This window comes from Chrysoperla carnea, chromosome X, assembly GCF_905475395.1.
Source record: "Chrysoperla carnea chromosome X, inChrCarn1.1, whole genome shotgun sequence".
In the NCBI taxonomy this organism is placed as follows: domain Eukaryota; kingdom Metazoa; phylum Arthropoda; class Insecta; order Neuroptera; family Chrysopidae; genus Chrysoperla; species Chrysoperla carnea.
Window position 1 is genome coordinate 16,577,555 of NC_058342.1, and position 144,179 is coordinate 16,721,733.

At 30.3% G+C, this 144,179-nt stretch overlaps 5 protein-coding genes across 12 annotated transcripts; 4 read left to right on the top strand and 1 right to left on the bottom strand.

The window, feature by feature from the left end:
* Positions 1–1,886: 1,886 nt before the first annotated feature.
* LOC123302119 (protein Malvolio) lies at positions 1,887–44,883 on the top strand. Of its 7 annotated transcripts, none has more exons than XR_006535492.1 (13): positions 1,887–2,023; positions 27,870–28,060; positions 30,180–30,302; positions 30,368–30,594; positions 32,322–32,616; positions 34,109–34,312; positions 34,684–34,773; positions 35,892–35,960; positions 36,029–36,252; positions 37,335–37,548; positions 38,356–38,426; positions 43,440–43,577; positions 44,319–44,416. XR_006535492.1 is itself a non-coding variant. In XM_044884902.1 (13 exons), the coding sequence occupies exons 3-13, from the start codon at positions 27,890–27,892 to the stop codon at positions 44,386–44,388; spliced, it is 1,758 nt and encodes a 585-aa protein (XP_044740837.1). In that variant the 5' UTR covers positions 20,438–20,451; positions 22,174–22,179; positions 27,870–27,889; the 3' UTR covers positions 44,389–44,883. The 7 variants fall into 7 exon arrangements, 3 of the variants coding, with proteins under 3 accessions (XP_044740836.1, XP_044740837.1, XP_044740838.1); XR_006535493.1 differs by lacking the exon at positions 43,440–43,577 and adding an exon at positions 41,747–41,845 and having other exon boundaries at positions 1,888–2,023; positions 44,319–44,403; XR_006535490.1 differs by lacking the exons at positions 43,440–43,577; positions 44,319–44,416 and adding exons at positions 39,216–39,344; positions 41,747–41,845 and having other exon boundaries at positions 1,888–2,023.
* Positions 44,884–46,289: 1,406 nt separating this feature from the next.
* On the top strand, positions 46,290–49,212 carry LOC123302122 (biogenesis of lysosome-related organelles complex 1 subunit 5). Of its 2 annotated transcripts, XM_044884914.1 has the most exons (4): positions 46,290–46,405; positions 46,487–46,569; positions 46,640–46,828; positions 48,285–48,422. In XM_044884914.1, exons 1-4 carry the CDS (start codon positions 46,381–46,383, stop codon positions 48,294–48,296), a joined length of 309 nt encoding a protein of 102 aa, XP_044740849.1. In that variant the 5' UTR covers positions 46,290–46,380; the 3' UTR covers positions 48,297–48,422. The 2 variants fall into 2 exon arrangements, with proteins under 2 accessions (XP_044740849.1, XP_044740848.1); XM_044884913.1 differs by lacking the exons at positions 46,290–46,405; positions 46,487–46,569 and having other exon boundaries at positions 46,691–46,828; positions 48,285–49,212.
* Positions 49,213–66,615: 17,403 nt separating this feature from the next.
* LOC123302982 (hairy/enhancer-of-split related with YRPW motif protein) lies at positions 66,616–72,008 on the top strand. The gene is made up of 3 exons (XM_044886077.1): positions 66,616–66,821; positions 67,863–68,083; positions 71,263–72,008. The coding sequence occupies exons 1-3, from the start codon at positions 66,616–66,618 to the stop codon at positions 71,982–71,984; spliced, it is 1,149 nt and encodes a 382-aa protein (XP_044742012.1). The 3' UTR covers positions 71,985–72,008.
* A 26,137-nt stretch (positions 72,009–98,145) lies between these two features.
* Positions 98,146–105,792, top strand: LOC123302117. Its single transcript, XM_044884900.1, has 4 exons — positions 98,146–98,414; positions 101,067–102,627; positions 104,014–104,213; positions 105,612–105,792. The coding sequence occupies exons 1-4, from the start codon at positions 98,249–98,251 to the stop codon at positions 105,749–105,751; spliced, it is 2,067 nt and encodes a 688-aa protein (XP_044740835.1). The 5' UTR covers positions 98,146–98,248; the 3' UTR covers positions 105,752–105,792.
* Positions 105,793–122,050: 16,258 nt separating this feature from the next.
* On the bottom strand, positions 122,051–143,080 carry LOC123302116 (arfGAP with SH3 domain, ANK repeat and PH domain-containing protein). Its single transcript, XM_044884899.1, has 15 exons — positions 142,883–143,080; positions 142,725–142,797; positions 140,419–140,567; positions 139,070–139,324; positions 136,865–136,950; positions 136,607–136,766; positions 135,520–135,790; positions 135,222–135,455; positions 133,080–133,783; positions 132,142–132,261; positions 131,877–132,066; positions 131,080–131,280; positions 129,984–130,153; positions 124,778–125,191; positions 122,051–122,985 (listed from the first exon to the last, which is right to left on the bottom strand). Exons 1-14 carry the CDS (start codon positions 143,006–143,008, stop codon positions 124,844–124,846), a joined length of 3,087 nt encoding a protein of 1,028 aa, XP_044740834.1. The 5' UTR covers positions 143,009–143,080; the 3' UTR covers positions 122,051–122,985; positions 124,778–124,843.
* Between the last annotated feature and the right edge of the window lie 1,099 nt (positions 143,081–144,179).

The following is a 144,179-nucleotide window of genomic DNA, read 5'->3' on the forward strand; positions in this document are numbered from 1 at the left end:
CCGTATGCGACGATACCGAAAAACTTACAGTTTTTCTTTAATTCAGGAAAATATACTCAATTTTCTTGGTTAATATTTTCAAGCCTAAAAATGAATAACTGTATTCATAAATTAATTAAAAATAGGTCGTTATTTACTTTATTTATTATTAAATATGTTAAATTTATACAAAAATTATAAAAATATATTTAATAAAATAATATTTTTAAATATTTAAGTATTGAGTTTCAAAATGAATATGGCGTCAACATGTGACATTTATCTTGTTTGTGTAAACATGCAAAAATAGGGTTGACGACAAAATTAATGGATAGTATGAAAGCCTAAAAACAACTATTAACCTACGATACTCATGCTAACTCGATACCGTTAAAAGTATGATTGACATCAAATCAAAGAGTGAACGCAAGGGCCAAAAACCCGCAGACCCGTCCTAACTCGATCCCATTAAAGGCATGGCCAACCTGTTGATCACAGGGTGAATTCAATCACAGAATGAACGCAAGGGCCAAAAACCCGCAGACCCGTCCTAACTCGACCCCATTAAAGGCATGGCCAACCTGTTGATCACAGGGTGAATTCAATCACAGAGTGAACGCAAGGGCCAAAAACCCGCAGACCCGTCCTAACTCGACCCCATTAAAGGCATGGCCAACCTGTTGATCACAGGGTGAATTCAATCACAGAATGAACGCAAGGGCCAAAAAACCCGCAGACCCGTCCTAACTCGACCCCATTAAAGGCATGGCCAACCTGTTGATCACAGGGTGAATTCAAGCACATAGTGAACGCAAGGGCCAAAAAACCCGCTCGCAAGATTTTTGGCCTTTGCGTTCACCATATGATTGAATTCACCCTGCGATCTACGGGTTGGCCATGCCTTTAATGGGGTCGAGTAAGGACGGGTCTGCGGGTTTTTGGCCCTTGCGTTCATTCTGTGATTGAATTCACCCTGCGATCTACGGGTTGGCCATGCCTTTAATGGGGTCGAGTTAGGACGGGTCTGCGAGTTTTTGGCCCTTGCGTTCACTCTGTGATTTGATGTCAATCGTACTTTTAACGGGATCGAGTTAGCATGAGTATCGTAGATTAATAGTTGTTTTTATGCTTTCATACTATCCATCAATTGTGTCGTCAACCTTATTTTATAAATGCATACATACACAAACAAGGTAGATGTCACTTGTTGACGCCATATTTGTTTTGATACCTACTCAATACTTAAATATTTAAAAAAATTATTTTATTGAATATATTTTTATAATTTTTGTATAATTTTAACATATTTAATAATAAATAAGGTAAATAAAATATCATAAAAACATGTTTAATTAACTTAACACATATATTCCATTTTAGGCTTATAATATAACTTGTATTAACCAAGAAAATTCATATTTTCAAAAAGCATATTTTCCTGAATTAAAGAATTTTTCGGTATCGTCGCATATAGATTCGTAATCTACGTAAAAAATGCTTGAAAATGGTTTTTTTCCTGATGTTCTAGGATGTTTTATAAGAAAAAGTGCTAAAACTGAACTATTACCAATGAATTAATTAGATTTGAAGTCGAATATGATGATGGCGAAAATGACTAAAAATTTTATTTAAAATAATCTTTTGAATCAATTTTGAGCATAAAAATCCCCTCATTATAATTTGACCGGAAATTTGATATAAATACTCTACTGTATGACGTTTATCAGAATATAATGTAAATATACTATAATAAAATGTATTGTATTCATCAGTGGTAGTGACTGGGGCAGTTTTAACTTATAGCTGGCACACAAATGTACACATACACCACTGGTATTCACTGACATTTAAAAGTACATGCATTCAGTGTAAAATTTATTCATCTTTGTGAGTGGTTATAATAATGACTTAATATTAATAAATAAATAAAATAAATTATAATTGTGAACAAATATAACCAATAATTAGTTTGTGATGTAAAAAAAAAAGTTTTTCATTTAATGTTCAATACGTGTTCATCTACAAATTTATATTATTTTTTAAAGTATGTATTTTTTGAAATTTTATCTAAGTTCTTATTTTTTTTTGATCATGTAATCTAACAGTGAGTATACATCAGTCACTATGTAGACATGTGAGATTTTATAAATACACGTTGTTTATTTTACGTAAAAAATCGTTAACGTTTGAATTAACGTATCGAGACATGTGTGCATATATAAAATTCAAAAAAATTAAATTTTTTGTTTATTTATTAAGGGGGTTATATGTATTCAAAATTCAGTAATGAATTTTGAATAGGTTATAATTTAGTGGATGATACAAATAATAAACTTTCAGTTTACGAGATATTAACTGTCGAAGATAATTTTTTTGTAACACGTAACTCATAGAACTATTTTTGAAATAACCGTGGTAATTGTACTTTTTAGAATAATTATATCAGACTAAAGAATGTAGGATTGTTTTTTATCAAAAAATTGTTGTCTGTGTAAAAGTTATAGTTGATTTTGTAATTGCATCTGAATTTTTACCGCAGCTGTGCTTTTTTTTAGAATTCGAGATACTTTTTCTATATAATTTTTATTAAAATCTTTGTATTTTCAAGATTTTATTATATCGGATGATAAATATTCTGGGAAGTCGTGAGATAAACTAGAAAGTCTGGAGATAGTGAAGCTACATTATATATTTTGCATACCCAGTTTTCAATAAAAAATTTAAAGAAGGCTTCAAATAATAACTTTAACACAATATTTCTATAAGTGTCTGAAAGGCTAAAAAAAAAGAAGAGTGCGCTCTTGGGACTCCAGTTAGAAACGAAGTTCCTTACGAAAACTATGGCAGGTTCATGATTCGAATTTTTACCATTTTCTGGAAAGTTTTTTCAATCACTGTCACTCTTAACATAATTCTGTATAAAAGATTTTGAAAAGCTCTCGATTCAGCTTAGAGAAAATCATTTCACATTTTCAAAATTGGAATGCTATCAAAATTGGATATCTAGTGCGTTTCTATTTTTGTAAATCACTACTCGCTAGTATACAGTATGTTCTTTTCTTGAATTTTTAGGGAAACGAATGATTTTTGGATAATGTAAAATATGGCAAAAGATACCTCTAAAATATTTCGAAATTTTTATACCAGTCTCAACCTTCTTTACTTCCCTCAACAATTTTTTGGTTATATGTTTTGTGTGAAATTCGAATTTGTACGATTTTCTGGAAGGTTCTTGTCGAAAGATTTCATCGCAGGCTTGTACGAAAAAATGTTTCAAACAAAAGCTGTTTATTTGTTTATAAGGAACATTTTTTATGTTTAAACTACTGCTCTATCTCTAACGTTATACAACGTGGATCCTACGCACCCCAGATCCAAATGACCTATGTTGCCTATTTACGAACTCAAACTCAATTTTTATGTCGTGATCACGGTATAAAAATTTCAGATAAATATCTCTTTTCGTTTTTGAGTTATCGTGTCGGTGGACAGACGGACGGACAAACGGAAATAGAATAATTAAGTGATTTTATGAACACAAATATCAAAATTTTGTTAGTATAGTCAACGTACCTGGATGACCGAGCTTTGCTCGATATTTTTTGAGTTAGATGATAAATTTTATCACTAATATAAGAACCGTTTAAGATGTCTCCACACAAGTACCAATTTGAATGTCACGCTAATGTACTTTATTTTGTTAATTACGATAAACACCAATAGATGTCAGGAAGAGTCGTAGTTTGTTTTAGTTTTTCCTAAAAACATGGATAAAACGAAATTTTCTGAAAACGAAACTTAGCTAGAGCAATTTTTCGCCCCCAAAAAATTCTTGCATAATAATTTTCATGAAAATCGTTGAAGTCGTTTCGTGTCGGCGGACAGACGGACGGACACACGGGAATTGAGTAATTAAGTGATTTAATGAATACAAATATCAAAATTTTTTTCGTTTCGTTTTTTTTATTTTATCTCTAACGGTTTAGAAGGTGAGTCCTACAGACCCAAGACTCCATTCACCTATGTTGCTCATTTACGAACTCGACCTCACTTTTTACGTCCTAAGCACGCTATAAACGACAGACGTCAGACATACGACAGACAGACAGACAAACAACCGGAAATATAATAATTAGGTGATTTTATGAACATCTAAACCAAAATTTTGTTAATAGCATCAATATTTTTAAGCGTTAAAAACTTGGGACTAAACTTAGTATACTTTGGTATTTCATATACATACATGGTATAAAAATGAGAATGTGCAAAAACATTTCAGCTAATGAAACCGTAACAAACAAACAAACATTCTTGTTTCGAAGTGTTTCCACCCTAATGAACAACTGTGGAAAATTACAAAGATGCATTAATTTTTTCCTTTGAGATATTTAGTTTAATTGTACTAATTAGATATTCCTATATATTATAAATATGAGGTTAGAATGTTTGTTTGTTTGTTACGCTTTCATGCCAAAACTAGCGAATGGTTTTTAATGAAACAGCAATATAGCTCATAAATCAGAATAACACATGAGCTATAAATTATAAAGATATAGATATTTAAAAAAAAAAATTAAATTTAATCTGGCATTTACTATTTAAAATTTTTTCAGAAATCTTTAATTTATAGTTCAAAATAATGATAACAAATGGAGCAAAATTATCATCATTTTCAACCATAAATTAAAAATTTCTGTAAAAATTTAAAACAGTAAATGTCAAACAAATCATGGCCAAATTTTCTGATAAACTCAATCAATTATGACAATTTTACAATTTAAAAAATTGAGAAATGTGCATATCTTTTAGCTGCGTAAAACAACCCCTTCAAGTGTTATGGAACGTTGATAAGTTAGATCAAAAGAGGTGAAGGCCATAAAGCCATGATTTTTACTTTTAAGCCTAGTAAAACGGGCGGGTATCAAGATAGTTAACAAATAATGCACTGATAAGATTATAACAAACAATTACCTGTACATGTATTTTCGCCGGTTTTTCATTAACCTTATCGTGGTTTTAATTGAAAATAATGAATTTTTATGGAATTTATTTTGTACTGAAATAAATATTTTGCCAACTTTTATTTGAAAATTAGCTAAGATTTTTTGCACATACATTTTTTTTTGTACTGATTGTGTGTTTAATAAAAACCGGTGATTTAATAAGTATGGTTATGCAATTATTATATTTATAAATATAAAAATTAATATATTCAATTAAAAGACATGCATTTAATAATGAATTAATATCAGAAATTTATTAAAACTATCAATAAATTTAGCCTTGATAATATTACAGATAATAATAATAGCTTTTATTCTTTTTTTACACAAAAATATTAGAATAAGTAAAAACTGTTGTAGAAGATATTGCAAAAATAAAAAAAATCGATAGATAAGTTTTTTTTTTGCCACTTTAACATCTAGAAGTCCAAACTAATATAAAATAAGGTAGTATGGGTGGTCAACAGACCATCTATTTTTTCAAAATTTTAAATAGCGTACAAAATAGAATACGCACATTACCATAATTTATCATAATAATTAAACTGATTTTATAACAATTAATAATACATAAAATTATATTACAAAGAAAATAAATAGTATTTTGATCATTCATTTGATTAATTATTGTAGTTATAATTCCTATATTATCGACATATTATCCTCTAGAAATCTTCTGTATCGTAATGATAGATAAATAATAGATTTGGCAACGTTACAACGGTTTAAAGCGCCGAGTTATGGTTCTTTAAAATTTTCGGAGTCGATTGTCTATTTTATAATTTTTTTTTGTGACATATTAATTAAACTTGTCAACCGATGTCAACATCTGTTAATGATTTTTAAAGTTATCATACTCATAATGAAACATACGGAAATTACAATGTGAATTATGATTACCTAATCGTTAATATTTTTTGATAATGATCGATAACATGTATTTTTTTTAATATATATAAATTCTTTATGCTTCAAGCTTTTTTTGGTGCATTATTATGTGAACACAGTTTTTTTGGAAACATTGAGTCAATGTAAGAACTACGATTTTTAATTTTCAATGTTTCATTAAAAAAGTCGATAAGGCATCCTCAAACTTGACTAAAACATTATTTAGATGCTTATCTTTAATATAATAAAAACTTCTTCATCGAAAGTAAAAATTTGTTTATAAAATTTTCAGCTAGCAAGAATCCCAAAATAAATTTAGAAATACTAAGAATAAAAGATCTTGTGGAATTTTTTGCAGTGTTTTTCAGGATATTATTTAGTTTTGAATTATAATTATTTTTAATAACTTTATGATTATTATTTAAAATAAATAATGATACGTTTTTGAAATTATTCCTCTCTGATTACGTAAAACTCGCGAGCAGCAGAGCTCCATCACTTAGGTCATATTTCTCCTTCATTAGACCATATTTCCTCCATATATTAAATATTTAAATCAAACAACTGGAAGGGGTGGTCTGGTCGTCAGCTCTACCAAAAAGTCAAAAAGTAGTTTTTCCACCCTGAGAATCCCTTCTTAATTTCTGGAATCAACAGTCCCTTTTTTAACATTGTTCTGCTTAATAAAAAACCTAGTTTGAGCTCATTTGGGCTTAAGAGGGGCACTTGAGGTGTTTACAAGTAGTATATATCATACATGCCCAAAATTTTCAAAAGTGTTGTAAGAGACATGAAATGAATTTATAACACACCTCTACCACCCCCCATTGACCTTCAATACAGTGTATAAGACATTACTTACGGGGGATATATGACTAAAATGTCTCGATTTCTTAATCTTTTAAAATGGAATCTTAATAGGTTTTAAATATTTTAAAACTCGAGTCGAGTCTAATTACCATTTATTACGGTCTACTTTTAAAAAGGATGTCTAATTACTCTAAACATGTACCGGATTAACTCACGTTGGAGACCTAAACATTTTCTACTTGTCGGGGCCGTTTGTTTATTATATACGATTGTCTAGCAGAAAAGTAAATTGTCTAATTTACAAATATTTTCATCAATCTTTTAAAGTAGACAGTTTAATCGGGCCTTTTATAACCTTTCAATAGTGGCACCAATTGTCTCAGACCTGACAGGATTATTTTTTATAATCTTGTATTTAAGGTAGTATGGGTAAAATATAAAAATAAATTTAGAAGTTAGCCTTTTATTATATTAAAGATAAGCATCTAAATAATGTTTTATTCAAGTTTAAGGATGCCTTATCGACTTTTTGAATGAAATATTGAAAATTAAAAATCGTAGTTTTTACATGGTTCAATGGGATCCCGTGAGTTATTCTTTATACAATAACAAAATTTTCATATTTCCAAAAAACTGTGTTCACATAATAATGCACCAAAACAAAGCTTAAAGTTTAAAGAATTTATATATAAAAAAAATTACATGTTATCGATCATTATCAAAAATTATTAACGATTAATCATAAATCACATTGTAATTTCCGTATGTTTCATTTTGAGTATGATAACTTTAAAAATCATTAACAGATATCGTTCACATTGGTTGACAAGTTTAATTAATATGTCACAAAAAATTTTTGTAAAATAGACAATCGATTCCGAAAATTTTAAAGAACCATAACTCGGCGCCTTAAACCGTTGTAACGTTGCCAAATCTATTATTTTCACTATCATACAGAAGATTTCTAGAGTATAATATGTCGATAATGTAAGAATTATAACTACAATAACTAATCAAATGTCACCGGGGGTATTCGACCAAATTCAGTTGAGAGTTTTACTACCTGAACCAAATGTAGGTCACAGGGACTTGGATATCGATATCCAGGCTGTAAAAAAAGTGGTTTAGAATGTGAAAACAATTCCGCCATACCAGAGTCGGTAGCTCATCTCATAGACGCATGCGACTAAAATTTGTACCATATTATAAATATTATAAAGTATTGCGATCGAAAAAAAATCGATATCGGGGTTTCAACGGAAATACACGTTTTGAGTGGTCCCTGATTCCGAAAAAGTGGTTTTTAAAAAATTTTGCGTTCGTCGGTATGTTGATATGTCGATATGTCTGTTACCAAGCTGGAGCCTTCAATTTTCAACCGATTTTTTTCGGTACATAGGTTTAGTTTGGTCATAATTCCAGACGATTTTTTCATTTTTTCCCTAGGCATTTTTCAAGGATGCTTCCCCCTGGGCCAAAACGGGATTTTTGTAGTTTCATCAAAAACGGCTCTAACGATTTCGATTAAACTTGGCACAAGGCTAGACCTTAAGGGGTTCCTCGGATTGGTATAAGCCACATATCCGGGAAAATTCGAGAAGGCCCACACCCTAGGGAAAACCTTTGCAAATACAGGAAAATGGGATTTTCTAGGGAGAGGCTGAGGGGACAGTAGTGAAACTTCGTATCAGAGTTTATATCAACAAGGTTCTAGGTTTTATATAACTCCTCTCTGGGATCCCTCCCCCTGGAGGCGTGGAGCTGGACGGGATGAAATCGTCAAAAGTGGTCAAATCAACCCTATCCAAAATTGATCAAATTTTATTTAAAATGTCTTTTTAAATAACTTTTGTAATTTGGTAATCTTTGCTTAACCTCACCCTTACCAAACTACATCCTTCTAAATATTATATTAAATCCAGTGAATATCTAAGGTTCCTCATTACCGTATGATTCCAAATATACCGCTATGCTTGTATTTATAGCTGATATAAAATAAAATTTGGGAAAAATAATAAATTTCTATCAATAATATATCAATTTTACAATATAATAAAATCTTGTCCGATGTTTCGGACCGTTTATTACAATTACAACGACAAAAATAAGTATTTGATCTATAAAGTATGTTTCAGGAGTGATGGCAGAGGCATAATATTTTAATTTGTTATCGTTGTTATCGAAAACAGTGTCAAGTTATTTACTGATAACTTGACAAATAGTACAATATTATGTAATACTGTTAATTAATTTTTAATACATGGATCAATATATCGGGTGTCCTAAAATTATTGCATTAGAACAACTGAGGTGATGTGAGTTGTTAAACTAAGGAAGATATTAAGTCTGTTTTGGGCTCGACATTTTTGGTACATTCTATTTGGGTAATTCAGTGTACTATATTGACAAAAAATTCTTAATATCAACCGATATGAGGTTGTCTCAACCTCATCGCGAGATCACATATGGTGAATGGAGCCATGAATGTGATATAACTACCTTACGGGGTTGAGTGGTGAAGTTAACACAAACGCATGTGTTGTTTGTATGAAAGTAATATACTGTCTAACAAATTTCAAATATTGACGGGCGGGCGGAAAAACGGAAATGAGCTAATTAGGTGATTTTATGAACACCTATACCAAAATTTTCTTGGTATCATTAATATTTCTAAGCGTTATGACTAAAATTAGTATACCTTAATTATATCTCTTCTCAATATATTATAAATGTGAAAGTATGGATGTTTGTTTGTTTGTTTACTACGCTTTCACGCAAAAAATAGCGAATGGTTTTTAATGAAACTGTACAGCAATATAGCTCATACATCAGAATAACACATGAGCTATAATTTATAAAGATTTATTTAAAAAAAAATTAAATTTAATCTGACATTTACTATTTTAAATTTTTACAGAAATCTTTAATTTATTGTTCAAATTGATTGATTATTTATGGTTCAAATTGAAAATCATAGATGGAGCAAATCTATGATTATTTCATATATACAGGGTATATAAAACTTATTTTGAAAAAGGATAGTTTTTATCGAATTTTTCACCTTAGGCTTTTACAAATTTCGTAAGCCGTTTCCGTAACAGAACTCGATCTGTCTATGTAGATTATATTTAGTTAGAACAACAATTTCTTCTCTGATTCGTTTTTAAGGTTGCGCACCTGAAGGGTTGCCAACGGAAATCTATTACTAAGATTTCGGTGCCCTCCTTTTCGTTTGTCTGCCTGCGGATTGTATCTCATAAACTGCAACAATTTTGACAGAATGTTTAATACTATTTCCGCTATAACGAACAACCAAGATAGCAAATTCTAAAATGACCGCCAAGAATATTAAAATACAAAAATAATCATGCTGGTGTATAGGGCATAGTCTTAAATCTTGTTTAAAAAGTACAGCGTTATATCTTCTACGATGATCGAATCCCTTCGTGTGCGAGCCTGACTTAATTATTATCAGTTAATATAATTGTTTTTAACGACTTAATATTTATTTGTAACATGGATTTTCCCATCTAATCTTTAAATTAATTTAGGGATTCCTTAATTTTATCATAATTTCCATAATACTTTAATGTGAACTACATTTTCCACAAGTACTTATTACTTCACCCAAAGCTAAATTGTAAAATCTTACAATTTGGATTTTCTAATTAAATTAATAATAATTATTATTATTATATTAACTAAATTAGAGTAAAAATCGATTATAGCGACATTGAAAAGGTCCACAGTTATGGACATTATATTCGATAATCGTTACAAACGATATGCAGTTTTTATCTATGTGAAAATTTTTTTGGAAAAAAGTAAAAAAACCATCGTTTTTACACCCTATCATATATGAAATATATATCAAGGCATACAAATTTTAGTCCCAAGTTTGTAACGCTTAGCTAGTCTCCAAAACTATAAGAAATAGAAAGTTGAAAATTCGCCCAAAAAATATATCCAAATTTCAAATCTATAGTGTAAAGGGTATAATTGCAGTGCTTGAAATCGGTTACAGCGACATGGAAGAGGTCCATAGTTATATTCGATAATTGTTATAAACGATATGCAGTTTTTGTCTATCAGAAAAATCTTTTGAAAAAAAGCAAAAAAATCATAGTTTTTATACCCTGTCATATATGACAGGGTATAAAAACTCGCACTTGAAAGATTTTTTTCTTATTTCTGGTTTAGAGACATATGACAATGGTTTAATAATCTAAACTTGTAATACCCTTAGATAGTCACAGAGTCTGCAGATTTTCTAGAAAAACATCAAAAATGAATTGTATATGAATTTTCTGAAGACCTTGACATTTTCAGACCATTTGTACTGAAATTGTTTACCATTTAAAGTCGATAGAAATGAAGTAAACAATATATTTTATGATCATCAACATAAAAATTTTCTCGGAAAATGTCTGTTTATGAGCATTATTAATTTTATTTAATTATTAAAACATTTGTACTAAACTTAGTTGTGTGGAAAACCTTGAGATTTGCATTAAAATAAATGTTTTTTTTTTCTTTCAGTCAAATCTTAAAAACATAAGTCTTTACATTTTTAAGGTAGTTACCAAGAAAATTATTTTTTTAAGGGATCTATCTATTCATTTGTTTTTTTTTTTTTTTTTTTTTTACATTTTCATGCCAATTTAATGTATTGAAGGTAGTATGGGTAAAATATAAAAATAAACTTAGAACAGTTAGCCTTTTATTATATTAAAGATAAGCATCTAAATAATGTTTTATTCAAGTTTGAGGATGCCTTATCGACTTTTTAATGAAATATTGAAAATTAAAAATCTTAGTTTTTACATTGATTCAATGGGATCCCGTGCGTTATTCTTTATTCAAGACCAAAATTATCATATTTCCAAAAAATCTGTGTTGAGATAAAAATTGCACCAAAAAAAAGCTTAAAGTTTAAAGAATTTTATATATAAAAAAAAATTCATGCTATCGATCATTATCAAAAAATACGATTAATCCTAAATCACATTGTAATTTCCGTATGTTTCATTATGAGTATGATAACTTTAAAAATCATTAACAGATGTCGCTGACAGCGGTTGACAAGTTTAATTAATATGTCACAAAAATTGTTTTTATAAAATAGACAATCGACTCCGAAAATTTTTAAGAACCATAAGTCGACGCTTTAAACCGTTGTAACGTTGCCAAATCTATTATTTATCTATCATTACTATACATAAGATTTCTAGAGTATAATATGTCGATAATATAGGAATTATAACTACAATAATTAATCAAATGAATGATCAAAATACTATTTATTTTCTTTGTAATATAATTTTATGTATTATTAATTGTTATAAAATCAGTTTAATTATTATGATAAATTATGGTAATGTGTGTATTAAATTTTGTACGCTATTTAAAATTTTGATAAAAAAAGATGACGACCCATACTACCTTAAATTATGACTAATTTTGACATTTATATACTTGAAAACGATATTATTAACAAAATTGCGGAACCGATTCACGCCTCATTTTAGAGCTATTGCCAGCAACGCGTTCTAAACAATGTGTTTTTTTTATACACTTTAAGTAAAATCCCCTTAAGAATATTTGCTATAAAGGCTTCCAATATTAATTAGTCATATTTTCCTTAAAAACAATCTTCCTAAACCGCGTTAAATATCCGTAAGTAGGCTGCCGTCATGTCCACCATATAAGATTTAGAATGACGTTAATACAAAAACATGTTCTTAAGTAGTTTTGTTTGAAAAAATTTTATGTTTTTGGCTAAGCCCAAAATTGCATAAAAATCATCAAACAGTTAAAAAGAAACATTAAATGAGAAAAAAATATAGCTTTAATTATGGAGATCAGCTGATCCCGAATTTTTTTTATTATTTTATGCTGAAACTACCTTACTAGTATCTGTAATTATTTTAAAAATACAACAACAAAAATGGTCGTTAAAATAAATTAATTATGTAAGTAATGTTTCGTAAATAGTTTTGCAATACATATTTTATTCGCATTAAGAATGTATGAGCATGACAACAATGTTTGATTTAAAGGCTCAAAATTTGTTTGTAGGTAGTCTTTTACTCAAAGAATATGTGGTTAAAATTTCAGCTTAGGTATCCGTGCAAATTTTTAAGAAAAAAGTCATTAAAAATCGATATAAAATACATTGGCTCTTATGGAGGAATCTCAAAAAACGACATATTTTGGAAGTTTTTGATAATTTTCATTTGGAATGAATGAAAACAAATTTAAAAAAAACTTTTTAATAGAAAGTAAACATATTAGCAATGAATTAGAAAAGAAAAAAACTAAGTGTCACCGACCATATAAGGGATGTAAGAGCAGGGTAGATTAAGGGTTGAAATTATTTTATATATGAATTTTGTTATAACTTCATGAATAAGAATAAAACTTTTCGATATGTGTCTTGGTTTTCGAAATATCGAAAGCTAAATAATTTAACAAAATTTTCAATTTTCGATATTTTGAAAATTAAGCCAGATATCGAAAAATTTTATTCTTACTTTTCGTCTTATATCGTCAAGTAATGATATAAATTTATCATCAAAATTGAAAATATCTATTTTTAAATTTGTGCCCCCACTACCATGCTCATACATCCTTAAGGCTGTATTTGTTTAGTTATGTACTTACAAATTTTTTATTGGCGTGGAATATTCTTTGATTGGCGTGAAACTTTATAATTTTTTTAAGAATTTTCTTATATAGTGTGTCCCCAGATAGAGGTACTTGCAAATTTTCTTATTTTTCATTTTAAGAAAAAAAGTTCTTTATGAAAAAATTTTGCTTATTCTGAAAAGTATGTAGGAATATTTAAAACTTCTAAATAATGTAGGGTAGCCAAAAAATTGAAATCACTATTTTTTTTTTTTTGGTAAGTCCGATGTTTTTTTTTTGCTTTTTTCCAAAAGATTTTTCAGATAGAAAAAAACTGCATATCGTTTATAACGATTATCGAATATAGTGACCATAATTCTGGACCTCTTCAATGTCGCTGTAACCGATTTTTACTTTAATTTAATTAGAAAATCCAAATTGTAAGATTTTACAGTTAAGCTTTGGGTGAAGAAATAAGTACTTGTGGAAAATGTACTTTGCATTGAAGTATTCTGGAAATTATTTTAAAATTAAGGAATCCCTAAATTAATTTAGATTAGATGGGAAAATCCATGTTACAAATAAATATTAAGTCATTAAAAACAATTATATTAACTGATAAGAATTAAGTTGTTATCATATCAAAAAAACCCCAAGTTCACAGTTCAAGTACGGTATTTACTATTTAATAGATTCGTCACAAACAAAAGACAAGCGGATTTACATTAACCTCACCCAACAATTTTGATTATTACTATGACATACTAGCTTGATACCCGCCCGCTTCACTGGTTTTAATAGTAACGATCACCGCTTTATAGCCTCCAGCTCTCTTGATTTCACTTATCCCCTATCCATAACACTCGAAGGGATTGTTTTACACAGCTAAAATATACGCACAGTTTTCAATTTTTTTATGTGTAATATAGTCATAATTCATTGGTAATCTCAGAAAAGATGGCCATTAATTTATTTAAATTGATTTATTATTTTAAATTTTTACAGAAATCTTTAATTTATGGTTCAAAATTATGATCATAGATGGAGCAGTAAAATGTCAGATTAAAATTTAATTAAAAATTTTTTTTAAAAAATATATCTTTATAAATTATAACTTATGTATTATTCTGATGTATGGGCTATATTTTTGTACAGTTTCATTCAAATTCATTTGGCAGTTTTGCATGAAAGCGTAACAAACAAACATTATAGCGAAACATATAAAATCTATAGCGATAGCAATTGGTTCGAATGGGTTAGAATGATATAAACAATCCGTTAAATTATGTATTCGTTGTGTGCGTAGTCATGGTAGGGACAATAAAATCGATGCCAGCGCTTCCAGTGAAAAATTTTGGAGTTAACCGGGGCTGTTATTACTAATTTGCAGTTCTTTACATGTTAATGTTATAGAAATGTCAAATTAAAATTATTGTAAAACACGAATTAATTAAACTTAATGCATGAAAAATTGTGAAAATAAGAAATCAAATTGCACAAATATTATTTTTCAAATGTAAATTATCATAATTATTTATTTAAATTTGTGAGACAAAAATATTAAATTTTCAATGTAAGTCTTAAATGAAATCCATACAATTATATATGCATCCATACAATTCTATAATTAAAGTAGTGTATCGTTACCATGGAAACGAATCTCACGCACGGAGCGAATAGAGGCAAGCATAGTCAGTATATAATTGTAGCTCTCAAATGTGACATGTCCTGTATTTTTAAAATATATACCTATGGGTTAGTAGTTATAATTAGTTTGATACATTCATTCATTTTCACAAAATTTCACATTTATAATATATCAGGATTATTCTTTTGGTGCGACGTTGAACCCTTGCAAAGGCGAGTGTTTCCTTACAATATCGGTTGCTTAAACTTATTATGAAAGTGGAGAGGGCATCATTGTCTCTCTCACTCATAAAATATTATACATAGCGAACGCGAGGGATCTGCTAGACTGTAAGTGAGTGCGATATGATGAATGAGAGAGAAGATTGCCAGTGAGTTCCCCTGTGTCCTTGTCATAATCATATGTACATATATACTTATATGTTTTAGTAAGTATGTGTATTATGACAAGGACACAGGGAAACTTACTGGCAATCTTCTCTCTCGCTTCGCATATCGCATCCACTTACAGGCTAGTGTTCTCTATGTATAATATTCTATTCTCTCACTTTGCCCCATGTTAAATATAGAGAACAAAATATCTGTCCAGCTTTAAATAAACAAATTTTTTAAATTTTAAATTGAAGAAAATATATAGCTTGGAAACAATCCCATTTTTTATCTATATGTCGCAGCCAACTAGCTTAATTAGCCGTTCACTTAACAGCCTACTAAACGGCGCCGTTCAACTAGCGGCCTGAGTGAATTCAGCCGTAACGTCTAATAAATTTAATTAATCGACTGGCTGATGCCTTGGCCTAGTGTTCACAACTTTAAGTGAGCAACTTATCGTATTAGTAGCGTGAAATTATTGCTAATTAAATATCCAATTATAAATATATTTTGTGCATTTAGCATTAAAATCTTTATCGATACTTTAAGTAAATATATTTTTTAGTTACTTTTGTGAAAATTAAGTTGTCAGTTCAATAAAAAAATAAAACTTTCAAATTAAACCGTATGTTCATAAAAAAAACAGATTTATATTTTTGTGAATATCTAGGGACGGCAGCTGCCCCTATCTGTCCCCACTTGGCGAAGCCCATGGACGAGACCTTAATAGGAGCAACGGAAATAATTTATTTAGTTTTAACATATATTAATAAATTTTAAACAATAGATAAACGTCAATCAAACGGTTTTATCTTAAAAGACGTATTAAGAAAATAATGCTGTTTTGACCTTACAAGGTACAATGTACACTCCTGTTCAATAAAAATGGAAGTAATCTCTCCGCAAAAGTGTAGTGTGTTTTCTATTTTGTTCCCAAGACAAACCGCCGTGCGTCAAGACATACATAGAACTTTTTTTCTTTTACAAATTGTCTCTAATTGCTATTTTCATATCTTCATCCTTAAATTTATTCCTGGCCGAGCCCAAAAGGACCATGGATAACAAAACTACACGCCAGCAAATATTGTGTATTTTGTCCTAAGATAGTTGTTTGAAACGTTAATAAAAAAAATTAACTAAACCTATCAAGTAGGGTGTCGATAAAGGAAATTAAAAGGGGATTACAAAAATATATAAGTTTTATGTTTACCCGACTGCCAAGGAAGGGTCATTATATTTAATTAAGAAATCCTAACTTAAAAGTGTAAAATAAAAAAACACAGTTTAAAAAACCAAAAAACCCGTCTGAGTTAAATAAAAACGGAAAAAATAAAAGTAGTCCATTAGTTTACTTAGCGACTTTAACATTCGGGTCAATAATTGGGAAGATTTGAGCCGGTTTAGATTTTATTGCGTCTCGATTGTTCAAGTCGTATTGTAAACTGAACTCCTTTTTATTCTTTTCGGTTTTTATTTAACGCCGTCGATTTTTTTAATTTTTTTTTTTTTTTATTTAGTGTGTATTAAAAAGTTTTTATTTTCAGTTTTTTTTTATTAATATAGGTTAATTTTTTTTATCAATAGTGTACATGGATGCATAAAAATAATGTCATAATAATGATTTTATTATACCCATTCATAAAATTTTATAATAATGCATCTAGATCTAGACTGACTGTATTACTAATGAAATTAATAGTATGTTTTTAATTTCAAAGAAAAATGAGGCCCTTTAAATCTGTAACATGCAAACTTATGGATGAAACGGCTGGATGAAGTCGTATTTTTCATAATTTAAATTAATTCACATTCGTTCCGTTGAAATTTTCCATAAAGTGGTAGCATATATTGTGCGCAAGACTTTCTGGTTCGGTGATTTAAAGCATGGTAGAATTGAACCTGAGTCAAAGTTTGTTACTTTAAAAATCTTCGTTGACTGAGTTAGAAATAAAACTATTTTGGATCAATGTTACTCGAGCCAGGTCGACGCTTTTACTATTATTTACTCCGTATATATTTTACGAGTGTATTCTTGAATCGTTTCTATGGCTGATTCGTCATGTACAAGTTTTTTGTCATCGAAATTTTTGTCAAAAATTTTTCAATAGTTGAAGAGGCTTTGTTTTACCTTTTTGTATATAAAGAAGCTGTATAGTTGGAGCCAGTGCACGATAAGCAAGTAACGATTAACATAAAAGAGTATCTAACTCCATCGTTAACTCAGACATATTAAATAGATACATTTTTTTCGCAATCATATGTTGACATTTTATTTAGGCACTAAAATAATCATTTTTAATATCTACTACTTCCTAAAAATTTTTATATGTAAAAAACGATCATATCGCAAATAATAGAATCGCTAAATTTATTCATACTATGGAAGGTGGTTGCCTAAATTTTCCAACCGATTTTGGTTGGCAACCTATTTTTTGAATGTTTCTTATTGCCCGTTTCTGATTTGTTTGCAGGCGGAGAAGCTAATTCAAAAAAACGTATCAACTTTTTGTGTAACAAATATATATTATCTCTATGATAACAAAGTAAAGTGTAACAATGTAACAAAAGAACGATACCCATGTAATAATAATTAGGTAATTGATTCTGATCTTTGGTAACTTCTGATTATTCTGTTATTAATAAGAAAATGTCTATTTTCAGAACTTGATCAACGAAAACTTGATACATAATTAAATAAAACATAATATAAAACGAAAGAGACATAGTTCCTACCGAGTGTCCCACAACACCTCTATACCGATAAGACAAGTTATTTTGCGATTCGTTTCCGGACTATTGTGGATGTACATGATTTACCCTTTCAAACTACCTTCAAACTATTATGAGAACTAAACAGAGCCAATTGGCGAAAAATGCAGTTTTATCTTTTTGGATTTTTAAGCTTTGTGAGTGAGCGAATGGCCTAAAGACATCGTTCTTTGCTTATATTAAAGCTAATTACATTTGCTTTAAGATTTTTTCCTATCATTTCACCCATAAAATGAGTATTTTCCTCGATATCTGAGTCGAAAATGAACCAAGTATGAAAATCGAACCTCGGACTCGATTGAGTGTCCGAGGTTTCAATCAGTTGTTACCAACAGTGCAACGAAATGTCTGACATCTTTTTAATCTATAGAAGGTATAAAATGTATGCGTTCATTGAAGGATGTACGAACGCCAGGGTAATTTTTGATAAAAAGCTTAATTTTTTTTTATTGTGAAGTTGGATTAAGTTTAAATCAATTCTGAAAATTTTTGGAGGGTTACCCGATTATTTAAATAAATAAATGACTTCAAAAGTAGATATATTTATAATATGTGACATAGTGGCCTTATGGGAAAACGGTAGATGGATGATATGTTTTCATAGATTTCTCCAAAACTAATCGGTGGAAATAAAAAAAACTTATTTAAATTAAAGTTAAAACCTTAATAAATTATTGAAAACAAAAAAAACCCGTTATGCCCTATTAATTAAGGATGTATAAGCACGGTAGTGGGGACACTTAAAAAAAAATATTTTTTCATTTCTGATAATGCATCCAACTCCCATTTGGGGGTGGAGTAGTTGAGGGTTTAAATCAATTTTTGACAAATTAAAAAAACAAAACTAAATTAAATAAGAAAAAAGTTTAAGCTGAAGTATTTCTGCACATTTTCGTTTTTTTCTTTTTTTTTTTAATTTTCTAGCTTCAAATTTGATTGAGATATAAAAATTATAAAATGACATTTTTTTGCTCAATCAATCATATGAAAAAATATCCATCTTGTAAATCGTTAGAGGTAGAACAAAAGTTAAAATGTAAACAAGTGAAAACAAACAATTGACTGAATTAATTGTTGAAATACCATGCATAGTCAGTGTTGATTTCTTTATCACATAACACATACATACATATGACACATACATAACTGATATTCAAGTATGGTACATACTATAAAATTTCCGCCTAATTGGCGCCCTCACGGGCAAACAGTGATGTTTACGAAAAAATGTTTCAAGCAAAAGTTGTTTATTTTTTGATAAGGAAAATTTTTTACATTTAAACTTTTGTTCTATCTGTAACGGTTTACAAGATGGATCCTACGGACCCAAGACCCAATTGACCTATGATGCTCATTTACGAACACGACCTCACTTTTTACGTCCTGAGTACGCTGTAAAAATTTCAGCTCGATATCTTTTTTCATTTTTGAGTTATCGTGTCCACAGACGGACGGACGGACAACCGGAAAAAGACTAATTAGGTGATTCTATGAACACCTATACCAAAATTTTGTGCGTGGCATCAATATTTTTAAGCGTTACAAACTTGGGACTAAACTTAGTATACCTTGCATATTACATATATGCATGATATAAAAATGTTCCTTATAAAAATAAACAACTTTTGTTTGAAACATTTTTTCGTAAATGTCACTGTCTATTCGTGAGGACGCAAATTAAGATAAAACTTTGGTGCTCATTTTCTCCATAACTATAAAAGATAGAGAAAATTTGCAGGTAGCTTCAACTAGTGATCTTGTGAACTATTCTCGAAAATCCAAAAAAATTCTATAAAATACTTCCGAAAATTTTCGAAAACCAAATGAACTCTACCACTTCTGTCTTGGCCATTTTTTTCAGCTAGTATTTTCTAAAATTCAAGATGGGTTTCGATTTTTTTTTAAACACCCTGTATACTTAGATTCACAATTGGGAAATATCAAGTTAAACGCGCATTTTCACCACAAATACTATAAGCAAATAATAATTTTAAAAACTTACATTTCCGATGTTCAACTGCAATCTAAGTTATAGAAAAATTACAAAACAAAGCATTCTGACACGTATTTTTTTTAAATATAGCAAGATCTTATTTCGATTAACAGCTTCGTCTTTGAATTCTTTTCGAATTACCACTTTGTTAAGTATACAATTTACAATTATAAAAATTTTATATTTTTCTTCTTGAAAGTTTCCAACAAACTGTTTGACACGTTATGTGGCCATTTTTTGTAGAACAATTAACTAGAAAATTATTTCCATCGAAAATATGAATTAGTTACGTGCGCATTTTCTCTCAATCAAACATTCATTCATGTAAATGCGGTGGATTATTATTTTTAATTGATATTATTTGTGTACAGAATGTTCCACGTTAAGTCATAAGAGAATCATGGTAACAAGTGAAATTTACTAAATTTAAAAAACCTCCGACAAATGCGATCCTTGTAAATCGATTTTTGAAAACTTAGCTATAAAAAGTTCTCAATCAAAGCGGTTCGACCGCTTAGGGGCTACGATGCCACTGAGAAACACACAGAAGCACTTTAAGAAGATAAATACTTTAAACTTATAACACTCCTTCTTAAATCCTTATCTTAGTGATGGTCAAGGACATCAGATGAGATGAAAAGATACTTAGAGAACTATCATTTTTATACCATGTATATATGAAATATACATAGTATATTAAGTTTAGTCCCAAGTTTGTAACGCTTAAAAATAATGATGCTAGGAAAAAATATTTGTCATAGGTGTTCACTAAATCACCTAATTAGTCCATTTCCGGTTGTCCGTCCGTCCGTCTGTGGACACGATAACTCAAAAACGAAAAAAAAATCGAGCTTTAAAAATTTTTTACAGCGTACTCAGGACGTAAAAAGTGAGGTCAAGTTCGTAAATGAGCATCATAGGTCAATTGGATCCTGGGTCCGTAGGACCCAACTTGTAAACCGTTAGAGATAGAACAAAATTTTAAATGTAAAAAATGTTCCTTATCAAAAATTAAACAACTTTTGTTTGAAACATTTTTTCGTAAACATCACTGTTTACCCGTGAGGGCGCCAATTAGGTGGAAATTTTATAATATGTACTATACTTGATTATCAGTTATGCATGTGTCACATGTTTGTAGGTGTAATGTGATAAAGAAATCAACACTGACTATGCATGGTATTTCAACAATTAACTCAGTCAATTGTTTGTTTTAACTTGTTTAGGATAAATTTTTGAAAATATTTTAATTGAAATTGAAATATTGGAGTTGAGCTGGTTCTTTTGAATTACCTAATTAGTTTACCATTTCACTTTTGAATATGAATTGAGCCAGGTTTATTTGGCCATTCATTTCCATAATAATTATTTATATGTTAAAATTATACATCATGCCTTTCCCAAACTGAATCGATTTTGAAGATCATCGCCAATTTTTTAGTTTTTTCGAGAACGGAACTCTAAGATCGTACTTGAAAAAATTATGAGTTTCTGTTGTCTCAACTGCGCGGCGGAGTGCTGACGGTGCTGACGCAGTTGGCAGGTCAATATTGTCAATTCCGTAAGGAATTGAGATACGTCATTAGCTTTTCATGCTAATTATTATTAATTTTGTTTGATTATTGTTATTATTGATTCCTAAAAAAAAGAAATATATGGTTCAATTGAAGAAAAATGTGTTTAAAAACTAAAAAAAATTCCCATTTTTAAGCTAAAATCAACAAAATCGACGATTATGTTATGACTGTGATCAAATATTTGATTTAAAAACTATTGAAATTTATATTTTGGACTATTCGCTTTTTTTAACGCTTACATCTCGAAAATGGTGAGGTAAGGTGAATGAAGAATGAGAAGTCACAAAAAGTTCTTAGAATAGTCGAAAATATAAATTTCAATTGTTTTTAAATCAAATAGTTGATCACAATCATACGGTAATCGTCAATTTTCTTGATGACAATATTTTAGCTTAAAAATGCGATTTTTTTTTTTATAACGCTTATATTTTAAAAACTGTGAGGAGAAGAAAAAAGGGCCAAGAGACAAAAATTGTTTAAAATCATCCAAAATATGACATAAAACAAGTTTGAAGTCAAATATTTGATCGAAACACAATAATCGTTAATTTCGACAATATCAAATTTTCATCAAAATTAGCTTTTTTTTCAATCACTTGTATCTCAAAAACGGTGAGTTTTAGGGAAAAAAGTCATGAGATAAAAGCTTAGAATACCCCAAAATATAATTTCCTATGACTGTTTTCTCAAATTTCATGATTTTTTGGCAGAATTAGTTTGGGCGTGCGCATAGTAAAAGCACACTTTCTACCCAATATGACTTTGTCCTTTTTCTAGCTTTATTTCTGTTGTATACTATATCATGTATATATGAAATATATCATAGTATATTAAGTTTAGTCCCAAGTTTGTAACGCTTAAAAATATTGATACTACGAACAAAATTTTGATATAATTATTCATAAAATCATCCAAATAGTCCGTTTTCGGTTGTCTGCCCGTCTGTCTTTAACACAAAATGATATCTCTTCAAAAACGAAAAGAGAGACGTAAAAAGTAAGGTTGAGTTCGTAAATAAGCAACATAGGTCAATTTAGTCTTGAGTCCGTAGGGCCCATCTTGTAAACGGTTAGAGACAGAACAAAAGATTAAACGTAAAAAATATTCCGTATAAAAAAATAAACAACATTTATTTGAAACATTTTTTGTAAACATTACTGTTTACCCACCACGGCGCAAATTAGGCGTGAATTGTAAAGTATGTATTATATGGGAATACCAGTTATGAATGTGTGGTTGTCTAAGAGTGGATATCTTCTTTTACTTACGTGACGTCAAAAAACAAAACATTGCATCATCAACACTGTCTCTGCATGGTATTTCAACAATTAATTCAGTCAATTGTTAGTTTTCACTTGTTTTTTAATTATATTTTTATACCATGCATATATGTAATACACAAGGTATACTAAGTTTAGTCCCAAGTTTGTAACGCTTAAAAATATTGATGCTATGAACAAAATTTTAGTATAGGTGTTTATAAAATCACCTAATTAGTCCATTTTCGGTTGACTGTTCGTCTGTCTGCCAATACGATAACTAAAAAACGAAAAAAGATATGAAGCTGAAACAGCGTATTCAGGACGTAAAAAGTGACGTCGAGTTCGTAAATGAGCAACATAGGTCAATTGGCTCTTGACCTATGGGTCCGTAGTACCCATCTTGTAATCTTTTAGAGATAGAACAAAAGTTTAAATGTAAAAAATCTTCCTTATCAAAAACTAAACAACTTTTGTTTGAAACATTTTTTCGTAAACATCACTGTTAACCCGTGAGGGCGCAAATTAGGCGTAAATTATATAGTATGTATTACATGGAGATATCAGTTATGTATGTGTGACATGTATGTATGTGTTTTGTGATAGAGTAATCAACACTGTCTTTGCATGGTATTTCAACAATTAACTCAGTCAATTGTTTGTTTAAATAGAATTTCTTAATAAACAATTTTATTACGAGTATCGTGGTATTCATTTCAATAACTACAAGTTCATTTTGTGACACCCTGTGCTGTCGTCATAAACGTGATTTAAATTCGTAATAGTAAAACAAATATTGAAATAAAAATCTTTTTAATCTACTATTAATGAATTATTATTATTATCAACATACGTGAGTTTTTCCAGATATTGATTAAGCCAATAACTTTTCAATTAAAATTAAAATATTTTAGAAAAAATAATTTATATTTATTTATATATAATATTTTTTTATAAATATATTTTTCATATGTAGTTGCATTCAATAATAACACCTTATCGATTATCGACAGTTATGTGACAAATTAAATGAATATTCTTATCAGACAAAATAAAATTTTTAAGAATAAATAAAATACCTTACAAGTTTTCAAAATTTTAGTTTTAATTCAAAGCGGAAAATTTTGGTTTAACTTTTTTCGAGTGCAACAATTAAAAAATTCTGTTAAATCGTGGTGAGTGATAAATTTATAAAATAATTTGTTAGTGAATTGAAAATTTCTGAAATATGATTTAAACACGTTTGGCCTATTTCGTGAATTTTCGTAGCATTTATTAAACTATCTATTTTTATTATGAAACTAAATTTTTACTTTTATTTCAAATTTTTGTGTACTTTATGTAAATCAAAGTCCCTCATACATGATACAATCAAGAGGACCCTGTTCGAGTCCCGGATTATGTGTATTTTGTTCGTTTCTTTCTTTTTGTTTAAAGTCTTATTCTTGTTTTTCTAATTATAAACTATCAATTTTTTTTTAAATCCGTGCCATTTCCAGGGTCATGTTTAGAGTGAGGAGGCCCTGGACCCAATGTTTGGTGGAAGACCCTAAAATTTGTTCGCATACAGTGGACGTTATTCTTGTATTATATTTGCACACTGACAATCGTTTATTAATTCTAATTAAATAAAAACTTTTGCACGATTTCTTATTAGCAAAAATGTTGTCAATATCATCAAAATTCATATCGCTGAGAATCTCGCATTCCAAACTGAGAAGCATGAGATTCGATAATCTGTTCTTTATAATGTTTAGTTTTGAAAATGATCTTTCCTCACGGCAATGAGTTTCCATCATCGATAAATAAGTACGAACTGCCACTTCTGCAAAAAAATAGATTGCAGATTATTTTGCAAAATTATCCGGTAGAGAAAAATTTCATTCGATTCGTTCATTTTCTTTTTGTACTGTTTTGCAAAAGTGGCGAAATGAATCAATTCATTAGCTAAATTCAACTCTAGGTTAGGTTAGGTTAGGTTAGGTAAGGTTATATTAGCTGTCCACACTTGGACTTGAATTGGAAGGACATACTTACGCTATAGAGCCCATTGTGATACTATATATGTGTCTTACCACCTTTCCGCTGATAATTTTATTTATCAGCTCCTCAATTTCAGAGGCTGAGTGCACCTTCTTCATGCATATACCATGCACTACACCAGCCCATCACAACCACTAATTAAATTAATTCTGTGGCGACGGCGGGAATCAAACTCGCTACCCTAAGCATACCGCGGACGGAATTGGTTACGCCTTAACCAACTGAGCTAATAGAGCGACAAAAAAAATTCAAGTTTAAATCATCAGGATTATGATGTACAAGAACTTTGGTCTTTAGTTCCAACTACAACTACACTAAACAACCTTTGCTAAGAACTACACTAGAAAACTTTTCTTAGTTTCTATCGAATTTGGGATCAATTAAAAACAGACCATTAATTTTTCTTTTTAATCTGAATTGGTGAGGCCCTCAATTGGTGGAGGCCCTGGCGCCATGGTCCCGCTGGTCCTGTCCTAAATTGGGCCATGGTAATTTCGATGTGTTACCTAATGTGGAAGACACTAACACTTTCATTGAACCTTTCCAGTGTCTACAAGTGTATTTGAATAATATGTGATTTTTTGAACTTATATAGCAGGCATGGGCGAGTTATTTTAAGCCGAAGTCACCTTTGCTATAGCTTTATTGTATGCCATAAACTTTATTGTGAGTCTCTTTATCCAAATTCGCATTGCTCATGGAGGTGGAAGCAAGACGGGTATACGTCTCTTCTACCTATCTCAGTTTCTCTTATAGTAATGAGATAGGTAGAAAAAAACTTTGTCTGTCTGTCTTACTCGTATTTTTGGTTGTTACTGGTTAGGTTGTCACTGTCTTACTCGTATTTCAGATACAGAAGTATGAGGGCCTTTTCTAAGCCACGTTTCCCCATGCCTGTTATATAGTGTTTAGTTAAAATATTTATTACACAAGGGAACAAACTTAACCTTTTTTTTGTTGCATTGAATTTTATGCCTGTTGTTTACTAATTTGGGGTCGTTGATTTCAAAGCTACCCTCATTTTTTTCTTTAGCAGCTTAAATTTTTGAGATACAGCTATCAGACAGACATATTTTTGTACCAGTTACATTTAAACTTCAAATCAACCCAGTTCTGTTTTTTAAAAAAAGTTTTTTGTTTAACAATGTCCACTTCGAGAAATATCTGTAGAATAAAATAGAAAGTTTTTTCTTCTTGGACAACAAGGGGATTATACAAAATATTCTTGTTTTATTTGTCTGTGGGACAGCAGGGCCAAGTCTGAGGATTATAAAAGATTGGCCTTCCAGACAAGCTGTGGTTCCGGGAAAACTAAATGTGATAAATGACTTCTTTTGTCCATGGATGATTTTCTGTTGTATCAACCGGAGTTGGATACGGCGAAGCCCTGCATAGACGGTTATTCAATTTCCCGACTCAGTTGGCAGGTCAATATTATGAATCCGTAAGGAATTGCGATACGTCATACGCAGTTCATTATAATAATTATTAATTTAGTTTGATTATTATTATTGATTCAAAATTCCACGTAAATTCGCTTCGATTTGAAAATCAACTCTCTGAGTTCTATATTTAATTTCTTGGATGATTTTTTACAATTGATCTATTGAATTAGATTTTAAATATTCGTAAATTGTTCAGATAAACTTTTTTTATTATCCTGATCTTCATCTATTATAAATGTGAAATTTTAAACATATAGGAAAATGTCAAATTTGAGAGTTACAATAATTCGGTTATTTTTTTTTTCTAAATTCCGGTTATATTTCTAAAAATCCCGGTTATATACTGACCATGCTTGCCTTTGTACATAATTTAGCGGCTTGTAAATTCTAACCAATTCCTATCCCTATATATTTTATATGTTTCTCTATACAAGTTAATACCATAAGTCGATTTTAATCAAACTTACTTTAAATCAAAACGTATTTTCATTAATGTTAATTGATAATGTTTCAAACAAATACGTAAAAATTTTTAAAAAATCCTTCAATATTCTAAATAAGTTTTAAAACAAATTGATTGAAATGTAAAAAGTTCCAGGTCAATTATTGAAGATTTATTCATTGTACTATTTGTTTTGTTGTATCAAAAACAAATTCGTTTATCCATTCCAAATTTGGTGGACTCAACTCCACTTCTCAATTCTCTCGCTATAAGATATTTTTGTCTAAAAAGCATCTAATTTAACTAAATTAGATGTTAATGTTATACAAAAATACTTACTATACTAATATTATAACAAAATACTTATGTGATTGTCACAACTACACGAGCAGTTAAAAAAAATATAAGGTTTATACCTTTAAAATATATATATATATATATATATATATATATATATATATATATATATATATACATATATATATATATATATATATATATATATATATATATATATATATATATATACATATATATATATATATATATAACTTTATTTCAAGCTGTCTGTAAGTTAGTAACAACAATCTTCAAGTAGTTGGCTCAATCACATATGGACTAGACATGATAGATATGCGATCATAATAACCAAATACTCTATTTAAAACAAACGCAAAGAAATTTTTTTAATTCATCGATTCGCTTTATGTAAACGATTATATATTTCAACTAAGTACAATTTTATTTTTCATCAATAAAATCAATATCTTTCATAGAAGTAATGATTTTGTTTATTTAACTTCAATGATTTAGAATCAATGAATTCCTTTTTTAAATTCGATCCCATTCTATTGTAAATACAAATATGTAGCTGTACTTGTTCCAATCATTAGGAAATTGTTTGAAAGTATTCTTACTTTATTTCAATATGAGACGGCCGAAAATGAGATTGACATTTTACCTCTAAGCCACTAAATGATCGTGTTTTAATTGGATTATTTTTGTTTTCTTGCAGATTTTTTAATTTAAAACAAAATGGTGAAGGAGGTTGAAGATACTCGGGAATCTACATCAGACTCACATTCCCGTATTACACCTGATAAAGGGTCTAGTACAACAGTATTAAACCAAAATGAGTCCTCACTTTTAACAAATCAATCAACATATTTTGCTGACGAAAAAATTCAAATACCTGAAACTGAAACTGTAAGTTTTATATTGAGAAGTTTTAAACTTAATTGGGTATACTAATCGGTTAACTAACAGATTAAATAATAACCAATCTGTTACAGAATAAAGAACGCTAATTGAGGGTTTTCCCCGGATAAAATATTCCCACGACATTGTTTCCCCATATAAAATCTCTTCTTGACGAAACATTCCCAAGGAAAAATATCTCTAGATCAAATATACACAAATGTTAGCACAAAATAGAAAATATCTTTTAAAATCCGCAGACCCGTGCTAACTCGACCCCATTTAATGCATAACAACTCGTGCAAGCCCGTGCGCAGGAATTACATTAAAAACAAGAAATGCTTTTTTCGAGTAAAAGAACATTTAATAGTGTAGCGTATCGTTTATTCGCCGCTGTTGTCACAGGTAAAACTGCCAGAACGCGAAATATTTGGTAGACATTCGGAAACGCATCTTTATTGCAAATATCGAATGCTGAATTTTAATTATCAAGATATATTTTTTCCGGAAATGTTTTACCGTAGGTATTTTTTGTCAATAAAAAATTTTGTCCGAGAATATTCTGCCGGGGATATTAATATCATACAAGTGACAAACTAAAAACATTTCGGTTAGCAAAAATGTTAAAAGGTTTAAACAGTTTAAAGTGCAGATTTAGTTATGTCAGTACTTTCGTGAAGGTGTGATAATACAAAGGAACGGAGTTAATGTCAATTTTTTATTGATCTGTTTCATTTCCTGTCAGTTTTAAGATTATTTTATTGTGTTTCTACATAGAGGAGTATCTTTGATGCACTGAATTGTCTTTATTATCGAAATTATCAAAAAGTGCGCATGCTAAACAGCTTCCTCTTTAAAAGGTTTGCTATGAGAACAATGATATTTGCAGCCGAGTAACTTGCCGCGCTCGTATGACAATTTTTGTTAGCATATTTGCATCATTGGCGTAGAGTTTATTTCTGTCTTTTATTGCACTTGCAATTAATTGCTTTTGGTCTGGTTCGCTTTTTTCGAGTTTGTGATTTATTTCAAAATGCTAATTGTAGTCCACGGTAACAAATGAGCGCGCGTTCATTACGAACGAACGTAACATTAGTCATGTTCGTTCATAATATAATACTTCATAGTGATCTTTGTGATCGATGGCGTGCTTTACGAGATTGAATACTCTCTATATGTTTTTATTTTTAAAATTACACGTTATAATAAAACGAAAAACATACTCCGAAGAATATCCGAAACAAAACATAATCAATGCTATCAAGAAATAAAAAATTTGCTCGGGTAAAAAAATAAAATCTAACAAAGATAGTGTTTTTTGCATTTTTCCAATAAAAACTGTTTTTCTCATTTATATAAAAAACAAAGCAATCTACAAAAAAAAAAAGAAAAAAAAAAAGTTAAATGAGAAAGTTGTAGAGAATAAAAAATACTATCGAGAGTGACATATTATATGACAAGAGCTCCGAATCGTTTTTGTAGATCATCCAAATTCTGGGCAATGACCGATTTAACGACCCTTTTTCCGATTTTCAATTTTTCAAAAATGCTCACTTTCTACTCGACAGATAACATTTTGGGTTAATTAATTTAGATTAAATTTCGTAATTTTCTCGGGAAATAATAAACGAAGTCGTATCCAACCTGCACTAGCTGGAAAAATTCATAAAAAGCTATTTATCTTAGAATTTTTTCTTATTCCCGAAAATTTTTTTTGCTTCAAAGGACTTTATAATTTGTTCAAGTCCGTGCGCAAAGGAGGGTTTTATGGGTGCAAAACCCCTCCCATTAAAAATCTGTCAATATACATCGCGTTCTGGCGGTCAGTGGTTTGGAAAAGATTTTTCTGTACCTCGCAAAATTAACTTATTGAAAAATAGTGGCTGAATATCACATGTTGATCTTATTAAGTGTTCTCTTACCCGAAAAAGTTGATTTATTTACTTTATGACCTAACATAATGAACAAAAGTTTAAACCCTTCCCTTGGATAATTCCTGCGCACGGGCCTGAATTGGTTTAATCCTAGGCTCTGTGAACTAGCAAGCGAAATTAAAATAACGTTGGATTTTCCTGATAAAACTTAATAGTTTTTTTTTTTAATTGAATTTTATTTTCTCTATTTTCAGACAGGTTTTTCATTTAGAAAATTATGGGCATTTACTGGTCCAGGATTTTTAATGTCAATTGCATACTTAGATCCAGGAAATATTGAAAGTGATCTTAAAAGTGGTACCGTTGCTCAATATAAAGTAAGTTACTGTTAAATATTAGCTAAAACTTTGAGCAAACAATAAAATTGATTTTGATTTTGCAGTTATTATGGATTTTATTATCAGCAACAATTTTGGGTTTATTAATGCAAAGGTTATCCGCCCGATTAGGTGTAGTATCTGGTTATCATTTAGCTGAATTATGTTATAGACAATATCGATTAATTCCGCGATTAATTTTATGGATAATGATTGAAATTGCAATTATTGGATCTGATATGCAAGAAGTTATTGGCACTGCCATTGCCATATATTTACTTAGCAATAAAAGGTTTGTAAGCCAAAAATTAACTGTTTAAATTTGCAAATTTTTTTTAGTGATTTTTGATATAGCGTGTCGGATATATATTTTTCATTATACAGGGTGGGTCATTTTAATCTATAATGGCTAATAGCTTGTTTTGTAGTTAACAAACCAAAAAAATAACTTAAACAAATGTTGTAGAGTTTGATGGTGGAAATCATGACCTCAGATTGAATCTAGTTCTTCGTGTTTCTTCAATAGCCAACTTATATCCTAAACGCTAAGAAAAAGAATAACTCTTTCAGCTAGAAAGTTGATCCCCATAAAAAAACTATTTTTCATTTAAACCATTTTTTCGAAAATCGTCAATTTCCAAATTAAATGCCATGTCAAAATATGTCAATATTGCAATTAATCGAAAGAAAACTCGGTAACTACGAAAAAATTCTTCAGCCAAAATTTGATCTACAATTATTGATAAACTTGAAGTGTATTTTCTTTCAATGAGATGCAATAATGGCATATTTTTAAGTCGCATTTCCTCTGAAAGCTAATGTTTTTCGAAAAAATGTTTTAACAAAAATTGTTAGTTTTTTTTTATGAGGATCAACTTTCTAATTTAAAGTGCTATTCTGTTTAGAACCTAAATTGGCTACTAAAGAAACCCGAAAAACTAGGTTCAATCTAATGTCCGAACATGAGGCCCCCCATCAAAAGTTATTTTTTTATTGATTAGCTACTAAACGAGTTATTAGTTTAAAATGACCCACTCTGAATATAGTGGAACTTGGTTAAGTAGGACCCGGATAAATGAGAAACCTTCATAACTGGAACTCATTTCGAGGTCCCAACATTTTGGCAGTGAATTTTGGCAGAAGTGACCTCTGTTAGTGGGACGAAGCAAAGCTCTATATCTGGGATTCATTCCTTCGATTTTATCGTCATATCACCTCTGTGAAATTTGAGGTTAATGAACTGAATTGACTGAAAACTTTGATAACATCGTTTTGTTTGTTTACTTTCTTTTTCTTATTCTACCCGCAAATTCCGCACTTAACTAATTTTGAGCCTCAATGATCTTCAGTTTTTGTTTTGCTTTACTATCATACGGATGTTTATTTGAAAAATATCGAAACAAAGGCTCGAATCGCTATCAGTACGTGAAAAACTGAAGTTAATATCCATTTATGAAAATGAGAAGACACGCGATGAAGCCTGTGTCGAATTTAATGTACCAAAATCTACTCTTTGTAGGATAATCCAGAATAAAGATTAAATTCAATCACAATGTTCTAAAGGACAAGGAAAACTAAAACGTGTACTTTTATCAGAATTCCCTGAACTTGAACAGTGTTTGCTAACATGGGTCAAGCAACTTCGTAACAAAAACGTTCCGGTAAGTGGACCGATGATTAAATAAAAGGCACAAGATTTCGCGCGAAGGCTCAGTATTCATTGTTTTTGTAGCAGCAATGATATTGATAATACGTTATTTTATTTTAATCATCGCACCTCCATAACTAAAATAACCTGTATTATGACCTCTATTAATGGAACCCTCTGTAAATGAGGTAGATATTTATTTATACCTGTAATACCTCTATAAGTGAGACAAATTTGCATGTCCCTTGATGTTAACCAGGTTTCACTGTATTTTTTTATTGAGTGTAGTTTTTGGGGTTCCATCTTGACTTACATCCAATTAAACCTCGATTTTGATATTTTTTTAAAATAAATTAATGTTTCCTTTTTAGGATAGATTTGTGGATCGGCGTCCTAATCACAGTTTGTGATACATTTACTTTTCTATTCCTCGATAAGTATGGTTTAAGAAAACTAGAATTATTCTTTGGATTTCTAATAATGGTTATGGCATTAGCCTTCGGTTACGAATATGTTGAATCCGCCCCTCCACAGTTACAAGTTTTAAAAGGTATGTTCCTACCATGGTGTAAAGATTGTGATTCGAATGCGTTACTTCAAGCGGTAGGAATTATTGGAGCTGTAATTATGCCACATAACTTATATTTACACTCAGCTTTAGTCAAGGTAAGGTTGTTTGCAACGCACAGTGGTTCCATCATAGTACAAAAATACAAAAATGAACATGAAATTTTTGTGGCATTCCTACATCTAGAAAGTCCAAACTTTTAATGAAATTTTAAATTAAAAGTACTTCGCTAAATATTATTGTTCACGCTACAGCATGGAAAGTGCAGATATACAGGGTGTCCCGTAAGTACCGAACGCTTTTGTTGCATCAGGTAGAAAATAAAATTCTAAGAAAGTCCTTTTCCATTTTTTTATCAGATGCACGGATAGTTAGTTATTCATTAAAATAGAGAGCCAATCAGATGCAATGTAACAAAAAATTTAAACCACTTGACTCTGACTGAAATTGACTAATTAATGATTTTTGATACATTTAAAATAAATTATGAAATAATTATTATTGTTATTAAAAAAAAAAAAAAAAAAAAAAAAACTTTATTAAGCATTCAGTTTGAGCAGAGTCGAGACCTTTTAATTTATTGCTATCAAAATTAATCATTCAATACACAATAATTTTTTCTTTCCAAATAACAAAAATCATTAATTAGTCAGTTTCAGTCAGAATCGAGTGGTTTTAATTTTTATTTACAATGCTTTTGATTGGCTGATTTTATTTTCTACCTGATGCAAAAAAAACGTGCGGTTCTTACGAACACTCTGTATATTACCTGTTGTAAAATTCCCGTCTACTCTCACAATTATCACGGAAATTTTGTTGAATTTTATCGGAAATCTTCTGGAAAATTTCTTTTGTTATGGACATTGATGGTCAATGTATGTAATTAAACGTCCACGCACTTCAATCTTTGGCAGACGTATTTGAGAACCTTTTCTTGACTCTCAACAGCCCAGTTTGACTCTGAAATTTGAATTGGGATTCCAATATTCAAGTACTTAAATTACTTAGATCTTCTAAGAGTGTCAAACATTATAACATTTTTTTGTTTTTTGACCGACGGCCCACCGGGAATGCTCCCAAACTCTTATACGGCCAGTCCGATCCTGCCATTGATGAATTAATTCGAATGTCTTCCGCATCGATTACCCATTCGGAGGAGTTACTCAAGTGGGTAAAAAAATGCTTCTGTGATTCTGAAATGAGCAATACCAACTGTAATTAATTTAAAAGTTTGTAACTTGCACTAGGGATTTTGAAAATCTGTGCCTAGGTAAAAATATAGCCATCATTGGTGCAGCCTAATGGCTTTCCTAAGCGTGCACCCCTATGTGCTATTAGCAAAATTTCTTTAAAAAAAATTTTATTTAAGTTTTGTTTAGCTTTCAGCTTTTAATTAAAAAAAAGCATCCATTATTGGCGTAGCCAAAAAAATTTACTAGGTGGGCTCGTGCCTATTCTTGTTTTTTCCCAAAAAAACTTTCTCAAATAAAGCATTTTATATTTTTGTCGTACCTTTTCATGGCCGAGAAATCACTGTGCAATGTCCAAAAAATTGTTATAGGTTCGTTCTAAGCTATTTTATGTTTACAGTCTCGTGAAGTTGATCGACAAAAACCAGAAAAAGTGAAAGAAGCCAATTTGTACTTTTTCGTTGAAGCTGCCATTGCGTTGTTTGTCAGTTTTATTATAAACGTGTTTGTAGTGTCAGTATTTGCGCATGGATTGTATGGTAAAACTAATATTGAAGTTATTGAAAGTTGCAAGGCGTATGATATTGATTCCAGCATTTTCCCAGTAAGTATTCCCTAGAAGTAGGATATTCAGAAAGTAAACTGATTATATAAGACCTACTTTGTTTTTTTGAATAAATGAAATTTGGTTCGTTAAACCATAATTTTCGAATTAAGAGGTTTGGCCATGATTTTTTTTGCCAAAAAAAGAAACTATGAAAACTTTTTGGAAATTTTTCCAAAAAAGTGCAATATACAACAATAAAAACATTAAATGAAAAAACTGGCTTTAGGAGGCAGAAGGGGTTTTCTCAACTTCCATCATCTCTCCTGTGGTCATGTAAAAATTATTCGCTTCCTGCACTCTACCACACGTTCAATGTTAAAATCTTACTTTCCAGTGATAATTAATTCTAAATTATTTTTTTCTTCCAGAATAATACTGAAACTGTGGATGCAAATTTATACAGTGCGGGTATATTTTTAGGATGTAGTTTTGGAGGAGCTGCACTTTATATATGGGCTGTACGTATTCAAAAAAAATTTAAATTATTGAATGTACTTTAAAAACTTAAAAAAAGAAAGTTTAATTTCACCTTAAGGATGTTTGGGAAGTATATCAAAATGCTACTACACGAATGAAAATTTCGTAGCATGAAAATTATTCCGCCAAACTGGAGCCGGTAGCAAATCTCATTGAAGCATGAGACCCAGATTTATAGCGTAACTCTTCCGACCAGCATAGCTATCACAGAGAGATCGTTTTCTACACTTCACGAGGTAAAATCTTGGTCGCGTGCCTCAATGGGACAAGAAAGATTATTCGGGCTTGCTTTCCTAAACATTTGGAAATCGATGATGTTATCAACGCTTTCGCGAAAAAAAATTTGAAGTTGTAAAAATTTCATCAAAATTGGTTCAGTAGTTTAGAGTCTAAATGTGACACCGTGATGTATAAACAAACACACATTTATTTTGTAATATTCCTGAGCGAACAAACCAACATTTTACAGGTTTATTAATTAACAAATACACTGTAAAAAATCTTGATCAGGGCGTCATATATTTTGTAAACGTCTGCTTTGTAAGAATGCACTATATCGGAGTTCATACTCCGATTCGCATTTGACCTATTTTCGAGTTCTGTGCCGTGCCCATCACCTTTTTTGAGGGCTGGATCCGCGCTTGACTCCCCGTCACAGAAAATAACATTCCATGAATTGTAATGCCAGGCCATATATTACAATTAATGCTATCTTAAAAATCGTCCCCCCTCGATGTGGGTATGGGTTGTTAATTTGATTTTATTTCGGATCAATTGGTGAAAATTCTAGCATAAATAGAACTGAAAAACGTAATTTTGGGGGTTTTTGACAATCAAAATAATTTTGCACAATTTTTTTATTAACATTCGCAAAAAGAGGCTCTCTCTATCGCGCATATGATATTGAGGTAAATTATTTGCTAAAAGTTAGTTTAGTTTTGTTCGTTTTATTTATTATTTCTTTTGACGCCGATTTTACGTCCCAAACGTCCTTTACAATCTTATTGTATTCCACATCAAGTTTCTTCAGAAATCTATCTTCAAATTTTTCATAATGTAAATTTTTATTAATTGATTTTCACAAAATATTTCAATTTAGGTTGGAATTTTAGCAGCTGGTCAAAGTTCAACAATGACAGGTACTTACGCCGGACAATTTTCAATGGAGGTAAACATTTTTTTTTTAAATTGGAAATTCTAAAAACTATAATATTTACATTGATTTTATTTTCGTAGGGCTTCCTTAATTTACAATGGGCAAGATGGAAGCGAGTATTATTTACTCGAGTCATAGCGATTGTGCCAACATTTTTTATGGCTTTTTATAATAATTTAGAACAATTAACAAGTATGAATGATATTTTAAATGCTGTTATGGTGTTACAGTTACCATTTGCAACGATTCCGTTAATTGCATTTACATCAAATCGACAAATTATGGGGGAATTTGTAAATGGATTGTAAGTAATTTAGAACCATCTATAGGTTAGATTACTAAAACATCATCCGAGGTCATAATAAAAACCAGAAAGTCTTTTTTCGAGTAAAAGAACATTCAATTCTGTCAAAATGTGATATTCAATCACTATTTTTCAATCAGTTAATTCTGCGAGATACAGAAAAACCAACTTTTCCGAAACTCTGTGCCAAGTACATATATACAAGGACGTGAAACTCCTATGCCGAGCTATAAGCAAGCACCCGTGATTGAATTTACGGCGCCTATCTGGGCGGGGTCTAGTCATCGGTCGTTGCATACTACGCAACCTTTTTTCCTGCTCCATTTGGGTTTCATGTCCTTGTATACATATATATATATGTTCTTGTTTTGTACGCTTCGACCTCTACACCGCGATGTATATTGAATCGTTTAGCCGATTTTCAAACATTGTCGATCTAAGGTATGTTTGGAAACGACACAAGGTTGAAAAGGAGCGTTCATTTGTTGTCACAGGTATAACTATCAGAACGAGATAAATTTGGTGGAAATTTCGAAACGCATCTTCGTTACAAATATCGAATGCTTCGAGTGAGTTTTTGACGTCCTGGCCAGCAAAATCATCGTGTAAAATTGAAGAGAATGGTTTAAAAAGTTGAACAGAAAAGTTTTCATCGAAATTTTTCATTTTGTTGGCAAAGAGACAAGCAATTTTGATAAAATGTTGCGATGATTCAAAAATCGATTCTGTAAATGTGTCAGAAACAATTCGTAAATTGTTACCCGAAATAATCTTCCGTACATTAGAACGTTGGAACTGTCTTAACGCGAGCCTTGGTTTCAACAATTCCATGTCGTATTAATCACAAATTACGAGAGATTCGGATATATAGGATGTGTCCCAGAAAGATCTTTAAGTTTATTAAAGTTGTAGGATTTCTAGAGCTCCTTTGAAGCAAAGGAGGTACAATAAATCCAATTGGTCGCAATACAAAAAAATTTCTAAGACTTACTCCTAACTCAAATGTAATATAATCTAATCTAACCAGGAATAAAAATGTAATGAATTACAAATTAAATAAGATAATATGATTTTGATTTCAGAGCGAATCGAATAATTTCAGTGGCCTTAAGTTTAGTAGTAATAGGAATAAACACATATTTTGTATTAAGCAATATTTTACAAGGAGAAGACAGTATCGAATGGTATTGGATGGTACCAGCGTTTGTTTTTGGATTTTTATATCTATTATTTTGTATTTATTTAGCAATACATATGGCTGCGTCTATGGGTAATCAACGATTGATACAATCAGAGGTAACATTTATTGGATTCTTTCTTATGTCACGATTTGAACCGTTAATTTTTAGCAATTGAGTTGTTGAACAAAATTTTTATACCCTGTATATATAAATTTAGTCCCAAGTTTGTAACGGCTAAAAATAGTGATGCTGCGAACAAAATTTTCTATTTCCGGTTATCCGTCTGTCCGCCTGTCTGTGAACACGATAACTCAAAGACGAAAAGAGATGTCAAGCTGAAAGTTCGTAAATGAGCAACATAGGTTAATTGGGTCTTGGGTCTTGAGTCCGTAAGACAAAATTTGTAAACCGTTATAGATTTTTTCCAAATTATGTTTTCTTAAAAACTACTCTTTTTTTTCCTAATTTTCCCGTTGAAAAACCGCACTGGATAATTTTTTTTAATCTTAAGCTTTTTTGCTTGTATTATTCTCCAAAAAACAATGAAAGAAAAAAATAATATGAGCTTTGGTTTTTGATCGGAGAAAGATGATTTTAGCTTGAGACATACCATGGGAGGGCAGCTATAGCACAGTTGAGAAGGATGGTGGTACTCTTGACAGTGCACTGTCGATTGAACTATCACCTTCATAACATGTGGATCTCTAATGATCCGACTTGTAGAGTTTGACGATGATGAAATCTCCATATATTTTATTTGCACCTGCAGAAATTTGCAGGGCGTTAGATTCAGAATGTTCAGATCCATCAATCCTGGAAGAGATAACGACAGAGAAGCTGTTGGCTATCTGCGTCGCGCCTGGCCTCGATAAAAAGGCATTCATCATCTTATTTTAAATGTTTTTAAATTCTTTTTTTTCAGATCGTTGGAAAATATGTATTGGGTCCCGTAGACGCAAGGTTTGCATGTGACAATCCTATAACCTACTCAAGGTAATTTCAAATAAATTTCAAAACTTCTCTTGTTTTCCTTTTTTTTTTTATTGAGGACTTCATTCTTCTTCATTCTTGTTTTTGTCGTGAATTGCTTTATATGTAATACTAACATTGGTAGTTGGGCTACAGTTGCAACTTTGGGTCTTAAATTTTTTACAAAATTAATCAATTCAGAGTGATTCACGTTTGATTTATTTTTTGTGATGCACAAAGTTTATATAAAAAAAGGTTCCATTTTCGATATTATTTTTAAATGTGCCGCCATTTTGGTGTTTTGGTGTTCTACAATGTCATGTATTGTGGACAAATAACAAGTGAAAACGTCCCGGTTAAAGAAAATGACGAAATATTCCATCGATGATCTTAATTGAATCCATAGTGTTACATTTAGGATGTTATTATACCATGTATTTAAATGAAATATATCAAGGTATACTAAGTTTAGTCCCAAGTTTGTAACGCTTAACAATATGATGCTACGAACAAAGTTTTGGCTTTTTTTCTTCGTTGTTTTTTAGAAGACTGTTAAAACCTTTCGACAATTTTTCTTGTGGGACTGTGTATGATCGTGGTCTTCTCGAAAACGAAAATAAAATTCTTAGCACAAAAATTCCATACCAGATTTTCAATCAGACTTTGATTAACAAAGATTGTTTCCATTAATGGTACATCGGATTATTTAAGTTAACGCTTTTCGAATAAGTGACCGTGAATCGCTCTGAATATTTTTAAACAAACATTTTCGAAAAATCAATTTGATAACTTATTATTTTGTGCATATGATAGCTTTGATTCGCCCCCAGTCGATTGGAGACATTCACAAACCGAGCTGATGACATAAAACCGATATTTAAAAAATAAAAACACAAAAAAAAGCTGAAAAAAACGTCCAACCAGAGTTTATACAGAGAGTTCGTATGTGTTTGATATTTTTTTTTTTACAAATATTTTTCTCAATTTTAGTTTGCGTTAAATTATAGATATTTTTTTTTATAATTTCCAATTTCCAACAATCCAAGAAAATTTAAAGAAAGATCATTATTTTTCTCTTACAAATGTTGAGAAAACAACAGAAACAAGGAAGTGATGGGGAGTAGGTTTATAATTGGTTACACGCATGAATAAAATTTTTATTTATTAATCCTAATCAATTTACGAAATTGGTATAATTTTATGAATTAGCTTATCAATTATCTTGTAGAAGATTAAAAAAAAATAAAATAAAATAGTCGACAAGCGCCGATAATAAGTGACGTCATTTCATGCTACTAGAAATATAGCATGCCATCTGTCTTTTCAATATATCTACAGGCATGTATAGCAAAAGTAAGGCAATATGAGTCTCATCCTTGGACAAAATATCTAGGGAAAAATATTTTTGGACAAAATATACTTAGAAATTTAATTAAACCTTTAAAATTAATGTTTTACCATAGTTTTCCGGATTGACCATGCTCTAATAGGGAATATTCATGTATTTTTTTATATTTTTAATTCATTGTTTACACCGTTATAACATAGTAAAAAATATAAATATTAATATGTGATCTGTCAGTTTGTGACAGTTCAATGTACTGTTTACTACAGGTGTAATACCCCCGTATGTAGTAATTATAGTATATATCCATGATAATACCATACAAAATATAAGTAATTAATACCATACAGTATGTCAACAAGTCTGACAAGCCACATACTATCGCGTTACGTTCGTTTTAAAATTTGAATTTCTTTCACTGAATTTGTACTTTTATTAATTAATTTTATGTAATTAAAAAGATATTAATTACTAAAATATTGGTTAAGTTCAAAGGTCCAACCAAAAGTTACGGAAAAAAAATATTTGAACCAAATTTAAATTTCATGAATATTCCCCATTGGGCACAGATCTGCGCGTTTTTTTGGGCTTTACGATAACGTGTCTAAAATTCACAGGCGTTATACTTTAAGGTTGTTATGAGAGTGGAAAGGGTCTCATTGTTCCTCTCACTCTGTCCCATGCAAAATGTATAGATAGAAGTATCTGCTACCAACCTAAAAACTCAATTTTATGATTTTCTTATTCGAAAAAAATTATTGAAAAAAAAAACGGAAAAAATGGGCATATCTGGATCCCAGGACCTACTAATGACCTTTAGTTTTCGGGAAATTGTGCGCATTTACTCTAGCTACAACTTTTGAATGAAAACTTTTTTGATTTGATCCCTCTGTTCAAACTTAGACCCTAGAAAAGCAAAATTTCCATGTTGAATTCAAATTTTTCGGATACAAATGGCCATATTTTTTCTTCCTCACCACGGGGAGCAAAATAACCCAAAAATTCGTGATCAGCGCATATTGCCCCTTAGAAAAGTATTTCCAGCCATTCGCAAAAAAAATCCACAAAACCTATCAGGAGACTAACCTATAAAACCAAGAACAGGAATGACTTCATATTTTGATTAGGTTTAACATTGATTGGCAATTTTTTGAAAAGTTTATATTTAAATAGCATTTTCTTTATAACAACCTTAAATATTTCGTCTAATAAATAATTGAGTTAAGAAGTCTAAAGATATTCTGCCCTAAGGATATTTTGTCCAAGTACGAAAACGAATGGAACCAACAACTATAATCAAAAATATATTTCTTACTTTCTAGTACGAAAGCATGCTTTTCTTTTGAGAATTGTGCGTATATCCAATTATTTTCAAAAAACTTTAAAATAGAAGTTACACAACTTATAAAATACCTAAAAAATTTCTAAAGCAGGATGTCCAGTAATGGAGAATGATAAGATTTTACAAAATGTTTTCGATGATATTTTAGTTAATATTTTCTCAAGCCGCTTGATGTCTATTTAGAATAATTGCAATTTGGTAATTCAATCATTCTGACATCAGGGCAGTCTTTCCCATTTTCTTTTACCTTGCGCAGTACCTATCCCGCCTGTGAATGCCAGGTTTACCACTATCATTGACAATACTTTTAAGCTAACTAGATGGATCAAATCCGTGCTCTAAATGTTTACAAATATACTTAACTTTATTTTAAAGTATTAAATTTAAAAAAAAAAATGGAACATAAAAATTGAGTCTTTTTATTGAGAAGGAGACGCAGACTGATTTTCACACCCCGACGACTAATAGCGTTAAAACGATCTTTTTTGACATTATGTAAAGAAACGCAATATTCGAAATTACTGGACATCCTGAACCAATTGTCGTAAATAATATTATGCATGCCCAACTTTTATTAATTATTGGGGAGCCAAATAATATTAAAACCAGGAAATATTTCTCTTCAAAATCAAATAACGTCAATTTCTCGTTTTTCAGTACCGATTCTGTCCTGCAATCATAAAATTCGACAATATACATATTATATAATGATAACAAAAAAAAGCTAAGCTTTATTTATGTTAAGGCCGTTGTGATGTATGTATTTTAAGTTTTGTTTTGTTATTATATAAAAATCTCATTTATCATTTTAAAATTTGTATAAAGTAAACAAAAACAGTTTTATATGATTATTTACCAAAAAATATTAAATAAATGTTTTATTTTAAAAATTAAATATAAGGTTCGAAATTCATTTTATTGCTTTAATTTTGTTTGCTTAAGGTGGTTTTATACCGAAATTAACGCCATCTGTTAGTAAAATACTCGTGTTACACAAGAACCGGGAATTATAAAATGAATCAGGTCCTTATCGTTTAATCATCAATATTCATTTTCTCTTCTTTAAAGCAAGTTCATTTGAGCCAACGCACTTAAACCAACATTTTTCCAATTTCCGAAAAACATTTTAAATTCGCTCTTCGACATGGCTTTCAGTATGTAGAAGGTGTAAATCGACTTGGAAAAGCTACAAATGTAAGAAAAGTTTGAGACGATGGAAAAGTTTAATATCGGTCGTAGAGCTTTTGAAATACAAATTCCCGGTCCTTCTTGGACAGGGTATTTATTTAAATTAGAAAATAAAAAACTGAGAAATGGGCCATCATCAAATATGCCGTTATATGACTTTTAACAAAGTTTTGTAGGTTTAAACGAGTGCTGAATAATGGGTTCGAAATTCTGGCTTGATTATTTTTTGGTATAAAGCTACCTTAATAATGCATATTTACATGGATCGATAGCCACTAAGCGCTTGAAATATATCATCGATTGATTACCTGGAAAAATATAATTTTTAATACCCCTGTAATATAAAATCTTAATGGCTTTTACATCAAATTCGAATACTTTGTAATTGTTCGCATCAAAGAAGCTTTCGAAAAGTATATTAATCATTTTTGTACAGAACTTGATATTTTTCGCTTTAAAAATATAACAGAGGGATGCTGTTTTCGAAACGAAAAATATTTAACAAGATCTTTAGTTTATCGTAAGATTGCATTACTTACGATCATTTGGAATAAAAGCTAAGATAAGAAATGGTCATTTTGTTTGTAAAAAACTGAAATTTTAATAAAAATTCCATCCGATGAATGTTTGAAGGAAAGTAATTGACAAAGATCAAAATTCAAAATTTTAAAGAGGTGACATCTATTAACGATCAATCGAAAATTTCATACGAAGGAATTATTTCGAAACACAAATACCAAATCATTCTAGTATAATTAAATTTTATACGGAATTCCTAGAAATAACAACGCAAAGCAAGAATCACAAAACCATAGTATTTAATCACGAATCATATAAACAATGCATATCCCTTTTTCTAAGTACAAAATTTGAATTTCCCGCGTTACATATACATCACTTAATATCAAAAATTTCAAAATTAAGAATAAAAACACGCTTTTATCGTGATTTTTATACTTCAAGCGTTAGATAACTTTTTGAACGATAATATTTCAAATGACCTACTTTTATTTACATTTCTTTGTATAACTTATATTTTTGGGGTGCGTTCTGGTACTACATTTTCAAATCATTTATTTCATAAACAACGTATTCCTTTGTTATATATGTTTCATTTAAAATTAATATCAAAAAACAACATAAACTATTTCATATTTCACAGTCTTCAGAAGAAAACACAGACTAATGAACCCAGTCAATAACACAAATTCTCATAAACATATTTTAAAAAAATACATAGTTGTTAATCTTTTTTAACCATCATCACATTATTGGAGTCTCGGATACTAAAACTAGGAATGTAAGTAGGAATTTTTTTGTGTTTGTAATTTGGTGTGTTTGTTATTAACAAAACAATCGTATTTTTTTTTTTTTTTTAATTTGGGTTTTTAGTTTTTTTACTTATCGAAGTTTTACGGTTTTATGAAGAGGATATGGAAATCAATTCTGTACGTTCTTTGCGTATAGAAGTTGCCACTTTAAAAGGATTCTTCGTTATACGTCACTGCCATTTATCGACATTACGTAAATGTGAAGTAACAGTTAACGGATGGCAGTTAATGGTTTAACTCTCTGACCTAAAGTCCGTTGACGTCAAAGCGTTTCTACTGTTCCTTAACAGCTCCAAATAGTTCATGAAGTAGTGGCCGGGGGTGGGCTAAACCTTTTTTTGATATCACAACAGAGCCTATGATCTAAGTGTGCCCTACCCCAGGTCAGCCACTCCAACCTAGTGGTTTAAGTACCATATCCTCTTAACATATTAGTTTATTTATTTCAATCAGTGGCGGATTCAAGAGGATTAATGCAGACTTTCCAGATTTCTTTCTTAGTCTTGTATTTATAAAATTACGAGTAGTGAAGGCTTTTAGGGTCCGGCATAAAGGTGTATACTAAACTTCAATTAGTTTTTTTTTTTTCAAAACCTTTGGATTTTAAGAGTTGGGATTTAGACACTGCATTTTTTTCCTGCTTGTTAATTCGTCACTGATAACAACAATATTTCAATTGTTTCTTTAAAATTTTAATTTTTTTATTTTAGCACAATGGAAAATCCCATGTACAAATTACATGACGCATCGAGTTCTGTGAACATTGTTGAAAAATTTTGAATATTTTTTTTGTAGTTTTTTAGATTTAAATTCTCAAATTTATATTGTTGATATTTCTATGAAAATATGAAACAATTTTACCATGAAGGTTTTACTCTTCCATCTCGTGGCAAAATGATTTACTAAAAATAACAAGCAATTCTATGAAAAGATGAATTCTGTTACATTTTCTATAACGGAAAAGTTTTATTTAGTCTTGTATTTGTTTCCAAGTTTATCACAGTTTTTTGTTTGTTTTTTATATTGTTTGTATAGATTTAATCGATGAAATCTTGGATTGAACAACTTTGTTTCAGGAATTGATTCATTTGATAAAATCCAATTCAATGAACAGCTCATTGACTCCTTTAATAATTCTTCACTTAAAAGGAATCAAAAGTATGATCATTTTAATGATTTAAATCAAATGAATAAATTTTTGAATCATAATGATTTAGCTCAGTACTAGATTTAAGTACTAAGTACTTATTTTCAAAAGAACTTAAGTATAGAAAACCTTTTATTAAAAAATTATGCCAATTGCACGTTTTTTTTATAAATAGGGAAAAAAACTTGAATAATTTAAAAAAAAAAAAAGCATACAAGCAGAGCAGAGTAAATATTTTAAAATTTATTATATGTATATTTTTTATTTGTTAATTTTATAAATTTTATTTAAATAAAAATTAATTATTGTGAAATGTTAAATTTTATTTTCTTTTTTTTTAACCTTATTTATCTCAAAAAACAAAGACATTAAAGACGATGCTGCTATAACGGTAAGATGAGATGACCAAAAAAGAATTGTCCGCTTTTTTATATTTTCTACTAGACAGAATCTAGTCCTACTTTAAATTTCAAAACTATTTCTAAATTTTTGTTTTATAGAACAAACTCTAATTTCTAAAGGCTCAGTTAAATTGAAACGTCAAGCGACGTAAAACACTGGCGTTATCTTATCAAAAGCCAGAATTTGTTACGCCGTGTCATTTATATGTAACCACAGACATAGACAATGTCTGTGTATGTAACGTAACGTAACAAATGCTAGGCTACTGATTGGATTAATGCCAGTGTTTAACGTCATTTTGAAGCTTAGCCCTAATTCTAACCTTCATGGCTACAATTGACTCTTTTATTGATGTCAGCTGAGTAATGTTTAATCTCGGTTTTCAATAGACAATAAATCATCGTTAAGTCAATTATTACGCAAATCATTAAGAAACTTCACAACAAATGTTTTACCAAACAAGATTAGCTATCAATAGTAGTTTGTTGGCGTGCCGCAGTGGCGCGAGGTTGTTACAATATGAATATATGATATGAATTTTGTTTCATCATGAAGCCATTTTTCTCTTATTTTCTGACTTACTGTCATGAATCTATTTGTAAAGCCCTCCATTTCAGTAAGTCAGTATGATAAAACAATTGTCAGTAAGTCAGATACAAATGAATTCGAGACAGTAAGTCAGAAAATAAGATAAAAAAATTTCATAAATAATATGTTTTAAATGGAAATTAACATAATTACTTATTTAAATTTGTAAGAAAATAACATTAAATTTTCAATGTAAACCATAAATACAGTCCATAGACTTATATGTTCGTCCATACAATTATTTTAATAAAGTAGTGTGTCGTTACATTGGCAACTCCCTGAAATAAAATTCATGCAGCGAATAAAACAAATTCATAAATATTGTCAACGATATTGTGATTTTATGTGTATTGTAATCAGATTTTATGATATTAAAAATTCTTAAAAATTATACTTTTTATTTACAAATACATACAAAAATATTAACCTGAAATCATCTAGGAAAGCTGCTTCAACCAGCTTCTGAGCCATATTGGCTCCTATACTCGCATTAATTGAGTAGTCCAAGTAATCCATGAGTAGTCCATTTATTTAAGTCGAAGGTATTTGATGATATTGTACGATGGTACCAATCATTTTCTTATCAAAACAGTTGGCACGGCTGTATAATTTTCAAAAACATATGATCGAAAAAAATGTCCCATCCCAGTTTATGTCAAGGTATATAATTTTATAGAAAATTTAATTTAAAAAAATATGAAAACATTATACAAAATTAATCAATGCATTTATTTTGTTTAGAAATTAGTACAATTTGGTCCGAATTATTTGATCATAGTGAATTTTTAAATACCGAAATAACAAAGTTTGTAAAACAGTTTGAGGTAACTAAAATAATGTTTATAGAAATAAATAAAGTACATTTTAAGTGATTTTATATGTGATATATTTTAGGAAAAACGACAGGATTCAGAAGTTGATCAATTATTAGCCACGCTTGAAACGGTGACCGATATACGTGATATTAAAATTGGACGATTTATGTTAGCAGCGAATAATCATTTACCATCATTGAATATTAATTTACCGAAAGCGTTAGCATTGGCGGATAATATTTTACAAATTGAAAAAGAAATTTCTAATGTAAGTGTATAGAAATTGTCTGGTCGATTAGCTAGGCTCTTGTAAACAGGGCTGCCAAATCTCTGATTTTAAGCCGGGGTCTCCGGTTTTCGAGGTGTTTCTCAGGTTTTCGAAACATAATCTCTGGTTTTTTGGCCACTTTTATAAGAAAAAAATTAATTTATAAAAAAAAATTTACTTTTTATATAAAATGGTAGACGCATGTAAAAAACAGTCTAAAAAAGTATGATTTTCTAAAAATGAGGTTAATATTTAATTTAATACTGTGATAATATGTTAAATTTGTTAAAAATAAAAAAAATTTCATAATTTATTCTTTGTATATTTACGAAGACCAAAAAAGGTGATCTCCGGTTTCTTTGAAGTTTTGATTTGGCAGCCCTACTTGTAAGATTTCAGAATCCAAGCAGTGTAATGTAGCGAGTGCCAGGAGTATAATCGATTATGATAATTTATTTGTTCGATATGGAATGTTCACAGAGCTGCGAAAAAATAGACTCGACAAAAATTTCTGTAATTGTGTTCCATTTTTAAACGCAAGGGTTAAAAACTTCAGAACCCAACCAACTTCTCTATGGTTGACAAACTCAATTCAACCAATTCGTAATTACAACAATACTTCGGGACTATAAAATTTTAGGTCTATTTTTTCCGATCACCCTTTAGTCGTAGGTGTACTAGTTAAATGATTAATCGTAGGGGTACCCCAGATTTCATATGATACAGACCTGTTACCTTTTAAATTGTATCCTTCTCTAATTGTGACAAAGGTATGCACAAATAATGAATAATAGACCTTTTTCATGAAAAACAGAAATGCTTTTTGATAATTTATTATGAAAATATAGGTCTAGTAGAGCCTGTAACTCAAAAATTACGCATTTTTAACAATAAAAACACTATGAAAATTATTTTTCAGGGCTAAACGATTACATTTCTCGAAAAATCCAAAATCAAGTCTCATTCGGAATCTTACGCCATCTAAAGTTCGAAGTGGCGATAAAACGGTAAATGGTAATCTTCGCTCTGTTAAAATGTATCAAAGTTTGTAACACAAAACATACGAGATAAAAAATTTCTGAGAGTTTAGCAACACTTAAGAGTTTTGATAACGTAAATCGTTTAGCCTTGAATAACACATTACCTTGTAGGGACTTAGATCACTGGTGAATTTAACTTCTTTGAATTGTAAAATTTTTTTTAAAACTTGAATTCAAGATCCTCCTTTTGGCCAAGGCTTAAGTGGAAGCTTTGAAATATTCAGTGATTTTCAGTCAAGGCATGTGGAGACTATTAGATGGTTATCTTAACCGCACTCAAGCTATGTATATTCTGGATCCTTTTATTTAGCTGCTGGGGTCGATTGCTATCTGGGAAAGAGTTGAATCTCGTTCCTTGAATGGATTGATGAGCATTTGTTTGCGAAATCTTTTAAATAAAAATTTGTTCATTACAGATAAACACATAAACATCTTCCAAAATGCAACAACCGTTAACAGATACTAAATTAAAAATAATTCCATCAGAATCGATAATTATTGCAATCAATTCAATAGATCAACCAGAACAGTTAACCCTCAATCTACGTAAATTCCATAAGAAATTTAAAAACAATCAAAAAAATGCAAAAATTTTCGAATCAAGCCAAACATTTCTTACAACTCCAAAACAAATGGATTTAATTGAATCATTACGTACCAAAACTGACGTCATAACTGGACCAACGCATTTATTTAACATGAAATTAGATGAAAATATTCCAAGCAAAGCATATTTGGAAATTGAGGATTTAAAATGCTTAAAAGAAAATTTATCCTCTGATGGAAGTAAACCTTTGTATGAATTACTAAAAGATTGCACGATTTACGTGCCGCAAAATGAAGTAATACCACGTAACGAACAGCTAGAAGAACGATGCGTTAAATTACGGGCACGCCAGAAAAATTTAGAATATCGTGCCATGACAAAAAATGTAGATAACTTCCGATCTCGTTTACCCGAAGATACAATCGCATTTCAAGTCAAAGAAATCAATAAGCAGTTAATTGCTGTGGCACAATTTATCATGTCAGTGTTGGCCGGTTTTGCATTTGGATTTTTGGGTGTGGAATTAGCGGTTGGAAGCTTAGATTTTGGATTCCGTTTGTTGTTAGGTATTATATGTGCGTTAATTATTGCTCTAGCTGAAATTTACTTTTTGGCAAAGAAACTAAATGAGTATAATGATTTTTTGGATCGATCCAAAACCGATGAGGGTATTATAGATCCAATTAATCTAAATATAAATCGTAAAGTTGTTAAACCGCATGCAGATTAAACAAAGAGGGTATATTAAATTAGCACGTTATTTTTAAATATTTATTTTATATCTGAAAAGTTCATTGTATACATAAATAATAAACATTTATATAATATTTAGAATTAATTTGTCTTATTCGTTTAAACCTTTTAGTGGGGGAGCCCAAGAGGGGATTTGTATAGTAACTCGAGCGCGTCAGATTAAGATATGGGGGGTTCCTTGGACCTTCCTTAGTACCTCCACCAAATATTAGCCCTAAATGTGGGGAGAACCGCGTAGGGCAGACGGTCAGATTAGTAAAACCAAAATTGCAATAGGTGAATTAACTCGAGAGCGTCAGATTAATATATGGTGGGTTAATTACATGTTAAAAAATGCTAAATTTCAATCATATGATAAAATTTTTATCTCGCTCGAGTTACTACGAGTAACAAATTTTGCAAGCCTCCCATTTCTTTGTGTCTCACTTAAATCGTCACATTATTGGAATGTACATTTTTTAACATGTAACTAACCCACCATATCTTAATCTGACGCGCTCGAGTTAATTCAAATATCGCAATTTTGTTTTTACTAATCTGATCGTCTGCCCTACGCGCGTCCCCCCTTATTTAGGGTTGATATTTGGTGGAGATACTAAGGAACGTCCAAGGAACTCCCCATATCTTAATCTGACGCGCTCGAGTTACTACAAAAATCCCCTCTTGGGCTCCCCTACTATTTAAAAAACAACAACATCTAGGTCAAGGGTGGAGAACCTGTATTTATCAACATGCCATTTCTTCTAAAGAAATATTTAATGAGATCATAGACGGATAGTCAAATAATTTTTACGTTTCCTACGCAATATCGAGCAAAAACAGCTAAACGTGTAGATTTAGTGACGCCAATGTTTCGTCTAACATACTGATGTAAAAGAAACGGAAATTATGTTAATTTTTAGTTGATCTGTTATAATTCCGGACAGTTTATTATTTTTTATCTTTATTATCGAAATCATCTAAAAATTCATCCAAGCTTCCTTCAAAAACTCTTTCTCTGGAAAGGTTTAATAGGCCGAACAATAACATTTCATCCGAATAATTTGGCTAGCTCGTATGAAAATTCTGCCAATATATTTAATAATAGACAGCGACTGTTTATTTCTGTTTTTCATAGATTTTTAAGTTGTTTCAAAATGCTTTACTATAAATCATGCCATATTTCTCAGAAATTAGAATTTATGGGGCGGTAAAATTGATCACACTGTCGTCGCTTGGATATGAACGAAGTAACCAACTCCACCCACATCATAAAAATTTAATTGTAAATTGGATGTAGTTTAAAATAAAATAAATAAAGATGAAAAAAATGATATGGATGACCTCTGTTATAGATAGATATCTTAATAGCGAAGGTTAAACCCCATTTTTATTACTAAGCATGTCATTTTTCAGTGCACCAAATTTGAAATTCTCTGATACAGTAACAAACATGCACTTTTTGATTTTTTGCTGAACTAGTCATATTAAATAACAGTTAGAAATCATAAATATACCGTTCGTGAATCACACACGTTCCTTATAAAGTATTCGTCTCGAAGCTTATTTCGAGGATATCGGGGCAGCGTGTCGAACATCCCCGTTCAAAAGGGGACTTACGGCTACATTAATTATGTTAAATATAGTAATATATTCTGTATATATTTCGTATAGACAAGGTATAATAACATTACGTTAATGAATATTGTCTAATTTTTTACTTAAATGTTTCTATAATTGTTCAATAAATTTATAAAATTAAGTAAAATAATTAAAATTCAAGATCCAACTAAATACTGGGATTTATCGGACACCACGAGTAAAAAATGTAAACCACATTTATTAGATTATAAATAAACCATTAGTTGGGACATAAACCAGATTGAAGTTTAATTCATTCTACATCACAAGGTGTCATTCATTGTATAACATAAACTAAGGGTTTAAGTTTTGTAAATAACGATAAATATTTTTCGTTATCTCCTTCTTCCTAAAAAATGATTTTATGCTTTTTGAGGAGACCACGAAGATTTTCACACTATGTTAAGAGGTTTTCCTAATGGTTGATATAAATTAAAAAAAAGAAAAAGGCGCGACACATTTTGTTTCGTTTAAAAATACACAAGTATTTGCAGTTCTTTTGGGGTCTACCAGGGTTCATTTTAAGGGCAAAAAAGGTAACTTAAAGATGGTTTACTCCAATTTACTCTAACACTCAAGGACTCGGTGTGAGCATGGAAATGTACTTACTCTTGGCATATCTCACGTTCCCTTAATTAAAACTGTTATGCTCTTTAGAAAGTTGTATGTATAGGCAAATACATATACAGATATGTATAAATAGTATCATTGAATTGAATTGAAATACCATGCATAAATAGTGTTGATTACTCTATCACATTGCACTTACATATACAATTTATATAATACATACTTTACAATTTACGCCTAATTTTCGCCCTCACTGGTAAACAGTGATGTTTTCGAAAAAATGTTTCAAACAAAAGTTGTTTAGTTTTTGATAAGGAACATTTTTTACATTTAAACTTTTGTGCTATCTCTAACGGTTTACAAGATGGGCCCAACGGACCCATATGTTGCTCATTTACGAACTCGACCTCACTTTTTACGACCTAGTACGCTGTAAAAATTTCAGCTTGATATCTTTTTTCGTTTTTGAGTTATCGTGTCCATAGACGGACGGACGGACAACCGGAAATGGATTAATTAGGTGATTTTATGAACACCTATACCAAAATTTTGTTGGTAGCATCAATATTTTTAAGCGTTACAAACTTGGGACTAAACTTAGTATACTGTTCTGTCACAGTCGTTTCCTTGGCTGACACCGACTTCAAAAATAACAATAACTGTAACTACATTATATTTTCGTTATTTTTTACTTTTTAGTGCATATTAATTTGTTTTTGAATTGTTTTCTTTTTTTTGAAGTCGGTTGTTTTTTTGTTAAATTTTTTTTATTTTATGATTTTTAGTGAAGTACACTAACTAATTTATCACTAAAAAAGAATCATCGAAATCGGTTGGCGTGATACTGAGTTATTAGGCTATTTGTCGTGCACATACTTAATGCAAATTTAAGACTTATAAAGTCTTAATTTTTTTTTTTTTCGCTCAATTATTATTTGAAAAAAAAACTTTTCAAAAACAAATTAATATGCACTAAAAAGTAAAAAATAACGAAAATATAATGTAGTAACAATTATTGTTATTTTTGGAGTCGGTGTCAGCCAAGTTAATATAACAAACTCTTCTGTCAAAGTCGTTTCCTTGGCTGACACCGACTTCAAAAATAACAATAATTGTTACTACATTATATTTTCGTTATTTTTTACTTTTTAGTGCATATTAATTTGTTTTTGAAAAGTTTTTTTTTCAAATAATAATTGAGCGAAAAAATAAAAAATTTCACAAATAATTCACGAATAAAAAAGGCAAATTCCCAGAATGAAAAAGTTGGAAAATTCGAAAAGTGGTCCGCTAACTTATTATAGGTGTATAATTCACTCACAGATGGCGAGACTATAGTTCGAAATATACCATTTTTATACTTTTCATCAATGCTTTTGAAATCGTAGCAACTCGTAATATTTCGTAAATGATCGTTAAACGAATGCAATAATAAATGCAAATGCTTGAAAGTTAAAAGTGATATAATAATATGATATATGTTTTAAAAACTGGTACACGTATTCAACATATATAAATATAGGGTAGTAAAGTAAATACGATATTTGCCGTGGGAATAGCTTGTACACTGACGTCTCACAGTTAGGGATGATTAACCCACACCCCCTGCTCTTCACAACCAAAAAAGTAGTAGTGGTGTATAGTACATTGTACACGCGATTCACAATTGTTAATTTTAATATGAATTACTTAACAAGTATATTATTGACATTTAAGCTTTTTATCCTTAATAAAAAAGGACTTTTTGTCTCTGTTAATATGTTGTTTTAAAAAGAGCTTTAATCTGTTTTCTCAATACGCTTATACAAAAAAGTGTTGAGAAAATTGTTTTTAATAATATTCTGAAGTTTTGTTAGTTAATTAAACTTTAGGGAGAATCTCCTAATACGTACCACCTAACTTTAACTATTACCTTTTACTATTAACTTACTAAAAATTTTACCAAAAATTTTGCGTGTGTAATAATTTGAAACCAATTTTTAATGAGAAAAATGTGGCTGTTCTATAAACTAATTGTTATTTTATTAGGCTTAAGAATGTATGGGCATGAAAACAATGTATGCAGTGACGTAGCTCGCCTTGGAGGGGCCCTGTATTAAAATTAGTTGGGGGGTCCAAATTAAGGATCAAGATATCTCACAAATGAAACAAAAATGCTTGCATTAAATTAAATTAAATATTTATTGATTATAAGTTATCACTTTCTCCTAGAAATTGAGCTAACCAAACGTTCAAATTAAATGTATAATTTTTTTAAATCTTTTTTCGGCAAATTGATTTATTAAATCATAGCTGAAGATGATTTCAGTTTTTCTAAAATTTCTGCCACTATAGACAATAGTGACAAGTCTGATAGCCTTTCCTGTTCCATCGAAGTCCTTAGGTTATTTTTGATCAGTTTTAATTTTGAAAAATAGTTATTTGCGGTTGTATCTGGAAGGGTCAAGAATAGAAAGCATGCTGTTATTGAATTTTATCAGCAATAATTCTATGAGTTCCTTAATGGAATGCATTTTTTGAATTTCAGATTTTAAGCATGTTTTCAGAGCAATAAATTGTTCATAAAATTTCACTAATTTTTGCTTACACACGTTAGGGGCCTCTGTAACTCGGGGGCCCCGTACCATTGATACGGCTGATTCTGCGATAGCTACTCCCCTGCTATGGGTCCCAGCATTGGCTAATCCGGCCTTAGGATTGTAAGATGTTTTTTTAGCAGAATGCATACTAAAATGAGATCATCTTTCAAACTGTTTTTAAGCGAGTCTTTAATGTTATTCATCTCGGAAAATAACGACTCGCAGGCATATTTAGATGAAAATATGTTTAGAATAGCGCGAGTTAGCTTCTTTAAACAGTTAAATGTGTATGGAAACGAATTCCATATTTCCAAAAGTTTGTATAAAAACAAGTGAAAACAAACAATTGACTGAGTTAATTGTTGAAATACCATGTATAGACAGCGTAGATTACACTGTCACATTACACATACATAGATGTCACACATATATAACTGATATTCCCATATAATAAATATATAGTATACAATTTGCGCATAATTTGCGCTCTCACGGGTAAACAGTGATGTTTACGAAAAAATGTTTCAAACAAAAGTTGTTAATTTTTTTTATAAGGAATATTTTTTATATTTAAATTTTTGTTCTATCTCTAACGGTTTACAAAGTGGGTCCTACGGACCCAAGACCCAATTGACCTACGTTGCTCATTTACGAAATTGACCTCACTTTTTACGTCCCAAGCACGCTATAAACATTTCAGTTTGATATCTATTTTCGTTTTTGAGTAATCTGTGTGACAGACGGACAGACAGACAACCGGAAATGGACTAATTTTATGAACACCTATACCCAAATTTTGTTCAAAGTATCAATATTTTTAAGCGTTACAATTTGGGACTAAAATTAGTATACCTTGATATATTTCATATACATGTTATAAAAAACATCGACTGTTTATTTCTGTCTTTATGTGGTGCCCAAAATATTGTGTCGCGTGCCGTTGGTCCACCATCCCTGCCCTATTATTATTAATTTTACAAATTTTTACCAATGACTCAATCCTGTATAGATAGTGTGTTAAAAATTAAAATACATAAAAATTATACAATAAATATATTATATAATTAAAAATATCCCCAAAAAATTATATACCCATATGTCCAATAAAAAAGCTCATTTAATGCAGTGACGATTGGTGTTTATTTTCAATTAAAAGTGGTGGACTGGACACTGTCCATTCCACTTGTTACGACACTTACTTGACCATACTGGACACTGGACACATGTTATTGTATAATCATATTAAAAAAACATTTACGATTAGAAAAAATTAACTTCTGTTATTTTTTCAAAATAAATTTTTTTTCTTGTATTTTATCATAATTATTGGGGGACGTCCAGAGGTTGTAAGATGTAATGAATTACTTTCACTCTCAAAGAAATTGGACAAAGTTCTTTGATGTTACCGAAAAACCTAAATGCTACCAAAATTTTGATAGGATAAACAAATTGGATGAAATCGTATTAGCTGCTAATTCTCATCAGTTCAAGATTAATAATTATGCAGAGATTGTAGGGAAACTTTAGTTTTTTTTTTGAATTTTCGTAGGATGCTTCGTTACTAAATATAAAGTAATTTATATTATTTTGGACAATGTATATAGCCCAATCTTCTGATAGGTATAGGTACTTTTTTGTTCGAATGGCTGAAAATACTTTTCTAAGGGATAATTTTTTGGTCATTTTTGCTTCCTGAGGTGAGGAAACTAGATATGGCCATTTTTAAGTGCGAGAGTTGAACTGAACATGGAAATTTCGGTTTTCATGAGCTAGCGTTGAACAGTTTTCAGGCAAAAGTTGTACATACGCACAATACGACTAAAGGTCATTTAAAAATCATGGAGCCCAGATATAACTTACTATGCCCATTTTTACCGTTTTTTTTAATGATTTTTTTCGAGTAGGAGTTTCATTCTAAAAAAAAATGTATACCGGGAAAGATAGTGGTTTTTATGCGGTTTCACCTCGTTTTTATTTATTTTTTAATATTGTCACTTCTGGCGCCAAAATGAACCATTTCCGGAAAATCGTAAAATTGAGTTTTTAACTTTTCGGTCTAAAAACTCTTTTTATTTTACGATTTACTTGGTGAAAAAAATTCAAATCTATGAAATTGAGAACAAAAGGTGGCATAAGTGAGGGCAAAAGAAGTTGAAATTGCCCAGTGAAGCGGTCGGGTTACTGCTAGTTTTTTATAAAAATTCTTCTATCATTAGTTGTAAAAAAAAAGTAAACTCAAAAATAGTTGATGATTTGGCTAAAATGTTTCCCGTCTCGTCAATGCTATACTACCTTAAACATATTTTAATTTACTTCAAAGATGTTTCTTCTTTTAAGTAAATTCTACCCGTTTGATTTGAACTGTCCTCGCATAATCTTTTATAATCGACGTTTAATTTAATCCTATAGTTCTTCTTCAAAGTCCGCATTTTTCATACACCAAATTGTCAAAACTTTTACCCCTTATGCTAACTGTTAGGCAAATGTCCCAAATTTTCCCTCAATTTAGACAAAACCGATATACTCCTCAGTCCCGACGATATGGAAGCAAGAAAATTCGACACCTTAACATTTCATCATTTGAGGGTAGGAATGAACACTAAGACCAAAACTAACTAATTTCGCTGTCTTTATATTACACAATTAGGCTTAAACTTTGCTCTTTGTCTTACACATTGATCTTGTTCTTACACATATGCAAGACCAAACAAGACTTACAATACCAAGATAAATGAATAAGACAAAGATGCTAAACCAATGGCACGCCATTTTACTATTTAATGTCCGAAAAAAAATGATCGTAATAATAATACATTATTATTATGTTATCATCATAATAATAATCATTTTCATTATGTAAATAATTTTAATTCCATCATTTTTATTATGTACATAATTTTAATTCATATTAAATAGTAAAACGGCGTGCCATATATCTCCATTATGTACATAATTTTAATTCAATCATTTTTATTATGTACATAATTTTAATTAAATCTTTTTTTTTAATCTAATTCAAATAAAATTAACTGATTTATTATTATGTATCATCATAATAATAATACATTTTTTATGGCACGCCATTTTACTATTTAATAGGCTAATTTTTATCGAGAAAAAAATCAATTAATTATTTTTTTTCAATCAGAAATTTTATATTTTATATTTTGTAAAATAAATCTTAGTAAAAGAGAGATTGATATAAGATAAGATGAGAAAAGAGAGATGAGAATTAAAATTATGATGATAACATAATAAAAATGTATTATTATTATGTATCATCATAATAATAATGTATTATTATTATGATGATACATAATAATAATACATTTTTATTATGTTATCATCAAAATAAAAATGTATTATTATTATGATGATACATAATAATAAATCAGTTAATTTTATTTGAATTAGATTAAAAAAAATGATTGAATTAAAATTATGTACATAATGGAAATAGAGAATTAAAATTATGTACATAATAAAAATGATTGAATTAAAATTATGTACATAATGGAAATATATGGCACGCCGTTTTACTATTTAATATGAATTAAAATTATGTACATAATAAAAATGATTGAATTAAAATTATGTACATAATAAAAATGATTGAATTAAAATTATGTACATAATGAAAATGATTATTATTATGATGATAACATAATAATAATGTATTATTATTACGATCATTTTTTTTCGGACATTAAATAGTAAAATGGCGTGCCATATATAAGTATTGTTTTGATAATGATAATGTCTTAATAAGAAGATGAAACGATCGTTAAAAATTATTTTCAATAAATAAATAATTAAAAAAGCGGAACTAAGGCAAATAAAAATTTAGTTTTATTATTTATCATTATGGAATTCCACAAATTAAGGTTCAATACAATTAATTAACAATATTTACATCTTTTGTTTTTAATAATAAATCAATTTCTATTTTTCGTTTAATAAATTAAAATCAAGCCTTAAAATACTTTCTAATTAAATTTTTGAAATTAATAATTCACATAAAGCACAAAATCTATGAAACGTTATGTATATTATTTAAAAATTATAGAGCGTTTTCCTATGTGCGCTCATCTCTGAAAAATTTGAATAACTATTTAGATGGAATTTTGTAATCACGGCATTTGAGTTTTAACTTTTCAATTTTTTATTATCTGATCCGTTAGGCAGTAGCATAGCTCGCTTTGGAGGGGCCCTGTATCAAAATTAGTGGGGGGCCCAAATTAAGGATAAAGATTTCTCACAAATGAAACAAAAATGCTTGCATTAAATTAAATTTAATATTTATTGATTATAAGTTATCAATTTCTCCTAGAAATTGAGCAAGCCAAACAATTCAAATTAAATATTTACTTTTATTAATCTTTTTTTGGGCAAATTGATTTATTAAATCATAGCTGAAGATTTCAGTTTTTCCAAAATTTTGGCCTCTATAGACAATAGTGACAAGTGTGACAGCCTTTCCTGGCCCATCGAAGTAGTTAGGTAATTATTTACAAGTTTTAATTTTGAAAAACTTTTTTCACCTGTTGGAGTTGTATCTGGAAGGGTCAAGAATAGAAATCATGTTGTTATTACCTCCGAAAAACCGGATGCATGGCTATTAAATTTTATCAGCAATAATTCCATGACTTCCTTAATGGAATGCATTTTTTGAATTTCAGATTTTAAGAATGTTTTCAGATCAATTAATTGTTCATCATATTTTACTAATTTTTTGGAATCGCTGAGCTCGAATCTGAGCATAAGAATGTGAAAATTCAAAATTTTAGCCGAAAAATTCAGTTTTTTTTACCATGAAAACCTATTTTGACAAAAGATAAAACCAGATCTCTTTTTTTATACTTGAAAGGTTTTTACCTGTTTAAAATTTAATTTTTGTCTTTAAAGCCATTCATTTATTACGTAAGCATTTTGGGAGGAGGGGCTTTTCAAAAATTATACATGCGCTAAATTATCTGCTAAAGAATAAAAATCTTTAATTAACGTCAAACTGTGATTTTTAATGTAATTGATATTTTTCTAACAAAGTTTTATTATTTGGCAAAACGAGATTGAATCTGACGTAAGGAGGAGAAGGGTGGAGGTCGAGAAATCGTTTGCATACTTACGTGAGGGGGAGGTCCAAGATCGTCAAAATCATGTTTCGTAATTAATGAATGGCCCCTTATAATACAAAATTTTATTATACCATGTATATGATATGTACCAAATTATACTAAGTTTAGTCCCAAATTTATAACGCTTAAAAATATTGATACTTTGGACAAAATTTTGGTACAGGTGTTCATAAAATCATCTAGTTAGTCCATTTTCGGTTGTCTGTCTGCCTGTCGTTTTTCTGTCGTCTGTCGGTCGTCTGTGTGGCCGTCTGTCATCACGATTACTCAAAAACGAGACTAGATATCAAGCCGAAATTTTTATAGTGTGCTTAGGACAAAAAAAGTGAGGTCGAGTTCGTAAATGAGCAACATAGGTCAATTGAGTCTTGAGTCCGTAGGACACATCTTGTTAACCGTTAGAGATAGAACAAAAGCTTAATGGTATCAAATGTTCCTTATAAAAAAATAAACAACTTTTATTTTTAATATTTTTTCGTAAACATCACTGTTTACCCGTGAGGGCGCAAATTATGCGCAACTTGTATAGTATGTATTATATGGGAATATCAGTTATATATGTGTGACATGTTTGTATGTGTAATGTGACGGAGTTATCAACAATGTCTATACATGGTATTTTAACAATTAACTCAGCCAATTGTTTGTTTTCACTTGCTTGATTTAATTTCAGCACGTTTACATTCATTTACAAAATTAGTAGAGAAATTTATGATAATATAAAAGTTTAAATGATTTAAGAAAGAAAAAATATACTGTTATAGAATTAATTTCGTTGAATTTTTAGTTTAAAGGTTTAACATGGGACAAAATATTGGAAAATTTAAATCGATATTTCTCAAAAAAAAAAAAAAAAAATATCAATAACTATACTTGAAACTTTTACCAGTTGAATAATTATATTTAAACTTTTAACAGAATTTCAAAAAAATTTTCAAATTGATATTTAAAATTATTTAAAATTTACATACTATGTATTTTCCTATGAACGCACATAGCAAAACAAGTTGATGAATGAACCTTAGAATCCTTAATTTTATTGAAATACGATCACGAGTATTAAGTGAAATATAAAAAAATTGATTTTTTAAATAAGATAAAGATTGGCTGTGAAAAGTATGCGCATCAAAAGACATTTTGTCTGATTTTTTGAAATTTGTATACGAATTCGCGGGCCATGGACTAGTTATTAATAAAAACAACCAGATAATAGAAAATGTATTTTCACAAAAGAAATTTTTTTTAAATAATAATGAAAAAATAAAATTATTAATATGATCAGCGATATCAAAAATGTTTGGTAACATATTTATTAAAATTACAATAAAGAGGATGTAAGTGATTGAAGTTTAGATGCACTGGATGTAGACGTAATGCATGGCACTCGCCTGACATGGGTACTGCTCTTCCCACGGCACGCGTATGATCAATTTGCTTTCAGTTTGTTGACTATAAACTTACTAGTGAAAAAAATAATAATAATAAAACCTCCCCTAACTGTGAGAACTAAAATTATTATTATCTAAAAACTATTATGGTTCATTTCAAAAACTGATGCGAATTGAACTCGTGAACGTTTTTAATATCAGTAAAAAACAAGTTAAAACACACAACTAACTGACTTAATTGTTGAAATATCCTGTATAGTAAGTTTTGAATGTCATTGTTTTTTTTTTATAAATTAGAAGAGCTTAAAAAACCCAACACAATTATGCGGTTTTCTATAGTTTGTTGGTTTTCTAAAGTATTTTGGTTTTCGAAAGTTTTGAAAATATTTTCTAGAATTTTTTTCGTTTTTCGAGAATTTTTCACAAGACTACTAGCTAGGTTAGGTTAGGTTAGAGAATCCATTGTGATACCATATATGTGTTTTACCACCTTTCCGCTGATAATATCATTTCTCAGCTCTTCAATTTCAGAGACTGAGTGCACCTTCTTCATGCATATACCATGCACTACACCAGACCATCACAACTATTAATTAAATTAATTTTGTTGCGACGGCGAGAATCGAATCCGCTACCCTAAGCATATCGCGAACGGAATTGGTTACGTCTTAACCAACTAAGCTAATAGGGCGACGACTGGTAGTTAAAGCTAACTATTTGTCTCACGGGTAAACAGTGATTTTTATGAAAAAAAGTTTCAAAACAAAGTCGTTAAATTTTTTAATAAGGAATAGTTCTTACATTTACAATTTTTTCTATATCTATAATGGTTTACAATATGGGTCCTACGAATTCAAGATCCAATTGACCTGTTGTCGTTTTCAAACTCAAGACTAATTAGGTAATTTTATAAATACTTATACCAAAATTTTGTTTTTATCATCAAAATTTCTAAGCGTTACAAACTTGGGTATAAACTTTTGCTAAAATTAGTATACGTTGATATATTTCATAATTTACAATAAATTCGACGCGCAAGTTCATTAACTAGGAATCTCCGTTTTAGGGTTTCATCATCAAGGATAAAAAAGGAATCATAATTGTTTGCCTGTCTATCCGTTTTTCACAGCCCATTTTCTCCAAATCCACTAGGCGAATAAAGTTGAAATGTGGTAGTTTAAATATGAAGTTTGGTAACCTAATCATGAATGAATAATTAATATGACGACCACACGCAAAAATTTCCTCGATCTTTTTTCAAATTTTAAGGGATAAAATATTTTGAAAAATGCTTATCTAGTAGTTTGGGACCTAATGGGCTGTTTACACTATTAAATTGGACAAGGTTCTTAGGTACTACCAAATCTTTGATAATGTAAACATCCGACTTTGATTGATAGACACTTAGATTAAATCGAACTAGATACCGTTTCACAAATTTAAAAATTAATCATTTTAAGGTAGTAAGTATGGGTCGTCAACGGACCACCTTTTTTCAAAATTTTAAATAGCGTACAAAATTTAATACAGACATTACCATAATTTATCATAATAATTAACCTGATTTTATAACAATTAATAATACATAAATTATATTTAAAAAAAAAAAATAAATAAATAGTATTTCGATAATTCATTTCATTAGTTATTGTACTTTGTAATTTCTATATTATCGACATATTATACTCTAGAAATCTTTCTTATCATAATGAAAATGATAGATTTGGCAACGCTGCAAAGGTTTAAAGCGCCGAGCAATGGTTCTTTAAAATTTTCGGAGTCGATTGTCTATTTTATAAATTTTTTTTGTGACATATTAATTAAACTGTCAACCGATGTCAACGACATCTGTTAATGATTTTTAAAGTTACCACACTCATAATGAAACATATAGAAATTACAAAGTGAATTATGATTTATCGTTAATATTTTTTGATAATGATCGATAACATGTACTTTTTTTTATAGACCTAAATTCTGTAAACTTTAAGCTTTTTTGATGCATTATTATGTGAACACAGTTTTTTGGAAATTTGAGAATTTTGGTCTTGTATAAAGAATAACGCACGGGATCCCATTGAGTCAATGTAAAAAATACGATTTTTAATTTTCAATATTTTATTAAAGAAGTCGATAAAGCATCCTCAAATTTGAATAAAACATTATTTAGATGCTTATCTTTAATATAATAAAAGGCTAACTGTTCCGAGTTTATTTTTATATTTTACCCATACTACCTTAAGTAAAATATATGGATAAATTAACAATATCATTTATATTTTTGTATTTAAATTATTGGAAATGGAATATACTGTCTTCTAAAGCTATCTGAGTTGTACTAATTATATCAAAGATATTTTACAGAGAATACATTCGTAAAAGGTAATCTATTTTGAAATGAAGTGTAATAAAATATACATCAATTATATGATTTCCTACTAAAGTGACCGACCTTTGAATTAAATACTATAAACTTAATAATGAATCAATGGTTGTATTATGTAAATTTTATATTTTCACATGGATTCTAATCAAATTGTAAAAACTTTGACAATTTTCAAAAACAAAAAACTGTTTTCCCAAGCTTTTACGTTCTCAAACTTTTATGTGAAAAATTATTGCCATAAAAAGTATTCAAAATGAAGTACTTTGTAAACAAGCGTAAATTTTTGTAATTAATCTATTTTAGAAAAAATTTAACCAAAATGTTTTTTTATAAATGCAATTAGAAAATTTCGTAACTTGTTTTGTTCAGAAACTTAGAGTTTTTAGCTTAGATTTTAAATTTTAGGATCAAATTCACACAGAATATATAAAATGGGTATATTTTGCTGATAGTAAGGAAATTTAATCTTAAAATTTTTGCTTTAAATAGATTTTCCTAATATAATATCGAAAATTTTAAAATTTTTTTTTTTTATTGTGAAAAAATTTTATTTCCACCGAAAAAATTAAAGATATCTCATTAAGAAGATTTAATTAGAACTATAACTTCTAAAAGTCTTTTTATTAGTTCTTATTAAAAAAAGTTTTTTTATGGTTCCGTAGGTAAAAATTAAGAGGTCAGATTTAGAAAGATTTATTGTCATATTTTTAAGGATGTTTGGGATGTGAAAATTTTATACAATGCTCTTCAATTAATGCTCAAACAACTGTGAAAATTTAAAACGTCACTTACCTATTAAAAGTTCATTAGATTTAATTCATTACAAAATCATAAAAATTTTTAAATTATGTAATTTGAGTTCCAGAGAAATAATTTTAGTTATAGTACATTTGATTAGACAGAAATAAAAAAGGTTGTCTCTATTGCCTATATGACTATGGTTAATGCACATTCACTGCAAAAAGTTAGTTTAATTTTGTTCGTTATATTTGTTATTTCCTATTCCATCCAATATTTACAGTAATTTTTCAATTTAAATTTTACACGTTTCTTTATGTTATCTATTTATTTACTCTATGCTACAAAAAATAGATATTCAAGAATTATATTTCTCGCTTAAATTCGAAGAATTCGTACCTTTTAGTATGAAGGGAGATTGGAGTCATACGCAAAATGGCGATTTTCTTGGCGATAAAAATACTAAATACGACACCTAATCTACGTCACGTCTAGCTGTTTTCGTCTCTCTTATACGTGACTCTTATACGCCTACAACTTCTGGCTCTTTCTACCTCTCATACTGCGGTCAAGATTTTACTAATTGCATTTCACATATGTCTATGGTATTATATCTATGATCTACACTAATTAAATAAAGAGAAAATAATTTGTTTGTTTGTTTGTAATGAATAAACTGTAAAACTACTGTACCGATTTTAAAAATTCTTTCATCAATAGAAAGCTAGGTACATTAAATTAAAACATTTGAAAAGTGAAGTCTATAACGCCGTAGTCTCTGTTTTCAATTTAAAGTTGAAATTGAACAGCGAAACCGCTGAGAATCTGCCAATCCTATATATGCTTCAACTATTTCTCATGCTCCACGCTGTTTTACGTTTTCTACGTTTTCAATATTTCTAAGCATTACAAATTCAAAAAAAAAAATTTTTTTTCTCATATCAAAGCAATTACTACGACACCTCATGCCTTATCAAAATAATAATATTCACACCACTTAACAGAAAAAAAATACAATAAAATGTATTCAAAACAAGCAAGAACAAACAATTTATTGAATTAATTGTTGAAATACTACATAGAAAATCTTGAATGTCAGCTTGCATATCCCTATATATTAGGAATGTGAAAGTAAGGATGTTTGTCTGTTTGTTACGCTTTCATGCCAAAACTAGCGAATGATTTTTAATGAAACTGTACAGCAATATAGCTCATAAATCAGAATAATACATGAGCTATAAATTTTAAAGATATATTTTAAAAGAGTTTAAAAAATTAAATTTAATCTGACATTTACTATTTCAATTTTTACAGAAATCTTTAAAACAGTAAATGTCAAACAAATCATGGCCACCTTTTCTGATATACTCAATCAATTATGACTATTTTACAATTCAAAAAATTGAAAACTGTGCATATCTTTTAGCTGCGTAAAAAAATCCCTTCAAGTGTTATGAAAGGGGGATAAGTTTTTACTTTTAAGCCCAGTGAAGCGGCTGGGTATCGAGCTAGTTTAAATTAGCTAAGTTTAAAAACCAACATAATTATGGCCATTTGTATAGGTTTTCAAAATTTTCGAAAGTTTTTTCAATAATTCTTTTTTCGAGGTTACTCCATTAGTTGAAGCTATCTAGAAATTTTCAACTCCTTATCTTTTATAGTTTTGGTGAAAATGGAACCCAAATTTTTGTCCTAATTTGCGCTCTCTCGGGTAAAAAATCATGTTTACGTAAACATGTTTCAAACAAAAGTTGTTTATCTATACATATAAAATGCTTTGTCCTAAATGACTGACTGGTAGATCAACACACAGCCTAAACCGCTTAGAAATTAGAAACCTGAAACTTAGAGAGTTTGTGTTCTTTTATGACGTAGATATCCGGTAAGAAAGGATTTTTCGAAATTCTATCCCTAAAGAGGTGAAAAACGGGAGCAAAGCTTGTATGGTCAACGGGTATCATGCTTGTTTTTTAATAAGAAACATTTTTTAAATTTATATTGTTGTTCTATCTCTAACGGTTTATATGACCTATGTTGCTCATTTACGACCTCAAACTCACTTTTTATGTCTTGAGCATGTTATAAAAATATCAGCTTGATATCTCTTCTCATTTTTGAGTAATCTAATTAGGTGATCAGTGGCGTAACTCGCCTTGGAGAAGCTATGTATCAAAATTCATTGTGGGGCCCAAATGATGGGCAAAGATTTCTCACAAAAGAAACCAAAATGACTGCCTTCCTCTTAGAAATTGCCAACTAGCCAAAAAATTCAAATTAAACACTTTTCTTGCCATTTTTCGGCAAATTAATTTATTAAATCATCTATAGCTGAAGACTTCAGTTTTTCGAAAATTTCTGCCTCTATAGACAACAGTGACAAGTCTGATAGCATTTTTCTAATTTTTGCTTACATACGTTAGGGGCCTCTGTAACCCGGGGACCCCGTATCATTGATACGGCTGATACACCGGTAGCTATGCCCCTGTAGATGATTTTTTGAACACCTATATCAAAATTTTGTTCGTAACATCAATATTTTTAAGTGTTACAAACTTGGGTCTAAACTTAGTATACCTTGATATATATCTTATTTATACAGGGTATAAAAATGATAAAACCAACTCCTAGTCCAATCAAATATTGGTTATATACTATACAGAGTATTTATTTAAAAGTTAAAGTCATATATGTTTTAAGGGGTGAGTTTACAAATACATTACAGCCATGCACCATTAGGAAGTATACTATATGTTTTACAGGAGTGGGGATGAAAACTACAACAAAGTGTGCCTGAACGTCGTTTTGAACGTCGTTACATCAGTCATAGTCACATGGCTGACATACCATTCGTAAACTGAACACGGTTACAAGCGTACGCTCAAAAAATACGCTCTAGTATCAAACGATTGTTTTCTAGCAACAAGTGGCCGTGCGTTATAACATTGTGTTCGTGTATACAAGTGTGTATGTGTGTGCGTGTGTGTGTATGTTCGTCTAATTGTTAACGGATAACGGATTCTAAATTTGAGCAATGGATCACATGACACATTCATCGAATTTACATTGGAGTAGTTATGGCACGACACCGGACACTTCCACAAATGTTGGACCATCGCAAACCACACATTCGAGACCGGTTACACGCTGGACGAATAATTCTTCGTCCCGTGGATCAAAACGGGCTATTTCTGAAAGTGATTGTGATGATGTGTATTCCGAAGAATCTTCGAAAGATCCGTAAGTTGTATTTTTTTTTTTGGTTAATTGTTGGAAAATTGTTTATTGAGTCCAACAATTAAATTTCGAATTTTGAAACAAATACATACTTTTATTCTATAGTTGAGCATTTGTTTCTCGAAAATGAGTGAATTTTAACCTATTTTCATTCTCAACAATGAATATAATCAAGTTTTTACTCTATTTATTACTAAATAACATTTTTTTTTTTGTAATTTTTCGTCTATTTTCCAATAATACTTTGAATGTTTAATAATGTAAAAATTTCGGCCCTCATTTCCCCTACAGAAAATTCCAAAAAAGAATAAATTTTATCAATTTTATCTTATATTATATTGCCCAATTGTTTCCCCATTGTTTAGTATTGTTAGTGTATTTTCTGAGAAAAAAAATTGATTTTGGGAAATTTTTTTCACCCTTTTATTATTAGAAAATGGCAGTATTTTTCCCACATTTTCCCTAAAAGAATTTTTTTAATGGGAAACTAGTTTTTCATAAATTTGTTACTTTTTCCATATATTCTCACCATTGTTGTCATAACAATAAAGTCAACAATAATTTCTTTAACTGCTTTTTTATCCTTTTTTTTAATCTAAATATTACTATTTTTTAAATGTTTATTGTTGCCAATTTTACTAAACTTTTGAAACCATAATGTACATATTTCCTCTATAAGAAAAACTTCATTATTGTAAATCTGTTTAAGCATGTATCAATTTTACCCAAATACTCTTTACAAAATAAGCTCAACTAATCCTACCTTGGAATTTTACCCTATTTTAAGTACAATGTTGAATTTTCGACGCTTTACAACGCTTTCTATTATTTATTTTCCAAACAATTTTCGAATTACAATTCTGCTTTATCAAATTCTACCATTTTCGAAAAGAAAATAGAAAAGGAAATTGCATCGAATCCAGATTTTTGGTAACGTTTTAACAATTAACAAATTTACAAATTTCTCTATTTCACGAAATTATTTAATTTCCAATTGAAAATTCGAAGTAAAAAAATAATCATCCCATTTTCTTTTTCTTACAGATGTACGTCTCCTGGCGATTCAAGCAGTTGCTATCAAATGCTATCACGTAAAAAGCGTCGAGGTGTAATAGAGAAAAAACGTCGGGATCGTATCAACACATCCTTAACGGAACTAAAACGTTTGGTACCTACCGCATACGAAAAACAAGGATCTGCAAAATTAGAAAAAGCTGAAATATTACAAATGACTGTTGATCATTTAAAAATGCTACACGCAAAAGGTAAATACATATAAATATGTTTATTTTTTTTTACAGGGTGGTTATAAAAAAATGATACATCAGTACACATTTTTATATCCTATAAATGTGGTATAATGGAGTTTAAGGTAGTTTGGCTATTTGAGCAAGTACTTTGAATGTTAATTTTTTTTGCGATAAATGGTAGTTCAAAGTCTTTTGATCACAATAAACACAGTTTTAGGGCCCCATGTGGGGCAAAATTTAGAATTATTTCATTTTAAAATTGTGATCCTTAACAGAGTACCTTATGGAAGAACTCACAATAATGTTAATTGTACAAAAATTAATTGGTGATTGAGCTTCAAAAAAGTATTCATTATGAAGCTTATCGGTGGTTGAGCTTCAGAAAATTTATCACAGATTCTGTTTTTTAAAAAAAAACATTATCTTAATTACGACGCTTTCCAAAAAGAAAACATTAAAAAACCACAAAGATTAGCTCATCAATTTTATCTTTTACGATATTTTTAGATTTTAATACATTTACGTGATACAAATTTCCTGGTTGACTATTTGACTATGTTATGTGATAGCCGAACTACGTTAAGTCTATTTTGTAGATGATACAAAAAAGAATTTGCTCCTGGTGATCCGTATTCAATTTGCCGTGATAATTTAAATTTTGGCCACTTAGAAATGGATGACAACTTTTTCCTTTTTGACGTTTAGTCAAAAATTACTTAATTTTAAACAACAAATACAAATTTTTTTCGGAAGAAACTAATAAATTTTGATTTTTTTTGCCATAAACTTTCATTTTAGAATTTATCTTTCATATTAAGTTTTAGTGCGGAACACTGATTTCACAAGTGCAACATATACTTGACAAATTTTTTAAAAATAATTTTATATGTATCATTTTTTATGGACCACCCTGCCTACATGTGTGGTGAAAAGGGGTTGATGTAGGTTCCCACACTTTTTTTATACACCTGTGTTGAAGAACTTTATGATCCGTGAAATGTATGCCTAATCTTTTTTTTTTTTAACTTTCTTTTATCTCATATTCTAAATTTTGAACAATTGTTCATTTTTGACAAGAAAAACCACTCGTTGTTTAACTATGAGCCTAAGGTGACCTCAAATGTATTTTGATCATAATGAATTTAGTTTTGTCATGCACTTTTCATATTTACGAAGATATTTGCAATCTTAATATTATCCATCTGTTAATAAATCTTAAATCTTTTTATTTCCCAAAACTAACCCTATCTGATATTTTGGAAAATCCGCCATTTCCCATTCAGAGTACTGCAATCATTAGTTTTATTAAATAATTATGTTGTTGATTTAAAAATAATAATCAATTTTGTATTTTGTTTCATTTGCTTTATATAAAAACGAGAGGTGTCGTGGGACACCCGGTTGGAACTATGTTCATATCGTTTCTTCGTATATTATAAATGTAGCACTTACTTTTTATTCAGATTTGCGTTGATTTTTTTTGCTTTTTTCTTCTGTCAATATTTTTTAAAATATTCAGTGCTACTTGTAGTCGATTTGCTATAAAAAATATAAAAAAGAATTCACAGATTACAAACGTTATTTAGGCATAGCGTAACTTGTAACTGCGCCCGAAAAGGATTTTGATTATTTGTATAGACTGAAAAATTATTAAAGAAATATTATAAATCCTCTGTTACAAATTTCTCCACTATTTTCAATGTACTAAAAAATTTTTAATCTTTAAATTTGATTTTCGCACGAAAAATTAATTATGGATGAGAAAGGTGTAACGTGCATTAATTAAGGAGGGCCAATAATTACTGTGGTCACTTTTATATTCACAGTTAAATATGGGTATTTAGCGTGGGAAAAAGTACTTGACCAGAAATATATAAGGGTTTATATGTGTGTATACAATTAGGGGTAAATGTTACAATCCAACTTGTCATAATAAAACAGCTGCATACATAGGCGTCAACTCATTCTATTTTATTTACAAACATTTTTCAAGGGGTTTGCTTAAATAGTGTAAAAATAATGTCTACTATTATCAAAATAAGGATGGTGGAATAATGACGTAATTACACAAAATGTATTTTGAGAAAGCTTTTAAAAAGATATTTCGATCCAAATTTATGTTTTTCAAGAATAACTATCGCTTAAAATTCCTTATTATTATCAACTTTCGCTATCTAGTTTTGCTTTACTATCATGCGGATGTTGATTTGAAAAATGCCGAAACGAAGGGTTAAATCGTTATCAGTACGTGAAAAACTGTAGTTAATAACTTTTTATGAAAGTGGGAAGACACGCAATGAAGTCTGTACCGAATTTAATATGCCAAAATCTACTTTTTGTAAAATAATTCAGAATAAAATTCACAATGTTCTGAGGGACAAGGAAAACTAAAACGTTTACGTTTATCAGAATATCCTAAACTTGATCAGTGTTTGCTATATTCGATTTCATAGCTAACCATTTAAATGTAATGAGTAGTCAGTCATACAGAAAATATACGGTAGAAAGGGCAGATGTGCGCGTTCAGTTTTTTTTTTTAAGTAAAGCTCTTCGTTTAGTCTTGTCGTAATGCAATTTTTATTTTTGTCAAATAACATTAACAGAATCTATGTAGAATGTAAGGACACTTACGCTTTATTCTATTCCATTCCTGAAGTATGATCTTTATATAAAAGCTACCACTAGTGACTCAATTTAGTGATTTTTATTTTTTTATTTTTTTTTTTCTTAATTAAAATAATTGTTATTGGGCAAATTTTTTGAAATTATGGATTTTTGGAGTCTTTGCTGCATATATTATAAAAGATCCTAAAATTTTGCGGTATGCGAGTTTGAAGTACCAAGACAGCCAATAACACACGCATTTGGAAACTTATAAATGGCGTATATTCACCTAAAGAGACAATCCGATAACAATGCCCCACAAAATGAGAAACGTGAGAATAAAAAGTATACTGGATTAAAAATTCACAAGCCTTTTAACTAAAAATATCATTTATTATAACTAAAATAAATCACAACCTCCCCCAAAAAAATATTTAATCAAAGGCCAATGATAATACAAATATCAACAAAGTCGTTCACACAGTTAAAAAAGTATAATATCATTGTTCTGGTATTAAACATTAAAAGGGGACCAAAATATTCTCACAATATTTTGCAAAATACTAAAAAAGAACTTTGTTTTGTTACAGGATTAGATAATTTGGCATATGATCCGCATAAATTCGCCATGGATTATCACATAATTGGTTTTCGTGAGTGTGCCTCAGAAGTTGCTCGATATCTAGTCACAATTGAAGGTATGGATATTCAAGATCCATTACGACTTCGTTTAATGTCACATTTGCAGTGTTTTGTGACACAACGGGAACTTGCTTCGAAACAAGCGCATGCTACGTCTCCCGGTACAACGTCTACATGGAATTATCCACCACCTCCAACAAATCATCATCCGTCACCTGGGGCTGCTTTAGCTTCAAATCCATCTGTTGGGGCACAACATTACCCCGGAGCTCCTGCACCTCCCGTCGCGAATCCTGTAAATTTACTTCATCATCACAGCTCGCCTTCGACAGCGATACACCATCATTCCACGCAAGGTATCCATCCTCCAAATGATCCAAATCTTCCACATCATTACGGAGACTATTTATCGGCTGGTGTTCCCAGACAACCTTCAGCCATTGGTTCCTCATATACGACAAGTACTTTAACACCTTTGACATCGACTGCCATAGCAACAACTAGTCCATCTTCGTCTGCGTCTACCTTAGGGTACCATCATACACCCCAGTACCATAATTTAAATTCCTACCCAACTTCAACTCCATCTAGTATTAGTAATTATAACCAGAATAACACACAATCGAATATGAAACCATATCGGCCTTGGGGTGCCGAGGTTGCATATTAAACTTAAAACGTTCCTTCTCTAAAAATCCCGCGTGTAAATTTGTTTTATATTTTTTGTAAAATAAGCAAAAATTTATCAGTTAAGGATGTTCGCACACGATGTTGATTAACGCCATTCTTAAAATGAGTTTTTTTGAGTATTTTTTTGACTTCCAGTCATTGAGATTAAACATAATCAAATAAAATCTGAAAGCCTGAGGGAAGATCATGGATTACCAGTTCCCTCTACAGTACCGTTTTCGAACATCATTAAAAGAATAAAGAGTTTCAATTTATCAAACTAAAAGTCATAGAAATAGTTTTATTTCTTCCACTATTATTTCTAAGTGTTAAAAATCCAAACTAGAAAAATAGTTCCAGCAAACTGTTAATTAGAAAAAATTGGTGTCCAATTAAAAAGCTTATGAAATAATTTTGGAAAATTTATTACTTTGCTCAATTTCTAAGTCTGGATTATATTATTTTAGAGTTAAGTTCCATCTATCAAAGCTTTTATACACTATCACAAAATTAAATAAAAAATAATTGTCCATGTTTTTTGCAGTGTATTTAGCTATGAAACTGTATTGCCTTATTTAGAAAATATGGAAAAATCAGCCTCGTTTTAGATCAAGTTGTTTGCAACTTGCAGATAAAGATTAACATCGAAGTCCATTTGTTATTTTAAATCCGATTCACATCATAGGCAAGGTTACATGGACGCTGTCATTCTGAAGTAAATTTCTGATTTATTTTTAGCTGGAAACATTTCATATACTCATTTCCAAAACAAAAAAAATTCACAGATTTGCTACTAAAATACTGCTCTTTATAGATTTTTATCTACCGAAACTTGGTAACCTACTAAAAAGCTTCTATAATGTCAGACTTTCTTGCAAAACTCATTTGAAAATCGAAAATTCGATGGTTTCAGAGGCATTATAGGGGATGCTGACCCAAGAGGGAATCTTCTAGTTTTAAGCATTGTCAGTTAGCTATATTCCAACAAATTAACGAAGATGAAAAGTGAAAACGTGTTCAGAAGAGCATCAAGAAGAAGAAAATGTTTCAAAGACAAAAAAAAAATGAACTTAAAACACAAGGTAAACTGACTATTCAGGGGCTCTTTGAAAATAGGGGCCAATAACATCCCTACACACCCCTTCAATTAAGGATATAGAACCAGTGAAAGGGGAGCACTTTAAATAGAATATATTTTCAATTTTGATGGTTAATTATGTTAAAAATGGACTAATAAAAATATAGAAAATTGAAAATTTCTTTAATTATCCAGCTTTTGATATTTCGAAAACCAAGATAGGTATCGAAAATTTTTATTTTTCGTCTAGATTCATGAAATTATAAAAATAAGATAAAAATAATTTCAACTCTAAATTTTCCCTACTCGTACATCCCTTATGTGGACGGTGCCACTTGATTTTATTCTTTTCTATGTCATTGCTAATATTTTATTTAAAAGGTTTTTTTATAGGTCTTTTTTTATTCCAAGTGAAAATTATCATAAACTTTCAAAATTTGCCGTTTTTTGAGATTTTTCTATAAGAGCAATGCATTATAATTCTAACTTTAACATTGAATAATTAATTAAAGCCACCTCCTCCCCCCTAGAAACTTTGATATTTGATTTATATGTATTTCAACTACATATAAAACAATTTTTGATTCTGCGCTCTGATGAGCAAATAATTTACCAAAAATATCCCTTTTGGTTCAATAATATTTTTTGTTTTTGCAGAGTTGTGATTCTGTGAAAAAAAGTATATTAAATATTTTGTAATGATAGCGTCCAAACGACTTAGTCTAATTTCTGAACGAGGCTGACAATATTTGTTTTAATTTTAATTTAACGTAAACAAAAAATTTAGTCATTAATTTTAGGTATCATAGAGATTAAAGATAATTTATTTTTTGAAAAAAGAAATCAAAGTTTTAAAAATTATATATTTTAAAAAAGAAAACACAAATGTGATATAATTTTTTGAAAAAAATTCTGACTCAATGAAGCGACCGATCATGGATTTATTTTAAGTTGACTCAATTTTGTTCGTTCACGAAGTCAAACTAGCATTTCAGGTTTTGGACACGCTATGAAAATTTCAGTTCGCTATCTTTTTTAAGGTATTTTTAAGGACACTTATTCCAAAATTTTGTTTCTATTATCAATATTTTTAAGGGTTACAAACTTTGGACTAAATTTAGTAGTATACGATAAACATCCTTTAACTTTTTTGAATGCACCAACAACCTTAAATAGCGTCTGACTACTGTAAATCTGACTTAGGCAAACGTGACTTACAGAAGTCTCTCTTACTCCTTATTTAAAATACGAGTAAGACAGTGACAACCTACCCAGTGTCAATCGTAAATACGACTAAGACAGAGAGACAACATTTTTTTCTACCTATTTCATTACTATTAGAGAAACTGAGACAGATAGAAGAATCGTACAACCGTCTCGCTCCCTCCTCTTGAGCAATGCGGACTTGGATAAAGAGAAACACACTACAGTTTATGACACACAATAAACTTATAACAATGGTGACTTCGACTTACTTACTTATGGGGAAATAACTTGCCCATGCCTGCAGTAAATTGTAACACAATTATTTTGGTGGAAATAACCGAAAAATTTTAATTGCAATCGGGGTAAAGTCACGTGTTTACGATACAAAAAATTCAAATTTATGTAAAAACGTTTCGAACGTTGGTCAATTATAAGACCGATTTAAGTCGCTTCATTGCATTTTGAAAATAGCTAAAAATATTTATTATTATATAATAATATTATGTATACAAAAATATTGAAAAATTATAATAATAAAAAAATTATTTTATTTATGCAAAAATATCCTTGTTTTTTTTTACTTTTAGAAAACCTGTTCCAAGTTAAATCCTTTTTTGCATATTTAATTTGCATATGTGTGAAACTGTGAAATTATTTTTTTTTTGAAGGGGGCATCATTTGTTGAAACATTTTTTGGGGTACTTTTGTCTAATTTTAACAATAATATTTTTATGTAAAACAGGTCATTATTATTTATTTTGGTTATTTTCGAAAATAAGTTATAGGTAATTTCTTTTCTACTTTAAAACATTCAAACTATTTAGTCCCAGAGCATGCTTAATTTTCGCAGGATCTCGTTTAAAACATGCTCCTGAACGCAAAAGTGCAAGTTGCCGGTGGATAACCGGGATGGATATTGTTTAAACTAATTTTTTTAAACAAATAAGTAATATTGACCGAATCGCTTCGGCGAAATTAGCAAAAAATGTTCTTAAACATTTTTCACTAAACCCTCCAGTTTTCGAGTAAAAAATTCGTAAAATTTAAAAAAACGCGATTTTTAAGATTTCTAACCCTCAAAAAGTCTACGAAAAAATCAGATTTTCCTCGTTTTTCCAATTTTTCGGGGATAGCAAAGCTTTGTGGAAAATGAAACTTTTCCGCTAACTTGACTTTGTTTCAAATCGGTCGGTGAAAATCCCATCTTTCTAGCATGTATAGAACAGTTTTTCTGACCAGCTCATACATCAAAAATTCTTTGAAAATATTCTGCCTAATTAGGGGGCTGTACTTAAATTACGTAACAAATTTAGGAGGATGGGGGGGGGTCAAATCATAATGTTACTATTTGTTATGGTACGGGGGAGGGGGTCCTTCAACGTTTGTACGTAATTATCGAAATAAAAAAAAAAAAACATTTGATGAATTAAAAAAAATTATAATTAAACTTCGCGCGCTTGATTTGACTGTGGTTAACTTTTAATACTTTGAAACTAGCGCGTTGCGATCGTATTTGGTATTAAGAGATTACTCAACACACACAAATTGGTTAAAGATTTTTGACATTAGTACTCTAAAATGCAAAGAAGAAAGAAATTACGTACAAAACAGAGAGAGGAAGTGGTTTCAATATTTTGTTACAATCTGTTACATAGGGGGGGGGGGGGTGAAAATTCGTTCTAAATGCGTTACATAATTTAAGTACAACCCCTAGTATCTACTTTTGTAAATGTGGAACATTTAAAAAATACTTTGTCAGTTTCTTTGCAATGACATCTACTTTCCATTACTCTAAGCTTTCTTTGTATTTCGTAATTTCAGTTTTCTTCTATTTTTCTTCTATAATATTGTCTTCCATTTTTCTCCCCTATCTGTTGTCCGGGTAGTTTTCATAATCAGATTCCGAGTCAGAACTAATTTTATACGGTACTAAACCTTCCTGTATACTTTCAACCGATATAAGATCTTCTATTTCATTAGATAGGTTTGACTAGGAATAATGCTATCTGTAACACCTGTCAAAGAGTTGTTTTGGAAATTAGACTGCTCATCAGTTGTAGTAAAGTTAGGCGAGGACGAGTTTAACCTGATGGAAAAAATATTTGAAAAAGTCTTAATAAGTCTTAGGAAACTCTGAAAAAGTCTTAGAAACTTTAAAAAAGTATTAAGAACTCTGAATAACTCTGAATTAGACTAGTCCGAAAACGTTCCTAAGACTTTTTCAGAATTTCTTATTCTTTCTTCAAATATTTTTTCACCAGGGTAAAGGTAAGAAGCAAGTCAATTTTGATGATATATTTTAAATATTATAACTTGACGACTTAAGACGAAAAGTAAGGATAAAATTTTTCGCTATCTGGCGTAATTTTCAAAATATAAAAAATTGAAAATTTTGTTTAATTATATTATTCAGCTTTCGATATTTCGAAAACCAAGGCAGATATAGAAAAATTTTATTCTTATTTTTCATCTACATTCATGAAGTTATAATAAAATTCATTATCAAAGTTGAAAATAAGATAAAAATAATTTCAATCCTAAATCTACCCTGCTCTCTCATCTCTTATGTAGATGGAGGCACTTGGTTTGTTTCTTTTCTATGCCATTGCTTATATGTTTATTTTCTATTTAAAAGTTATTTTTAAAATTTGTTTTCATTCATTCCAAGTGAAAATTATCAAAAACTTTTAAAAAATGTCGTTTTTTGAGATTCCTCCATAAGAGCAATGTATTTTATATCGATTTTCAATGACTTTTTTCTTAAAAATTTGCACGGATACCTATGCTGAAATTTTAACCACATATTCTTTGAGTAAAAGTCTGCCTATAAAAAAATTTTGAGCCTTTAAATCAAACATTGTTGTCATGATCATACATCCTTAATGTATAAAATTAGATTTAGCAAAATTCAATCAAAATAAGCTTAGTCGTTTTTGCGTGAGTAGGTAAGTAACAAACATCCAAACATATAAAATTTCACAGTTATAATATTAGTAGGATACACTTTTTTAAACCTGAATAATATATAAGTTCGGATCCAGCCCTCAAAAAAAGTAATGGGCATGGCAAAAAACCCGAAAATCGGATAACTGCGAATGGGAGTATAAACTCGCTCATGATAGATATAGTGCATTCCTACAAAAGAGATGTTTATAAAATATATGACGCCCTGACCAAAATTTTGTACAGAATATTTGCCCACGTGGCCAAAACCGTAAAGCCAACACTAGTAAATTAATAAACCTGTAAAATGTTGGTTTGCTCGCTCAAAAAAAATTACAAAAGTAAATGTGTGTATGTCTGCACATCACAGTGTCGCATTTAGACTCTAAACTACTGAACCAATTTTAATGAAATTTTTACAACTTCAAATTAAATTAAACGCCAGGATACATTTTGCATTCAATAGTTTTATTTAGGTTCTTACCTAAATAAAAAAAATCAAGCAATCAATTCATTTTTTTCGAAAAAGCATTGATAATATCATAAATATCCAGATGTTTAGAAAAACTAGCCTGAATATTCTTTCTTGGCCCATTGAGGCACGCAATCAAGATTTTACCCCGTGAAGTGTATAAAACTATCTCCCGGCGATAGCTACTCTGGCCAGTTACTGGCCAGAGTTACGGTACAAATCTTGATCGCAAGCTTCAATGAGATGAGCTATCGACTCTGGTATGGCTGAAGAATTGGCCATCCCGAGTTGGCATTAATTTCTAATACTTCACTATCAGTAATGAATCGTCGATACATCTGAACCACTTTTTTCACTGCCTGGATATCGATATGCAAGTCCTTGACACCAACATTTGGTTCAGGTAGTAAAATCAGAAGTACTCTTTCTTCTACCGATTTTGCTAGGATTTTTGAAATCTACACGCTTTGAAACAAATCATAAAAGAAAAAAAATGTTGCCACTAAAAATTATCAGATGGGGGTTTAGTATGAAATTAGGAACAATAGACTATTTGAATCGATTCATTTTTATTTTTATTTTGTTAAATCATAAGTCTATTTAGGCATGCCCATCATGCCCAGATGGGTGGATCCGCCACTGGCTATACAAACAGATAAAAAGCTAAATATTAATCTAAATGCTAATAAATTGATACAAGTTATTAATTATATACAATTTATAATAACTGCTAAGTAAAATAATTATTTGATTTCCTTTATATAAAAACTGCTAACTCCTCATTTGTCGTCTTCAGATAAATTTTATGCAAAATAACAATTATAACATATTATTATTATTAGATAAAATATTATTCGATTGTAAAAAGTGAAAACAAACAATTGATTGAGTTAATTGTTGAAATACCATGTATAGACAGTGTTGATTACTCTATCTCATTATACATACATGCATGTCACACATTAACGACCTCTGTTAGCAGGTAAATTTTTTAATACCTGTTACGGTGTTAAATTTATAGGTTTGAGGTAATAAAGTTTGCATTTTTATATCATGTATATGAAATATACATAGTATATTAAGTTTAGTCCTAAGTTTGCAACGCTTAAAAATAATGATGCTAGGGAAAAAATTTTGTCATAGTTGTTCATAAAATCACCTGATTAGTCCATTTCCGGTTGTCTGTCTGTCTGTCTGTCTGTCTGTCTGTAGTCTGTCGTCTGTCGTCTGTCGTCTGTCGTCTGTCGTCTGTCGTCTGTCGTCTGTCGTCTGTCGTCTGTCGCTGTCCGTCTGTCATCACGATTACTCAAAAAAGAAAAAAGATATCAAGCTGAAATTTTTACAGCGTGCTCAGGGAGTAAAAAGTGAGGTCAAGGACCCATCTTGTAAGCCGTTAGAGATAGAACAAAAGTTTAAATATAAAAAATGTTTCTTATAAAAAAATAAACAACTTTTGTTTGAAACATTTTCTTGTAAACATTACTGTTTACCCACGAGGGCGCTAATTAGGTGCAAATTTTCTAGTATATATTAATATGGGAATATCAGTTATGTGTGTTTGGCTATTTAAGAGTGGATATCTTTCTTTATTTACGCGTCAAAAAACAAACGATTGCGTTATCAACACTGTCTATACATGGTATTCCAACAATTTACTCAGTCAATTGTTTGTTTTCACTTGTTAACATGTAAATTCTATATTGAAGTGTTTTTAAAAGTATGCTTTATTATGTAACAAGGCTAATTTTCTTAAGTTTGAAAATATTTGAAAAACTAATATTAATTAGTTAAAAGCATGACAAATATATTCCTTTAAAGAAAATTATAACAAGCGCTACTCGTTTTTCCATAAATACATTTAAAGTGTTGAAATGGATGGCATTTCTTCAATAATTGATTTTCTCAAAAACTTAACGCATCAATATTTCAAAAACTTTGGTATATATCGAAAAATTTTAATATATACCTACCTTTAAAGTAGTCCTTCTGTTTGAGTAAGTATGGTGAATGTTGTCTTTTTGAGGTAAATGATAGTTCATAGTCTTTTGCTCACAATAAACACAGTTTTGGGGCCTATTGCAGGGCAAAATTGTGAATTATTTCATTTTAAAATTGTGATTTTTAACAGTACCTTATGGAAAAAACTCACAATAATGTTAATTGTACAAAAGTTAATCGGTGATTGAGCTTCAAAAAAGTTTTCATCATGAAGAAAATTTATCATAGATTTTGTTTATGCAAAAAAAAGTATTACTTTACGTTGATTTCCAAAGAAAACATAACAAAACTTTGGTTTTTGAAGCTCTTCGATATTTTTAGAGCATTTTATTACATCTACGTCATATAAATTGCCTATTCTCGATTTGTTTAAAAAATCCAAAAAATCCCTGTGAAGTATTTTCACCGGGCTTATCTTTATTTGGATGGATTTATTTTTATTAACCGACTTCAAACAAAAACGGAGGAGGTTATCAATTCGACTGTATTTTTAACCGACTTCAAACAAAAACGGAGGAGGTAATCAATTCGACTGTATTTTTTTTTTTTTTAATGTTTGTTACCTCAGAACTTTTGACTGGGTAAACCGATTTTGATGATTATTTATCTGTTCGAAAGCTGGTGCTTCCCGTGTGGTCCCATTTTATTTTGGACCAGTTCTGACAACGGCATCCATGATAAAACCATAAAAATCTTAAATTTGCAGCAAGTTTGCAAGACAAGAGTACGACTAACTCAATAACAAGCCAACCGATTTCGATTATTCTTTTTTTAGTGACGAATTGGTGAATGTACTTCAGATTCACTTAAAATCTCAAAATAAAATAAAAAATTTTAACAAAATAAAACCGATTTCAAAAGAAAAACTTTTCCAAAATACATTAATATGCACTAAAAAGTAAAAAAATAACGATAATATAATGTAGTTAAAATTATTGTTATTTTTGGAGTCGGTGTCAGCTAAGCTAATGTAGCAAACTGTTCTGTCAGAGTATAGAGTAAGTTTTTCTCAGTTAATTTTTTCGAAAACTATTATACTTTTTCAATATTGGTCTGTGCTTTGGATAAGTATTTACCATTGTTTGCTTTTAAAATTCTTGATTAATTAATTATTGGTGTAAATAATACACTATCCTGTCCTGCAAGATTGTGTATTGGATTCAACTTTCACGCTTTTATCCAGAACTGACTATGGCTATCTAATAATATTTAATTGTTAAGTACCTAAAATCAATGAAATTAGAAAAAGTTTCGTTATTTTTAAATTCTAAAAATTGGTAAAACTAAGAACTAGGTATCTACACACTTTAAACGCCTCTTTTTGTGGCTTATGCAAATAAATTTACAAAAAATTTAGGCTGCATCGAATTTTCAATCATGAATAAATGATAGCGATAAAAAAAATAGAAAAAATTCGACAATAGGGGGCCTCCGGGTCACTATTCTAACATGATAGACTGTGACAATACTGGGAATTAACATACAATATCTTTAAGGGGTAACGATGTTTCTTGTTCATATGGGCGCGGCCATTTTTTTTCCTATTGCTGACATCTGGCGTCGAGAAGAAAATATGTATATTAAGTTACCTACATTTTGACATTATGGAAACGAACTTTTTTGAAAGTATTTTGTGCAAAATGCAAAATTTTTATCTGGTCTGATTTAAAATCATAACTTACATTAAAACGTAAGTCGACATCCGATCGAATAATCTACTCTTACATATAAATTTAAATAAATAAATAATAAATTTCTACATAAATTTAAAATTTTTAAATAATTCTAATGCTGCCGTAAGCTGATGACGGCATTTGTGTAGAAGCACAGTGTAGAACCTGTGAGATATCGAATCATCAGTGGTCATCAGCGCCTTTTTAGTTGGTTTTGGAACTATAATCTAACAGCTTATCATGGACACTTTTGAAAGTGAAGCCCCATATGAGAGAGTGCTCCTCACCTCTACCCTCCATAACCAATAGTAAATGGAGTATAACATATTTAAGATTGTAGATGTTGACTGCCATGCCATCTATTGTCACCAAAAATATTTTAATAGTTTATACACGTTTATCCTTATAGTTCATAATAGTCCCAATACACGAACCAAAGTTTATAAATTTTTAATCTTATATTTTTATTGAAGTTCCTTTAAGTCTTTAGCTCTTTGTAACATAATTTTGAACATGCATGCAAATTTTCAGGTCATTTTATTGAGGACAACACAGAAAATACTTTGTTTAAAAAAATGTCGATAATCTTCAAAAGACTATAACCCCTTAATGTGAGACTCTATCATGGAGGTTATAAAGAAGGAGAACGATCGCTACGTGCTAAAGCATTAGCGCACCTGTCCCTGAAAATTTGTAGAATTTATAGTTCATTTTTCAGCCACCAGCCGCGCTTTCGTCGGTAAGTAGTATATTAGTGCACAACATCCCGCATTTAATGAGACAACTTAGCGATCCCAGCGCCTCACTTATTTTGTCCATATTTTGGGGACAATATTTTCTATTGCGATCGTTCTCCTTCTTTATAACCTTCATGGACTCTATTTTGCCATTTTAAACAATATTTTGCTTTCATACAATTACTAGCATTTATACTCATTTCAATTCACAGTCTAACATAATATTTACAAGATCATAGACAGGGATGGATAGCCATAGTCAAATAACGACATCTGTGGACACATTATGTAAATTTATTCAATAAATATATAAAGTTTCTACCGTATATAGTTTCCTATAAAATAAAGCCATCTATTCATATATAAACAAATCTGCATAGATAACACTACCATCTACATTTTATAAAATTAACTAATATTTTGTTGTTTTTTTTTTTTTTTTTTTATCTTTGTTGTTGTTTGAACGATTATTTATATAATTTATTAATCCATTGAAAAGAGAATTTAATGTATCATTATTTATTTGAAATAAGTATATTTTTTGTTAAATATGTAAATAGAAAACATACCTACACACTTTTTAATTATTTTGATTACTTTTTAATTACAAAAATAATAAAAATTTAATCTTTTCTAATCTAAAATATTTAATGTTTAATTTAACACACGTTATTTATGACTAAACAAATTTTCATTTTTTTTTTTTTTTTTTGTTTGGTGTGTATAATTATAGGTAATCAAAATTTTAATTCACATTCTAGTTGCGTCTAAGAGATTATTACAATTAATTATATGTATAGATTTTTGAGAGAATGGTGCAAATTTTCGATTTTATTATTAGACCATGTATATATGACATATACTATGTATTAAGTATAGTCCCAAGTTTGTAACGCTTAAAAATATTGATGCTACGAACAAAATTTTGGAATAGGTGTTCATAGAATCACCTAATTGGTCCATTTCCGGTTGTCTGCCCGTCTGTCTGTCAACACGATAACGCATAAACGAAAAGAGATATTAAGCTGAAATTTTTATAGCGTACTCAGGACGTAAAAAGTGAGGTCGAGTTCGTAAAAGAGCACTACAGGTCTATTGGGCCTTGGGACCGTAGGATCCATCTTGTAAACCGTTAGAGATAGAACAAGAGTTTAAATGTAAAAAATGTTCCTTATAAAAAACTAAACAACTTTTGCTTAAAAAATTTTTTGTAAACATCACTGTTTACTCACGAGGGCGCTAATTAATATGGGAATATCAGTTATGAATGTGTGGCTATTTAAAAGTGGATATCTTTTTTTATTTACGTGACGTCAAAAAACAAACGATTGCTTCATAAACACTGTCTATACATGGTATTTCAACAATTAACTCAGTCAATTGTTTTTTTTCAACTTTTTACTTTTAATAGAAAATTTATAGCTGTAAAAAATAAAATTCGAAGAATAGAAAAAATTAAGGCGAAGAATAAGTTAGATTTGTCTTAGTTGTGGGAGCCTCAGGTCTATTTTTTTAAACCAATTTGGCTACCGCCAACGTCCGTGAGCATGCGCGGAGGTGCTTGTTGGCCAAAACCTCTTCCATTGAGAATCTACCGTATAAAGTTGAACTAACAATATAGTCCTGTAAATGCAGCCATTTATGAAACGCATTTAATTTGACTAGTTTGAAGATCAAGCAGTTTAGACATTTGTTAACATTTTTTTTATTTTTGATCCTGAGACTTTTGACCATTTTTGTGAAAAAAACTACGTATTGAAATTATTGTAAACGAAAATGTGAGTATCAAATGTGATGCTCGGGTCAAAAAGACTCAACGCTTGAATGTACAAACTGATTCAGTTGAAAATTATTTCCAGATTACAATCCGTACATCGATTTGCTTCTGACAACATTACAAGATCGATTTTTGAATCATCGCAATATTTTATTTTATTTTGTTTGTCTCTGTCCCAACAAAATGAAAAATCTTGATGAAGACTCTTGCGCTCAATTTTTTAACCATAGTTTACAATTTTGCACGGAAGTCCAACTTTGGCGAAAACTTATTGCCAGAAAGAAATTCCAATTGTCTATCAAATGCTTCGCCGTTCTGGCAGTTTTGCCTGGGACAGCAAAGACGTATGAATGCTCCTTTTCAACTTTACGTCGTCTCAAAACATTATTGTAAATATCCAATATCCAAAGTCAATTTCGTGATATTCTAGGGCGGGAAATCTGGGGCCCCGGAATCAAAATATGTATTCGAATATGTTGAGATGAATTCTGATTGATAGTTAAGGAAATTTCCTTCCCTAAAAGAATTTCAAGCAGTTCTAAGGATTAAGATTGCAGCATTAGGCAAAATGACGAAATTAACATCCGTACAAATTGCCATGGATATTCTCAGCTTTTGATCCAAGTTGGGGAGGGGGAGGTTGAGTTTTAGTCTAGAGAAGAGTAAACCAGAAATTTAACCCTAAGAATTTCATAAATTGGACAGTTTGTTGAGACAAACACATACTTAGTCAACTGAGCCAATGGTATAAATCCAAGTTCGGTGACAGAGGGGGGGGGAGCTTTATTTAACACAATGTAATAAATAGTAATAAAACGCACAATGAAAAAATACATTCGTTTTAACGTTTGTATGACCCCAAGCAATGCTATTTAGCCCGCAATGCTAAATAACATTGTCCACCTCTAGAAGGTGCCAATGTTCTGAAAAATATGTTCTGGTATTTTGGCTATTTCCGGAGATAAAAAGTTTTTTATTACACACAAAAATGTAATTTTAACTTCTATTCCTGTTTTGCAAAAAACGATAAATAGAAATTATTGTAATCAAAGCAGGGAAATAAATTTGCACTCTCCCCTCAAATTTTTTGATTTTACGTTTAATAGTACGTATATTACGAAAACGTAAACAAATTTCTGTCCACTGTACGGAGTGCTTAAAACTGCCTTTATAGTGTCTGATTTCATATCAACCCCATTTGATAATATAAATTGGGTGAAAGAAGTGAAATTTGATTTGAACTCCCTTTTCATCCTTTTAATGTTATCAAACTGGATTGATATGAAATTAGGTACAATAAACCAAGAACTTTTATATCAAATGGGAACCGTACTCTTTTACCTTCGCAGAAAAGCTCTTGAAATTTCAGTGCACTTAATTGCGTAATTTAGTTTGCAGATTGTTGCTCCGAAACTATAGTCCTGTAAATGCAGCCAGGCCCGTGCGCAAGGGAGGGGTTTTGGGGGTAAAAACCTCTCCCATTCAGAATCTGTTCACATAAATTTAGAACTTTAGAACTCGGTACATTCTTTGGCTTGGTCTTTAAGTCGAGTACTTCAAACAGAAAACCTGAACCTTGGCGAGGCTATCGAACTAGCTGCGATGCTGCGAAACATATTTTGATTGAAAGATATCTGTATTCAAATATTCAAAAAAAAATATATTCAAAACCAGGAGCGATATCTGTAATGAATACGACATAGAACAAAAGTTTGAACCCCTTCCTTGGGAGCCTGAATGCAGCCATTTATGAAACGCATTTCCACTGATTAAGCTGTTCAAGTTTTTTCTACATTTGTTGATATTTATTGACTTTTTAATTTTGAAACTATTGACAGGATAACCGTCGCTTTTTTAGAGTGTAAGGGTATTTTAAGCGCATCGTGCCCATATGGGTGAATCCGCGCTTGCTTCAAAGCGGATTATTTTCCCAAATTTAAATAGTAGAAACTATAAAATATATAAGGCTGCTTACTTGTGGGGTGCTTCAAATACTAAGTTGATTTTTTTTAACAACAAAATTTTTTTGTTTTAAAATTCGTTTGAGGTAAAACGAGCGCCAAGGGAAGTTTAAACTTGTGGTTGAAATTATTTCTACCTTATTTTCAACTTTGATGATGAATTTTACTATAACTTCATGAATGTAGACGAAAAATTAGAATAAAATTTTTCGATACCTGCCTTAGTTTTCGAAATATCGAAAGCTAAATAATTAAACAAAATTTTCAATTTTCGATAATTTGAAAATCACTTCAGATATTGAAAAATTTTGTTCTTACTTTTCGTCTTATATTGTCAAGTTATAACATAATTCACCATCAAAATTGAAAAAAAAATATTTTTTTAACTTTTGTCCCCACTACCATAACGTCCTTATTTAGTCGGGCATAACGGGTTTGTTTTGTTTTACAATAATTTATTAAGATTTTAAATTTAATTTAAATAGAAATTTTAAATTTTTTTTAATTTCTACCGATTAGTTTTGGAGAAATCTATGAAAACATATCAACCATATACCGTTAAACCATAAAAACAATGTTAAATATGCCTCCTTTTGAAGTCATTTATATATTTAAGTAATCAGGCAAACCCTGCCCCCCTTTAAAATTTTCAAAATTGATTTATACTTAGTTCAGCTTCATATAAAAAAAATCAAGCCTTTTAACCAAAATTGTCCCGACGCTCGTACATCATAAGACAGAGCAGCTGAAAAAATAATTTTTGTGTGTGCAAATAAAGTAAACTTTTCGATATGTTTTTTTGGGTACATGCTTTAAAAAATGTTCATGTATACATTTGTGTCGAAAACTGAATTCGGACCCAAAATTTTTTACATATCTGAAATTTTAGGGCAATTTTAAGTCTGTTTTTAATACAAAACGGGGATAGAAGTTTTTGTGGAATCATTTGTGGTGTTTTTATCAATCTCTATATATTATAAATGCGAAAGTAAGCATGTTTGTTTGTTTGTTACGCTTTCACGCTAAAACTAGCGAATGGTTTTTAATGAAACTGTATAACAATATAGCTGATATATCAGAATAACACATGAGCTATAATTTATAAAGATATATTAATTAAAAAAAAAAAAAACTATAAATTAATTTAATTTGACATTACCATACAGATTTCTGTAAAAGTAGTCATTTGACATTACTATAAATTACAGATTTCTGTAAAAGTTGTCATTTGACATTACCATAAATTACAAATTTCTGTAAAAATAGTCAATATAAAATATTTCACGTCCATCTTTTCTGATCTACTCAATGAATAATTACGACTATTTACATTTAAAAAAATAGAAAATCATACAAATATTTTACCTGTGTAAAACAATCCTTACCATTATTTCAAGTGTTATAGAAAGGGTATAAGCGAAAGCAATCTTTACTTATGTTTACTTTTAAACCCAGCGAAGCGGGTGGGTATCACTCTAGTATTATATATAATTCCTCAAAATTTTTGTTATTGCCCAAAGGTCTTGAATTGATAAAGTGCGTCCGGATCTTTATGAGTGAAAGTCTAAAAAGACTTGTTTTCAAGGGAAATTTAGGGATAGTTTTTTATTCTTATTTTCAATCAAAATATTTGAATCACTCAAAATTTGTTGGTATTCAAAAAATTATTTTATGTAACCAAATTCTTAGAACAGTTAATTAATATAATAAAATATACATTTAATGAATAAATTTATTATTTTACCAAATATAGACAGTAATGATGAGTCGCACTAGTCGTGAATCGTCCGTCCGCTTCATTAAAAATGCCAAAACTGTATTACAGTGCAACCATAATATAACGTACCTTAATATAACGAATTCCTCGATTTAACAAATTTTTCGTAATATCCTTGAATTGTCCCCCTTGAATGGCGAACATTTTTTGCGAACAACCTCTTTATAACGAATTTTCAACCATCAGAAATAAGTGTACGTATTTTTAATTAACGAATTTTGTAAGCCCAAAAGCTTTTTATACCGTTCCAAACAATATATGACCCTTAATCTCATAGTAAGGTCTCTCAGTTGTTTTAAGTAAACCATTAAAGGCTTCAAGTATATTTATCGGTATATGGTTTCTGTGCGATCAAATTAATCGTTCAACGGGTGATGTAAGAGCTTATTTGTGTTTAGTAACAAAAATATTAATTTTACTGCTTAATTTCAACGTAAAACTTCTTTTTTTGTATTAGTTTTTTCCGGCTGGCTGTTTTTACTCTTGGCTTTTGTTGACTTTTAATAATATAAGAACACATTTTCATAGGCATATAATAAATTTTAAGGTCAGTTTTTAGGACAAAATTCAAATATGTCGTTACTGATAAAATGATCCCCTTTATATACGCTAAAATGATCCCTATTTTGTGTGTAAGATTATAATAGATAAAATAATCCCCCCCATCATGTACCGGGTCTTGAATGTGTTGATTTAGATGAATTTACCAGTGATTTTTGTTTTCATACTAATCATTGATGCAATGTAAAAGAACAGTTAATATTTTATGTGAACTGTTTGATAAAAAATGCAATGGGATCATTTTACCCACTATCTTTACAAGGTCGGTAAAAACGATCCCTTTTGAGAAATATTGAATAGTTCTAAAAATTTGAACAGATCAAAAGAAATTTACATACCAATATTGTAATATTTGAATAAAGAACTCGAAAATATTTGGACGTTGTACATATGTCAAATAGTTTGTTTATAAATTACATTTTTTCTAAGGAGGATCATTTTAGACCACCTTACCCTATGTGATTCATGTCGCGAGAGGTTCCGATACGTTTTTTTCGTAAAACAATCATTATTGTTTGTTAGAAAGTAATGTAAACACTGTCGCTCGTCACTCTTGTTAAAGATTCAAGTTGCAATGGCTCGGAAACGAAAAAGATGTTCCTTATCAGTCGCAGAAAAGCGAAACATTATTAATTACCTCTATATAACAAATTTTAGACCAACCTAACTTCAACACATCAAGCCTCAGTTTAACAAACTACTTAATATAACGAATATTTACTTGTTCCCTTTCGATTTGTTATATCGTGGTTGCACTGTATTAGTCAAAACGTCCAATTCAATCATAGTCTGAGAGTTACAGGTCTATAAAACCCGTAATTTAAATTTCAGTTTTAATCAATATACTCTTGTAAACTATCCTTTTTTACCCGACTGCGTGACGCAAAGCAGTGGCAATCTGTTTATCAGTTTATATATATGTTTATGTATGTTCATTGTACACGTGGACCGATTTTAATGATTCTTACGTCAATCGATTTGTATTAATCCTGCAAGGATCACTGAAGATATGGCAGTAATGATAATTCAATATGGCGACATTAAAGTCTAAAGGCATCTGTAGGAAATCAGCGATTTGTCAAAGTGTTTAGATTGTTGGACATTGTGGTTCAAATACAGCTAGATAACTCTGACCCATGAAATCCAAAACTTTCTTAACCCAAAGAAAACATTTGTCTGCAATGGTTGCTTTCAACTCATATTCATTGTAATTGATTTTGTGTCATGCCTGTATGATTCAAATATTATTTTTGAAATTTCGCCAGTTCAAGATGGAGGGATAACTTCCCATACAGCCTCCTCAGCACACCCATCACGATGATTCTTCCCCCTTTAAAGGTAGGACAAAATATTAAATACTTATTTTTCGAATTTTTTTTTGAGTAACCCTTTTTTTAAAGATTGTTTCTAAATAAAAATATATTTTTTTTAAATTTTAGTATATAAGTACCATGGGCGTAAATAAGAGGACTAAAAGAGGGCAATGGCGCCCCTAGTAAAATTTCCTGGCTAACTCAAAAATTTTTTTTTGATAAAAGATTGTTTCTAAAGACTTTTTTAATTTTAGTATATAAATGCCATGGGCGTAGGTAGTTGGAGTAAGAGAGAATAATGGCGCCCCTAGTAAAATTTCCTAGCTACCTCAATGATTATTGATTTCTAGCATTGCTTTTTTTAACGGCTAAGAGCTTTTCTTTAAGTTTTTTGAGAATATTCGCAAGTGGCCACCATGGGTGTAGATAGAGGAGGTAAAAGTGGGGCATGCATCCCAAAGAAAACTTCCTGGTATTGCTTGTTTTAAAAGGCAAAATTTACAGTGATTCATAAAAAAACTGTTTGTCATCTCCTTCCAATTTAAATTGAAAAAATCTCCGATTTTTGGATATCTAACCAGTATTTTATATTTTCTAATAAAATAATATAACCCTCCTGCAGCTGCGTAGGAAATCATGACTATACTCCTGTATTAAAAAAATACTTTTATTATTATTTTCGACCAAAATATTTCAAATAAAAGGTTTATTTATTCAAAAAAGTTTTATGTAATCATCAAACTCTTTAAACAGTTAATTAATTTTAAAAAATATAAATAAATACATAAATTTATTATTTAACCAAATATAGACGGTAATGATGAGTCGGTCGCATCGGTCGCCTAGTCGTGAATCGTCCGTGGATGTGGTCCCATCCACCTTATTAAAATTAAATAATAATAAAATATAAAAACGTAATGATTCCACAACACTTTCATTCTTACATTACATATTTGATCCACCGGTTTTGTTGGTAGCTAAAAATTTAAATTTTACAGCTATTTTTATACCATGTATATATGAAATATATCGTAGTATATTAAATTTAGTCCCAAGTTTGTAACGCTTAAAAATATTGATGCTATGAACAAAATTTTGGTATAGGTGTTTATAAAATCACTTAGTCCATTTTCGGTTGTCTGTCCGTCTATCTGTCAACATGATAATTCAAAAACGAAAAATGTTGTCAAGCTGAAATTCTTACAACGTGCTCAGGACGTAAAAAGTGAGATCGAGTTCGTAATGAGCAATATAGGTCAATTGGGTCTTAGGTCCGTAGGGCCCATCTTGTAAATCGTTAGAGATAGAACAAAAGTTTAAATGTAAGCAAGCCTCTTTTCAGCGTTTTCATAACTTTAAACTTCAGTACAGTGTCTTCAAATAGGCCCCCCCATTTTCATGCCGAAATATTGTATTTTTTGCTATTTTTATGTCTTTGAACATCTTTACAACCAACAGTGACAACCAAAAATACGAGTAAGACAGAGAGACAACATTTTTTTTCTACCTATCTCATTACTATAAGAGAAACTAAGATAGGTAGACGATTCTTATACCCGTCTCGCTTCCTCCTCTATGAGCAATGAGGTCTTGGATAAAGTTTATACAATAAAGTTTATGGCACCCAATAAAGTTATAACAACAGTTGCTTTGTCTTAAAATAACTCGCCTATGACTGCTCTAGACATTTAATACTCCAAACATGCTAGTTTTTACAGATACTCTCCTAATAAATAATCTAGACATATAATTGCTATTTTTATTAAATGTTCTCCTAATATGAATTTAAGAGCTTTTGATTTTTTTCACCACTTTTCTACAAAATTTTGTGTTTGTTGTTTATAGTCACGGTTACAGGGTAGCCACGAGTTACGGTAACCACGGGAGCGGAATTCACTGGTCGAGTTAGTAAAAAATATCATTGAATTGAAAAAATAGTAATGACTCCGATTTCAGTTTCACCAACGTTAATGTGGCCCTATTGAAATGTAACAGAAAAAAAAGTCCTATTTTAACAAATCCTCTTCCTGCACTCTAAGATCCATTATCTCGAAAACGTCGGAGATATCAGCAAAGTGTAGAGCAAAAAAAGTCTTATCATATTACCAACCATCCAACGGTTAGGATTTTTACATAAAATTCACGCCAGCCCTAGACTATATATGATTTTTCAACTAAACAAATTTTTATATATATATATAAATTCATACAAAGATATTAATAAATTAAATAAAAAATATAAAATTTTCCGACTTTGATAAAGTAATAATAACTTTTTTTTTTTAAATATTGGTCAGAGTTTCTACGGGTTTTCTCACGGGTCGAGCTAGTATTACTTAATGATGTAGCTATGATGTTCACTTGTTTTTTTCTCGATTACAACAGCTTCTGTTCTATCTTTTTTTACAAATTGTAAATGAAAGCTGATAAAATAAAAAATAACAAAAACTGTATTATTTAAAAATATCTGTGTTCATGCATGAATTATTTTTCATGACACCATCACCATTAACCATCACTATCCATATCCACCAGTGACTACTGAAGTACTGACTGAAGTCAGTGTGGTTGCTGTAATCAATGTTAAATATATAATATTATAATGTTTAACGGTATGTTACAATAAGGTTCTTAGGAAATAATATTATTAAAAAATAAATATATTTATAAAAAAAAAAAAACTTTTCTTATAATTTCTTATGGCCAGGTAATAATACTTTTATATATGATGGTCAGTGGGCAAATAATTTTAATCGTTGAAATATACAAATAAACTAGATAGGTTTATTTTGTTTCATGATTATTCAAATTAAAAAAGCCTTCATTTCTGATAAAAAAATAACAATATTATACATATATATAACATTCACATAGATCAATTTGATATTTTTAATAAATTAATTTTTTTTTTTTTTTTTTATAAATTAAGTTATTTTGATTTTTACTATATATTTGGTTTACTTAAATTAATATTATTGTTTTATAAATTTATTTGAAAAAGTTCATCCTGTGACATCGGTAACGCTTGAATCAGATTGCCCTTTGGCAAAGGCTTCCTCTGCCATACTTTTCTTTTTGCGGCTTCTCTTCTCCATTGTGATCGAGCTGTCTTCGTAATTTCTTCTTCCCAGATTTTTTTTCTGTCGCCCCTTCTTTCTGTTACTCTCACGAAGACACCACATAGTGATTACATGATTTTTATACTCGCACACAAATGTTTGTGCCCATAAATACAAGGGCGTAGCCAAAGGGGAGGAGTGCAAGTAGGCGCCGCTTCCTCCCTCTAGAGATTCACAAAAAAGGTTCAAAAGCACTTATACTTGCTTTGAAAAAGTAAAATTCTACTTAATTCAAAATTTCAGTTATCGAATAAGTTTAGCTACCTACAAATTTTCAACCGCCCATCTTTTATCGGTTTTGAGAAAAAGGGAACAAAATTTTTGCCCTAATTTATCTAAGTAATGGGCCATTCTGGCAAAACAAAGTACAAGGCAACGGACTCGCTGACACGGAAAGCGGATCATAAATACTCCTCTCTTTAAAATATGACTTTTCTCCCCTCCGGGCGTAAAGTGTCGTCCTGCTGTGCTAAACGAAGTTGTCGCTATCCGTCGAGCAGAAAAATTGTATACACACCACAAGCGCAAGTAAAGAATATCACAGATCTCATGTTTGTCACCTTCGGCTTTTGCTGCCTAGATATGTAATATACTATTGTGGTATAAATAAAATACAAAAAAAAAAAATTTAAAGAAACTTCCGATACAAAATCAGGTCTGATCGATTTCGATCGAGAGTTTTCTTAGCTATGTTTCAAGAAAATCTGCTGAGCCGTTTGAAGATCATCACCTCTTTTCTAATTGATGGAGGTTTTTATCAACAGTTAGAAAAGAGGTGATAATCTTCAAACGGTTCAGCAGATTTTCTTGAAATATAAATAAAAATACTCTCGATCAAATTACCTTTCAAAAAAAAAAAAAAAAATTTGGAAAACACACATCTAACAGACGCATTAAACTTAGCCGGAGGTTAAACAGGGGGTTGAGAAGCAGAGAAGTTGCTTTTCTTAAAAGACTCATCCTTGAAACTAACTAAACTTACACAAAAATTTTCAATTCACAAATTTGAATGAGTAGGTGAGCAAAGTCTTCCAACGATTCAGTTTTATCAGAATGTAACGAAAAATATCTGAGTAACAAAGAATATAAATCTTTTATATTTAGCAACGGAACCCTTAAACATGTAATAGCAGGTAAAACAAAAAGTTTCATTGAAAAGTATACAAAAATAATGAAAAAAACTATCTCAAAAGATGAAAAAAATGTACGGAACCCAGCTCTGTGAGTAAATAAGTAAGTCTAGTGAGTAAGATTTGTAGCTTGCGGTAAATTAAAATTGCTTCATTGTTGAGATCATCTTTTCAATTTTCAAATCATAAAATCGAGAAATCATTAAATCATAATTAGTTCCTTTCAAAAATATATTAAAACCTCTTCCCTTTCATTTTGTTGTCCTTGCATTAACTTCTAGTTGAAAAGCGAAGTCAAAACAATGCACAGAGGTTCCAACATAGGGCAAAAAAAATCCAAACTTATACAAGGTGTTCTGTTATTGATAGCAGAAAATTATACAAGTAAATTATGTTTATCAAGACAAATGGAAAAAGCTCTTTATCAAATTTTGATCTGAGGCCAAATTTAGGAGATGTAGCTATGGGAAAAATATAAAGATTTCTGAATTCACAGACCTATGAAACTCATTAAATTAGTAGGTGTCACTTTAGAATATAGAGGGGACTATCAAAAAACAATAATTGATAGTAAATTGATTTAATTAGGTGGCAAATACTAACAAAAAATTATTTTTGTCGTTATTTATACAGAAAAGAAAAACATATTTATCAAATTATTTCACCAATAAAGAGGCACGTAGATGTGGGAGGTATCAAATTATACATAAATATAGATACGGGGGGGATTAAATTGTTTATTAATTTTAGTACATATACAGCAGATAATTATTAACGATAGGTAAAAAGTACATGCGGGTTCGATTAATGTTATAACCGATTTCGACTTTATTGACTGCTCAAAAAATTGATTAAGAAAATTAAAAAGTCTGGTCCAAAAAATTTTCTAGATTCGCACTTCTAACTAACGTTTCTAACATCGACCCTATTAAAATTTAAAAAGTATTTAATTGAAAAAATACAGTAAAAACAAGAAACCTTGAATTCATTTCCGCAAAAAAATTTATCAAATTTATTAATACGGTTTTGCAATCAATTGTAAAAAAAAAATCGAAAATATTATGATTACCAAAACCGCACAAAATTTGATAATAATTTATTTTGGACATAAACATATTTCCAAAAATATATTGGTATTTGGTATAGATAAAAACGTATGATTTTTTTTATGTCGCGTCCCCACTCTTCGACGAAGGATATGTAATTCTGGAAATAAAACGTTCATTTACGATCTCGAAATAACTTTGCGTGCTTTTTATTTCTTTTAATTCATGAGTCACCGTAGTACTGTCATCAAACGGATGGACCAATAAATAAATAGTGGAGTACATATGGGCGTGTCGTTGGGAAAAATTTTCGATTCGATTTCTTTGCATTGTTTTGGAATATTCCAAAGAACAAATTGTTAATAGCTCGGAAACAGTAGTCTTTACGAAAAAATCACTTGACCCAAAAATGTAGCTCAATTTGGTTCAAAAAAATTGACCTTAGATGGCTGCCAAAAAGAAAATTGATTTAAAAAACAATGGGTCAGCTATTATCACCTAACAAATTATCGATCCTTATTAAGGGATGTCGTTCAAACGGAAATATGTAAAGAAATCGAATCGGAAAATTTTTCCCAATGGAAGCACCCGTATGTGCTTCACTATAAAATGTGTCACATATGTTAAGCTAATTAGATCATTTTATGAATACTTATATGCATGTACAGAATGTTTCGTAAACGGCGTGGATAAAATTTATTATCTAGTGATTGAATCGAGTAATTACGGTTTCTCGGAATGAAAAATTTAATTTTTATAAAATTCAACAAAAAATACTAAAATTACGAATAAAATTTTTCGGAATTTCGCTTAATTTTAGAGAAATCGAATCCTAACGATCAAAATTCATTTAGTTATTTATTAATGTGGTCTCAAATACTATATTATTTAGATATGACTTTGACAAACGGATCTATAGAGGGCCATCCGTTGTAATTGTCCCCTCCAAAAAGCAAGTGTGAATTAGTCATTGAAATAAATATGTACCACGATACTCGAAATAAAATTGTATTTTAAGAGATTCTATTTAAAAAATATAATTAAAAAATATACAGCATACTTACATTTCGCTAAATATCGATATTTCGATTGCAATGCAACCATCATCAGTAGCTAAATTTATTCATATAACACATTACAAACATTTTTTACAAAATTGAAAATAAATATGTAAATTATTACTGTTACGCTTAAAGATACAATAAAAAATTATCACCAAGTTGGAAAAATAAATTCCTCAAGACACCAAACTTTTTGTAAACATTTCATAACAAAATTGATTGCGTTGCAATCGAAATAGCGATATTTAGCGGAATGTAAGTCTGTTGTATGTTTGTAAATTATATTTTTTACATAAAATTTCTTATTATACAATTTTATTTCGACTATCGTGGTATTTATTTCAATAACTATGTCTTATCTCGAAGTCAACAAAAATTTATCCTTATAAGTGTGAATTATTTTAAGTAAATTGTAAGGACTTTTTTCTCTGATTTGCATAAAAATATTTTCTAGAATTATCTTGACTCAAAAATACAAAAATTCAGCCCTTTTCGACGGTAGGAAGAGTAGATTTCTAAGATATCAACAAAAATGTGAGATACCCCGGAATTTCTTCTGTCGATACTTCAAAAACTTGTAGCCCAGATTTTCATGTCTGTGAATTTTTTTTTTTAGATTTTCCGTACATTTTACTAAGAGTATTCCGGAAACATAAAAATTTGGCTCATTAAGGGATTAGATCATTATTTTTTACATATCTTCAGAATCAATTTGAAACAAAAGCTCTAATAGGCACTTCTCAGGAACTATATGAGCTTACATACAAATTTTCAATGCATACCAACTCCCAATTTGTAGTTGCTATAGAGATGAGTAAAGACCTTCAAACGCCGAAAAATGTTTTTCTCTGTGAATCTCTCCAAACTGAATAGATTTTCTTAAATCATAGCTAAGAACACTCTCTATCAAGTCTCCTTTGAGCTTAATTTATTACACATCTTTTTTCGTCGGAGATTAAAAGTAAGGTTGCCACCTGCTCGGACCTCACTCGGCAGTGGCGGGCTTAGAAGGTTTTGTCATGCGGTCGGGATTTTAAAATTTTGCCGGGCCATCGCGTGGTCATTGTGATTCCTGAATCACCACCACGATGGATTTGACCTCAGCAACTAGAGTAGTGAGAATTGATTTTGTACATGATTTTAGTGTAGGACTTTTCAGCTTATTTTGTTGGTATCACGATAAGAAGTCAGTTGGAAAACTTTTACATTCGTTCTATTTGAGTCACGTCCGTGTAGAATTTTCATGTTTGTTTTGTTCGAGTCATGCTTGTGAAAAATGTTTATGTCTGCATCTTGTGATTAAGTGTTGATAGACACTTAAGGATTAATGCCAAAACAAATTGACTGATAGTTTTCGAGCAAAATGATGGACAAAATGTGCAGATATGATAAATTAAATAAGACGAAATTGGACTTTTTTTAATTTTCCCTTCTCACTGCGATAAATCACCTAACCCCGCCCCCTCAGCACCGAAACCTGACCGAGGTGGCATAGCCCTAATTAAAAATGTAAAATTATTAATTACTGAAAAAATGCTAATGAATAGTTCTGGATCCACGCTTAAGGTAAATCAACTTATTTTGAGTTTGTAAAAATCTTTTATAGGGACGACATCCAGTACCTGCAGGATTTTTGATAAATCGTAATTACACCGGATATATTGGTTTGTTGATTAAAAACAACAACATTACTAAACTAATTAAATCACAAAAAGTGATTACTTGTTTTCCCTACACGAAACTATCGATTACCTTTCTAGTTTATTTACACATTTCAAGTCAACTTAAATACACAACAAAAACAAAAATCTAAAAAAGTTATTTTAAAAAATATAGATATATTTTTTCATAAACATAAATAATAAACATAAGAAAATTATCTAAATAATATTAATTAAATAATATTAATTTGAAGTAAATTTAAAAAATAATCAATAAATAAAAAATCGGATCTACTTAAGTCAGTTTTGACGATTTGAAATTGACTATAGTTGAAGTGTAGAGGTCCGTTCACCTTTACTTCATATCCAGGTTAAGATATTACAATGTACGATTAGTACGATTTTAAAACAGGTGTATTTGATTTCAGTATGATTTCAGTAATTAATCGAAATACAATGTTTACACAAAACATATATTATTATTAATAAATACCTATTAATTAATAATTCAAATGTAGGTGTCTTTTAATTTTCAATCCAAGGATATTATGAATTTTTTTCATAAAAAAATTTATAAGACTACCTACAAACAAAAATTTAAATATCACAAGAAAAATTATTATGCAAAAATATGTTTTGAATCGAAAACAGTGTAAACAATTTTTAGACCTGTTTATAAATGTTTTTGTGGTGTTTTTTGGAATTTGTGAATAGTTGTGTGAAATTAAATTGCGAGAAAATATTATTAAGTTATGCGTCTTTTTAAAAGACATTTTTCGGATTCGAGTCCACGTCTAGTCAGTTTATCGCCACTCTGTGATCAAGTTAATGAAAATAGTGAGGAAATTCGTGTACCAGAACAACAAAATTTAGCGTCAACAACATCAGCACAAACGGCACAAAAATCGTATAAAAATGGTAAGTCAACTTTCTATTCAATTTTCCGAACTGTGCCCTAGTTTTCTAAAGTAGAATTACTAGTAGAATTTCTAAGTCACGTGAATTATACTCTTAGAGGAATCTTTTATTTAAATATTATTTTTTTGGGACTGTCAAATTTATTGAGGATCTATTTCAGATTACATCACCTTAAGAAATTTTGTTCAAACGAAATTTATTAAAGATATAAGCCCTAAACAAGTGCTTGGAATTTGTCAGTCAATTTCATGATGTAAATTACCCTAAAAATATTTTCAGGCTCTCTTTTTTTATCTTTAAACCATCCAAATTGGGTGATTTTTTGTAAATTTTGACACCTTAAAACTTAATTATTTCGTTTTGTTATTGATAACTGTAAATTGTCCCAAAATATGTTTGAAATCAATTTTGTTTGCATTTTGAGCAAGTCTTCTGCGTAAAATTATTAATTTTCGGCCCTAAATCGTGCGTAATTTTTCTATCGATTTAATTTTAAACCAGTTTAATGAGATCCAAAAGTGTAAAATTTTTGAGAAAAGATTAAACTTTCACTTTAAATTTTTTGAAACTGTCAAAGTTTGTCATGGTTTGTTAAACTTTTTGTTCATTAACGCAACGATTTACCTACTTTTATTTATTTATTTTTAATTTTTTCGGTGCTTCATCGCATTAAATCAATTGCTTATATTTCACTTAGGTTTGTCAATATTCTTTTGTTTATTCTGAAAATTCAAATTTATACTTAAAAGTTTTTCTAACGAATTTTTCGCAAGTTAAGTTTCCAGGACTCCAAAAAAAAAAAAAAAAAAAATGCTGATAAATTGAACTAAGTATATAAAATTTTCTCAAAGATTTGTTTAATTGAGTAAAGTGATCATGTTTTGTTAAACAAATATTTTACAATGCCAGAAACCTTGACAAATTTCGAACTCTGAAAAAATCCGATGAATCTTTTCAAGACAGTTTCATGGTTTCCAAATCATTTGAAACTTTTGAAGTGGATGGAACTTTTCTTTCGATTTAGTGATTATCACTAAATCATTTCAATAATATTGAAATGAGGCTTAAGAAACGTGACCTTTTTGCTAAAAAGACTTGCTTGTTATTTTGGTGAATTTTTTCATGGGTTCCAAACACTTGAAACTTTTGAGATAAAACTGAATCACATACTTTGCTAAAAATTTTGAAAAGTAAAAAACCGTGGCCTGTCAAATTTTGGATCATAAATATATCCTAAAAAGATGGTGTAAACAATCTTTTTCAAGATAGTTTCATACAGGGGTGACAAAACAAGCCACGGCTGAGTGAAAATTATTTTGAGGTCCCTTGGTGTGTTGCATTCACGCGAGGAATTCCGTGCTCTCCAAGATCTGACCTGGAAAATATTGAACAAGATGAAATACTGAAACAGTCAGAGCTGGGCCTATTTCCTTCTTTTTAAAAATATTAAACTCTAAGCCTAACGTAAACCGAAGAAGATTAATCGATACGGAGATAAGAAATTCGTAATATTCCAGTCATTTGGCTCGAATCTTGTCTAAAATTACCGTTTTTATACCTTGTATATGCGAAATATATATCAAGGTATATAAATTTTAATCCCAAATTTGTAACGCTTAGAAATGTTGATGATACGAAAAAAAACTTGGTATAGATGTTCAATAAATCACTAACTTAATCTATTTACAGTTGTCCGTCCCTCGACACGATAACTCAAAAATGAAAAGAGATATCAAGCTGAAATTGTAATAGTCCTCGGGACGTAAAATTGAGTTTGAGTTCGTAATTTTAAGTGTGTTTTATAAGGAACATAGTCCTTAGAAAACAAAACAACTTTTGTTTTAAACATTTTATCGTAAACGTCACTGTTTACCCGTAAGGGCGCAAATTAGGACAAAACATTGATGTCCGTTTCCTCCCAAAATATAAAAGATAGGGAGTTGAAAATTTGCAGGTAGCTTTAACTAGTTGTCTTGTGAAACATTCTCAAAAAACTCAAAGAATTCTAGAAAAAACTTTTGAAAATTTTTGAAAACCAAATCAAGGCTGTCGTAATTGTGTTGGTATTTTAAAACTCTTCATATTTATAAAAAATAATGCAAGCACTGACATCTTAGATCATTAAGTGCATGGACTGTGACTGCTTCAAACGATTTAAAGTGTGCCAACATCTGAGGTAATTGCATGGGTCAAATCCATCATGGCTGCGATGTGGGAATGTCAAAACAAAGTGTTGTTTTCATCGTAATAAAAAATATAAAGTATTTTTTTTAAGTCAAAAAGGAAAAAGTTCAGTGAAATCACGATGTTTTATGTAAAACATTTTGTGGTATGAAAATTTGACATTCGATATATGTTTTTTTTATGTCCCTATATTCAATGTATATTTTCTTGATAAATGTCCCTAGCTGACCCAAGCAATTACCTCAGATGTTGCCACACCTCTCACTGTACCGTAAGATAGGCGATGCTCAGTCTATGTACTTAATAGTCTATGACTGACATACAAGACATTCTATACGGGGTAGTTAAACAATTAAGTCAGTGAATTGTTTGTTTTCACTTGTTCTTATTTAGCGAAAGTAATTTTGCTTCTTTCTACCCTCAGACTATAAATAAAAAACTAATATTGTGCTTTTTATTCAATATTAGGCTTATCTACTTGGAGTAAAAAAGTTGGACGAAAATGGGATCAATTAAAACGCAGTGATTCAACTGAATTCCTTTCAATATCTGCTGGTCGTACTGGACAATGGTCGCCAAGTCCATTCAACATCGCCTCCAGTTCGGAAACATCACTGGGTGGAACAGCTCAACGTATACGAAAACGAATATCCCGAGTTGAATCACTACGGAACCTATTTTTGAAACATGATCGTAGCACATCAGCGTCAGAGAATGGGGATCGTTTTTCAACGTCAGACCCAAAGGAATCTAGTAAATTTAGTCCATTTTCCACACGAAATTTAAATAAGAAACGCAATTCTCAAATTAATGACAACATTAATTTATCGGAGAAACAGTTAGTGGATTATTTGTTGCTATGCCAGCCTTCAGATCGACATCGAATTGTACGCGAATTGATCGAAACTATCTCGAGTAATGACGATGCAACTTCAAACTCACGAAAGAGTCATCAATCCTTATCATCTCCTTTTCGAAGTAGTACTTATAAAAAAAATTTCAAATCAGTTAAAAATTTTTTTAAACGAAGTTTATCCGAAGGAAGTATTGCTAGTAATACAGCGTTAAGTTCGATGTTATCCAATCAAAATTTAACGTCAATGGATGAACTTTGTTCGGTGTTAAATAAAATATTAATCGATAGCGAAGATGATTTTATGCGGAGTTCAGATACCCTCGAAAGTCAACCGGGATCAATTGGAGATGAAATGATTGAAATGCGACGTTCAAATAGTTCCGGTAGTTTTTCCAGTCATAATTACGATCTAAAAAGTGAGTATGCATCGATACCTGAACGACTGGTTGGCGCCGAAGATGATACTGATAGTTGTGACGAAGAATTCTTTAAATCGAATTTATTACAATCGCAAGGTAGTTTAAAACGCTTAAGAAAATCGAGCAACTCAGTTGAATCGATACATAAACGACAAATCGTTAACTATAGCTTTAAATCCGACGCGGAACAAGTTTGTTACATTGACAAGGAGTTCAAATGTATACGAATTACCGCAAATGAAGCCCAGTCAATTGTATTTACATGCCAAAAAAGTAATCCGCATAGCAGTTGTTCCGAATTTGTGATTACATCAATTTTACCGAATTGTGAAGCGGAAAAATATGGAAAAATATGTGTGGGAGATCAAATTGTAAAAATTAATGGACAGAGGTTACGTGGTTTGTCGATGCAGGATGTAGAAACGTTAATTCGACAATCGACGGGTTATATTGAAATTGTTTTATCTAGAGTACCAAAAACTTGTGTGAAATCACTGCCAAACGAAACAATTCCTGAAAATCATCAATTTAAAGTACCAAGAGCGAAAATCGATGAGAATCCAAGTGCAACAACTTCGTCATCTACGCCGAACGGTGGGATTAAACGAAATAAAACTAGGCAATCTATGTTACCACAAAATTCACATGTTGAGAATAGTAATTCAACTCTACCTCCGACAACGGGGATGAAGAAATTTTTGACACCACGTCGAAGAAGTATTGCCGTGGAGCAACCATCAAAAGTTAATAGAAGGTAAGTAAACAAGTTTTTTTTATCGCTTTGAAGGGAAAATTTCCTTCTTAAATGTCAGTTTATTCTCCTCTGGTTTCCAGGACTCTAGAACTAGAGATACTGCAGCAAAAATTTGCTCAATGTAACGAAATAAACATAAAAATTATTTCATTCAAGAAATTTTGATTATAGATTCTATTCATAATGCAGTTTAAGAATCTGATGAGTTCCAATTTCGGTTGTGGGGTTGTGAATGTGAAAATCAAAAGTCTGTACACATGCAGCTTTGTTACTGGTCAAAGCAGTATAATAAACACAATCGAAAACCTTTTTTTTTTTTGGAAAAAAATATCGTGTAATTGAACCTTTATAAAAAAATTATTTCAAGAATAACTTTTACTATTTTTTAAATTATTTTATCACTTCGACATTGAATAAACATTGCAAGACATTTTCATTCACCGAAATAATTTAAACTAGAAATTTAGACTAAAACTCAACTAAAAAATATTATTATAGTTTAAGCCAGATGCCGAAGGATATAAGAAAAATAGGTTTTTCTTAATCTAAAAGGCTTTTTCGAGTGACACATCATATTTTCTCTGATTTTTGTGTTCTAAAACTCCAAAATTGACTTTTCGAGTGCGTAACACCATTTTAAATCGTTGACCAAGGTCAATCCTTGACCTCGACCTATATCGATTACGGGGATCTAAATACGTTTTTGGGTTATGTGAAAGTCGAAGGGATGGTGAAAATCTTAGCCTCTCCGAAAAGTGAAGTGTGTGGTATCGCTTTCCATATTATTTTGCATGACGAGTCAAATAAAAATAATACCGGGCGGTAAAATCAACCCTTCGTGAGTTAATAATAAGGAAATCGATACCTTACACTTCAGTTTTCGAATATCGTTTTTCAGATCCGCCCAAAAACCTATTTCCACCCCCGCAATCGATGTAGGATTTCATCAGATTCTTAAAATGCATTATGAATAAGAGCTACAACCAAAATATCGTGAACGAAATAAATTTTTATTGCTGAACGAAATAATTAATTGTTTGCTGTCAATACCGTAGATTAAATTTAAATATAGCGTCCCTAGCGTTTGCTATAACTGTTTCTTCAAAATTCACTTATATTAATATACATCAAATATGTATCTAAATCTAAGCACATAAGTTGTTACCCATATAAAGATATGGGTCTCACCCTTGAGCTAGATTCTCCTTAACATATTTTATTTGCAAATTTGTATCTTTAGACCACCTTTGGTCTAGGTGTGTCCCATCCGAGGACAACCACTCTAACCTAACCTATCTTTAGACCAAAGTATTCAAAAAAAAGAAGCATTTTGGAACATTTTTCTCAAATTCCACAGTACTAAGTGTATAATTGTTTTGGTTTTAGATCATGTGGCGGAAGTGTTATTGGAAGACCGAAGTCAATATGTTCTGAATTAAAAGTGAAATTTGAAAAAGGACCCGGACGTAAATCACTTGGATTTTCAGTTGTTGGAGGGTGTGATTCGCCGCGCGGAAATATTGGAATATATGTTAAAACAGTGTTTGCACGTGGACAAGCCTCTGACGAAGGTACTTTACAAGCTGGTGAGTACAATTTTTTATACATTTTCACATTTTTCTAACTTCGACAGTTTCCTATAATTCAAGCAAATTATAAATTTTTTTAAGTGCATTTTTTTTCGTAGTAAAAACACGTGTATTTCACGAAGGGTTCATTTTAGCGTTTTGATATTAATCTTATTTAATTTTCCTTGCAAAATAATATGGAAATCGATACCACACACTACAGTTTTCGAAGAGACTAAGATTTTCGGCGTCCCTTCGACTTTCACATACCTCAAAAACCTATTCCACCCCCGCCATCGGTAGTAGTATCATGGTAAAGACTTTGAGGTGATGTTACTCGAAGAGTCAATTTTGGTTGGAATTTTAGAGCATTTTTTATTTTAAAGTCTTTTAGAATGTTTTGATTCTTACGAAATATTGTTTGTTGGGTGTGTTGACTTGCGGATTTTGCATTCTCTTCAGAAAATCCTAAAGAAAGTCTGAATGGTTTAAAGCGGAACTTTTTAGTTTTAAATCCTGCGCCATTGGAGAGAAGGGGGTTTATATCGTAAAGTAAATCAGATAGCTTTTAAAAGATTTTAAAAAGGTCAAAATGCTCAGTCATCCGAAATTTAAGATATTTTTATTAATAAATTCCTTTAAGCACCTCTCCCTCCCTGAGTCTGAAAGACTCTCAAAATGAACATGCTTGTTGGTCTAGACCATTTTTTTACAAATTAATACTTTTAAAGACGTATAAGGGGGTTTTTAAAGTTGCTGATCTTGAATTAATGATCAAATTGATTCAATTTTCACATCCCCTCATCTTGTAGCTTACATAAGACCCCCTCTCAAAATAAAAATAAAAAATACAATTTTTTGCAAATTAAGACCTTTAATCATGTATAAAAGAGTTTTTGGGGTCGCTTATCTCGAATTTTATGTCAAAATGTTAAATTTGTTACCCCCTAAAAGAGGAAGAGGGGTAACAAATTAAACCTCAGCTACCCCAAAAACCTCCTTAAACGTCATTAAAAGTATTAATTTGTAAAAAAAATGATCTTTTTCATTTTTAGAGTCTTTCAGAACCCCGAAAGAGAGGTGGAAGTGCATAAAGGAGTTTATTATTAAAAATATCTTAAATTTCGAGTTACTTTCGCATTTTGACCTTTTTAAAACCTTTTAAAACTTATCTTTACAATATAAACAACCCCCTTCACCCAAATGGCGCGGTGGTTAAAACTAAAAAATTCCGCTTTAACCATATAGACTTTTTTAGAATAACTTTCTGAAGCCAATGCAAAAAACCCCTCAATACACCCAACAAACAACTTTTTCGAAGGGAAAAAGGTTCGTTTACTATACTATTTTCGATTAAGAAAAACGTATTTTTCTTACGTTTTTCAACATTTAAATTATATTGATCTAAATTTCTAGGTGATGAAATTATTTCGGTGAATGGAATCGTCTTGCAAGGTTTAACCCATGCCGAAGCGATCAACGTATTTAAAAATATTAAAAGTGGTGAAGTTATTCTCGAAATACTCAGACGTGATTCAACACATCACTATCAATAAAACTTTTTTTTTTATAAAGGTTCAACTACATGATATTATTTCACCCCAAAAAAAAGAAAAATTTTCGATTGTGTTTATACTGCTTTGATCAGTAACAAAGTTGCATAAACTTACAAATTTTGTGTTCAGAATGTGATCGTGTTGTTGTACCTTTATAAACAAAACTATAGCAATTTACTAATATGTGATAAAGTTTGAAAAAAACAGATATATAGTTTTTTTTTTTTTGTTATATGAATTTATATGCATTATTTATTTTTTTAAATGTATTTTTCGAGTTAATCTATCATTTTTGGACGGGATTTATCTCCATAACTTTCTAGATTATGTGTTCATTTGTAAATTGAGTGACCTACGAAACATTCATTCAAGGTCGGATTTAACCTTAACACTGCCCGTGGGCACTGTGCAAAATATTGAGCCATTACCAAAAAAATTTCAATATACAATTGGGATTTGGAAAAAAAAAATTTTTTTTGGACAAAAACGGGAATATCATATACAGGGCGTTCTATTATTGACTGCAGATTGTTGGCCTACAAAATAAGCTCATAAAGACGAAGGGAAAAGTTATTTACTAATTTTCGATTTGAGGCCTACTTTGAGAGATAATTAATAACCAAATAAATAAATATAATATTAATACAAAGTAAATAGTTTTATCGAATCACAGTTCACTCAGATATTAAAGGCAATAGAAGCCTATTACATAAACTAAGTGGGCTGTCTTATATTTACATACATAAAATAACTTCTCTGAATCAGTTGGCTGATTGACATAACAAAAACAATAATATTTTTATTATTTACTTTATTGTGTTTGTAGAATATAAGACAGCCCATTTAGTTTATGTAATAGGCTAGTATTGCCTTTAATATCTAAGTGAACTGTGATCCGATAAAACTATTTACTTTGAATTAATATTATATAAAATTATTTGGTTAATTATCTATCAAAGTAGGCCTGAGATCGAAAATTGGTTAATAACTTTTCCCTTCGTCTTTATGAACTTATTCTGTAGACCAACGATCTGCAGTCAATAACAAAACACCCTGTATAAGTTTTATAACAAAACTTTTTTTATTTTTTATGTTTTCTAGATAATTTTAAAGTTACAGGTAATTTTAAAAGAGCTTTTCAAAAGAGAATCGAAAACGGCCGATAAAAAAAATGTTAGTAAAAGATAGTGTAACGTCATAATGTTAGTTAATAATTGTATACAGTGTATACTATTCAATTAACATTATTACATCACAACGATGTTTTACGAACATTTTTTTGTCGTTCGTTTTTGTTCCTCTTTTGAAAAGTTCTTTTAAAATTGTCGTGGAAAAGTAAAAACCGTTTTGTTATAAAACTTATATATGATCCATTTTTGTTCAAATTGGATCAAAATCCCAATTATTAAATAAATAAAATGCTCCTTCATAGCAAAAAATTTATTGTACATAGGTTAATTTTTTTGATTCGATATTTTATTTTATTTTTATCGATGATTCGCGATTTATTTACGATTTTTTTTAGTAAAAAATTATTTTATTTCTTTACCGCGTAGACGAATCTTTAGAATTAAAAAGAAAAAATGATAGATTAAATCGAATTTCGTGTGTTTATTTGGACAAGATTGAATTTTAAAGCTAAGATTTACAAAAAAAATATTACTTGCTTGTTTTTTTTTTTTACAAAAATCTTAGCTTTCAAATAGCAATCTGATTATAAAAAAAATTGAGAATTCGAATTTTCGAAATATTTACTCAGACCCATTTTTTCCTAAAAAGACAAGTACACAAATTCATGTGGACACAATTACCCCCTCCCCAATTATGTTACATGATTTTTAGTTAAATATATCAAAAAGTCCGCTATAAACATTTAATAATTCCCAGAAGATGCAGTTTCATTCCGAACCTATCTTAGCCATAGCTGTTGTGATACGTTCGGTATGATATCGTGAATGTTCGATAACGCTCATTGTTGGCAAACATCTGGCAGGAACCGATTACACCGTTGTTTAATTTTTTAGTTTTCTTTTTGTATGATATTGTACACTGATTGTAGTAGAAAAGGAATTACAGTTTTACAGTACTATCCTTTTTTACTTAGTGTAAAAGGCGCATAAACTAACGTAGAAGAAGAACTTACTTGACTAAGAATTTTCCACGTCGCCATTATTTTAACTGTCATTTAATACAGGTGTTCTTTTGTGTCAGATTGTCGCCACAGTTTCCGCAATGAGCATTTTTTTTTCTGATGTAAAGCATAGTGTCGCATTTTTTTTGTCCATAACTATACATTCAAACGCAAGTGGGACGTCATTATATCGGTTTGTAACGCCACCGCATGGAGAGATGATAAATGGTTTGTTTCTCCACAAAATCAACTTTTGGTATATTTTGAGAAGTTACTTTGGTAAATCTTGCTTCAACCATATGTAAATTTTAGTCGAGATTATATTGCGTAAACTTAAAAGAAATTATTATCTCTCGTATTGCTTGACAAGCGTTATTTTTTTAACCCTTCAGACTGGTTGTGTTTCGTACCACAATCATTACTCTTGTGATGAGAGAAAATCTGACGCTATTGCGCAAGCGCCAAGAACAAAATTTCAAACTTCGTTTACGATGCTAAATAAATTTACTTAATTGTTCTGGATAGATAATGTCACTTATCGAATGTATTGGGTGTGTTCCGTAATATTCACCAGTATACTGACCAGTGCCCATGACGTCAGAAATCGACGCCATATTGTACTGGTTAAACGGGCACGCTAGTGTAAACTTGTTCACCGAGTGTTTGTGGAAGAAATTTATTTATTTATTGTTCATTAAGAAGGAATAACAGCGTCTGAAAAAGACTTACTTATAATTGACGAATACAATAAGAATATATATTTAAGCATAATATATACACGCACTGGCCAGTTTCTTTCGGAACGATTCACCAGTATGGCGACGATTTATGACGTCATTAGCACTGGCCAGTATACTGGTGAATATTACGGAACATACCCATTATAATTAACAATCACATTTTATTTATCAGTCGTCTGTCATTAAAAACACGGTGCATCTACGAAGTATAACGAAACCATCCAAATTGCGATTTTTTTTTACTAAAGTGATGAGCAAAACTCTCACAGCTATTAATAAATTTTTTTTCTGTATATTTTAAAATAAAGTATGAAATATTGTGAAGGATTGTAAATTTTCAAGCGGTCATTTCATTTGAAATTTTGAAGAAGAAAAAACGTTTTAAAATAAACGTGAAAGAATCTTCGCAACCGTTGTAAAGTGTTATGGCTAACACTTGACAGATAGTAATCTGAATATAGAAGATAAAAGTTTATAGATTCCGATTGGCTCTCAGTCTCAACGGATACAATGACGTCACAACGAAACATAAGTTTTTTTTTATTGATTTATAAAAAGAAAGGAGGAAAACTTAATGCAACCTCTCTATTACGATTTGAATTTTTTCACGGGCTTTTTGAATATTTTTTCCAAACTAATAGAAACTTTGGTGCTATTTTTGTTTCAAATAAAGTATTAACTTACCAATTTTTTTATTAAAAAAAAATTTATTGTAAGATATATGTATATGAAAATCCCAAAGCTAAAATAATGTTTATTTGTGTTTAAAAAAGAAAAACGGACAGCCATTTCCAAAAACAAAAAGAACAAATGTTTTCTTTTTTGTATCCTACAACTGAATCGTTACAGTAAAACTTAATTATTTTATTGATAAAAGTATTTAAAGGTAGGTGAAATTTAAATTACAGTCGACTCTCTTTAAAAGTCAAGCGTGCGCTTATGCGATTCATTAATTGTAATCAGTTTTCAGTAATACTTGTTTCTACAATAACAGGGCCATCTGTTTTCAGAACATTGCACTTTCCAGAATGTTCGAAAAAATTCCTAAATTCAAATATTGTAAACATATTAGGAAATCATTTTTTGTTAATAGCTACTTTCAACTATTTGATTTTAGCGGACCTTGTGCTATAAATATCGTGCTCCTCGAGATTTTCTAGGATATTGTTGGATTTTTTTGATTGTTTCTCTTTCTCTTTTGGAGCTGGTGTCTCTCAGTATCAATTTGGATCTTCCGGAACGGTCGTTCCAGAAAAATTGGATAGTTTAAACTTCCTCAAACTTATTTCGCAAACGAGTAACTTTGATTCGCACTGGCATCTTGCGGGCAATAAATTGCAACACTTAAATATATTTGATATAAAGATTGTATTGCAATTTTATTGTTCGCAAGATAAATCGCGTTGAAACTTCACTAGTATATACGTTTTTTTTTTTGGGCAATTTGTAAATTGCCCATTTTTTTTTTTTTTTTTGGCAAAAATTCAAATTTTTTCTTTGGGCGACTTCGATATTTTGACGATTTAATGAGAGTTGAACTGTACAACTATACGTAAAAAAACGAATAAGCGATTTGAAGTCACTATTAGAAATAATTGTAAAATAGATATTCGAAATTATTGTTGGGCTTCCGATTACAATTGACCGTAAACTACAAGGGCTTCCAAAATTGTATTAAGTACGTTTTATCCATAAATTAGTAGGGTGTTATTCACAAGAAATTTTGGTGTTATTAATTTTTTTTGGTATTAACGGAAGGTTTTTGTATTTGAAAAACCTTTAAACATTTTTTGCAATAAAAGACATGGCTGTGTGAGGTAAAAAATTTAGTTTAATAAATTGTTATTGGAAAGAGGGATTAAATATTTTTTGTTATATATTTTGTATAAATAAAATTTAGTTTGTATATTAAAAGAAAATTTGTTTTTTATTTTTAAGTCACCTCTTTGGACTCCGCACGCAATACATTGACTTTTGGTTTCGGTTAAAATTTTTTGAAAACTATGTATTAATTTAGCTGTGATAATGTTGATCAAAAGCTCTTATGGACTCAACCCTCAAAAACTCTTCCCTTCCGAGCTACAACCGTTCAAAGGTTATCCTTACATGAGATATTCATTTTTTGATTTCGGTTAAATTTTTTTTGTAAACTATAGATTAAGGTAGTTTTGATCATACTGATCAAAAGTTCTTATGCACTCAACCCTTAAAACTCTTCCCTTCCAAGCTACGACCGTTTAAAGGTTATCCTTACATGAGATATTGATTTTTGGTTTTGGTTAAATTTTTTTGAAAACCATGGTTTACGATAGTTTTGATCATGCTGATCAAAAATTCTTATGGATTCAACCCTCAAAAACCTTTCTCTTCTGAGCTACGGCCCTTCAAAGGTTATGTTTACATAAAGGGCTCGAAAGGGGAGGTTTTTTGAGAGTTGAGTCCCTAAGAACTTTTGATCAACATGACAAAAACTACTTTAATCCAGTTTTCAAAAAATTTTAACCGAAACCAAAAATCAATGTATAGTTTTGGAGAAAATGAACACCAAAGTTTTGTCCTAATTTGCTCCCTCACGGGTAAACAATGATGTTTACAGAAAAATGTTTCAAATAATTTTATTTTCATCTACGTTGCTCATTTACGAACTCAGACTCATTTTTTACGTCCTGAGCACGCTCTAAAAATTTTAGCTTGATATCTCTTCGTTTTTTGGGTTATCGTGTTGACAGGCAGAGATTCAGGCAGACAACCGGAAGTGGACTAATTAGGTAACACCTATACCAAACAACAATTGTTTCAGGGTACTGAACATTGTGTAATGAGATTAATTTCACTAAAAATATACAAACATTATGAGACAAGCAAAATTTGAAAAATTTTGCAATGATTCAAAACTCGATCTATAATCTTCAAATTAATGAGTCTGTTTTTTCGAGCGTTGAGTTTATTACGACACGAACTTTCATGCAGATATAGCTCACAGTTTTGCAAATTTCTCTGAGCTCCTCTCCAGCATTTCCTCTTACGATAGCCCAGCTAAGATCTAGGTTTCATATTTGAAGTATTTGATTCAATACAAAGTCAAAGAATGTACCGAGATCAAAATATGCATGAGCATCTGACTAGTCAGTGGAAATAAATGGGTGCATTTACAGGACTATAAGGTTAATTCTAATTTACGTGGAGAGATTCTCAATGGGAGGAGTTTTGACCCCCAAAACCCCTCCTGTGCGCACAGGCCTGCAACTAACACATATAGTTCTTTTTTCTATCGCTAGTTCTTAGTATTAAAATCTCTGGGATGAAGGATCATAATTCCAGGATGCAAAGAGGTAAGTAGATAATGATTTTAAAAAAAACAGCAGAGCATAAAATAATCCACATTTATTTTATTTTGAACAATCTATTTAATATACGTACAATTACATATATATGAAAGCAGAATATGTTCTCATCAATACACTATACAGTCATATAGTTCATAGTTATTATATTATATTAATATTATCAACAAGGCCATTTATCTGTACATCAACGATTTACGATTTACGATTTTATCATCATGACTCATTACTCATAACTCATCATGACATCACAAACAAATTCTAACATCAAATTGATACTTTTTGTTTTTAGAATATACTCGTACGTCCAACTTACGTTAATTTTTGTAATCATTTCCCTTTTTAGGGCAGACGTAGTTAAGTATTTAAGTTTGCAAAATACACTCCGCAAAAATAAAAACGGAACACTTTAACTTTGTTTACCAGGACGTATTTTAATGATATACGAGCACCAAGGCAATTTTAAATAAAAAGCTTGATTTTTATTTTATATAAGGTTGGACCAAATCTAAATCAATTCTGAAAATTTTAGGGGGGATTATTCAAATAAATAAATGACTTCAAAATAATAACAAAAATGCTATCAATTCAAAACTCTTTAGGGGGCAACCATTAATTACGTAAGCTTTTTTATTCAATTTAGACCCCCCACCCCCTTTAGGTGAGATTTGGTTAGACCCCTCCTCCTAACTTAAGATTTTTTTTACACTTCAGTTGCTTAAGACAAAATGAACATTAAAAACAATTATTATCTGTAAAATAATTTATTTTTTTTTTAAAGTTGAAGTGAAATTTTCGATTATGCTCACGTAATTAATGGATGACGCCTTATGTACTACCTTAATATTTTGCAATATCAGTCGTTGGACAAGTTCAGTTTATCAAATAAAGTTACATTTAAAGGTAGATCTTTAAACACTATTATCTGCGTTACACATGGAAAAGTATTTTCGTAACCATTAATTTGGTAGACTCAGCCTGTTAACTAGGCAACTGGGCTGTAATTTCACGACATGCGTAAATTTTAGAACGAACAATGATTTAAGAGTTTTTTAAAAAGAGGGAGGGAATATTATATCAAAGTCTCGTTTCTAAACACGGTCAAGTAGAAAATGTCAATCTTTACTATTTACGATATTTAATATTTTACTACTACGAATAATCGTTGCAGGGAATCTTAATTTTTTTTGGGTCTCTATTCAAAAAATAATTTTGAAAATAAAACGTTGAACTTTAAGTAGTGCCATCTGGAAATTTTTAGAACGAACGTCTCATTCTTTTATACGATATTAGACCCTTGAAAAAGGAAATGATTACAAAAATTAATCGTGATATCAATCAAATGTCAAATTCTTCCTAAACACATGAACACGAAACACTTATAAATCCAATCCTGTTACGTGTGTGTCAAAATATAAATTAAGCATTTCTTGTTTAAATAACGAGCGTCCATCCATTTAAACAGAATAACCAACTGTTTTAATCCAAACAAAAATATCGTCATTTAATTACCAATAAGTACCTATACGTCATTGACATTGGCAATAGCGTGAAATTTTCTCTCATCACAAGAATAACGAATGTGTTACGAAAGTCGCTCAGCCTGAAGAGTTAAATTAAAAAATTTAGAGAAGACATCATCCCCTCCCTCCAATACAGAATGAAGATGATCGACTTCTCTGTGGCATTGTAGTTCCTAATGACGTGTCCAGCGCCTACAAGGGATAATTATCGACCGTTTTAAAAAAGACTTTTTTTAGACCATAATCGTAGGCCATACATTGAAAGGCAAGGCTATGGTATTAACTCTCGCCTAACAAAGAGGGATGTTATAAGCTTAATGTGCATTTTTATCTGTGTGTCTGTCTGTGGCATCGTATATCCTAAACGGATGAACTGGTTTTGATCTTGAGTGTTAGCTATGTTTCAAGAAAATCTCCTCAGTTGATGAAGGTTTATATCTCAACAAGGGAGGGGGTCCATGGGAATATTTTCAAATTTAGATAATTTTTAGTGTGTAAACTGTAGAGGCTTCTAATTTAGACATTATGTAACAGATGCATGGAAACAAACACTCCGTGACAGGAATTTTTTTTTGGGAACTGCCTTCGTACATCAAATTCCTAAATCCAAGCCTTATTATAGATGGAGATGAATGAATACAGTGGGGTCGGTTTTGCGAAATCAATTTGAGAACCTATGTTTTAAATTCTTATATATTATTTCTCTAGCCCATTTTTTCTGTCCATGCGATATCTTCCTTGTTCCTTTATCAAATTCCATGATTTTAAAAAATAGACTCACGGTCTAAAAATAAACCGCTTAGGAAAAAACAGATTAGAGAAATAATATTATGATTTAATTCTGTTCATTATGTAATTTGTATATCATTTATGTAATAAAATTGCCTATCAATAAAAAAAGTAAATTACTATTGATGTTTACCACTGTTTTTAGCCACGCGCTACGGAATTCCGTACTGGTCAAGCTAGTGATACTATTGGTAATAAAATAGCGGCGATATAGCAGATCAAAAAAATATGTTACTCTAATAATTAGATGTACACTGTTCAATAGAAAATAGTAGAGCCATCTGATTTATAATGCAAGCGTTAACAGGGATTCTGTGTACACTCAAGGGTTAAGTCGGGTTATGGATCATTTCCCATGTTTTTTGACCCGTAGAATGATTTTATATCTTTTTTTTTTAATGTTGGGGTTCATATCGCAGAAATAATTCGGAAAAGAATACTTCTGTTAACTTTTGGAGAAGGATATTTTTGCCACCCACAAAAAAAAAAATGGTTTGGGATTAAATGACCGATAACTCGACTTAATCCTTTTAATGTTCACAGGAACCCCTTGCCAACGCCTGGAGTATTAATAAATATAAACTAAAAAAAAATAAAAAAATTATTTGGCACTAAAAAAATTTCTTAACACATTATATAAATGAAAATTAGAATTTTCCAAATACAAAATTAGAAGAAAATAAATGAAGCTAACATTTTTTGTATTTAATTTGTTAAAAAATAAATTAAATTCGTTGTATTTTTAATTGATAATTTAGTGAATTAAATTTTTGTTTTGCGTAAATAAAAAAACAAAAGAAAATTAAGAGGCCGTTTTTTAATAAAAAATAAATATTTTCCTTAAAATTTATAAAGACTATATAATACAGTGTTTTTAATTTAATTTAATTAATAAGTCTAAAAGTTTTTCTTTTTTATTGAAAATGTTTTGCGTTATGAAAATTTTTTGTTTTTATACTGGCTTAAAATTTTGAATGTTTCGATTATTTTGTGGGTCTCTTATTCATGGACATAATAGAATTGGATGGCCTTTAAAAAATGATAAGACATTGGAGACAAGAAATGTTAGAAGAAGAAAAGGTAATTTCCGAAATTAGGAAAAAGAAATTTTCATTCCAAAACTTTTGATTTGGAGAATCTTCGATCTAAGAATTTTAAGAATCTTCCTTCATAATGAAAGCCCTTTATTCCACATATTCAGATTTAATCATGACTGAAGCTAAAAGTTCGTTTTTTCTAGAACTTCTTGATAATAATTAATTACTCTTGAAATTCCATTCAATTAACAGCTTAGTCTTTTTACTAACCGGTGCCATACAACTAGCGGCCTGAACGTTATTAAGCTATTCAATCAAACAACTAGGCAAATGACTTGGATCGATAACATATAACTACTTGTCGAGCTTAGTCATTTAAATTTAGTTCCACTTTCTATCACTTGGCACTGAAACCCATACACTGTCAAAATGGCGTCGGCAAGCAACAGTATTGTTAGTGTTTCTTACAGGTTGATTGACGCAAAAAAAAACAATGGAAGAGTGTGGCGACAAAAGTTGGAACTAGGTGTGGTACTATTAAAAACTGGTTTTTACGGTCAGTGTTGTATTCTTCAAATTCAAACTATGGCGACGAAGTTTCAGAAAGTTCAATTTCTTTGAGAGATACTGGGGCAGGTCAGTCACCTTTTGATGGCCAAGAAATCCAAAAATGTAGTTGTAGGCCTGCTATGAATCATTATCGCAATAATAGATGTGCTTATTTTAAAATTTGAGTTCTTCGCAGATGTAGTTTGTTATTGAATTACGCCATTTGATCTCATAATTACCAAATAACAATATATTATATTTTAAATTATGAAATTATACAATTTTCAAATATTTAATCTTTTTTTTGTCGAAGAGTCACTCTGTTGTACGATCACTACGGCTGAATATCATTCAGGCCGCTAGTTGAACGGCGTCGTTTCGTAAAAAAAGGTAGGCTGCAGAAGCAAAATACCCAATTCTTTATGTCTATAAATAATGTCGAAATTAAACAATTTAATAAAAAATTAGCCCGTAATATCACATAAAATTTTCTTGGTAATTATTTTCGTAATACTACTAATTCGATACTGATAAATTAGCTCCATTAATTAGGTTGTATTTCCTTTTTCTAAAAAATACTGCCTTTTTAACTCAAATACTGTTTAAATTAATACATATAGGCTTTTTTATAATATATAGATTTGTACAGAGTGATTTTTAACTAATTGACATTATATAACAATAAAGATATAATCTGAACATAATTAATCATAACGAGCAAACTAAATTCTATTAGCTTTTAATGATAATAAGTTTCATGAACGTGAAGCTGGAGCTACGAGCGTTAGGCGATGAGAGGCAAAAGTGTCGTAATGAAGTCGTATGAAATCAGGATTGAAATCTATGAAACCATAATTTTCTCTGATTATAACAAAAATTCCCTGACTGAATTAACCAAAGTAAATCGGAGCCAAAAACGAAGATATTTCTTTGTATCTATTGAAAAAATTCTCCTCTATTTAATACTTCGATCAGCCATCTTATATAATATCAACTATTTAAAATCATCCTGTAAATTAATGATCCATCAAAAATAATCGAAACCACTAAGCAAAAACTGAAAAAAATTTCCTAAATACTGTGAAATATTTTTGTATATAATTACGATTACATTATCAATATACGTTTTTCTTTGTTTACAAAAAAAAGAGAAAAATTAGTTAAATACAAAAGTTTTAGTCCACAGAAAATTAAAAATATATATATATTAAAAAAATACCCTGACAAATACTCATTTTTAAAGAGAGAACATCATGTATTATTTGGCGAAATGTTACATCTTTGATGGTTAGATCATATAACAAAAACAAGTTGTTTTATAGTGTTTCAAAAATGGTTATTTCTACCGAAACATGCCACCTCTTTTCATCTAATAAATTATATAATTACTTAATAGTACAATAAACGAACCTAGAATTTTTTGATTCTTATGAAAAAAGTGTATTGACTGCTTCAGAAAATAAATAAATAAGCGGAACTTTTTAGTTTTAACCCCTGCGCTATTGGGGTGAAGGGGGTTTATATCGTAAAGTAAGTCAGATAACTTTTAAAAGATTTTAAAAAGGTCAAAATGCTAAAGTAACCTTAAATTAAAGATATTTTAATTAATAAACTCCTTTTTGCTCTTCCTCCTCCCTTTCGGGGGTCTGAAAGACTCTCAAAATGAACTAGATCCCTTTTGTTTGCTATTTAAGACTTTTAATGATGTACAAGGAGGTTTTTAGGGTCGCTGATCTCGAATTATATGTTAAAATTTTTAATTTTTATTCCCTCCCCTCTTTAAGCCCACATAAGTAGTCCCACGAAATAAAAATACCATTTTTCTGAAAAATTTAAACCTTTTTAAGGCGTGTAAGGGAGTTTTTAAAATCCCTGATCTCGAATTTATGATCAAATTTATTTAATTTTTACCCCCTCCTCTCTTTTGACTTACATAAGTAGACTTTCTAATTAAATTACATCACAAACATGCTTTAACAAGGCTTAAATTTTCAAAAAAATGATATTTTTTGTTTCGGGGGTCAACTTATCTAAGCTAAAAGAGGGTGAACGAGTTAAAATTGAATAAATAATAATAAAAAGTTAAAATTGAATAAATAATAATAATTTTAAAAGTTGAAATCAGTGACTTTACCCCTTACATGCCTTAAAAAGGTTTAAATTTTCAGAAAAATGGTATTTTTAATTTCGGGGGACTACTTATGTGGGCTTAAAGAGGAGAGGGGGTAAAAATTTTAACATATAATTCAAGATCAGCGACCCAAAAAACCCACTTATACGTCATTAAAAGAATTAAATAGCCAACAAAAGAGATCTATTTCATTTTGAGAGTCTTTCAGATCCCAGAAAAGGGGGGGGGAGTGCATAAAGGAGTTTATTATTAAAAATATCTTAAATTTCGGGCTACTTTTTATTTTGAACTTTTCAAAGTCTTTTAAAAGTTATCTGATTTACTTTACGATATAAATCCCCTTCGCCCAATGGGCGGGTGTTAAAACTTCAAATCGCTTTAAACCATATAGACTTTTTTAGGATAATTTTCTGAAGCCAATGCAAAAAGTCGCAAGTCATTACACCCAGCAAACAATTTTTTCGAAAGAAAAAGGTTCGTTTACTATACTAAAACGTCTAACACTAAATCTTCTTTCTCTCAATCTGAGCTTTAAATATTTCCATAATTAGTTTTGTTTACAAAATAAAACGACTTTCGTCAGTTAAATTTTTTACCATGTTAGCGCTTTGATCGTAAATCATTTCGCTGTATAGTTGCTTTCCGATTATATATCAACTCAAAGAATTTAACTGTATACTATATATTAGCACGTATTTTTTGAAGATAAAAAAAAATTTCCGGAAAAATTGTATTCGAGGTCATTTACAATCGTTGTACAAAAGGAAAGCGACTCTGTTGAGTATTTTACCCCCTCCAGTCTCAATTAAAATAAAAATATAGCCAAAATTGACAGGGATCTTGGTGTAAACCTGCGTTTATTCTTAGGCTTCCGACATTAGGTGGCGGTACGAAATTTATATAAATTTAGTTTGTAGACTTTTTTGCGGTTAATTTTAAGTCGTACAAAAAATATCTTGTGCAATTGTTTTCTATCTTTCATGGTTAGTTATCAATATATTTAAGAAATATTAAAAATCTTAGAAACGGTTTTATGTTTTTTGCATAAAAAGATCTATTGAAGTTTTTTCGACTTTATTGTCGGTAAAGCATCGAAAAACTTCTGGCAGATGACGTCAGTAAAGAAGCAAAAGTACATTCCGCACAAAATTGACTTTTTCAGAAGAAATATTTTCATTTGGTTTTAACTTAAGTCTTAATGTAAGAAACAATGCAATGATTCGGTAATTTTTACTTCAAGTTTAATCACGCGAGGCCTGTTCTTCTTTCCTCAAGTAGAAATGGTTTAAATCTGCGCCAGAACGCAGATAGAAAAATGATATATCTATTTAAGTTTTTTGTCGGTAAAGTATCGAGAAACTTCTGTCAGATGACGTCAGCAATGGAGCAAAGATTGACTCTCTCGAAAGAAACGTTTTCATTTGGTTTAACTTAAATCTTCGCCAAAAAAAGCGATTTTAACGAGGTTAGAAAATAAAATAAATGGAATGATTCGACGATAGTTTTGATTTCCGAATTAATTTCAAGTTTGATTACATGAGAATCTGTCGATTCCTAAATTTGCGCCGGAGCAGAAAAAATAAAACAGGTCGAGAATACTAAACAACGCAATAATTGTGTAATCTTGATACACAAATTAACTTTTTTGTATCGATTACGTCAATCTTTCTAGAGTCTAAAAAGCATAAAATACGTAACTGCGCAAAAAGCTTAAAATACGTAAAAAAAGCTTAAAATACGTAACTGCGCAAATATTTGATGTTTTTGATATCCATATTAACTATTTTATGCCTGATTACGTGACTAGTAATCCTTAGTTTAAGCCTACGATGGGGTCGGAAACAGGAAAAAAATTCTCGATTTGACTGTATTTTTTCCTCAATTGAAAAATCTGGTATCTATTTCTTAGGGTAAAAAACTCAACAATAATTTTTTTAGAAAATAAAGATAAATAATTTACGTAACTGTTTCGTGATTTTGGACGAAAAGAAAAATTTAAAAAAACCAGTCATTTTCAAAATTTTGTGCGCGCGTTTTTTCAATTGTTTTTGTATGTGGACGTGTATATAATATACATATATATATACATATATATTTATATATTTGGTATTATTTTAGGAGTTGACATGAATATTTATGTAAAAATCCTATCCTATCTAATGATTGATGATAAGAAAGTAATAATGTTTCTTTTACACTTCGATGGCTGCACCGGCGTTTTATAGAGGGAGAAACCTTGATCTGCTCCTAGCAGCGCTTTTCAGCAATTTGATTTTTAGCCTCAAAAAATGGGTTAAAATAAATAATGATTTTCTTCTGATCGAGTAGTAGGTAAATTGAAGGGTAGGGTCGCGTTCATGATTCCGAGCAATGAAATTGGCATTGTTCGATGTTTTGGCTTTGTTTGTTGCATCAATTCTAGTTAGAATTCGATCCCAATTCCGACATATAATACTGAAAACATTATTAGGCAAACATGTTAGTTTTTACAGATGCTCTCCTAATACTCTACACATAATTACTATTTTTAGTACATGTTCTCCTAATATTAATTTAAGAATTTTTGATTCTTTTCTTGGTTTGTTGTTTTTAGCCACGGGGACAAGGTAGCCACGGGTTACGATAACTACAGGAGCAGAATTCTTCACGGGTCGAGCTAGTAATAAAAATCATTGAGTTGAAAAAATAATAATGAACCCGAATTCAGTTTTCCTCCACCAACTTTAATGCGGCCCTGTTGACATGTAACAGAAAAAAACTTCTATTTTAACCCTCTTCCTGCACTCTAACATCCATTATCTCGAAAACGCCGGAGTTATCAGCAAAGTGTAGGGGGAAAAAAGTCTTATCATATTACCAACCATCCAACGGTTAGGATTTTTACATAAAATTCACGCCAGCCCTAGACTATATATGATTTTTCAACTAAACAAATTTTTATATATATATAAATTCATACAAAGATATTAATAAATTAAATAAAAAATATAAAATTTTCCGACTTTGATAAAGTAATAATAACTTTTTTTTTTTAAATATTGATCAGAGTTTCTCAAAATGTAAAAAAAATTTTAATTACGAAAATCAATTATTGAAATGGTAAATTGAATATTGAATTAATTTTTTGGTACAAAATAAAATAATTATGTCTCAACAATTTTCTTATTCTAGGATCAATTGAGCAAACGTGATCGTTCTATGCATGATAGAATATACAAAAAAAATAATACGGTCTTTCGTTTTTTGTACTAATTTTTGAAAATATATTTATTAAATTGATTTCAACGATTATCAAGTAAATATTTGGAAAAATTAACATGTTTGTGATTTTAAAATTATACACTCAAAGCCACAATTTGAACCTCAAACGGATTTTCTCCTAGTCATACAAGTCGAGAAAATAATCAGATTTGACTCCAGCTAGTCTCATTTTTTTCTGGATCATTTTTCGTTTTTTTAGCGCTACTTCTTTTATTACTTTTCCGATTTGTTATAAATAACCTTATACACTTCGATTTTTTCTTAAAAAATACTATTTTCTCGTAATTATCGCGTCGAAAACTAGGACGGGCTTAATATTTTTCAATATTATTTTTCACCCTTCGATATATATTTTTCAACTTCCCCCCCAAGATAAGGGATTGCAGAGATTCTTTAACCCCCTCCCCCTTCCCTTAGGGACATTTCGTACTACTCACGAATTTTTTTTTTATATAAGTCTGATCAAGTTCAGACAATATGAGTGAAACGTTGCACAAAATTGATTGGTTCAAAAAATTGGATAAAAAAAACAATTCATCTGAATGATTGTATCTACACTAATATTATAAAGAAGAAAATTTTGTTTGTTTGTAATGGATAAACTCAAAAACTACTGCACCGATTTTAAAAATTATTTCACCAATGTCAAGCTACATTATCAGCGAGTAACATGAGCTGTATTTTATTATTTTATTTTTTTTTTTAAATTAGAGATCTCTAAGAAAATTGAAGTATTTTCCCAACAATATTTTCGGTCAAAAATTTTTTTATACAAGTTATTATAATAGATAAACTAAAAAACTACTGGACCGATTAAAAATGAAATTGAAAACAAGGGGGGGAGGGATAAATGAGAGCAAGGGAAGTGGAGGCTATAACGGGGCAGTCGTTGTTTTTAACTGCTAGTAAAAAATTAAAAATAAAATTTGCGAAAAGTTCGAGAAACACTGATCAAAAAAAAATATATAAGGGGGTATGGTAACTATATATATTAAAAATTAATTACAATATGTATAATTTTCTCAGAACCTGAGTGTTGCATACTATGAGCGGCAATTTTACAAAGTGTGCGTATTTTTTGTTTATTTTATGTATTTAATTTTTTTTTTTTTTTTTGAGCGCACGTAATATAATAATATTATTAGCAAATGAAAAAAAAATTATTTTTAATATACACAATATGATTTATAACGAAACATCCTGTACCAAAAACAAACACGCCGTATTTGTAAAGGAGGGTCACGAGGTGGATTATTTAAATAAAAAAAAAAACAAAAGTAACAAATTCCCCCCTCTCAAATAAAAAAACGTTTTTGTTTTTGGTGGGTTAGTTATAATCATCCTCTAAATAATATACAAGCGGGTCGATCAGATCAATTTGTGCGATTTTCGTTTGATATTTTCACACACTTCTAGCAAAAAACACGTATAAATCTACACATTTCACTACCCGAAAAATTTTTACGATTAGTATTTAAAAAAAAAAAATTTTCCCTAAACAATCCGTTCTACGATTTCTCTCTCTCACACATACGTTAGTTTGGGAGAGGAGAAACTAATTCTGATCGACCCAAAAATTTGTTTTTGTATATATTGGGTGTATATGAAAAAATGACTAGATATAAGTTTTTTTTTTATGTAAAATATACATTTTTGAATACATTTAAAGACGATGATCGGTTTTTTTTAGACTAGGTCACGTACCGCTAGCCCGATTATTTCGAGCCATCTGAAAACAATTTAAAAAAATTAATTTTAATTATTAGACTTTAAAAAATACAGTATTAGTTGAGGAAGTAAGGCCTTTGACCCAGGAATTCGACTCCTCGCCGGTTGATTTTTATAAGAGACGATGGAAAATGTTTATCTGACTGTACTCAGCAAAATCATACTCATGCGAACTTATGCTTTTTCGATTTACGCCCATCAAGTGAGACAGAAGTACCCTTCCGAACATCACATTCTCTTTATTTAACATTTAAAAAAAAAAAAAGATTTTATATTTTGGACGACTTTAAGCATTTTTGGATTTCTGACATTTTTTACCTAACCTCACCGTTTTCTCGTAAATAATTATAATTATCTCGTAAATTAGGCCTCAGATCCAAATTTGGTAAAGAACATTTTTTTTTTCTCAGCTTATTAGGGAGACAAAAGTTCTGCAGTCAATAATAGAGAACACCCTGTATATAGAAAACGGTGAGGTAAGGTAAAAAAATGTCAAGACGTTTTTACCAGAACCACAGAATAATCTTTATTTTCGTCAATAACGAATTTTCAGCAAAATCTCGTAATTTTTTTTTAAACGCTTATCGAAAACGGTGGGGTTTGGTGAAAATTGTGGATTTGAAATTAAATTTTTAACTGGAATCACAAAATAATCTTTATTTTCGTCAATAACAAGTTTTTGGGCAAATCTCCTTTTTTTTTCAAATGCTTATATCTCAAAAACGACGAGGTGATTTAAAAAATGGCAAGAATCAAAAAATTCTTAGAATTGTATAATATACAAAATTTTATGCTTTTTAAATGGTAAATAAAGAGAATGTTCTGTTGATTTCGTATAAATATTATTTGTTGAGTACAATCAGACAAACTTTTTCAACCGACTCCTATAAAAATCAACTGACAAGCAGACGATTACTGGGTCAGACTGATTTTTCAGTTTTATTTCCTCGATTACATATTTTTTTACAAGTGTATACCGGGTGTATCTTTCGGAGCTGCAAGCGTCAGGAATTTTGCACACTATTAGGTTTTCGAAAAATGTTGAGAAAATAGTTGTTGATATTTTTATGAGTAATAGCGGATTCAGGGATAGAAGTAAATTTTAGAAGATCGTTTGTATTTATTGAAGCTAACGATTTTGGCAAAAATGTAAGTTTGTTTATGAGGATCAACTTTCTAATTTAAAGTGTTATTCTATCTCTTACCTTTTGAGATCTAAATTGACTATTAAAGCATCCCAACTAGGTTCAATCTGATATCAGAACATAATGTCCATCATCAAACTCTGCACGATTGTTTATTGGTATTACAAAACAAGCTATTAGCTATAATAGATTTAAATGGCCCACCCTGAATAGCTACCCTGAACACCTGGTATGGACGTATAATGTATAATCAGAAGTATAATCAGACTATAATTACACTTTTTCATATGATTTCCAATTCTGCGAATGGTACTAGAGGCGTCTAGTAGCGAAAAATCTGAGATCAGTATGGCTTTATAGATTAGCCCAGACTAACACTTTTCCATATAATTTCCAATCTCTCGAATGGTACCTGAGTTCAACTCGCGGAGATCAAAATTTTGTAGTTGGGTTGGGTTAATTTATAAAGCCACATTGTTGACTTTGAGAGAGGGCTAGAAACCTCATAAGAAGTTCTTATTATTACCGTTTCTCCAAAAAATTTTCTGGTTTCGCCCTTGGGTTCGTGTAAAACAGTAAATATAGTTATCGAAAAATCGCCTGTAGCTCCGAAAGCACTTTTTAACACTTTTTAAAAATAATACTTACTACGCTGTGCGTGTTATATAATATTTGTGACAAAGTTGAGTAATAATTATATAAAAATGAGTTTAGTTAATCCGGCAACATATGCACAAAACTAATTGGAAACATTCCTCTCCGACTTGGATCTGTTTCAACAACACCTTCCATCCAATTCTCATCATCCGTATGTTCGTTTAATACCAAAATCACTTCTCCCTCGTGAAAACTCAATTCATCATCGTTATCCGCTTCACAATCATACAACGCACGACATCTCCGTATTGGTACACCACCCGTTCCTTGTACACTTGTATCCGATGCGGGTGTTCCAACCGCACGACGATTTAACCATTGTTCGTTGACACCTAGCTGTTGTTGTGAGTTTGTGGATTGATCTGCGCATGTACCAGCTCCAGGCTGTATACAACACATACATGGCTATTGATGCCAGTCGATAGGTAAATAAAAAGAAAACAAAAGAAAAAACAAAAACAAAAATCAGAAACTCAACGAACACAGTTCTAGAAAATATGTGAGAAAAAAGCAAAACACTACCGATGTATATTTATTTTCTGTTTTTAGAAAGGAAACAAATCAAAAAAATAATTGTATGTATAATGACAGACGATATTAAGGCCGTTTTTAAGATTGAGGCGTCTCTGAGTAGTACAATGAAACTAAATATCTAATAGGGAAAAGTATTGCATCTTTGAAATTTTTACCCGAGCAACGCAAAGATCGATTTGTCCAAACCTTGCGAATGCTACTGAAGATATGGCAGTAATGAATATTCAATATGGCGACCACTAGACACAATATTGTGAAAAAAATGTATGTGTGTTCCTCTGTGGCATACTAGAGATCAAACGTTTATGCCGATTTTGATAATTCTTACGTCAATAGATTTGTCGTAACTTTGAGAGTACTACTGAAGATATGGCAGCAATGAAAATTCAATATGGCGACCACCAACCGCCATATTGTGAAAAAGCAAACAATGAAAGTCGGCGAACTAGTCAGGTGGAGGTATCAGTGAATGGCTATTAAATAGACAAATCGATTATCGTAATAATCATTAAAATCGGACCACGCATTGGTCTCAAAGGATACATACATAGGCTGAAAATGAAAGTCGACAAAGAATCAAATATTATTGATCTTAATAGGGCCAGTTAATCAGCTATCGAGTAATTGATCGCGTTCTAAGGGCTGCCCTCCCTAGGAATTCAAGCCTAATGTGTTATAAGTTTACCAGTGAAATTTTTTGCGTGATCTTGAGGAGAATTTCTAGCAATATTATTTTTAAGGGCATCTAGTAATCATTCAGGGATTCAGGAAATCGTTCTTGAGTTGACAATACTCTGTGAGATAATTCGTTGCGGTGCAGAAAGAGGCTTTCTGAACAAAGTCCGTTTGGTTTATTTTACCTTTCTAAACTTTTTTTAATCTATCTTTCCTAAACCAGATTCTGCCACAATTAATCAAGTGGTACTATATTATAAAATTGTTTACTTTATGCCTAATCATAAATACGGCCTTGTAGACGATATTCTAATTTATAATTTTACTAGTGGAGGTAAGAAGGGATTAATTTTGTTTTTTACAAATATTCTATAAATTCTTAATAAAAATGTGCATAATTTAAACGGAGAATAGATATAAAGGATCCCTCAAGTAGAGTGAAATTAAGCTTAAATATATCCGAGTCCCGAGCAGCCTAGCTAAGACATTTAAAATATTCTTCAGTCAGTTAACTGTTGCTTTAAGGTCCAGTTTTATTATATACTCGTTATAAAGGCATATGTACACAAACTCTAAGTTGGGTTTATTGATTGCCATACACTTTAAAGGCTGATGCAGCCAGGAATTATGTTCTGTTTTATCGCCTGTACATCTATTCTTTACGAAGGCACATATTTAAGTAAAATAGAATTAAACTAAAGAGTCGAAATAAACACTATGGGATTTTAACGCTAAGATGTGAGCGCCACAAGTAAAAAATGTAAACCATACCTGTTAGGCTCAGCTGATTTTTTATTGAATGAAAAGACAAAATATATTTACTTCATTTTATATTTTCAGCACATTAAAATATAAAATGAAGTAAATATCTTTTGCCATATTTGATCGTAGTCACGGCCAAATCCGTCATTGAGCATGATTAATTTTCGTAAGCAAAATTTTTGTACGATCCCGTTTAATCAAATAATTGGAGTGAAAAATAACCAAAAATGTTCTTAGACGTTTTTCCCTAAGCCCTTCAGTTTTCGAAGATGGAATTTTCACCAATCGACTCGACTCGAAATAAAGTCAAATTAACAGAAAAGTCCTTAGAAAATCGCTAAAAGTTTTTCCAATTTTCCGGGGGCTTGCGTTGGTGGTAAAAGAAATTTTTCGAACTGTTCTGTCAATATGACTTTATTACGAGTTCATTGGTGAAAACTCCATCTTTCTAGCATGTATAAAACTGAAAATCGTTATAGGTGGGTGGTTTTTTGCGCGCTCCTTTAACGATTAACAATCAAACACTTAAAATACAATTAGGTTAGATATTTGCGGAATGTTGTTGAGTAAGCTTTACAATAAAAATAAAAATTTTATACATATTAAAAATCTATTTTGAGGAACGAAAATCGTAAAAATTCAGTTTGTTCAAATTTTTACGTATTTTTTACTCCAAAACTGGAGGGTTTAGAGAAAAATTTCTAAGAACATTTTTGGTTAATTTTGACCCCAATTATATGATAAAGTTTTTTCCGAAGTGATTCGATCAATATTCCTTATTTATTTAAAAAAAAATTAATTTAAACAATATCCTACCGGATTGCAAACCGATAACCTGCACTTTTACGTACAGAAGCATGTTTTAAACGGGATTCACCTAGAGTTTTAGACGACACAGTGGCTCAAATTAAAATTAAAACAATTATTTTAATTTTTTATATAATTTATCACCAAAATTTTGTGTTTAAAAACTGTTGCATTAACCTATCTTGTATGTCTGTGTATGCTAACACATGTAGTTCCTTTTTCTATCGCTAGATAGAGCTTTTCTTAGCATTAAAATCCCATATGCGAATAAATAACCCGGAAAATACTGTCAAATGTTGAAAACCTGTCGGACAGCACTGATTTAAAAAATACTTTTTTCTATGTGTTCCTTGGACCTTTAGGAACATTCATCATCACTAACCTCTGTCTTGATTTGAAAATTCGAGGAGTTTCAATATTTATTTAGTGGATCTACTTTTGTGGGCTAAAAAAGAGAGGGGAGAGTAACAAATTAAACATTTTGACTAAAAATTCGAGATCAGCGACTCCAAAAACCCCCTTATACGTCATTAAAAGTAGTAACTTGCAAAAAGGTCTATTTCATTTTGAGATTCTTTCAAATCCCCGAAAGGGAGGGGAAGTGCATAAAGGAGTTTATTAGCAAAAATATCTTAAATTTCGGGTTACTTTTTTAAATAAATTTTGAACTTTTTAAAATCTTTTAAAAGTTATCTGATTTACTTTACGTTATACACCCCTTCACTTCAATTTTAAAACTTAAAGGGGGTTAAAATTAACGGTTCCGTTTTAAACTATATAGACTGTTTTTAGGATAATTTTCTGAAGCCAATGCAAAAAACCGCACGTTAATACACCCAGCAAACAATTTTTCGAAGGAAAAAGGTTCGTTTACTATATTAATACTGAATAATCCTAAGATATCCCATCCTGCGTCTCAGCAACTAGGGTCTCACGTGTAGAATGGTCTACACCAATATCCGCCGATTCTATTTCCTTCTCCTAAATTTTTTCTTTAATTTTCAAATCAAGGTTAAGATTAGTGGCGATTGATGTTTCTAAAGGTCTAAGAAAAGCGTAAAAAAAGAATTTTTCAAATTGATGGTGTACGACAAGTTTTCAACATTTTCCGGCTTATCAATTCGACTACTAGACAATTCATGGGAGAAAACACTAGATAATTTAAGGGGGAACTATTAAAAAATTCACAAAAAAAAAAAAAAAAAATTGCTCATGCAAAACAAAGGTGAATAGGGGAAATTTTCGTATTAACTAATATAAAAAAGACGGGAGGGGGATAGAGAGATCTGTTAAATTTTATATAATAAATAAATTCCATGCACAAATACCCATGCATGTGAGACATGGATTTATGTTACCAAGGGTGTGATCGTATCAACAAACTCCTCTGCATAATTTGGAAGACGTTTTTGTTCCTTTCTCTGAAACCGTTGTTTTTTGCACTAACACATTTTTGAGTTTGATTTTGAGTTTTGAGTGTGTGTGAATGATTTTGATTTAGAGAGCGAAAAGCAAATTCAAAAAAATTCAAAATGAGATCAATGAACGATATGAATTCAAAAATAAATAATGATATTGATATAATAGACATTTAGTGGCCATTTTTATATAGATTTCTTCTTTCTTCTACACCAGCCAAGTGAGTTAAGGCGTCCTTACTTGCTTTGACTACGAGTTGCGAGGTAATAGACTCCACCCACATCATAAAATTAATTGTGTATTCGAAGTAGTTTAACAAATAAATAAAGATTAAAAATAATGATGTGTGTGGCCTCTGTTTTAGACGTGGTCTGAGACACGGAGGTTAAACCCCATTATTTATTATGAAATTCCTTGTGTATCAATCAAATCTCTAAAGAATTAATTCGTCAAGATAAAAATAAGCCAAAAAGCTCTTAGAAATTATACATACGGAGTGTCCCAAGAAAAATGTATACATAGTTGCAACGAGATGTACCAAAGAAACTCGAAATTACTCCGAGATAAGTTTGAGGAAGAAGAAACTGTAAGAAATACTCTTAAGAACCATTCCGAAAGACTGCGATTACCTACCAACACCACAGGAGTGTTCCAAAAGTTTCTCCATAGAGAGGCAACGGATCAAGTAGACTTTCTCTTAGTACCTCTCTCAATGCAGTCCAGAATTCACTTATTGCGTTTCCTATGTCTATACAGCTCTATGGGATTATCGCTATGAATTTCTCACAAAATGCCCCCTGTTTCCCCTTTCCGCGATTATCGCTCGGTCCTAAATAATGTTCTTTATTCGTAAGTTTATCAAAATTTTAATAAAAATGACCACTAAAGAGTCATGATAAAGCCTATGTCACACTATACAGGTTTTATATTTATCATGACAAAAACAAATAGTGTGATATAAACCGCCTAGAGAAGTTTTAATAATTCGAAGGAAACTTACTTTTCGAGGTGGTGGAATTGGATTATTATGACCCTGATCAACTTCTGACGACATTGATGAAATACTTTCATTTGAACGGCCATTTGATAATCGATTACTAGGACTGGGAGTTGGCGGTGGAGGATTTAACGGACGTTTTACTATGCTACCACCACTTACGGATTTTTGATCTGTAAAAAGAAAATTTGTATTAGTTGTATAGCTTGTTACGATATCGAAATTATATTCAAATATAATTTACGAATACAGTCAAAATCGATTACAGCGACGAATCAGCAAGGTATATTCTGTGTCACAAAAAACGCACGAATTTACATAGAGGTAAATCCGTGCGTTTTTTTATCACAAAGTATACAAATTGAATCAAAATATAAATACATAATAAAAAAAAATTTTTCTTGGAAACTTGTTCTAAATAATCTGAATATTAGATTTTCAAAATTTGCAACGTTTCGTTGGCTTTTTATTTTCCAACTTCAGGCAAGCTACAACAATATGAGACAAAAAACAATTACATGTAATTAACATATTATTATCCTTATCTTATGCCTTTCAATCAGTTTCCATGATTAACCTCTCATTTTAAAGCTTATCGTGCTAATGATGAAAAATAGTCTAAAAATGTACTGCTTAAGAAAAGGCAGGCTAGGGAAATAATATTAAGATTTTAATTTGTTCAGAATGTAATTTGTATATCATGTATGTAATAAAATTGTCTAAAAATAAAAAAGAAAGTAAATTACTGTTGATATTTATCACTTATATATTATTTCTCTAGTATCAAGAAAAATTACGTAGCTTGACTTCGTTTGCACCCTCTCCTGAAGTAGCTCACCGTAGTTTTTGAATTTATCCCTCCCCCTTCTTAATCGGGCCATGTGGTTTATGGATGCTCCCTTATTGAGTTTACAAAGGCCAGTAGGTATCTTCAAAAGATTTTTCCCCATTTTCAAACACTCTGAAGCCTTTTATAAGAGTGTATATAAATAAACATATCGCTTATAACGACCATAAATGTAAGTTCATTCAATGTCGTTATAAGCGAAGTCAACATGATAAATTTATTTAAAGATTGTTAGATCCTAGATTCCATTACCTGTTGCATGTTGTATGGATTTATTTGAACTAGAATCTGAAGAAGGTGATCGTTTATGATGACATAATGTTAAATATGGCGGTTGTGCAGGCATCATTGGATCTGATATTGTTCGACTATGACTACTAGGTAACGTTCCATATAAAGATGAACCAGGCGGTAAAGGTGCGATGCGTTTCTTTAAACTTCCATGTACATTTACTACAAACGCAATAAATGAATTTAAAATTTTTTGTTTACATTTTTTATTTATTGCTTGTGGGAAGGTTGTGTCTAATAACTTTTCTTCTACGAAAATTTTCACAGTCTAGGATTAATCTTTCAGAGGGTTTTGGAAGTTTAGCTCGGTTGTGAATTTGAGAGATTGTTAACAAGGTTGAGTCAAATAACTTTTCCTCTACGACAATTTTCACAGACATGGATTTATCTTTCAAAGGGCCTTGAAAATTCAGAACGGTTGTAAATCCGAGAGATTTTCCACAACGTTATGTCTAATAACTTTTTCTCTACGAAAATTTTCACAGCCGAAGATTTATCTTTCAGAAGACCACGAAAATTCAGAACAGTTGTAAATTTGAGAGATTGTTAACAAGGTTGTGTCAAATAACTTTTTTTTTTGTGTCGACTAAAAATTAGATATCTGAAATTCTGTGCTGATAATTTTTTAATTCTCCTTCTGTCAAAAATTGTTAAACACAACCTTAATAACAGCCTCTCAAATTTCCAATCATTCTGAAATGACTTTCAAATACTACGTTTGACCCCAAAACCGATTACAACATTTTTTTTCAACTTACCAATAACTGGTTTCCTAATTTGTGGAGGAGGTGGAGGTGGCATTTGTCGATTACCACTGTTTGGACTCGATCCAGATTGTAAACTATCACAAGTGGATGAACGTGAACGTAACGTGACTGGAGAATCACTGCCACCTGTGTAACTCGGTGGTCGTGATCGATTCTTTTTCTCTGGCGTTAACGAACCATTCTAAAAATGAAGAACATTTCTTTTAAATATTATATAGGTGGATGTCGGTGGAGGTTAAAACGAGATGGAACTTACCCGATCATCAACAATTGTCTCATCTTCACTGAAATCTGTTGATCCATCATCGTGAGTTAAATTCCAGTCGATATTAATATTATCGAAATTACTTTTTTGTCTTTGCATTGCGTTCGTTAACTAAAAAAAATCAAATAACATTTTATGCGAGCCACATTGTATAAATTAAAAAGTTTAAAACTAAAGAAAATAGGAAGTTAAGCGACTTAAAACAACAGAATGTTTTCTGATTTCTGATTTTCCGAGATAAGGTTCTAAGCGTCTTTTGAGGGGTGAAAAAATTTTTAAGGAATATATTAAAAAACTAGAAAGTACAAGTTTTTTAATAAGCCTAATAAGATTTTAGATAACGCCTTTATATACAAAATGGGGCCAGGTGAAAAAACGCTTAGAATATAGAAAAAAAATCTGTTTTTGACATGTTTTAAAAACGAAAATTGGGAAAGTGATAAAATTTTTTTACAAATCCATATGCAAGGGCTTAAGAGAAGACAGTTTTAGTTTTCGAATGAAATCAGGAAAATTTCAGTGTGATGATTATTTCAGATGATACAGGATTTTTAATCCAGAAGTGTCAAATTTGCTTGGAAAGCAAGTACCTTGGCTCAAAAAGCTCGTACATGAATATTTTCATAGCTCATTATCAAGAAAAATAAACAAGCTTTCGAGTGGTCTTAAAAAGTTTGTTGTAAAATAATTTTTAAAGTTTTGGTACGCTTCTAAACTTTATATAAAATTTAGAGATAACTTTTATCACCCTTGCCGCCCTCCTTGTAAAGCCGCAAGGAGCGATAACAATTTTTGAGCAATATATTATTAATGTTTTACCAAAACAAGAAAATACAAGCTTTTCAACGAGCTATAGTTGTTCCAAATTCGATGATTTTTGATACATCTGTTTGAAAAAACTTTGGTTCTGTATATATTTATGTACTTACTAGATCGACGCATGTATGATGTCCCATCTCCTGAGCAATATCCATAGGAGTTTTTCCATCAGCATTACGTATTTCTGTGTTAGCACCACTACGCAACAGTAATTTCATGCATTCCGTTTTATTATGTAATGCACATATATGTAACGCCGTATTACTCCCCGAATGTTCAGGATTCGTTGGCGGCGCTGTCATTTTATCAATACCCTGTGACGGCATATTCTGTACAAGAAAATCAACTAACGGTAACGAATCACCCATTTCACGGGCAACAACTAAATGTAGAGCAGTTTCAGCATCATCAGAGCTGGGTAACGGTGAGCTTAAATCCACATTTTCAGCGAAAACTTGTAACAGCTGTTGTAAATCTTTATTGTTGACAGCATGCTCAAGCTCACATAAGAGATCACGTTCATCTTCGCATGTGCGTAACACAAAACGTTTATCAACATATTTTGCACGTATATACTCATAACGGGATTCCATTGAACTGGACGGATCTAATTTCATGCCATAATTGAGTGTCGCTTCCATCACTTCGTTGAATGCTTGATTTGTCATGAAGCGTGCTAATAGTAACTGACTTGTGCATAGATTATCGAGTGTTAACGATTGGATACGTGATATATGGACACCCATATCGCGATGAATACCCGAACATTCGATACAAACTAATATACCAAAATTTGTTGATAACCATGTTGCGTCTGAAAAATAAAATAATTTATCTTAGAAGAAAAATTCACTCTCTCGAGTTTAATAAGCTATTCCTATACTTGACTGAGTGCCTCGAAATGCAGAAAGCATATTAGCATCGATACTTCCTGCAGGATCAGAAACATTTAATAGTCTCTTCCGGAAGAAAATATAAATAATTCAAGAATTCTTACACACTTACTATATTGCCCATTCAAACTAATTCCGACCTTCTCGATATTCTTTATTATTAATGGTTCCGTACCAAAATCATATTAAAAAAACTCGTGAGCAGAATAATGCCATCATTCAAGTTACATTTTCCCGATTTTTGTCTTTTCCCGTTTTTAAATACATGAAATGTTTATATAAATAGGCGAGAAGGAGGCCGGTAACTCTACACTATCAAAATATACTTCTTTACAATTAACTCAATTGTCAGAAAATTTGTCAACACTTTAACTCAATTTGAAGTAGCTTGGAGGTTTGAATAGCTTTTAAAACCGCAAAAATCCATGATATTTCGATACAAAAAGAGGCAAAGCTGCTTGACACCTCCAAAAGGTCTTTCTTCGAAATATCTACATTCAGATTTTCAAATTTTTAGCGCATTTTAGAAAGGCTGTACGCAAAGCCTTAAAAATCGTGACAAATATAAAATTTCGACATAAAAAGGAAGACGGGGAGAGCTGACATTCTCAAAATGCACTCCCTTGACTACCTACATACAATTTTTTTACCCTTAAGCTCAATTTGAATTACTGCTCAGATGCGAAGACATTAAAAGATCGAAAAAAGCGGTTAGTCCACTGGGAATATCTTCGAAATTTTTGAAATCATTACTCCGTTTTTTTAACATTGAAACAATGGCTATAGATAAAAATAGAACTAATTGTTTAAGCACCGTCAGATTAGGTTAGAATGGCTGTCCTGGGATGGACTTCAGATCGGAGAGGTCGTCAAAAAAAGGCTGGCTCAAGTGAGTCCATCTACTCATGGCAAGAGCTGGACAGTGGCAGAGAAGATGAGACGTCGTTTCTTCCTCTTCCCCACTGTGACAGCTCCTGCGATAGTTGTGATGCACGTCAGGCCCACACGTTCAGCGTGCCTGCCGCCTAGCCAGTGTCCTTTGATAGCCATAACAATTTTGCTAATGGCCTTGGAGGCAAGCAATATAAGTTCTTTGGAACGCCTACGATTGCGTGCCATCTATGACTGGTCTTTTTTAAAATATCGTCTTTAAGGAGCAGCTTGCAGTTTGCAAACGGAACTCCCGGATGCCTATTGATGCTTGTGTCCGGAAGCATTGTGCATTTCTAGCAAGCTCGTCGGCTTAAAAATTTCCTCGAATGTCTATGTGTTCCGGTACCCATACCAGATTTATATTTATTTCTTCCGCCAATTCATTTAAAGACGTAAACACTATTAAAAATAAAAAAATTTACAAACCGTTTTGAGAATTACAATCACAGCAACGATCGTTTCCTGGTAAACGTTGAATATATCGTATAATTGCTTCCTGAAGTTCTAATAGACTAGCATTAACTTTTTCATTACCAGCACCAGAGGTTCCACCACTATGGATTGTTTTCTTCATCGATAATTCTTTACAATTAACTAAGACAGACATCCAAGCGCGTTGATCTATTTCATCTTCTGCTTGAAAATGATATGTTCGATTATCTAGAAAAACAAATTTAAATTAAATACTTCTTCGTGAGAAACATATCGATTTACTGATACTTACAAGAAACTAAATCAAAGCCGCGCTTATCTTCGAGAACTGGTTTAATTTGACAGGTAAGTAAATGTACTTGAGTCGGTGGTTTTGATTCGTCGGCATGGCATATGTAAAAAAACCCATCGGCTAATACTTGACATTTTCGTTTTTGCCAAACACGTCGCATTTTACCCTCGGATTTTTTCAATAAATGTCCGCTACGTGTTATACCTAAATTTCTGTCCCCTTGTAATTGATGTAACGAATAACCAGTTTCTTTGTCTTTACCACTTGAACACTTAAAATAAAAAATAAATGAAGTTAATATAGAGTGCTCAAAAAAAATTATACTAGTTTACATAAAATTTCATTGAGATGCACAAACAAAAATAAAACAAAAAATAATTTAAAAATCATATGTAGATATAGTTTCACAACGCTGAATCGATCTGACAATGCTGAACTCAAAGTCAACTACCAGATTTGTGGTCGCGTAATAGGCAGAGTGACGTATTTTTGTAATTGCAGGACAATTAAAATTAAATATTTAATTTCGAGACATAAAATTGAAAATTTGTTTTAAAGAATATACCAACGCGACTCACAAATGCTCGCTTGCGAGATAAGTTTGAAAATAAATAAATTGTTTAGAATACCCTGGTGAATCATTTCGAAAGACCACGATCATCAGCTGGTTCCATTAGAGAAGGAGAAATCGTACAAAAATTTCAGTAATTTCTTAGCAAATCTACTCGGTAAGCGATTTTTTTTAGTTGAAGCAGGCCAAACAAAATTTGTATAGTACAAGACCACTGTCAGAGGAATAAAACGAATGCATATGTCAACGTAATATTCTAATTTCCGTCAGATTGTAAACTGGTTACAAAAAACCACTCCAACAATGGCTAACGAAAACCAACTCATTGCGTTATGTTTAGTTGGTCTCGATTGAATTGGGGTGATTTTTGGGCTCTTCTTTGGAAGTCAAATTTACAATTTTACTGGGCAGTCATGAATTGGATTTATAACACCCTCCCCCCACTTTCCCGTTGATCTTTGATACAGTGCATAATTCTGTATTTTCGAGGAAAATATGACCGCAAAAAATACATACCTCTTTATCAATTCCTGGAGCATTTCGTAACAATGATTTTAAATCCATTAAACGCCGACGTTCTTCGTCCTGTTTTTGTCGAATTTTTTGTAATTTGACACTTAAATCAGCTACATAGCCACCAAAATGTTCAATTGTTTTTAAACCATCTTGAAAATAACTACAAAAAAAAATACAAACATTAAGAGAAAATCGATTCTATTTTCTGCGTCTCAAAAGTTTCAGTTTAAAAACTAGGAATAAATTCTTTATACTTACTTGGTTTGCGCATGGTAATATTCGACTAAATGTTGTAGCAGTTCAATTCCTTTTTTCGTTTTAATTTCGTTAAATTTTAATAAATACTACGAAAAAAAAAACAAATATAACTCATAAACCATAAAACTATACTTCTCAAAAGTATTAAACGATAATTTTTTACACAAAAAATTTTACTGAAATTTCACAAAGCTGTATTTTTGCGAATCTATAATACTTGCGAATGAATCATATTCGATCAATTTTTGTAAATATACAGCTCTTTGAAATTTTTTCAATAAACAAGAATCAAGTTTAATTTAACTCTTCGCCCATCGAGTGAAATTTCCGCATAAAAGACATCTGATGTAAATGTCCAATTTTTTTTTTTTTTTTCTATATAGAAAATAAATAGAAGTCTAAATATAATTGGTTTAATTCAAACATAATTCCTTAGAAATAATTTAAAAATCATAATTAAAGATTATAAATTACTTCGATAACGTAACCTCAAAGTAAATTTATAATAGCATTTAATAATAAAAATAAGTGAAGACAAACAATTGCCTGAGTTAATTGTTGAAATACCATGTATAGATAGTGTTGATTACTGAATTTTTTTTTTTTTTTTTACGTTTTGTAAGTAAAGAAAGATAGCCACTCTTACACACAAAGTAATACAAGTATCTTTTTTCTCCCTTCCTCAGTGAAAAGAGTATATATATGCTATAACACACAAACATAATATATGTAACGTATAAAAATGTATTTAATTTGCGCCCTCATGTGTAACAGTGGTGTTTACGAAAAAAATTTATTTATTTTAAACAAAAGCTATTTATTTATTTTTTTATAAGAAACAATTTTTTTACATTTAAACTTTTGTTGTAATCTCTAACGGTTGACAAGATGGGTCCTACAGACCCAATTGATCTCACTTTTTAAGTCCTGAGCACGCTATATATTTCAGCTTGATTTTTCTTTTCGTTTTTGAGTTATCGTGTTCACAGACGGACAGACAGACATACAAGCGGAAATGGATTTTTTATATATCAAAATTTTGTTCGTAACATCAATATTATCAAGCGTTCAAATTTGGGACTAACCTTAATAAACATTGATATATTTCATATATTTTATTATGGTATAATAAAACAGAATAATTTATAAATCGTTATTAGAAGTAGTTCAAATACTAAAACATAGATAGCCCTACGGTTAGGTCGAGTATTTGATAACGCTAGATACTCAAGCCTGTATTAGAAATAACTACCAGAAAATTACACATTTAATTTCGAGATATAATAATCATATATAATTATTCTAGCAAGTTTTTTCTGCCCTACTCTTATCTTCCTTATTCTTTTATCAAATTCCATGATTACCCCTCATTTTCAAGGTAATTATGTCTAGGTTTGACGAAAAATATACTCACGATCTAAAAATGTAAAGCTTAGGAAAAAATACGCTAGACAAATAATTTGAAAAATATCATAAATTTTAATTCATAAGTTTCTTAGGCAAAGATGTTGGTTTTTACAAATGCTCTTCTAATACTTTAGACATATAATACTAAAAACATTATTAGGCAAGCACGTTAGTTTTTACAAATGCTCTTCTAATACTCTACACATATAATTACTATTTTTAATGCATGTTCGGCTAACATTAATTTAAGAACTTTTGATTTTTTCATCACTTTTCTACGCAATTTGTTATTTGCTGTTTTTAGCAGCGGGTACAGGGTTCAACGGGTTACGGGTACACCGGGAACGGAATTCCTCACGGATCGAGCTTGATGGAATGCAATTTGTTTTAATGAATACTATAATATTTATTTAAAGTATGTATTACATTTATTGTAAGCTTCTGATGTTCATAATTATTTCATTATTTAAAAAAAATTTTAATGCGGTGTCGTGCTTATCACGCAATGGACGAAGGGTTAATGATCATTTTATTTTAGAAAATGGTATAGCTATAAAACCTAAAATCAATGCGTCAGTCCTCTTACATCACGTTTTAGTTGGTATTGATATTGAAAATTTTAGGTTTCACCAAGATACCACAAACTAGATTTTCAATAAATAGAGCGCCGATGTTAAGTGAATCCTCACGAGTTTGGCTGAACGCAGCCAATGACATTTTTATCGTTCTTCGTTTTTTTTTTCTTCAAATCGCACTTGATTTTTTTTATGATTCCGTACTAAATTAATATATACTTACTTCACACATTTGTAATTGAAATAATCGACGCTCCTTTTCCATTTCATCAGCAATCTCTGCACTGGTAACTTCTGTACGTATTAAACCTGCTTCTTTTGCTTGTTGTTTTTTCTCTTTTTCAATTTTTACATACTTTGATTCATAATCTTTCCATGCCTTATCAAATGGTCGCTTTAAATCTCCTTTCACTCCTCTTAAATCACCTTTTAATAAACTATCCAATGGAAACATTACTATATTATTTATATTTTGCATCTAAAATCAAGGAAATAAAAAAAAAAAAAAGTTTAAGTTTAATTTTTTTTAAATTAAAAGTTATTAAGCATTAATTTGAATTTTCCATAATTATTGCATATACAGAATGATTCATTAAAAAAGAAAAAGATACAGGGATAAAATAAAAATTAAGATGGCAAGATTTCATTTTTACAGGATAATGATTTTTCTTTGTGTTGGAATTATTTTGTGAGAGTTCCTTGACGATGCGAGGGGGTTTCAATTAATACGTCAGCACTCGCTTAATGAGCATTTTGCTCACGCTCGATTTAAAACATAAATAACTTTTATTTTTCAAAAGGAATATGTATTTGAAAAAGTTCTATCTTCATATACCTTTTCAACCTATCTATAGTTTTTAAAAATATAATTATTTCAAGTTATTCAGAATTTGTGAGAATGTCTCTTATCACGAGAGTAAAAGTGTAAGCAATTTTGTACTCGTTAGTTCAATATAAATCATACTCGGTAAATTAAAAAAACTTATGGTGGAAATATGATGAAATTAGTTAAAATAAATTTAATTATTTAGATTATTTGTCTGCTCTAATATTTTCAATCTCAAACATCATGCAATAATCACGTAATCAAACTATTTTTAATAAGCTAGTGCATCAAAAAATAAAATTATGTAGAGGTTATGATTTACAAAATTAAATATTATTTAATGCGAGAAATATTTGACACATGTGCAGAACGCGTGAGCAAATTTCTCATCACGTGACAAAAAATTACCAAACGATTGACACGAGTGCTGACGGATTAATTGTACAGAAAATCAGGTATTTAAAATCAAATTCTAGATACTTTCGATATTAAAATAATCTGACTTATCCAGAATTTAAAAATTGTCTATCATTTTTAGATTTTTCCAGGCCGATCACCACGCAACAATTTCGCTACGCAAAAATTTTAGCAATCACACTGTATGTTTTTGAGTTAAGATACTTTAAAATTTAATAACATCACGAGAGTAGTTAAAGGTTAAATTCAAGTATATAATTTTATAATAAATTACATGGAAAATCCAATTTTTTATTTAAAAAATAATAATCTAAAACCAAATTAATCACCAATGTTTTCATCAAAGCTGATAATTCTTTGGTGACAACAGCAAATTTTAAAAAAGCTGCACCAATATCTGGTTCTTGATCGCGATTCATGGCATTGTTACCTAATTTTTCTAATGCTCGTGCTAAATACATTTCATTATCTACATGAGCTGTAACAAAAAATTAAAACGTTCAAAATAAAATTTCCAAAAATGTCTTATGAACTGCTTTAAGTCAGTGTTTTTCAAACTTTCTATAAACCACAGTCATATATATATATACAAGTCTGTTAACGCTATATAAAATGTATTAGGAACATATGTTCCCTTATTGGTGCACGCGTTACTTCCCAAAACTGCTACATAGCAACGCCACCAGTATCCAATCCAAACCACTGGCCAATAATTTATTTATTTACTTATTAATAATTATTTTTATTTTAGTAAATATTATTGTCAATTAATTAAAATAATTTATTAACTGAATGAAAATATAAATAGAATTTAAACAAAATTAAAACTTGTTTATTTATTTTAAATTTTCAACTAATACCGCTATTTGGATACGATATATGTGGCGCTGTCTAGTGTTTAATAATGTAAACACTAGACAGCGCCACATTAAAACATTTTCATTAAGAAACCCATCGTTTTGTCAGAAGTTAAATATATTGACTGTGCTATGAACATTTTTTTTTTTTTGAACTAGAAAATAATGTTCTTATCGCAAAATTAGCGGGACCTTCGAAGAAAGGTCGGGAGGGGTCTTCCGCCCACCTAATCGTAATATGCTTCTGGTTATTACTTAAGGAAATCATAAAGAATGTTTTGAAAGATAGTAGAGTGAACGGAAGCTAGCAAACAAATTTATAATCCTCCCATGTATATACTAAACTCCCTGTACATCATTACCAATTTGAAAAATCAAAATAAGAATAAGTTTTAAAAAGGTTCTAGTTTCTAAAGTGGTGAAAACCCCTTTTAAAGGGACTCGTTAGTATGAAATACCGGGACCCGTGTAGATAGGGGTCAAAAAAACAATTTAATAAATTCCCTCCCAAACTATTTTTATTTCATCAAGATTTTAAAGTGATGATCAAGAGCAGATCAAGATTTTAAAGTGATGCAAAGCTATTGTTCGGGACTCTTTAAATTGGAGCTGAAGCAGGGAACACCCAAGTTGGGTTTTCGACCCCTATCTCTACGGATTCCATGGTTAGAGTCTCTGTAAAAGGGCTTTGCATTCCTTTAGAAACTTGAATCTTTTTAAAACGTATTATTATTTTAGTATAAACTCATAAAAATTTTTTGTTTTCAATAATATTTTGGTTTTTTCAAATTGATACTAATGGATAGGGAGTTTCGTATATACAAGAGAGGGTAATAAATTTGTCTGCTTTCGTTCATTTAAAATTAGCGGGACCTTCGAAAAAAAAATTTTTTTGATTACATATTCAAAAAATAAATTTTAAATTTTCCAGGATATCGGGAGGAGTCTGCCGTCTACCCAATCAGGCGCCTGGTTATTGCTTAAGAACATGATAATGTTTTTATCGAAAATTAGCGTTAGTTGGTATGTTGTACAATATATTATTATCAAGACGATAGTCATATACTATAACTATTATATATGTGTAGCTTTGATTGAACGTAGTTCGAAATCTGCATGTTAAAAAATTTTGTGTCCGTGAGAACTTTTTATCAGAACGACCCGAAGAATATTTTGGGGGCGTTTTGAAAAATTTTCACCGAAAACCATTTTCTTATCCAATCGTGCGAGGTGCTTTAAAAATCTGATGGGATAATAATAATAACAATTGTTTTTGTACGGGATCTGCAATTTTATGAAAAAAATGGTCTGACAGCCTTGGTCTATACCGGTGATTTTGTAGTTAAAATTTATGCAGAACATATACTAAATTCTAAGACATCGATGAAGAATCAGGTCTTCTGAATTCAATTCTAGATATTCAATTTTTTTTTTTCTCCGACCTATATCGAAATATCTTACATTTACAGGTTTTTCAGGTCGATCGCCACCCTGAAACACTTTGATAAATACCTAGTAAACTTTCTTTCCCAGTCGTTGATCTCTTGACGACATCATTGACAAATTATCTCCTCTACAGAACATCAAAAAAACATCTAACCTCTGCATTTCCGTCTTATTTTATATTCCGTATTTACCCAGATGTACAATTCTGGGAGAATTTGTTTTCAAAACTGATTGCCTTAAATATGTCCTAATATTATACTCGTGACATACTTTAAAAAACACTTACTTAAAATTCAAAATCTCTAAAGTATAAAAATAAACAAAATTCTTACAATTTCCTGAATTATGTATGGCCTTAATGGCCTTCTTCATTTTCATCAAACCATCACGATCGAAATCTAAACTCTACGGAAAAACAGAAACACAATTAATTAAAAAAGAAAACCAAAACACACTTAATTCAAAAAAAAGAAACACAAAAAATGTTTACTTCTTCCAAAGATGCAATCGTATTTCGACATTGTGGCATTCGTGATACAAATGTGGACGTAGTCGGTGAATTATAATCTTCACGAGTTTCCTCCACAAACTCAATAACTCGTATTAAACCAGGCATTTTTGATCGGAAAACACACAACTTTTTTTTCTTTTCCACGATAATAAAAAACAAACAAAAAAATTTTTAATATTTCACACAAATTTCGATTTTCTTTTTTTTTTTTGGAGAAATTCTTAACCACTTTCATTTAAAAAACACATTTTGATTTGGTTTTGTTTTGTTTTTTGGATGTATTTACATTTGACACACTAATTGAAATATTTAGAAAATTTTTTTGTTATAGCTATTTAAGATGTTACACTTTTGCAAATAAATTTTTTAATTTAGATCGTAGTTAAATTTTCTATGATTGTATGTTTAGACATTTTTACGAACAATATTTTTGAACACGTTAAACGAATCTTATGCCATTTAAAAAATTGTTATAGTTTAAAATTTGTTTATTCTATTTATTATTTTTGCTATCAAATTTGTTAAAATATAAATTACTTTTTTTGCGGACAGCATAACATACTTAATGCAATGAATATTAACTACGACATACGTTATGTCACATACATTCATTCAAATCACAAGTATGTTATGATATACGCTGAGAGTATATGAACGTATGACGTCATTTACTCTAAAAATTAAACATCCGACTAGAGTATTAAATATGTGAGTAAGATCGTTCGCCATTTTGATGCTAATGTCAAATAAGCAGAATGTTCTGCAATGGGCAGATTGCATATTGTAGAAGTATATTGTCTCAGCTTTTCCCCATATTTTAAAGAATAGTAGATTTATTGTTGGATCTTTTTTACTCTTACCTCTAAAAATACAGCCTTATGGAATAATTTTGTCAGATTTTGCCTTTTTATTCATAAAAAATTCTGACATTCGGAAATTTTTATATTTTAGTTTAAAGCTAAAAAATATTTTTTTAAAACACACACATACAATCATTTACATATTTTACCGAATGCGAATGTTTACCTTCAATATGTAAACTTTCAAATCAAACGCTCACAAATTCTAGTATATGATGATTGTTTAGTTTATATTTCCCATTTCCCACAATACCAGCCCATCACAATTATTAATTAATTTAATTTTATTGCGACGGCAGGAATCGAACCCGCTACCCTAAGCATACCGCGGACGGAATTGGATACGCCTTAACCAACTGAGCTAATAGGGTGACCTAATTCATGTTAAAAATTTATTTAAATTTATTAGTTGTTTT

Bases quoted from the DNA above. Each gene is read 5' to 3' on its own strand.
- LOC123302116 (XM_044884899.1), bottom strand. From the start codon at position 143,008: ATGCCTGGTTTAATACGAGTTATTGAGTTTGTGGAGGAAACTCGTGAA. The intron at 131,281-131,876 runs GTAAGTTGAAAA...TTGCGTTTGTAG, and splicing joins AATTAGGAAACCAGTTATTG to TAAATGTACATGGAAGTTTA. The intron at 130,154-131,079 runs GTAATGGAATCT...TTCTTTTTACAG, and splicing joins ATCCATACAACATGCAACAG to ATCAAAAATCCGTAAGTGGT.
- LOC123302982 (XM_044886077.1), top strand. From the start codon at position 66,616: ATGGATCACATGACACATTCATCGAATTTACATTGGAGTAGTTATGGC. The intron at 66,822-67,862 runs GTAAGTTGTATT...TTTTTCTTACAG, and splicing joins GAAGAATCTTCGAAAGATCC to ATGTACGTCTCCTGGCGATT. The intron at 68,084-71,262 runs GTAAATACATAT...GTTTTGTTACAG, and splicing joins AAAAATGCTACACGCAAAAG to GATTAGATAATTTGGCATAT.
- LOC123302117 (XM_044884900.1), top strand. From the start codon at position 98,249: ATGCGTCTTTTTAAAAGACATTTTTCGGATTCGAGTCCACGTCTAGTC. The intron at 98,415-101,066 runs GTAAGTCAACTT...ATTCAATATTAG, and splicing joins ACAAAAATCGTATAAAAATG to GCTTATCTACTTGGAGTAAA. The intron at 104,214-105,611 runs GTGAGTACAATT...CTAAATTTCTAG, and splicing joins CGAAGGTACTTTACAAGCTG to GTGATGAAATTATTTCGGTG.
- LOC123302119 (XM_044884901.1), top strand. From the start codon at position 27,890: ATGGTGAAGGAGGTTGAAGATACTCGGGAATCTACATCAGACTCACAT. The intron at 30,595-32,321 runs GTTTGTAAGCCA...TTTCCTTTTTAG, and splicing joins TATTTACTTAGCAATAAAAG to GATAGATTTGTGGATCGGCG. The intron at 37,549-38,355 runs GTAACATTTATT...CTTTTTTTTCAG, and splicing joins AACGATTGATACAATCAGAG to ATCGTTGGAAAATATGTATT.
- LOC123302122 (XM_044884913.1), top strand. From the start codon at position 48,309: ATGCAACAACCGTTAACAGATACTAAATTAAAAATAATTCCATCAGAA.